Below are 144,179 nucleotides of genomic sequence, written 5' to 3'. Positions count from 1 at the left end.
GAAAAAACGCTTTGGTGGACACACGACCTAAGTGCAAATAGCCCGCCTTGTTGGCATAGGCTATTTACACTAACTCCGCCCACTGACGTCTGGTTGGGACAGATAAAATGAAGGAATACGCTGGACTGTCAACAGTATCAAAAGCCGCGTTTCCATTACAGATTTGCGCAAAACTTTTGCGATATTTTCTAAATGTCGATAAAAAACGATTGCGAAATGACAGCGTTTCCATTATCCAATGTTATGCGACTAAAACTATTTTTTTTCCTCGCAATAAGTCATTTCAAAAATTATGCCACGGATGAGACTCTGGTTGGTTTATTGCACGTTACGCCCAAAACACACCTATTACTCATTAAGAGAATAGGGACAACCCTTTTCGACCATTTTTTCCGTCCTTAAACTAGCAAAAAGGGATTCGGACACGCCTAAATGCACATGTGCCGTGCGCTTTAGACCATGTGCTTAGAATGTTAAAATAGGGCCCAAAGAGTTCTCTAAATGAACAGGTTTCTAAGCTGTTATAAAGTTGAAGTGTTTTATGAAGAGAATCCCACACTAAAACCAAAGCACATCGGCTAATGAACTATATTTGGCATTTTGATTCTGATTGAAATTAATTATTGAACATTTTCCAGAACCATCCATCATTTAGGTTGAAAAGCAATCATGGCAGATGCAGACTTTTTTCTTTTTAAACAAGATTAGTTTGTTGTAAACAAGGAAGAACTTTTGCCAATCCCATTTATCAGTTCAGACCCAGGAGTTTTACAGACTGGTGGTATGTCTGTATTTTTCAACTACTGAAGTCTTTGTTTTTTCAGGAGAAACTTCTGAGAAACATTCAGCCTCCATTTAATCTGATGGGTATCTAGGAGAAATAATTAAGATATTAAAGGTCCCATGGCATGAAATGTTCATTTTATTAGTTTTTTTAACATTAATATGAGTTCCCCTAGCCTGTATATGGTCCCCAAGTGGCTAGAAATGTTGATCGGTGTAAACCGAGTTCTGGGGAACGGTTACCTCTACGGTTACCTCTCCTTCCTCTGCTTTGCCCACCCAGAGAATTTGGAGAAAATGGATTCCGTTTATCAGTCACGATGTCAGCACAGGCTTTACAAACAGACTTTACCATATGGATTCGACAGCACCGCCACAAACAGTGAGTAACAGTGTTCATTAATGCCTGATCTGTGATCAGTGATTTCTGATGTGTAGCTAATCATTCAAGTTCACACAGACTTTCTTTCTAAATCGTTTAATACTGTCCGTCCCGCCGCTGGCCGTCTTGATGCCCTCAGCGTAATGCATCCGTGAATCAAGCCAGCGACTAAAACGATCAACTTCACATCGCTTCTGTTAGTAGCATGAAACAAATCTGCTATTTCAATTTTGATCAGATGCTAGATTAGCGATCAAAGAACACTCTCTTTATAATGTTCGGATCTGTCAATCACACGTCGCGAGTGAATCTGCACACTTGCCCAAACTGCAGTTATAATGAATGCCGCTGTTATGCTGCACAAAGCTCTTACTGTATTCCTGTCGATGTCGTGTTTGCTGTTAGTTGTGGTCAAAGCATTTTGTGAGAGAAAACGCACTGCAATGACGAGATCACAGCATTCACACGATCAACAGACCGTCTGTACTCAATGCTCAAGCCTTTCATGTGATGGGAAAAGATCTAAAAATAATGCTATAATCAACACTTTGAAGATTCGCTCATCTTGACGGCTGTGATGGTAAAAAAATGTAGTAAAAGTATTCGAGTGGGTTCCACATGTTACATAGTACGTAGAATAAAGAGGAAGTGAGAAAAAAGGCTTTTTATTTATCTAAATAATGACATTTTTTGATGTAAATACCATACTAACAATATAAGTACACCTCAGGAAACAAATCCATGCCATGGGACCTTTAAAGAAATCTCCTTTGTTATTTTTCTTTCCTACAGACTATGGGAGACCGGGTATAGTTGTGACACGGGGAGAGTTGTAACACTACCAATTCCACGAATCACGGATAAGATAGGAGTATATGACAGTTTCAGTTTCCTCTGGCTTCCTTTACGATCCCACATGGAGGTTTTCCAATTGCTATCTCTCCTGAAGCTACAGCAAAAACTCTAATTCTGGGGTAAATAACAAGATAATATTTTGAGTTATATCAGGTCAAAGTGTCGTTTCTCTAGTAAAGAATGGTGTATCAACCTGCTAATTTCAAAGCACCATGCTAATACAGCTAGCTAAACAATGGGTGACAGTGGCGGGGTATGAAACAACCATCCACTTGCATACAACTAAGAACATTTTTTTGATTTTAATAATTTTACAGAATGCTTATGTTTATGTTAATTTGCTCTTGCTCTCACACATATACACACACACACACCCATATGAATGTGCACAGACATGCACAAACAAACGCACATGTGTTTGCACAAACACTGACACTCCCCATATTCACACATATTTTACTGTTGCAGACATTCATTTAAAATAAAACTGTTTGCTCTGGGGTTGCATGAACTCAATTGGCTAGCGTCTGCTCTAGGGTATTTGCATAGAGCGATCTGATTGGATGACGCCTGCGTTGGCGGTTGAAAAGTTGAGAAATGTTCAACTTCTGCCGCTTGCAATGCGAGTAAAGCGACGCGACAGAACCCACAATTCAGTTCGGCAACGCATGACGTCACCCATTTAAAGTAAATGGGAAGCGTTGACGCCGACGGAAGCCATTTTTCAAAGTTTTTCTCACGGAATTTCACCAATATCTTCAAATGCTTTCTGCATCGAAGAATGCTAAAGCAAGGAAAACAGCATTCTTTTTAAAATCCCCCTTTAATTTAGTATCTTATTTTTGGCTCAACATGCTCCAATTGCTTAGATATTTTACTTGTGTTTTCTTTGCTCTTATATAGGTATCTTTGCTTGCTTTTTTCTTGTTTTCCCTTTTCTTTTTTTCCTCTGGCTGTTGTTCCTGTTCTTGTTCTCCCTATTGGTACTATTTGTTATCTATCTCTTGTATATTTCTTTCTTAAAGAGATAGTTCAGCCAAAAACGAAATGTTTATGTTTATCTGCTTACCCCCTGGGCATCCAAGATGTAGGTGTGTTTGTTTCTTCAGTAGAACACAAATGAAGATTTTTAACACCAACCGTTGCAGTGTGATAGTCGTATAATGTCAATGGGGATATTTTAGAGTATGAGAGCAATGAGAGTCAAAACACACAGACATACGAATCCTTATTAAACCATGCGGCTCGAGGCGACACATTGATGTCTTAAGACCGAAACGATCAGTTTCTGCGAGAAACCCAACAGTATTTGTTATTTTTTACCTCTTATCAGACGAATGTCATCTAGTTTTTCCAGTGCCATAACTTCCGGCGAATAAGGTCAAAATACTGGCGCGATCAAATATATATATATACGTAGATGCCTCATTCGACAGATCCACGCAGGCACTAATGAGGAATCTATGTATATATCTATGATCGGGCCGGTATTTTGCATGTATTTTGACCTTATTCGCCGGAAGTGATGGCGCGGGGACGGCTGATGCAGAGCCATAGAAAAAAATTAAATAAATATGGATATTTTTCTTACACAAACGCATCGATTCGCTTCAGAAGGCCTTTATTAACACCCCAGAGCCGTGTGGAGCAGTTATTTGACGGACAGATGCAGTTTTTATGGACTTCAAAAACAGAGCAACTATTACTGCTATTATAATGCTTGGATTAGCCAGAACATTTTTAAATATAACTCAGATTTTATTCGTCTGAAAGAAGAATGTCATACACACCTCGGATGACTTGAGGGCGAGTAAATCATGGGGTACATTTTCATTTTTGGGTGAACTATCCCTTTAATTGTATGTTTCTTTATCTGTAATGCTTTATTGCTCTTATAAAATTACACCTCAAATAAGAAATTCCCCCCCCAAAACAAGTTGACACAGACCCGTGTGAATGCAGCATTAGTTTTTGTGCATTTTGTCTACCTGTTACAACTTACCCCAGTAGTGGGGTAGGTTGTAACAAAGGACCAATTTGTATTTGTCATCTCACAAAGTCTGTGATTATAGTTGGAGAAATTTAAGTTGTTGCCATTTGTAGTAGACAAATGTGGGTACTTTGCCTAAAAGTTTCAGACGTGTAGCTAAAAAAAAAAAAGGTGGTTTTAAAGGGTTAGTTCACCCAAAAATGAAAATTCTGTCATTAATTACTTACCCTCATGTCGTTCGACACCCGTCAGACCTCCGTTCATCTTCGGAACAGAAATTAAGATATTTTAGTTGAAATCTGATGGCTCTGAAAGGCCTCCATTGGCACAATGCACGGTTCACTCTCAAGACCCTTAAAAGGTACTAAAGACGTCGTTACAAAGTCCATCTCACTACAGTGGTTCTACAATAACTTTATGAATCGGCGACAATAGTTTTTGTGCGCAAAAAAACCCCTAAATAACGACTTATATAGTGATGACGATTTCAAAACACGGCATCATGAAGCTTCGAAGCGTTATGAATCAGTGAGTCGAATCATGATTCGGATCGCGTGTCAAACTGCTGAAATTTGGCGATTCAAACTGCTCATTCGACTCACTGATTCATAACGCTTCGAAGCTTCATGAGGCCGTGTTTTGAAATCGTCATCACTATGTTAGTCGTTATTTAGGGTTTTTTTGCGCACAAAAACTATTGTCGCCAATTCATAAAGTTATTGTAGAACCACTGTAGTGAGATGGACTTTGTAACGACGTCTTTAGTAGCTTTTAAGGGTCTTGAGAGTGAACCGTGCATTGTGCCAATGGAGGCCTTTCAGAGCCATCAGATTTACACTAAAATATCTTCATTTCTGTTCCGAAGATGAACGGAGGTCTGACGGGTGTCCAACGACATGAGGGTAAGTAATTAATGACAGAATTTTCATTTTTGGGTGAACTAACCCTTTAAGTGCTGAAGAAAAATGTGTTACAACCAAACCCGGTCTCCCCTACAAATGCCTCCCAACCACACGAGATCCAGTCTACAGTCTAAGCAAATGAGCGCACACAAATATTAATATGTTATGATTGCTCAGCTGAGACACATTATTGTTCTTCAGTTTAACAATCACAATAGACTGAGTTATACAAGTATGACAGCGGATCAGTAATTATTTTTACCACCTGATCGATGATATTTGTGTAATAGTTTGAATATTTACTGGCAGATGAATACACAGACATCTGTTTTCTTCATTTTGCATCATTAAGTCAGTGTTAACTCTCAGTCTCATTCATTTAGTTGGCGTTCTCGTTCTGGATGCTGTATTGAAATGTGTTGCACAGCCTGATTAATGCTGCGGTTTTCCTGCTGAATGCGCTGTACAAACAAGTAAATAACGACAGTAATACATCAGTCCAAGGGTTATAGTAAAGATGGACATAAAAGATTCACACAGGCGACTGTCTGAAGGCCTGGGTCATTGCCTTTTCTGATGGCATTAATAAACCATAACGATCCGTTCACGACACTAGTGACCAATGAGATGCAGTTAAAATGCATTTATTTCCAGTAAGAGGCCTTTTATGAGACATTACTGTAAAATGACAGTTCACTCAAGGCTGCGGTTTTAGCACTTTCTCTATATTTTACCGCCGGTTTCCTTGCGTTTAAGGTGGCCATTATTTAAAATGTTCTCCCACTGTTGATTGTTGCCTTTTTAGATAGTTTGGCTTAAAAACCAAATCACATTTATTAATCTGATGTTTCCTGAAATGAAAACACCCTATTGGTTAGGCTTCAGATAAAGCTGGGAAATAATTTGAGGTCCTGACCAGTACTGTGAGGCATTACAACAGTAAATCACACAAAAGCTCATTATATGGGTGAAGGGAGTTATGAAGTTATGATGTTATGAGTCACCAAATTATTCATGAAAACATCATCTGGGTCAATGAAATTGGAGATGATTACGGCATCTTTAATACTAGAATGCATTGCATACTGTGTGGGTGAACCTCACAAAACCTGTCAAGATTATTCGGGTTATATATCTCAAAATCAAAATAATATATATACACCGATCAGGCATAACATTATGACCACTGAAGGGGAAGTAAATAACTGATTATCTCTTCATCACCTGTTAGTGGGTGGGATATATTAGGCAGCAAGTGAACATTTTGCCCTCAAAGTTGACGTGTTAGAAGCAGGAAAAATTTGGATTTGAGGGAGTTTGACAAGGGCCACAATACACAAATGCTTCAGGATTGTTTTGAGGAGCACAACAATGAGTTTGAGATGTTGACTCAATTCAATCGAGCATCTGTGGGATGTGCTGAACAAACAAGTCCGATCCATGGAGGCCCCACCTCGCAACTTACAGGAATTGAAGGATCTGCTGCTAACATCTTGGTGCCAGATACCACAGCACACCTTCAGGGGTCTAGAGGAGTCCATGCCTCAACGGGTCAGGGCTGTTCTGGCAGCAAAAAGGGGACCAACACAATATTAGGTCATAATGTTATATATGATCGATGTATACGTGTATATATATATATAATATATATTTTTGCATTACATGCCTGCATGCTTTCTTTCCGAATTGTCTCAAAAAATGTGAATATACAAGATAATGACTAGTTTAACTAACTAAAGCCGCGTTTCCACCGAAATTACCCGGAACTATTTGTACCAGGAACTTTTTTCCCAGGAACTTTTTCTCCCCCAGACCTGCTACAATCTGCGTTTCCACCGCGGTCTAAAGTACCGGGGAGTTTAGGCAAATTAGTCCGGTGACGTGGGAATGCGCGCGACTGCTTCTCCCAGTTACCGACGGATAGTAATCACTTTTGCGCGATACTGTCTGCAACAATAACAAGTGTAGGAGATGCAAGCAGCGCTGCTTTTGCTGATTATGTACACACATTACCAACACTGTTTATTTAAACGTGCACTTTCACCTGGTTTGACCATTTTAATGCAAAATGGGATGATGGGCAATCCAAAATCTGAATGTGTTGTAATAGGCCTAGCTCAATTCCAAAACAAAACATTTTCTATAAAAGGATAATGAGGTTTCAGTCATGACAGATGTGTGAAAAGTTAATTGAATGAAAACAATAGACTGAATTAAGCAGTTGAAAGATTAGGTACTAGACTGCAAGTATTTTATTTTTTATCACAATAACATCTCTTAACATTCACAAAAAAAAAAATTCACATGACTAGTATTACAATATGCTTCATTAAATGCATAATTTTAGAGACTTCTTCCTCAAATTTGAAATGAAGCAGGACCACACTTATGGCTTCACTTAAGTTGTGGTTATAAGTTATTATACTACATTCACATAGTTATACATTTAAAAATATAATATTTGGGTTTTCTAGATATGTTTATGTGCATATTCAGAAAGACTTGCGAGCAGCAGCCCTTTTATTTGATTCCTACACTATATGAATACAATTAGAATGTGGTTATATAGTTAGAATGTGGAAATTAAAGACACAGTGACATTTTACACATTTTACTTTATTTTAGACAGATTAGTTCTTACAAAATTAAAATAAAAGTGTGCAAAGACAAATAAATTACTAGAACAATAAAATGAAAATATAAAATGTGAAAACAACAATATAAAAAAAAAAGTGTATTTTTCAGTAACCTTTCCAAGAGCTGTGCCAACATGTACAATATATAAAGTACAAGTGTGGTAGTGCAAATGCTTCATTCAAGCGGCTGGTCATTGTGGCTACTTCTTGAACGACTGGACAAACTGTCCAAGAACAGACAGAAACCCGGTCTGAAAGTCCCTCTGCTTTCTTCCGCTTCTGACTGGTGGAATGCCAGCTCTTGCCTCCTCATCTCTCCTCGGCCTGGCTCTCCAGTAACAGCTGAATATATTGGTCAGGCTGTTCTTGTCCATGCTGCAGGATGGCCCGGCCCATGTCCCTCAGTGCATCAAAAAAGTCACAGTCCTTTTTCCTTTTCCCTAAGTAGAAAACTTGCACAGAAACACATGGAAATTAATACACAAGGCAACCATGAAACAATAGAAACCATCAATTAATTATTTAAAGTGTTTTCACTACAAATAATGAACAATTGTTTGGCCAGCTTGAACAATGCCCAGTGTGCAAATTTTATCATGGGCAATTTAAGTTTACAATTAAAAACAACAAAACCATTAAGGATTACACATCAGTTTTTAAATATATACACATTTTTGTCAGCTTTATAACGTACTGGTGACCGCGGGGGAAAACACGCTGGTCTCCGTTGCCTGCGATTCATCAGGGCCACCCGTTATGTCTGGAAAAGCACGTTGAAAAAAGTTACTGCAACGTGTTTAAACACTGCAACGAGTTTAATAGATGATACCAAGATGATATATTTACCTTCAACCCACTCGGATTCCTGGATGGTTTCCAACAACGCACTAGCCGAGTCTTTCGTTACCGCTGCCCTAGAAAAGGACGGTCTGTGTCCCAGCAACGCGTCCAGGCGGTCATACCACTTGTTGATACGCCGGTCGGAACCGCTCCGGTTGTTATGATCCTTTAATTTCTTGTAATCTTGTCTTAATTTCTTCAACTTCTCTCTGCACTGTTTTCCAGTGTGACTGGAACCGAGCCGATATCTTCAGGTATACCTTTTCATTACGGGTCGCCGTTTCCAGTTCCCGCTGGATGTCCTCCTCCGCATATATGCTCAATAAAGCCTGAACCTCGTCGTCGGTCCATCGGTCGAATTTATTGTTGAACTCCATTGTTGCAAAAAAAAAAATTTACTGAACGCAAAACCCACAGAACTCACCTCGCAAAAGACTCGTAAATATGGCGGTGGGAAAAAAAAATAGCTGCGAGAGCTCAACCAATCAGCATGTTCAGCGCCCAAGTCCCACCCCCGAAAGTTCGGGAACTTTTCAAAAGTCCCACCTCGCAAGCAGGGCCGTTTGGAGGGGGAAATATTTACCCGGAACTTCATTTAGACCCTGGTTCCTGCGGTCGAAACACACCGAGTTCCCCCCCAAAGTTCCTGGTTCCGGGGTAAAGTTCCTGCGGTGGAAACGCGGCTTAATTTTAATTGATTAATATATGAATATATTCTAATAATGAAGAAATTCATCAAAACACATATACACATTCTTTTGGTCTATTTCTTTTCGATTTTATAGTAAGATTCATGAGATCCAGCCAGTGAACTTTCATCTGAAGACATCCGGGTGGAAGAACATCCCCTTAATACGCTTTATTTTAAAGCTTTCATCACTGCAAGAAAAAGGGCACATTCTGTCCATTCCCAGGCATTGGATATGCCTCGAGTGTCACCAGCCGTGAGGAAGAGGGCCATTGGCATGCTGCAGGCAAAGCATGTCAGGAGCCAAAATAGACAGACATTATGGAATAAATCATTCCACTGCGTCCCAACTGACTTCCGCAGAGCTGATGACCTTCCAAGATCTGATCACCCTCCAGTTACCAAACCAGAGCAGATCGACGAATCAGAACGCTTCATCTGAGAGGGTTCAGATCAGCCCCTGTTGCAGGAACAGGCGGTCAGAGCTGAGCTGGTGAGCTGAGGCATTGCAGGGTGTTCAAATAGAATGACATATTTTGCAAGACATCTATCTATCTATCTATCATGTCCATCCATCCATTGATATGACCATCTATCTGACTGTTTGTCTATCCATCCATCTGACGTCTATCTGTCTGCATGTCCATCCATCTATCCATCCATCCATATGACCGTCTATCTGACTGCATGTCTATACATCCATCCATCCATCCGACTGTATGTCCATCCATCCATCCGACTTTATGTCCATCCATCCATCCGACTGTATGTCCATCCATCCATCCATCCATCCGACTGTATGTCCATCCATCCATCCGACTTTATGTCCATCCATCCATCCGACTGTATGTCCATCCATCCATCCGACTGTATGTCCATCCATCCATCTGACTTTATGTCCATCCATCCATCCGACTGTATGTCCATCCATCCATTCATCCATCCGACTGTATGTCCATCCATCCATCCGACTTTATGTCCATCCATCCATCCGACTGTATGTCCATCCATCCATTCATCCATCCGACTGTATGTCCATCCATCCATCTGACTTTATGTCCATCCATCCATCCGACTGTATGTCCATCCATCCATTCATCCATCCGACTGTATGTCCATCCATCCATCTGACTTTATGTCCATCCATCCATCCGACTGTATGTCCATCCATCCATTCATCCATCCGACTGTATGTCCATCCATCCATTCATCCATCCGACTGTATGTCCATCCATCCATCCATCCGACTGTATGTCCATCCATCCATCCATCCGTCCGTGCATCCGACTGTATGTCCATCCATCCATCCATCCATCCGACTGTATGTCCATCCATCCATCCATCCATCCATCCATCCATCCATCCATCCATCCATCCGACTGTATGTCCATCCATCCATCCATCCATCCATCCATCCGACTGTATGTCCATCCATCCTTCCGACTGTATGTCCATCCATCCATCCATCCGACTGTATGTTCATCCATCCATCCATCCGACTGTATGTCCATCCATCCATCCATCCGACTGTATGTCCATCCATCCATCCATCCATCCGACTGTATGTCCATCCATCCATCCGACTGTATGTCCATCCATCCATCCATCCGACTGTATGTCCATCCATCCATCCATCCGACTGTATGTCCATCCATCCATCCATCGACTGTATGTCCATCCATCCATCATCCATCCATCTGACTGTATGTCCATCCATCCATCCATCCGACTGTATGTCCATCCATCCATCCATCCATCCATCCATCCATCCATCCAACTGTATGTCCATCCATCCTTCCGACTGTATGTCCATCCATCCATCCATCCATCCATCCATCCGACTGTATGTCTGTCCATCCATCCATCCATCTGACTGTATGTCCATCCATCCGTCCGTCCATCCATCCATCCGACTGTATGTCTGTCCATCCATCCATCCATCCATCTGACTGTATATCCATCCATCCAGCCGACTGTATGTCCATCCATCCATCCGACTGTATGTCCATCCATCCATCATCCATCCATCTGACTGTATGTTCATCCATCCATCCGACTGTATGTCCATCCATCTGACTGTATGTCCGTCCATCCATCCATCCATCCGACTGTATGTCCATCCATCCATCATCCATCCATCTGACTGTATGTCCATCCATCCATCCATCCATCCATCCATCCATCCATCCATCCATCCATCCATCCATCCATCCATCCATCCATCCATCCATCCATCCATCCATCCGACTGTATGTCCATCCATCCATCAATCCATCCATCCATCCGACTGTATGTCCGTCCATCCATCCGACTGTATGTCCGTCCATCCATCATCCATCCATCTGACTGTATGTCCATCCATCCATTCATCCATCCATCGATCCATCCATCAATCCATCCATCCATCCATCCATCCATCCATCCATCCATCCATCCATCCATCCATCCGACTGTATGTCCATCCATCCATCAATCCATCCATCCATCCGACTGTATGTCCGTCCATCCATCCGACTGTATGTCCATCCATCCATCATCCATCCATCTGACTGTATGTCCATCCATCCATTCATCCATCCATCCATCCATCCGACTGTATGTCCATCCATCCGACTGTATGTCCGTCCATCCATCCATCCTTCCGACTGTATGTCCATCCATCCATCCAACTGTATGTCCATCCATCCACCCACACACACACACACACACACACACACACACACACACACATGAACAACCATTTAGACCTGAGCTGAAATAAACTAACAATGAACATTGTTTTTATTGACTAGCATTACTAAAGTTCAGTAAATACTGTAATAAATGTATTGCTCATTGTGAGTTAGTTTTACTTATTTATTAACGTATTAACTAATGGGACCTTATTGTAAAGTTTAACTAATTATTGCTGCCCTAATCTTTTAAATAAAACTCGGTTGCATTTGTCAGTAAATAAAGTATTTTAAAAAGTAACTTGCATAAAGATATTATTGGTGTTACTTTAATATTAATATACGTTGGTATATTAAAGACATCAATATATGGACTGTACAGTATTTTAGGTATAATGTAGTTCATCTTATTATATCTGTTATTTGTGTAAGTGCTGTGATAATCTCCTACAACTTTATCCCAACAGACTGCGGCGAGCCCTGTGGCCTCTACTGGAGACTTTACACACGCTCTCTCGCAGGAGCCCCGGGGCCGAGAGGAGGTTGGGGAGGGAAGATATGATCAAATACAGACAGTAATCAGTAATGTCGTACATGCATAACTCACTCAGCTCAACAGTCTGAGATGTGCATGCTTTGTTTGTGTTTGTGTGATGTATGAAAGAACTTTTAATGCATCTACTACATTTTCGTCAGCGGGTTTCCTAATATATTTAATTACCGATGTTGAATATACTGTAAATTATCATGCTGTCAGAGAGAGGTGTTTGTAATTCTATAAAACACATTCATTCTGCCTCATTAGTGCAACAATCACTACTACTGTTGCTCAGTGATTTGTCCTACAGACATGAATGATATCTCAAATCATGTGAGGAGAGGTTTTCTAAGTGATGCAAGATTTCCACTTGACAGATGATAAAACAGTTGAAAGATAATCCCACAGACTAGAGGATGAGCAACCCCTGAGAACACGCTAGCGACCAGCTAGAAATCACTGAGAACACCCTAGCGACCACCAGAAATCACAGAGAACACCCTAGCGACCACCTAGGAATCACAAAGAACACCCTAGCGACCACCAGAAATCACAAAGAACACCCTAGCGACCACCAGAAATCACAGAGAACACCCTAGCGACCACCTAGGAATCACAAAGAACACCCTAGCGACCACCAGAAATCATAAAGAACACCCTAGCGACCACCAGAAATCACAAAGAACACCCTAGCGACCACCAGAAATCACAGAGAACACCCTAGCGACCACCTAGGAATCACAGAGAACACCCTAGCGACCACCTAGGAATCACAGAGAACACCCTAGCGACCACCAGAAATCACAAAGAACACCCTAGTGACCACCAGAAATCACAAAGAACACCCTAGCGACCACCAGAAATCACAGAGAACACCCTAGCGACCACCTAGGAATCACAAAGAACACCCTAGCGACCACCAGAAATCACAGAGAACACCCTAGCGGCCACCTAGAAATCACTGAGAACACCCTAGCGATCACTTAGAAATCACGGAGAATACCCTAGCGACCACCTAGAAATCACTGAGAACACCCTAAAGACCACCTAGAAATCACGGAGAACACCCTAGCGACCACGTAGAAATCACAGAGTACACCCTAGCGACCACCAGAAATCACGGAGAACACCCTAACGACCACCTAGAAATCACAGAGAACACCCTAGAGACCACCTATAAATCACGAGAACACCCTAGCGACCACCTAGAAATCACAGAGAACACCCTAGTGACCACCTAGAAATAATTGAGAAATCACTGAGAACACTCTAGCGACCACCTAGAAATCACTGAGAACACCCTAGTGACCACCTAGAAATCACAGAGAACACCCTAGTGACCACCTAGAAATCACTGAGAACACCCTAGTGACCACCTAGAAATCACGGAGAACACCCTAGAGACCACCAGAAATTACGGAGAACACCCTAACGACCACCTAGAAATCACAGAGAACACCCTAGCGACCACCTAGAAATCAAAGAGAACACCCTAGCGACCACCTAGAAATCACTGAGAACACCCTAGTGACCACCTAGAAATCACGGAGAACACCCTAGCGACCACCAGAAATTACGGAGAACACCCTAACGACCACCTAGAAATCACAGAGAACACCCTAGCGACCACCTAGAAATCACTGAGAACACCCTAACGACCACCTAGGAATCAAGGAGAACACCCTAGCAACCACCTAGAAATCCAGAGAACACCCTGGCAACCACCTAGAAATCCAGAGAACACCCTAGCAACCACCTAGAAATAATGGAGAAAACACCCTAGCAACCACCTAGTAGTGCCCTGGATTCTGGAATCATGGTGGTGAGTTTTGCACACACATTTTCTTCCAAAATCACCAGTGAGCATTGAGAAAATATCATGTGCTTCACAGGCGTTTTCCCATCTTGGCTTTTTGAATTATACATTTAATCTAACAGTATCTTTGAGAACACAGTTTACCATAATCATAGCACTTTGTTCTTAGCCTTTTGTCTCAGTGGTGAAATTATAAAACGCTGTCCAGTAGAGCCGCTCTGTGCAGAAATCTGAGGGAAGCACACATACATTTATGTATGTTTTCATACATTATTAATATATCACAGCAGGGAGTAAAGACAAGTACAGTGTGAAGATGCTATCTATCTATCTATCTATCTATCTATCTATCTATCTATCTATCTATCTATCTATCTATCTATCTATCTATCTATCTATCTATCTATCTATCTATCTATCTATCTATCTATCTATCTATCTATCTATCTATCTATCTATCTATCTATCTATCTATCTATCTATCTATCTATCTATCTATCTATCTATCTATCTATCTATCTATCTATCTATCTATCTATCTATCTATCTATCTATCTATCTGTCTATCTGTCTGTCTGTCTGTCTGTCTGTCTGTCTGTCTGTCTGTCTGTCTGTCTGTCTGTCTGTATATCTATCTAATGTCTGCCTGTCTGTCTGTATATCTATCTATCTGTCTGTCTATCTAATGTCTGCCTGTCTATCTGTCTGTCTGTCTATCTGTCTGTCTGTCTGTATATCTATCTATCTAATGTCTGTCTGTCTGTCTGTCTGTCTGTTTGTCTGTATATCTATCTGTCTGTCTATCTAATGTCTGCCTGTCTGTCTGCCTGTCTGTCTGTCTGTCTGCCTGTCTGTCTGTCTGTCTGTCTGTCTGCCTGCCTGCCTGCCTGCCAGTGGGTGAGTCATCGCCGGTCATCACATTCTGTGACATTGATACAAAGATGAATTTAAACCTGCAAGTTGAATTTTTTTTTAAATTAACTCGTTTTCTCCTACAATCAAGACGAATGGATGGTAACATTGACTTCTGCAATGCTCAACACTCATAACTCTGTTGAAATCTCATAAAATTAGCTTTAGGGTTTCATGGCCCTTTAAGGGACACCTTTTGGACCATGTGTCTGGCACATCGACCATTTTTCCCCTCGTTAAACTAGCAAAAGTGGATTTGGACATGAGCTCTAAGAGCACCTGCACCTCAGACCATGTGCTCAGATGGTTAAAACAGGGCCCATGGTGAGAGAAAACCATTAGTGAAGGGGATATTTTAGCACATACGGCTGAAGCCTGGCTCTGATGATCTTATGTAGTTCCTCTGTAGTCATTGATCTGTGAATCTCCTCTCCTCTCTTTACTCCAGTCCAGAGTTTGAAAGGAATCTGAAGAGGTATTGAGTTCTTCTTCTTCTGTCCCCTTTCCACTTATCCTTTCATTTTCAGCTCCACGACCCTGTCTTTCCTTCTCCACCCCAACAAAACCTATAAATAATGGATAAAGGAAGTAAATACATGTTGTCAAACATTACAAGGACTGTGGCTCATCAGATCTTCAGTCATCACATGACCCCGCGATATGACTTTATGAATAATCCATCAGACATTCTGCCTTGATTTATATGCACATACACTATTATATAAGGTTAATCCTGCTGATGCGGATCTTTCTCCTCTCTTACTCTTGTCTTTCCTCTTCAGCTGATCATCATGTGTTCTGCGCTGTGGTCATCTGAGGCGAGGGGAGATGGACTACAGACTTCAGAGCTTTACATTTTCTAGAGATGAGTTTAATGGGGGCTGTCATGGTGTTGCTAGGGTGTTCTGGGTGGTTGCTAGGTGGTTACTTATTGGCTCAAGTGAAAAGAGGCTGTGATGTTCTGGCCTTTAGAGCCACGATCCTCCTTCAGTGTGAGTTTATGAGATTATTTCTGCCATTTTAAGTCAAATATCCCATCTGTCCACTTATAATAACACACCTCCTCATGATTTGAAGTATTTGGATTTTGTTCTATCGTTCATTTTATCATTGTTCTTTCTATTGTTATATTTATCATCTATCGATCTACGTTTGTTCTATCGTTCGTTTGCTCGTTCATTCAATCATTCTATCATTCTATCTATTGTTCTGTCTGTCGGTCTATCTATCATTCTATCGCTGTGTCTATCTATTGTTCTGTCTCTCTGTCTATCCATTGGTCTATCTTTCTGTCTATCTATCGCTCTATCTATTGTTCTGTCTGTTGTTCGAGCATTCTCTCTATCTATCATTCTATCGTTCTATCTATCATTCTGTCTGTCGTTCGAGCATTCTCTCTATCTATCATTCTATCGCTCTATCTATCTATCGTTCTGTCTGTCGTTCGAGCTTTCTCTCCATCTATCGTTCTATCACTCTGTCTATCTATCGTTCTATCTATTGTTCTGTTTGTTGTTCTAGTGTTCAATCTATCGTTCTATCGCTCTATCTATTGCTCTATCTATCGCACTATCAATCATTCTGTCTATCTGTCTGTCTATCTATCTATTTATCTATTGTTTTGTCTGTCGTTCTATCTATCTATCATTCTATTGCTCTGTCTATCTATTGTTCTGTCTGTTGTTCTAGTGTTCTATCTATCGTTCTATCGCTCTGTCTATCTATCGTTCTGTCTGTCATTCGAGCGTTCTCTCTATCTATCGTTCTATCGCTCTGTGTATCTATCGTTCTATCTATCGCTCTGTCTGTCGTTCGAGCGTTCTCTCTATCTATCGTTCTATCTATCGTTCTGTCTGTCGTTCGAGCGTTCTCTCTATCTATCGTTCTATCGATCGTTCTATCGCTCTGTCTATCTATCATTCTATCTATTCTGTCTGTTGTTCTAGTGTTCTATATATCGTTCTATCGCTCTATCGCTCTATCGCTCTATCTATCGCTCTGTCTATCTATCGCACTATCGATCATTCTGTCTATCCGTCTATCTATCTATTTATCTATTGTTCTTTCTGTCTATCGTGCAGTCTATCTTTGTTCTATCTATCGTTCTGTCATTCTGTCTATATATCGTTCTATCTATCTATCATTCTGTTTGTCGTTCTATCATTCTATCGTTCTGTCATTCTGTCTATATATCGTTCTATCTATCTATCATTCTGTTTGTCGTTCTATCGTTCTGTCTATCTATCATTCTATCGTTCTGTCTGTCGTTCTATCATTCTATCGTTCTGTCTATCTATCGTTCTATCGTATCATTCTATCCTATCATTCTATTGTATCATTCTATCTATCATTCTATCGTATCATTCTATCTTTCTGTCTGTCGTTCTGTCTATCATTCTATCGTTCTGTCTATCTATCGTGTTAGCTAACTGTGTGATTTATGTATGTTCTTTTCTGAAATCTATAACTTGGACACAGTCTGGGAATAGGATGCGCGTGACGCATGCATTCTCTGTAAAGCTGTTTTGAAACGATATGTATTGTGTAAAGCGCTATACAAATAAATGTGAATTGAATTGAAAGCTTGTTCACATAATCCCTCCCCTTAAGGCTGAGCAACAGTAATAGTGGTGGTTGACTCAGAAAGCACCACTAATTATGGATCAGACCCTCAAAGGTAATTTGCATTGGTGTAACACATCCTGATTTATTAATAGACTCCGGTTACTTTGCCCTATTTTCTTCTTGAGCTGTTAACTTTTGTGTGCCATTTCCAATCTGAGATGTCAGTTTTTCTCTGAGGTCGGTGATGTTTTGCAGATTATTCAGAGGGAAGAAGACCGCTCAAGTGGTGCATATTGTAGTCGAATGCTAGTGGTTAATACAGTCTACATTTACCTTTAGAGTTATTCAGTCCTTCCAGAAAAATGCGGCTTTTTTTGTGATTGTTGTCTTAAAACACGTTGTCTTAAAAAATGCGATGGAAAATGCGGGAAATTTATGCCATTTTAATGCGATAAAATTGCGGGAACTTGCAAAAACTGCGATTTGATGAAAAAGAGAAAAAAAGCACTACATCACAGAAAGTGCTGGGAATATTTAAGTTCTCATCTTATTTTATTGAAGACCTTAAAGGTCCCATGGCATGAAATTTTCATTTTATGAGGTTTTTCAACATTAGTATGAGTTCCCCTAGCCTGAATATTGTCCCCAAGAGGCTAGAAATTTTGATCGGTGTAAACCGAGTTCTGGCTGTCTTTCTCTGCCTTTGAGAAAATGAGAGCTCAGACGAGCTGATCTTGAATTTTCCTGTTATGATGTCATAACAGGAACGGTTACCTCCCTTTCCTCCGCCCAGAGAATTTTGCACGCCCATGCGAGCGCCATATTTGTCCTCGAGAGATCATGGCTTGTGAACGAGTGAATGCTGGCAGTTTCTCGGTGTTTGGATGTACAAATGAAAACAGAAGTCTTTTTTCAGTTCCTTCTGATCTGTGATCAGTGATTTCTGATGTGTAGCTAATTATTCAAGTTCACACAGAACTGTATTATTCGTGCACACGCTGCGGCTTCTCTCTCTCCCGACAGAACAGTGTTTTCTATCTTGTGAGTCAGTGTTTTTGTACGTCCTCGTGGCGTCTATCTGTTCTAAAATGTGCATACAGTCGTGAGTAACTCATACAGTCAGTTCTGCTCAACATCGGCAGAACCACATCTCTTTAGAGATAAACCTCACGCACGCCGAAGCTCGGGCTGCACTGGCCGGTGGCCTTCAACATCCCCGACCCCCAGTACTGCATCTGGCCCACAGCGGAGGCACCAAATGCGGCGCAAGATTAAGCAGACGGGGGGTAAGCGTGAGGGTATCCGGGCTAGGCTAGCCAGCTATCCCCACAATAAACTGGATTACATTCGATTACTGCTGTTGTGTCTTTGTTTGCGCTGCGTACTCACTGACGCTTTTCATATGATAGGAAAATAGCTAAAAAATAATGCATCCATCCGACTAGAAATAAACTAATAACCTGAAGTACATGCTGTAACTACAACAGTTCACTGAACTGAGACGTGCTGTGGAACTGATGAGAAGTGAACTCAGGTCCATCCGTCTCTCTGGCAGCAGGCTTGTGCCTGGGTGCCTCGTAGACCTCGTTAAACCACGCCCCCTCCGCTACAAGATCTGATACTCATTTCAAATGCAAAGAAAAATGACATTCCATGGGACCTTTAATAAACACATGGCTCAAATTTACAAAAAATTGAGTCAAATTGAATTAGAATAATTGAGTCAAGTTCTGTAGCTTTACAAAAGGAATATGCTACAACTTCTGAAAAATGTAATAAATAACTTCCTGTTTTACAGAGGTAGCTATACAAAACAGACATTTGAGTGCTTCCAATGCACAAAGTGCAATCTCTTAAAGGGTTAGTTCACCCAAAAATGAAAATTCTGTCATTAATTACTTCCCCTCATGTCGTTCGACACCCGTAAGACCTCCGTTCATCTTCGGAACACAAATGAAGATATTTTAGAGTAAATCTGATGGCTCTGAAAGGCCTCCATTGGCTCAATGCACGGTTCACTCTCAAGACCCTAAAAAGGCACTAATGACATCGTTACAAAGTCCATCTCACTACAGTGGTTCTATAATAACCTTATGAAGCGACGAGAATAGTTTGTGCGCAAAAAAAACCTAAATAACGACTTATATAGTGATGACGATTTCAAAACACGGCATCATGAAGCTTCGAAGCGTTATGCATCGACTCACTGATTCATAACGCTTCGAAGCTTCATGATGCTGTTTTTTGAAATCGGTCAACACACCGGGAAACTGCTTTGCGCGGTCTTTTGTTGTTATTTTTGTTGGCAAATGGGAATTGCGTGCTTCATCATGGTTTCACCGATATCTATGGTTTCACTGATATCTATGGTTTCACCACGGGGTTTGCAGCTTTTCGATGACGTTCACGTCGGGTAATTACGTCACTCCAAAACATTCCCATGGCAATAGGGGGAAATGGCGGCTCTTGTTTGAAGTAAATGAACATTTTTCAACTTTTTGCTAATATATATGACTTTTTTGCAACGAAAATGCAGGGATTATGAAATCATGCTAGCCCCGCATATTTTGCACGTGGAAATGGGCAATTTACGCAGCGAAAGTGCAGCGTATTTGAAAAAATGCGGCCCCCGCATAAATATGCAGACTTTGGCTGATTATGCATTAAATCATGCGATTGCATAATCACGTTTATCTGGAGGGACTGGTTATTAAACCACTGAACTGATACGCAGAAGGTTGCTGGTTCGATCCCAGCGGTCGCCACCAGTGTGTCCTTGAGCAAGGCACTTTACTCCACGTTGCTCCAGGGGGATTGTCCCTGTAATAAATACACTGTAAGTCGCTTTGCCAAATGTATAAATGTAAATGTCTTAGATGTCTTGCTGCCTACTTAGGCAATAGACATCAAGGCAGTTCACTTAATTTGGAACAGGGCTATAAAGTTGTCGTTTATAGTCAAACAGCATTTACCCTGTCAGGAAGTAATGTGTTTGTTCTGCAGGTCTCGTTCAAGCTCTCTGTGGGCTGATGGAATTGTTGCTGAACAGATTGTGCAGGTGTAAGCGGAGTGCTCGATGAAGTGGCACCTGTCCAAAGCACTCAACAGCGGCGCACAGGCCTCGAGAGACATCCTGCTACTACAAAGCAGCATCACATCTGACGGGATACACATGCTTGTGGTGGAGAAATTATTTTCCCTGACCCTTGAGAGTTGCAGCAGCCATTATGTCGATGACAGAGCGATTACTGCAGGAGCGTGGCGAGCCAGCAAGGTAATCAGTGTTGATTTCAAGCCTAAATTCATTTTTTGAAGAAGTCGTCACATTTGTTTTAGGAATACCGATGGTGTCCACAACATATGCTATACAAGCCAATCACATGGCAGAAACCCAATGCACTTACTCCTGGACCACACTAGACGATTTTCAAACCTTAACCGATTTTAAAATGGTGGGACCGATTTTTAGCATTATAATCTTCTGAACGCACACACTAAGATTTATCCAGACCGCGAGATCACACACCTATCAATTGTAACATTTTCACAGTGAGACGAGATCTCACAGAAACTTGCGAGATCAAACGTGACTTGAGTTGAACGCTAAATATTCAACTATATTACTGATCGGCTCATTTCAATTATCATAAAGTCATAACTAAGAGATAAAATGTTGAAAATAAGATTTTAATTGTCCTCATTATTAGATAAAAAGTCAAAAATATGATTTTAAAAGTCATAATAGTGAGATGAAAAGTCTAAAATACAACATGCTAAGTCAATTATAAGATAAAATGTTGAAAATATGATTTTAAAAGTCCTCATTATTAGATAAAAAGTCAAAAATATGATATTAAAAGTCATAATAGTAAGATGAAAAGTCTAAAATACAACATGCTAAGTCAAAGTTATAAGATAAAATGTTGAAAATATGATTTTAAAAGTCCTCATTATTAGATAAAAAGTCAAAAATATGATTTTAAAAGTCATAATAGTGAGATGAAAAGTCTAAAATACGACATGCTAAGTCAGTTATAAGATAAAATGTTGAAAATATGATTTTAAAAGTCCTCATTATTAGATAAAAAGTCAAAAATATGATATTAAAAGTCATAATAGTGAGATGAAAAGTCTAAAATACAACATGCTAAGTCAAAGTTATAAGATAAAATGTTGAAAATATGATTTTAAAAGTCCTCATTATTAGTTAAAAAGTCAAAAATATGATTTTAAGTCATAATAGTGAGATGAAAAGTCAAAAAATACCAACATGACATGTTGAAAATATGATTTTAAAAGTCCTCATTATTAGATAAAAAGTCAAAAATATGATTTTAAAAGTAATAATAGTGAGATGTGAAAAGTCTAAAATATCAACATGACATGTTGAAAATGATTTTAAAAGTCCTCATTATTAGATTAAAAAGTCAAAAATATGATTTTAAGTCATAATAGTGAGATGAAAAGTCAAAAAATATCAACATGACATGTTGAAAATATGATTTTAAAAGTCCTCATTATTAGATAAAAAGTCAAAAATATGATTTTAAGTCATAATAGTGAGATGAAAAGTCAAAAAATACCAACATGACATGTTGAAAATATGATTTTAAAAGTCCTCATTATTAGATAAAAAGTCAAAAATATGATTTTAAAAGTAATAATAGTGAGATGTGAAAAGTCTAAAATACCAACATGACATGTTGAAAATATGATTTTAAAAGTCCTCATTATTAGATTAAAAAGTCAAAAATATGACATGTAAGTCATTGTGAGATGAACAGTTGAAATTAGGACTTTAACAATTCTGAGATAAAAATGCAAACTTTTGGATTTAAAGTCAAAATTATAACAATCAAAATTATGATTAAAAGTCCTAATTATGAGATAAAAAGCTGAAATTAGATTCATAAAAGTCTAAATTATGACCAAAACACACACTAAGACATTTTAGAGATGAAATCATGCGTTTTTTTTTTATGCGCTTTTAATTTTTTGATTCACACTTATAATAATAATATTTACATTGTTTTCATTTCGTGTAATATATTTTTTTACATGCGTTTTTACATTTTGAAATCAGTTTTTACAACAGAAATGAATCAATCAAAAACTTACTTTAGCTTTTCATCTAAAACTAAATGCATTTCCTATCATCAGTGTGAAGCTTTGAAGCTATAAAAAAAAAAGACTGTACATGACTGATGAAGAACAAGGCAATGTTCAAGGACTGCTTGTCTTGATGCATTGATCTGGAACTGAGAGAGAAAAGAAAAAGGCGCAGAACATACAGCTATGGAATAAAATACTGGTGTCAAGGAGTGGGGGAGGGAGGGTTGGTTGCGAGCTATGGCTAAGCTGGAAGTGAGTAATAGTGCCACGTATATACACATACCTCAGATGGGAGAATCACCATGATTGGAGAGATTGAACAGCTGATAGTCAGCTGAGTCAGCCTGCCTGAACTAACACTTGTGCTAAATCTCAAATAACCACTCGTTTCTGCAGAAGAGCATCTCTGAATGCTCAACACATTGAAGCAGATGAGCCACTCCTGTGGCTGAGAACAGAAACTGAGGCTACAATTCACACGGGCTCACCAAAACTGGACTATAGAAGACTAGGAAAATGTTTCCTGGTCTGATGAGTCTCAGAATTTGGCTTAAAGAATATGAAAGCATGGATCTGTCCTGCCTTGTCTCAGCGGTTCAGGCTGCTGGAGGTGTAATGGTGTGTTGGATATTTCCTTGGCACACTTTTGGCCGCTTAGAACTAATTGAGCATTGTTTATTGTTGCTGTTACGAACTGCTCTGAGACAGAAGGGTTGAGAATCCAATCGCAGCTTTATTTGAGGGACAATCCAGAGGCGTAATCCAAAGTACAGGCAGGGGTCATACACAGACAGGTAGTCCAAACAAAGAAACAAACAAACAAAAACAAAACAGGCAGGGACCAGAGGCAAGAGAGTAATCCAGGGAACAGGGCAAGATATCCAAAACCAACAGACAAGAAAAACAGGAGAATGCTCGGAATTGCAGCGTAACACTAAACAAGACTTCGCGGTGAGTAAATGAATGACCAAGGTTTAAATAGACAGGAAATAACAGGATGGTGAGACACAGGTGAAATGCAATCAGTAAATGAAGTACAGGTGAATGTGATCAGTGATAAGTGATGATGAGTCCGGGCAGTGAGTTATGGGAAATGTAGTAGGTGAGTGAATATAGTCTTATGTGTGGAGTGCCCTCTGGTGGCTCTCAAGGGCACTCCAGCTGGTGATCGTTACATAGCCCCCCCTCTAAGGAGCGGATTCCAGACGCTCCTAAAACTGTCACGGAGGGAGGAGGAGCGTAGGCGGACCCGGGGGCGGGATGGAGGGCCAGGCCCGTGGAGCGGATGACGACCTGGAGACTGCGGCAAGCTGGGAGGCCACGGCGGATCAGGCTGTGCAGGCGACCAGGGCGGATCAGGCTGTGCAGGCGACCAGGGCGGAGACGACCCTTCAGGCGGCCAGGGAGGAGACCATGGCACAGGAACAGACACCGGCTCAGAAACAGGAACAGACACCGGCTCGGGAACAGGAACAGACACCGTGTCAGGAACAGACACCGGCTCAGGAACAGATACCGGCTCCGTGAAGACCATCTTGTCCTGAGACACAGGCGTGGAGTCGGCCATCTTGTCCGAAGACACAGGCGTGGAGTCGGCCATCTTGTCCGAAGACACAGGCGTGGAGTCGGCCATCTTGTCCGAAAACACAGGCTCGGCGGCGGCCATCTTGTCCGGAGACACTGGCTCGGCGGAAGTGACGTGAAGCTCAGTCTCTGGATCGGCAGAAGTGACGTGAAGCTCTGTCTCTGGATCGGCAGAAGTGACGTGAAGCTCTGTCTCTGGATCGGCAGAAGTGACGTGAAGCTCAGTCTCTGGATCGGCAGACGTGACGTGAAGCTCAGTCTCTGGATCGGCAGAAGTGACGTGAAGCTCAGTCTCTGGATCGGCAGACGTGACGTGAAGCTCAGTCTCTGGATCGGCAGACGTGACGTGAAGCTCAGTCTCTGGATCGGCAGACGTGACGTGAAGCTCAGTCTCTGGATCGGCAGAAGTGACGTGAAGCTCAGTCTCTGGATCGGCAGAAGTGACGTGAAGCTCAGTCTCTGGATCGGCAGAAGTGACGTGAAGCTCTGTCTCTGGATCGGCAGAAGTGACGTGAAGCTCAGTCTCTGGATCGGCAGACGTGACGTGAAGCTCAGTCTCTGGATCGGCAGACGTGACGTGAAGCTCAGTCTCTGGATCGGCAGAAGTGACGTGAAGCTCAGTCTCTGGATCGGCAGAAGTGACGTGAAGCTCAGTCTCTGGATCGGCAGAAGTGACGTGAAGCTCAGTCTCTGGATCGGCAGAAGTGACGTGAAGCTCAGTCTCTGGATCGGCAGAAGTGACGTGAAGCTCTGTCTCTTGATCGGCAGAAGTGACGTGAAGCTCTGTCTCTGGGCTTGACAGGACCAGCGGTGAAGAGGGCTTTGAGCTGGACAGGACCAGCGATGACGAGGGCTCTGAGCTGGACAGGACCAGCGATGAAGAGGGCTCTGAGCTGGACAGGACCAGCGATGAAGACTCTAGCTTGGCGGGCATGACGCATACTGCCTTGGCTTCGGCAGATTTGGCGTGAAGTGCGGGCTCGGCTGGACTGGCGTGAATTGCAGGCCCGACTGGACTGGTGGCCATGTCGTCCGAAGACACATGCATAGCAGATGCAGTGGGTATGTCACTATCCTTCTCCATTATACCCACTGTAAAAGCAGAACCGCTCAGTTGCAATGCAATGTCAATGTACTTTTTTAGAGAGCAATTAGGATCATGCAAAGGCATGATAGAACTGAGTGGCTCAGATAGTCCTCCTCTGAAAAATATCATGAGGCATACCTCGTCCATTGAAGTCAAATGGGCCAGCTCAATGAAGTCCTCTACATAGTCCTCGATGGGGCGATCTCCCTGACGGAGACGCATTAACTGTGCTGCTGGATTCATAGCGGCGAAGTCTTCTGTTACGAACTGCTCTGAGACAGAAGGGTTGAGAATCCAATCGCAGCTTTATTTGAGGGACAATCCAGAGGCGTAATCCAAAGTACAGGCAGGGGTCATACACAGACAGGCAGTCCAAACAAAGAAACAAACAAACAAAAACAAAACAGGCAGGGACCAGAGGCAAGAGAGTAATCCAGGGAACAGGGCAAGATATCCAAAACCAACAGACAAGAAAAACAGGAGAATGCTCGGAATTGCAGCGTAACACTAAACAAGACTTTGCGGTGAGTAAATGAATGACCAAGGTTTAAATAGACAGGAAATAACAGGATGGTGAGACACAGGTGAAATGCAATCAGTAAATGAAGTACAGGTGAATGTGATCAGTGATAAGTGATGATGAGTCCGGGCAGTGAGTTATGGGAAATGTAGTAGGTGAGTGAATATAGTCTTATGTGTGGAGTGCCCTCTGGTGGCTCTCAAGGGCACTCCAGCTGGTGATCGTTACAGTTGCTTTTCAGTAGGATAACACGCCTTGTCACAAAGCTCAAATCATCTCCAACTGGTTTCTTGATTCAGATCTCAATCCAATAGAGCAGCTTTGAGATGTGCTGGAACGAGAGATTCACATCTTTTCACATTTAATACAATACAGTATGAACACAAATGCAATAGCATGTCATAAAAGCATAATGACAAAATAAGTTATAACCATAATTAAACTAAACTATACCTGTTCTATATTCATGCAGCAGATATTCTCTGGCTCTGTGCATCTTACAACAGTTCCCACACCAGCCATTTATACACTTATTGATGACATGAAGACACATCAGCTACACTCTAAAAAAAAAAAAAGGTTCTATATTGCACCAAAAATGGTCCTTGGCTCGTAATCATAGGGGAACCTTTTTTAGAGCTATATAGCAACAATTTTGGTGCTTCAGTGGTTCTTCAGCGGTTCTTCAGAGGTTCTTCAGCGGTTCTTCAGAGGTTCTTCACCGGTTCTTTGACTAAGGTGCTATATAGCACCTCTGAAGAACCGCTGAAGAACCACTGAAGCACCAAAATTGGTGCTATATAGCACTAAAAAAGGTTCCCCTATGATTACGAGCCTTTTTTTTTTAGAGTGTACATACATTCATCAACCAGCCATTCAGAAACGTCACTTCTTCTTGAGTCTCTCCATCATTAGTCGCAGGAACTTTCCCCAGGAACTAGGAACTCTGGGGTGGTACTCTGTGTGTTTCGACCGCAGGGTCTAAATGAAGTTCTGGGTAAATTTTCCCCCTTCGAAAGTCCCTGCTCGTGAGGTAGTACTTTTTTCAAAGTTCAGGAACTTTGGGGGGTGGGACTTGGGCGCTGAACATGCTGATTGGTTGAGCTCACGCATTTCAACCGGCATTTATGACACTGATGTGTCTTCTTAAAAGTCTTTTGGGAGGTTTGTTCTGTGTTCAGTAAATATCAGTCTTGAGCCCCGTTTCCACCGAAATTACCCGGAACAATTTGCACCAGGAACTTTTTTTTACAGAAACCTTTTTTCCCCCCAGACCTGCTACTGTCTGCGTTTCCACTGCGGTCTAAAGTAGATTTAAACTAAGACAACGTATGTTATTATCAGCTATTACAGATGTTGACCGTGAGATGGCTGAGACGAACGCGTGCCATCGGACAGAAAGAGCAAGACTGATATTTACTGAACACAGAACGAACCTCGCAAGACTTTTAAAAATGCCGGTTCAACCAATCAACCAATCAGCATGTTCAGCGCCCAAGTCCCACCCCCGAAAGTTCCTGAACTTTGAAAAAGTACTACCTCACGAGCAGGGACTTTCGGAGGGGGAAATATTTACCCAGAACTTCATTTAGACCCTGCGGTCGAAACACACGAGCACCACCCGAGAGTTCCTGGGGAAAGTTCCTGCGGTGGAAACGCAGCTTTGCTCTTTCTGTCCGATGGCGTGCGTTCGTCTCAGCCATCTCACGGTCAATGCCCATAACAGCTGATAACATACGTTGTCTTATTTTAAATCTAGCTTTATAAGCAGAATACGCTTTAGTATCAGTGCTCGTCTCTTTTCCGCAGTTTTGTTTATGACCTCTTTAGTAAACCAATACATAACCAGCAAAAGCAGCGCTGCTTGAATCTCCTCCATACTTGTTATTGTTGTAGACAGTGTCGCGCAAAAAGGAGTCGTGCGCAGTCCTACATCACCGGACTAATTCGCCTAATCTTCACGGTACTTTAGACCGCAGTGGAAACGCAGACAGTAGCAGGTCTGGGGGAAAAAAAGTTCCTGTAAAAAAAGTTCCTGGTACAAATTGTTCCGGGTAATTTCGGTGGAAACGGGGCTATTGTCCAACGCAGCATTTAATTTCAACCGGTTTGAACATAAAAGGCAGTGCGTGTCTGCGTGAGGTAATCATAGCTGCTAACACGAGCTCTTGAAGCTCCGCCTTCTTCCTGAAAGGGGGCAGGAGGCACCAGCTCATTTGCATTTAAAGTTGCACACACAAAAGTTGCACATTTTTGCACACCCTCAAAAAGTGCAAATTTTAACATGCTATAAAAATGATCTATGGGGTATTTTGAGCTAAAACTTCACATACATACTCTGGGCACATCAGAGACTTATTTTATATCTTGTAAAAAGAGGCATTATAGGACACCTTTAATTTGTATTAATTAATGTTGAGTTGGCACAATGCATTCTTATAAACACAAAAATACATTCTTTGTCACATTTTTACAGTAATTTACTTTACAAAATGGAAAAAGGCATCTGTTATAGACCATAGATCACTGTAGCAGAGAATACATTTTTAATTTAAACGTTTTTTATGATTTTTTTATTGATTCTAACTTGATTTTTTTTCTCTATTTTTCTTTATTTTGCCTATATAAAGCACTTTGAATTACAGTGAAATGTGCTTTATCATTAAACTGCTCTTTCCATGCCACCTGGAAATGAAAGTCTGATGTAAGTACTGGAATACCTTTTTATTGCTTTCCCAATATGACTATTTTATGAAAGATATGATATGATTTGCAGTGTGTTGATTTATCACAGAGGACGCACCCAGAGGACGGTCTATGATCACAGCCCTGTGTTTTCCTGCGATGAGTATCATTTACACAGAGACATTCACTACAATGAGAAACCATAGCTTATTACCAGCTAATGATGATTATTGCTCTTTTGTGGTTATGTACAGCCAGTGGAGCATCCATTTCACTTATGGCTGATACAAGCAAACCCATGGCAATTTTTTCCCTACTGTGCAAAAGGACAAAACAGGTCATCATTGTTCAGTTTTACTGAGTGAAAATAAACAGCATCTTCTGTAGTTTCACTTACATGCTAAACTTTTCAATGTGTATTGAATAAAAAGACCAATACTCTATGAATTTCAGATGTAAATAAGGGTATTGAGGGTAAAATGAGAAACTTTATAAACACATGAGCTACTTCTTTATTAGTTTCTTGGTAGAAATAAAGGTTATTTTGCTCTATGATATAGAGACCAAGTGACTCAGTCCCACGATTCCTTGATGTGAGGTTACATTTATCAACTGCTTTGACGACGCCTTCTCTAATCTGTTTTATATAATGTCACCTACACTGTGGATGGCCTTACTTTTATCTAATTTAATACACCATTAAAAAAGTCTCTTATGTTCACCAAAGCTGCTAGCCTGTCGTCGGCATACTCAGATTCTAGTCAGAATATGAGTCTGATACTGCTCCATTGGATTGTGATTATGGGGGCGTGTTTCAACTGAACCAGACAAAACGTTGCAGAATGTTTTTTAAACGGAAACAATGGTGCGTTGAACACCCTGTTCTGATGACGCAGGAGTTGCAACTATGGCAGCTGAGAAGGCCATTCTTTGTGTTCTTTTTTAATAATTTTCGGAGCCTGATGAAATCTGTATAAATACATGTTTAATACTGCAAAACACGCTCCGAGCTGCAGCGGACACATTTGTAAACGACTTTACTTGGACCCATTGTGCGATCTGTCTCTTTAACACCGCACGGTTTATATACATGTTGCTGCTGATTGGGCTGACATTTTTGACACACCCACCAAACAAGAGACAACGCATCTCAAACCCGTTGCACACCGTTTCCAGGAAACATGGAATTCAACCTGGAAACCGTAGCAAAACCAGTTTGAACTTGAATGTGCCCCAGGATAGAAATTGCCTCTGCACTCAATTGGATAGCCCTACAACCAATCAGAGCAACGGAGTGAGTGACGTATGTTAAGCGACGTTGTCAACAGAACTCAACTGCACGCACACAGGAAGAAGTAGAAGAAGAAGATGAGTGTAAAGGAACTTTGCCGGTGTTGTAAAAAGAATTTAAGGATACACGGAGTACTTACCAACATAATCATCATTTCTGAGAGCAATAGTAAAGGTGAACGCATATATGAACAAGTTCTCCGTTTAGTAAACAAGTTCAACCCAAGCGCTCTTTGGTGGCGTGGATGATTACGTTACTGTTGATCATCTGTCCATCAGCGTGTAAAGCCCGCCCTGATGATTTGATTGGTCCGAACGGCTCTGGTTCGAGCATAGCTGCTCCACAACGGATCAAGTCCAGACCGAACTTCCCGACCTCAAATGTTGTGGGCGGGGCTAAGTTCGGCTGGCATCCCGGCTACAAAGCTGCATTTATTTGATAAAAAAAATTACTTAAAATTACTTTTTTCTATTGGAATATATTTTTTAAATGTAATTTATTCCTGCGATCAAAGCTAATTTTCCGCATCATGACTCCAGTCTTCAGTGTCACATGATCCTTCAGAAATCATTCTAATATGATTCGATGCTACAGAAACATTTTGATTTGATTTGATTGAAGTTTATTTCGAGCAACAACAACAAAAAAAAAAAAAATACATATATATATATATATATAGAGAAAAATATAATAGCTTATATCCCATATTTACATACACACACATACTTGCTCGAAAGGGAGTGGAAGGAAGTAGAACTTATTTACTTCCACCCCCAATTCATTTATATTACACCATATAGCTGCTGTCATTGTCTGTTAAATTACTAATAATTAATGTGATATTATAATATTTTATATACAAAATACCCAATTACATTATGATTATCTCAATAAACACAATAATGCAATGTAATAATCCTCATTAACATAAATATACAAATATATTTAAAATATATATCCTGGTATTTATAATAATCATGTAATACTATATAAAATATACCCACATCGTATTATATTGTTAAATCACAGTTTTATAATAACAATAACAATAATGACAATAATAGTAATTAGAATCAATCTCCACTACTTCACAATAATAATAACATCATTACCGGTGCTAAGACTGAATTTATAGTGCAATTTTGTTGTAGATTACAATATAGTGGTTTATGATTATTTATGATTATTATCAATGTTGACAATATCGCAATTAATACAACATAAGGGCAATTTTTTTTTATAATATCACTGTCAATTTGCCATGTCCCCCTTTCTTTGTATTGTATTGTATTGTATTGATAAATTCAAGGTTTTTCTGATGTTCTCGATAAAATGATTAGATTGGTGTGATAATGTCTAAAATCATTGTCAAATCAGATCCACCAAACCACTGTAAATCCAACCATTCTTGGATAATTTTCAAATCAAAAAGGCCTTGATTCAGATTAGAGGAAAGAAACTGCTCGTGTTATGATGCTTTTTGTCTCCTCCTCATCTGTTCTTGATGTTGGGATGTTCGGTGGTCAGTTTAATTGGATCTTCAGAGATCGTCTCTCTCACACATTTAGAAAATGAACACTCATGGATAGGACACAATCAACATTGGATTTCTGCCAAACAGCCATAAGATAATGAGTTTCGTAGGTGGAGAGGAACGCCATGCACTACAGCTACAAGATATTGATCCCTGGAGGGAACTACATGGATATCATCAACATATGCTTCAGCCAATATAACTGATTGATAATCTGATATCAAACTGTGCCATTTAAGTGAAAAGTTTTACTGTGAATATGACTAATTAATCCCGTAATGAGAGATGCTGTCAACGACACTAAGCAAAGTGAGTCCCAACTGCTTCCATTGTAATTAGCTCAATATGTTCACTTTATGAAAAGCAGTTACATTTTATCCAGCATATGGGACTTTTCGACTCACTAAGAAATGAAGTGAACTACTTCACATTTTTACTAACCCTCATGTGAATCTTCATTAAAACACACGTTAGACCCACATGTTGTCTAAACAAATATTTTTGAATTTGTTAAAGCCTAGCATGCATTGCAGCATGAGTAAATGATGCGGTTGCTATTATTATTTTGCGGTTTGCTGACTTCATGCTGCTGCTGTTGTTTCTGTCATCACTCTGTAGCCTATTTGTTATGTGGTGGTGATCAGATTTTACTTCATGTTTGTTGTCACGGTTATTGAGTTTTGTGTGCTACTGCTATTTATTATAACAATAATGGTAAAGATATATTTCTAAAAATGGTTCTGATCTTTATAGTTACTGTTCTTGGTGTGAACAGGCCTTAAGAGGGAGCATATCAAACTATTGTGCAAATGAGCAAAGGCTAAATTGGATATGTATGGCAAGCCGTTTTGACTTTTATCCATTCCCAGGATATGAATTCTTAATATCAAAAATTCAGTTTTCACTACTAAAAATGTTAATTCTTGATATCAACAATGACGTCATCACTCACAGAAATACGAATTCTTGATATCAAGAATTAAATTTCAACTACACTCTAAAAAATGCTGGGTTAAAAATAACCCAAGTTGGGTTGAAAATGGACTAACCCAGCAATTTAGTTGTTTTAACCCACCGGTAGGGTAAAATTTTTGCTTAAAACAACCCAATTGCTGGGTTAAAACAACCCAATCGCTGGGTTAAATCACCCCAAATGCTGGGTTAGTCCATTTTCAACCCAACTTGGGTTATTTTTAACCCAGCATTTTTAGAGTGCAGTAAAAAACTATAATTATTGATAGCCCTTTTCACTATAGTTAAATTTCACCATAGGCTCCCATTCAGATTCAAAGATATCAATAATTAATTTCTTGAAATTCCTATTACACATATCAGAAATGCAATTCTTACTAGTAAAAATCATAATTTTTTATATCAATAATAACATGATTACTATTGTGCAAATGTCTATATCAACAATTGAATTGCTGCTTGTAAAATGTTTAATTTTTATATCAATAATTCTACTGTCACTATAGAGACAATGTTAATTTCTGATATCAGAAAGCCATTAGAAAGGCAGCCATTTTAGATAACTGAAATTATATTGATATCAGAAATACATTGACAGATATCAAGAATCATCATTTCAACTAAGGAAAACTAAACGTTTAGAAGTAATTCAAATGTTCAGCGGGAGAACTTCTAACTTCAGACGCCACCATGCGTTTCACTCGTAGTGGAAATATGCTGCGACTGGCTACATAACCTGTCCATAAACAAACAGTGTACAGTTCTGAGAACATATTTGAACATCTAAGTATTTATATTCTGTATTTATATGGGCGTTTCCATCACGCGAAAAGACAGACGCGACACTGTGACACATCGCGCCCCTGTATGTTGCTTTGCATAAAATTAAACAATATACAGCACACTAACGAATTTATAGATAAAATAAAATGTACACAAACTGGTATTTTACCGAAGACATGCACCTTTGACGCACTGCATGTCTCCTGAAGATGTCTCCGCAAAAAAAGCCTGTGATAAATAACTCTCAACCCCTGGGTTGTTACGTCTGACCCATGAATTGAGTAACACAAAAACTACCCAAACACTGGGTTGTTACGTCTGACCCATGAATTGAGTAACACAAAAACTACCCAAACACTGGGTTGTTACGTTTGACCCAGGAGTTGGGTAACACAAAAACTACCCAAACATTGGGTTGTTATTTTTTTACCAGGAGTTGGGTAACACAAAAACTACCCAAACACTGGGTTGTTACGTCTGAACCAGGGTCTGGGTAACACAAAAACTACCCAAACACTGGGTTGTTACGTCTGAACCAGGGTCTGGGTAACACAAAAACTACCCAAACACTGGGTTTTTACGTCTGACCCAGGGTCTGGGTAACACAAAACTACCCAAACACTGGGTTGTTACGTCTGACCCAGGAGTTGGGTAACACAAAAACTACCCAAACACTGGGTTGTTACGTCTGACCCAGGGTCTGGGTAACACAAAAACTACCCAAACACTGGGTTTTACGTCTGACCCAGGAGTTGGGTAACACAAAAACTACCCAAACACTGGGTTGTTATGTCTGACCAGGAGTTGGGTAACACAAAAACTACCCAAACACTGGGTTGTTATTTTTTTTACCAGGAGTTGGGTAACACAAAAACTACCCAAACACTGGGTTGTTATGTCTGACCAGGAGTTGGGTAACACAAAAACTACCCAAACACTGGGTTGTTACGTCTGACCCAGGATCTGGGTAACACAAAAACTACCCAAACACTGGGTTGTTATGTCTGACCAGGAGTTGGGTAACACAAAAACTACCCAAACACTGGGTTGTTATGTCTGACCAGGAGTTGGGTAACACAAAAACTACCCAAACACTGGGTTGTTATGTCTGACCAGGAGTTGGGTAACACAAAAACTACCCAAACACTGGGTTGTTACGTCTGACCCAGGAGCTGGGTAACACAAAAACTACCCAAACACTGGGTTGTTACGTCTGACCAGGAGTTGGGTAACACAAAAACTACCCAAACGCTGGGTTGTTACGTCTGACCCAGGAGCTGGGTAACACAAAAACTACCCAAACACTGGGTTGTTACGTCTGACCCAGGGTCTGGATTACACAAAAACTACCCAAACACTGGGTTGTTACGTCTGAACCAGGGTCTGGGTAACACAAAAACTATCCAAACACTGGGTTGTTACGTCTGACCAGGAGTTGGGTAACACAAAAACTACCCAAATACTGGGTTTTTATGTCTGACCAGGAGTTGGGTAACACAAAAACTACCCAAACACTGGGTTGTTATTTTTTTTACCAGGAGTTGGGTAACACAAAAACTACCCAAACACTGGGTTGTTACGTCTGACCAGGAGTTGGGTAACACAAAAACTACCCAAACACTGGGTTGTTACGTCTGACCCAGGAGCTGGGTAACACAAAAACTACCCAAACACTGGGTTGTTACGTCTGACCCAGGGTCTGGATTACACAAAAACTACCCAAACACTGGGTTGTTACGTCTGAACCAGGGTCTGGGTAACACAAAAACTATCCAAACACTGGGTTGTTACGTCTGACCCAGGAGTTGGGTAACACAAAAACTACCCAAACACTGGGTTGTTACGTCTGACCAGGAGTTGGGTAACACAAAATCTACCCAAACACTGGGTTGTTACGTCTGACCAAGAGTTGGGTAACACAAAAACTACCCAAACACTGGGTTGTTACGTCTGACCAGGAGTTGGGTAACACGAAATCTACCCAAACACTGGGTTGTTACGTCTGACCAGGAGTTGGGTAACACGAAATCTACCCAAACACTGGGTTGTTACGTCTGACCAGGAGTTGGGTAACACAAAAACTACCCAAATACTGGGTTGTTACGTCTGACCAGGAGTTGGGTAACACAAAAACTACCCAAATACTGGGTTGTTACGTCTGACCAGGAGTTGGGTAACACAAAAACTACCCAAACACTGGGTTGTTACGTCTGACCAGGAGTTGGGTAACACAAAAACTACCCAAACACTGGGTTGTTACGTCTGACCAGGAGTTGGGTAACACAAAATCTACCTAAACACTGGGTTATTACGTCTGACCAAGAGTTGGGTAACACAAAAACTACCCAAACACTGGGTTGTTACGTCTGACCAGGAGTTGGGTAACACGAAATCTACCCAAACACTGGGTTGTTACGTCTGACCAGGAGTTGGGTAACACAAAAACTACCCAAACACTGGGTTGTTATGTCTGACCAAGAGTTGGGTAACACAAAAACTACCCAAACACTGGGTTGTTACGTCTGACCAGGAGTTGGGTAACACAAAAACTACCCAAACACTGGGTTGTTACGTCTGACCAGGAGTTGGGTAACACAAAAACTACCCAAACACTGGGTTGTTACGTCTGACCAGGAGTTGGGTAACACAAAATCTACCTAAACACTGGGTTATTACGTCTGACCAAGAGTTGGGTAACACAAAAACTACCCAAACACTGGGTTGTTATGTCTGACCAAGAGTTGGGTAACACAAAAACTACCCAAACACTGGGTTGTTACGTCTGACCAGGAGTTGGGTAACACAAAAACTACCCAAACACTGGGTTGTTACGTCTGACCAGGAGTTGGGTAACACAAAAACTACCCAAACACTGGGTTGTTACGTCTGACCAGGAGTTGGGTAACACAAAATCTACCTAAACACTGGGTTATTACGTCTGACCAAGAGTTGGGTAACACAAAAACTACCCAAACACTGGGTTGTTACGTCTGACCAGGAGTTGGGTAACACGAAATCTACCCAAACACTGGGTTGTTACGTCTGACCAGGAGTTGGGTAACACAAAATCTACCCAAACACTGGGTTGTTATGTCTGACCAAGAGTTGGGTAACACAAAAACTACCCAAACACTGGGTTGTTACGTCTGACCAGGAGTTGGGTAACACAAAAACTACCCAAACACTGGGTTGTTACGTCTGACCAAGAGTTGGGTAACACAAAAACTACCCAAACACTGGGTTGTTATGTCTGACCAAGAGTTGGGTAACACAAAAACTACCCAAACACTGGGTTGTTACGTCTGACCAGGAGTTGGGTAACACAAAAACTACCCAAACACTGGGTTGTTACGTCTGACCAAGAGTTGGGTAACACAAAATCTACCCAAACATAAAAAAATGACTCAACTCAAGATTTTGGTAGAAAAAAATAACCCAAGATTTTTTAGAGTGTATGGTGAGATTTATCTACACTCTAAAAAAAAAGGTTCTATATGGCACCAAAAATGGTTATTGGCTCATAATCATAGGGGAACATTTTTTAGTGCTATTTAGCACCAATTTTGGTGCTTCAGCGGTTCTTCAGCGGTTCTTCAGCAGTTCTTTGACTAAGGTGCCATATAGCACTTTAAAGGTTCCCCTATGATTACGAGCCAAGAACCATTTTTGGTGCCATATAGAACCTTTTTTAGAGTGTACTGTAAATACAATTACAGATATCAAGAATTATAGTTTTTACTAGTGGAAATGTAATTACTGATATCAAAAATTGCCATTATCACAAGTAAAAATCCAATTTCTGATATCAAGAAATAGCCTTTTAACTAGTGAAAACTGAATTGTTGATACGAAGAATAAATAAAAGTCAAAACGGCTCGCCATAAAATTGGTCAGCAGTAATTTTATCCTTGCGCACCAATTCCTGCAGATTTGCTGCAAGTTTGCTCAGTCAGATAAATGCGTATACTGTATATGTGTGTGTGTGTGTGTGTGTGTGTGTGTGTGTGTGTGTGTGTGTGTGTGTGTGTGTGTGTGTGTGTGTGTGTGTGGTGATACTGTATCTATAGATGAGAGCTGACTCTGCCGCCTGTTCTTTGCAGAATGACACTGGATCGATAGCCTTTCCCAATGCCAGCCTCTCCACAGATCCGTCTCAGCCCCTCCACTGCTGTCAGCCCCCAGAGACGCGCTGTCATTTAATCGCTCAGGTAATTATAAAAAGCAACTTTCAGGGTGAATCTTGACAAGTTAGTGATAGATGCAACCATATGTTCTCTGCCTAAGCAGCATCAATAGAGTAGAGACACATTTTGTCTCCTGTTTTCTCATCAGCGCTTCTCTGTTTGTTCTCAGCCAAGTTGAAATATACAGCCCATGCATTACAATATTATACCACTGTAATATATCCACTGTTATCGGCTATACTAATCTGGTGATTGATAATAATCTAAGCCAATCATATGACTGTTATTTGAACTGTGCTAAGCATTTTTTAAGTCTAGACTATCGGAAAAAAATTGCGTTTTACCCTTTCTTGCAGATCTTTATATGATTTCTTTATTGCAACATAAGCACATTCTTCTAAAGCAAAGATAGGAACTAAGTTAAACTAGTTAAAGAATAAACAAAAGTTTCCATCTTATTAAAACGTTTAATTCTGCATTAAAGTTTTTCCACCAATAATAATGTCAACAGTTAAACAACAGGGAAAACAATAAATAATTAAATTATACATTTATGCATTTGGCGTTTATCATATAGGACCAACAAAACAGTGTGTCAAAGAACTTAGAGTAGAAGAACTGAATATGCATTATGCATAAATTGTGTGCTTTATTTTGAAACAGAGGCATTGTTTATTCATACTGTTGCTATCATTAACATCATAATCCTTGCCGTGGTCTTATTACAGTTTTTTTTATTCGCTTTTGTACTATTTTCACAAGTAAGGTGTACATTTTCAAAACTCATTGTACAAAAATCCAAACTGATCACACTTGTAACACAGCTATTCATTCTTTCACAACCTGATCTCATGCTTTCATGCAGTTGCACATATTTTCAGTCCACATCATCATTGTTTCAAACACTGCAAAAAATTTGTTTCTTACTTAGTATTTTTGTCTTGTTTTCAGTCCAAATATCTAAAAAATCTTACATTAAGAAGCATTTACTAGATAAGCAAAAGTTTTTGTCTTATTTTAGGGGAAAATAACTCAAATATTAAGGAAGTTTTTGCTTACAGTTTTTTTTTTTATTCGCTTTGGTACTATTTTCACAAGCAGGGTGTACATTTTCGAAACTCATAGTGCTAACATCACAACAGATCATCAAAAGTGCACTTTTTTCAAACATTTCAGCATATTTTCAATTGTGTTCGTACAATACACAAAACCACAAAGTATCATTTTCACTATACAAAATAAGTGTTTCATCTTTATAAATGTTTCATTCACAGTAACTGCCTTTCATAAAGCTCTTACTATCAAACTTTTGATTTGCATCTCTTCTCGTTCAGTTTAATACATTTGTCTATTATTTAATCCAACTGATCTTAATGGTTAATCAATCAATCATTTGGTTCACCTATAGATTTCTTTTAGATATTGATATACATAGATTCTACTTTGTTTGCAATTTCCGATATGGATAACCATATGTAATTAATTATTTTTAATTTTTTTGCGATTTGTCTTTGATTATAAGGTGTGTGTTTGTGGCCTGGTAAACTCTACATTATGGGGACAAAAAGACGGCAATGTCCTAAATCCTTGTCCTTGCAGGGACATTTTTTTGGTCAAGCTTATAAATCATAGAGAATTAGTTTTTTTTTTTTTTTTATGTAAAAATGCAGAAATATTTCTTTGATGTGTAGGTTTAGTGTAAGGGGAAAGAATATAGAGTTTGACCAGTATAAAAATCCTAATGTCTATGGAGAGTGGGACAGAAATATTTTCAATTTGTGAATAGAGCAGAATAGAGTATAAGGGAGTGGAAATAGTCAATGACGGTGTAACATCAGACTGATAAGAAATCAGAAGAAGGGAGACAGATGGTATCAAATATAGAATTTTACATTACAGTATGTATGCCATATGATACTGTAAACAGATTACCATGGTAGAGACTGTCACATTACTGTAACTCATAAAACTCAACTACAGTAGATTCAGTCATATATGGTACAGTGAAAACATTTATTGGCAGTAAACTCTGTTATAGCACAGAACCTTATGGCTGTGTCATAACTTTATCACACCAGATAACACACTGAATCCTATTACAAACATTATGGATTCAATTACATAAGTTAGGTAATGCAAGTGTATTTTCTTATGTGGCATCTGTAGCCTGTGTTACTGAAGATAATTCAGCAACGAGGGAGATTTGAAACATGTATCTTGCATTGTTTGCTGTTGAATGAACTGATTGTTTAAAGTACTAAATTGAAAGAAGATCACACTGTTGTTTCGGTGATCAAACCAAATGTTCTCATTTGATATTACAATAATCTTGTGTTTGAAACAATGATTATGCGGACTGAAAATATTTGCAACTGAATGAAAGCATTACATCAGGTTTTGAAAGAATCACTAGCTGTGTTACAAGTGTGATCAGTTTGGATTTTTGTTCTAAGAGTCTTAAAATTGTACACCTTACTTGTGAAAATAGTACTGAAGCGAATAAAAAAAAACTGTAAAAGTGTGTGTGTGTGGTCTGGTAAACTCTACATTATGGGAACAAAATATCTCCATAAAAATGGCAATATCCTAAATCCTTGTCCTTGCTGGGACATTTTTTGGTCAAGCTTATAATAGAATGAGTTTTTTTGAAAATGTAAAAATGCAATTTGTGAATAGAGCAGAATAGAGTATAAGAGAGTGGAAATAGTCAATCATGGTGTAACATCAGACTGATCAGAAATCAGAAGAAGGGAGACAGATGGTATCAAATATAGCATTTTACAGTACAGTATGCCAAGTGATACTGTAAACAGATTCGACTGCCACATTACTGTAACTCACCCTTATAAAGCTCAACAGTGAGAACATTTATTGGCAGCAAATTCTGTTATAGCACAAAACCAGAACCTCATGGCTGTATCATAACTTTATCACCTTTTGATAACACACTGAATACTATTACAAACATTATAGATTCAATTACATAAGTTAGGTAATGTAAGTGTATTTTCTAATGAGGCAAATGTAGCCTGTGTTACTGTAGATAATTCAGCAACAAGGGACATTTGAAACATGTATCTTGCATTGTTTGCTGTTTGATGAACCGATTGTTTAAAGTACTAAACTGAAAGTGTTTCAGTGATTACACCAAATGTTCTCATTACATATTATAATAATCTTGTGTGTGAAACAATGATTATGTGGACTGAAAATATGTGCAACTGCATGAAAGCATGAGACCAGGCTTTGAAAGAATGACTAGCTGTGTTACAAGTGTGATCAGTTTGGATTTTTGTATTAAGAGTTTTGAAAATGTACACCTTATATAAATATATATTGATGTTGCGAATATAGATAGATAGATAGATAGATAGATAGATAGATAGATAGATAGATAGATAGATAGATAGATAGATAGATAGATAGATAGATAGATAGATAGATAGATAGATAGATAGATAGATAGATAGATAGATAGATAGATAGATAGATAGATAGATAGATAGATAGATAGATAGATAGATAGATAGATATATAGATAGATAGATAGATAGATAGATAGATAGATAGATAGATAGATGGATGGATGGATAGATGGATAGTTGGATAGATAGATGGATGGATAGATGGATAGATAGATAGATAGATAGATAGATAGATAGATAGATAGATAGATAGATAGATAGATAGATAGATAGATAGATAGATAGATAGATAGATAGATAGATAGATAGATAGATAGATAGATAGATAGATAGATAGATAGATAGATAGATAGATAGATAGATAGATAGATAGATAGAGAGACAGATATATAGATAGAGAAAGGGAAGTCAGTCAGTGTAAGCTGATGAATGGAGTATCATGTCTGCCCTGGAGCAAAACAAGGCTAAGTGATTTCTGTTCAAGGACACAGTGGTGATAGAAGAGATCTGAAATCTCAATCACTCTTGTTCCTGGGCGACCTTCTCCTTCTCACAAGTGATTTTTTTAAACCTTTGTCTTTCCATCTGTTAACTGTTACACTACATCTGTACATATGGTTTACCAAACTGTACAATGCTGTCATTATTTATTTATTGGGCAGCGGCTTTTAGCCAAAGCGACATGCAATGCAACTCAATCTTCCCCTCCATCATAGCGCTCAAATTTCATTCATGCTTTTGTGCATATTCAAATCGCTGGGACAATGGGATTTGTCAATGACTCTTATAATCACCAAGATGGAATATGCACAAACATGAATATGTGGCAGAGGGGAATATTTTCAGTGCAATTTTAAATTCACACATTTGCAAGCACTTATGATACTATGATATGACAGTCAACAATAATTCTGCTTACTTATGTTTGGGTCAATCATCTTGCAAACTTTTCTATGCTGACACTGTTCTGAACTTGATGCACTTTCATGTCCCATCTCGTCTCAACACACATCGATCACATTATCCATCTAAAATGCATCTACATGGTTTACCCCTAAAATCAGACAGCGATCCGATCAATAAAAACCTGAAGCGACCAAGTCAAAACACCCCATTTAGCTGCCAAAAAGCAGCTAAATACCTCCTTTTGTGTTTGACAGAAGAAAAAGTCATTTGTTTGTATGGACAAATGTTGAGTAAATGATACATGAGTGCACTATTCCTTTAAGTAGATGATGTTCATTTCGATAGATCAGTAATTAGTCACCTAACTACACTGTAGCATGAAGAGAGTATGACCTGAAAGACCTGATTATCTAGCAGTTAACGCATTGGGTTTTAAACATGCCAGCCATTGCATTGCAGTCAGACTCATACTGTCTCGGGACTCACACTTGACAGTGGTGATGCTGGCCACAGGTAATTATGCCATCAATTAATTGTCAGAGATAACACACCCACCTAACAGTTACCGCGGTGCGCTCGAGCAGCTCTAAGGGCGCGCGGCAGTTGTAGTAGCGCGTGCCGCATCGTTTCCTCGTGATTTGTGTGGAGATTGTGGCAAGGCAACGCGTGAGATACGGGCGAGACATGGACTTACTGAGGGATGGAATCAAGATTTACCATTATCACGTTATTGTCGACAAATTTTACCTCAGAGTAGAGGTTTTTGGTGGTCCCATTTGATCGCGAGAGCTGTTTGTGGAAAAAGAGCGGGAAAAAGTGCAACGCGCGCTTTTTCCATTCAACGACGGAAAACAAAGATGAAATATAATAGAAAAGATTGCTTGTTGTTTGACTTCAAGCATCAGAACGGAATAAAGGGGATTTTATAGCCTACTAAAGGACACGCAAAGTAGAAAATAAGGAAATGCGAGAAGGAAATGCGATGGAAAACCTACATGACTGTGAAAAAAATGTTTTTTATACATTGGCTATATATTTAATAACCTATATGAAATAACCTAACTTTGTCAAGCTGGTCAAATAAAAAGCATCTAACTTTGTTAAACGTCGGGCAGGTAAAATAGCTGTTCGCAGTATTACTGTAATGTAAATCATTAGTTTTACTCTAACGCGCACAGATTTGATCTGAAGCAGATCAGCCTCATTAGGACTGCGGGCATCAAACATCCCACAGCGAAGATACGAGATCTGCCTCACAAAAAAAGTGCAACAAAAAAAAATCTCTCTCATATGGCCGCTAAATGTCTTTATTTGCATTTACCCCGCTGTGTCTTTCACCGAGGCATAAATTAATGTGATTCACGGGACGAGAGATTTTGCGCAGCGACCCAAAGGATGAGCTGGATGCTTCATCCGCAACATGGAAAAGCAGGAGAACACACTGCTGCTGCATCCCTGCAATAAAACACAAACCAGGAGTCTTGGAATTTCCCCGGCTGAGGATTTCAGCCTGCAACTCAACACTTTATAGGTGGATTTATGTGGATAAGCAGTCCATGGGATGGAGACGGAGATGCACATAGAACTACTTCAATGAGCGCGAGGGTGAGTCTGGTTATTTAACAAACTATATCGACTTAAGTGGATCCACAAGTGGTGCATATGATGGAAATTTACCCTTGAAGGGTTATTTAGGATGCAACAATATAACTGGTTGCCTATTAATAGTCGTGCGTTTTTCTTCAACAGCATAGAGAGTGTAGACTTGGGAAGTTAATTGCATTCTCTTTTCCAAAACTTATCATTCTTGTTTGATGCATATCTATGCAATATCCTATAGAAGACCGGGGTGTCCGGAGTGCAGCAGCGCTAGAGGATTCATGACATTGAAAATGTCAAATGGATAAATGAAGCCGGTAAGCGTGTTAAATGAAGGCGTTCTCTCATCTAAAACTTATCCGAAGTGTTTGATACATATCATTAACGTTATAGGAGGTCTTGGAGTGTCCTCGTGAAGCAGGTCTAGAGGATCCATGTCATTGCATCGGTCGCTGTCCACTGCGCCGCGGGTGCTGAGATCTGGATGATGCCGGCGCAGCGACTGCAGGGCTGCCGCTCCCTTCACATTAACGAAGACAATGGGCGCTTTCTGCTGCTCGCCGTGCTCATCATCGTGTACCTGCTGTGCGGCGCCGCGGTCTTCTCCGCCATCGAGAGGCCGTCCGAGCTGCGAGCGCACGGGCGCTGGAACCGGACCCTCCTGAACTTCAGCGACACGTTCAATATCAGTTTGCAGGATCTGAGCTCCTTCCTGAAAGAGTACGAGGCTGCGATTGCTGCTGGAGCCCGGGTCGATGCTCTTCGACCCAGATGGGATTTTACTGGGGCGTTTTATTTTGTTGGGACAGTGGTTTCCACTATAGGTAAGTCACCAAATGACTCTTATTTCTCTTATTCTTAATAATTAATCTTCTTGGGCTGTTAGAAAAAGATTCAAGTGCTTTTCCTAAAAGATAGTGCACTCAATTAAATGTTTGTTCCTAATTCATTTGGTAACACTTTATTTTGATGGCCCACTCTAAAAAAATGCTGTGTTAAAAATAACCCAAGTCGGGTTGAAAATTTTAACCCAGCAATTAGGCTGTTTTTTTAAGCAAACATTTAACCCAACCGCTGGGTTAAAACAAACCCAATTGCTGGGTTAGTCCATTTTCAACCCAACTTGGGTTATTTTTAACACAGCATTTTTTGGAGTGCCCCGAACATTCTGTTGACTACACTCTAAAAAATGCTGGGTTAAAAACAACCCAAGTTGGGTTGAAAAGTGACTAACCCAGCAATTGGGTTGTTTTAACCGAGCGAATGGGTTGTTTTAACCCAGCAATTCGGTTGTTTTAAGCAAACATTTAACCCAACCGCTGGGTTAAAAAAAACCAATTGCTGGGTTAGTCCATTTTCAACCCAACTTGGGTTGTTTTTAACCCAGCGATTTTTTGAGTGCCACGAACATTCTGTTGACTACACTCTAAAAAATGCTGGGTTAAAAACAACCCAAGTCGGGTTGAAAATTTTAACCCAGCAATTAGGCTGTTTTTTAAGCAAACATTTAACCCAACCGCTGGGTTAAAACAAACCCAATTGCTGGGTTAGTCCATTTTCAACCCAACTTGGGTTATTTTTAACACAGCATTTTTTGGAGTGCCCCGAACATTCTGTTGACTACACTCTAAAAAATGCTGGGTTAAAAACAACCCAAGTTGGGTTGAAAAGTGACTAACCCAGCAATTGGGTTGTTTTAACCGAGCGAATGGGTTGTTTTAACCCAGCAATTCGGTTGTTTTAAGCAAACATTTAACCCAACCGCTGGGTTAAAAAAAACCAATTGCTGGGTTAGTCCATTTTCAACCCAACTTGGGTTGTTTTTAACCCAGCGATTTTTTGAGTGCCACGAACATTCTGTTGACTACACTCTAAAAAATGCTGGGTTAAAAACAACCCAAGTCGGGTTGAAAATTTTAACCCAGCAATTAGGCTGTTTTTTAAGCAAACATTTAACCCAACCGCTGGGTTAAAACAAACCCAATTGCTGGGTTAGTCCATTTTCAACCCAACTTGGGTTATTTTTAACACAGCATTTTTTGGAGTGCCCCGAACATTCTGTTGACTACACTCTAAAAAATGCTGGGTTAAAAACAACCCAAGTTGGGTTGAAAAGTGACTTACCCAGCTATTGGGTTGTTTTAACCCAGCGAATGGGTTGTTTTAACCCAGCAATTCGGTTGTTTTAAGCAAACATTTAACCCAACCGCTGGGTTAAAACAACCCAATTGCTGGGTTAGTCCATTTTCAACCCAACTTGGGTTGTTTTTAACCCAGCGATTTTTAGAGTGCCACGAACATTCTGTTGACTACACTCTAAAAAATGCTGGGTTAAAAACAACCCAAGTTGGGTTGAAAAGTGACTAACCCAGCAATTGGGTTGTTTTAACCGAGCGATTCGGTTGTTTTAAGCAGACTTTTAACCCAACCACCGGGTTAAAACGACCCATTCACTTGGTTAAAACAACCCAATTGCTGGGTTAGTCCATTTTCAACCCAACTTGGGGTTGTTTTTAACCCAGCATTTTTTTAGAGTGTATAAGTATCTTTGCAACTACATGTCAACTAACAGTCATTAGAGTATTAGTAGATTCTCTGCTTAATATCTACTTATACTTTATTGTGATGCTCCCCGAAGGCTATTCTACTGACTTTAAGTAACTTTGCAAGTACTTATTCTATCCCTAACCCCACCAGAGTTAGTAGACATGTAGGCGCAACGTTATACAGAATGTGTTAAAGGGCCATCAAAATCAAGTGAAACCGGCTTTATTTCTCCTATTGATTATAAAAGTACAATAGAAGTTGATCAGGACAAGGGCTTTTTTACTGCCACCACAGATCTCAGATCATAAGTGCTTTATTAGGTCTTGATGTGCCAAATTTGAATATGCAAATGTATAAATTAAAGGGTAATATTTTCAGTAAATAATGGTTTTCAGGCTGTAACTTGCTTGTGACTTCAGATGTAGAATGTAGCAGACGAATCATAAAGACTTTGTTTATGGTGCTTTTGTTTTTCCCTTTTGAGCTTTGCGGTATAAATCACTGTCGGCTTTCATTGTATGGAAAAGACGTTTTGTGTTCCACAGAGGAAAGTAAGTCACACTCTCAGAAAAAAAGGTACAGCGCTGTCATTGGGTCAGTACCCTAAGGTACAAAAGCTAAAATGTACTATTATGTACCATTTCTGGGGTAAATAAGATACAAAGATGTACCTTTTGAACCTTAGGGTACCGCCCCAGTGACAGCGCTGTACCTTTTTTTTTCTTTTTTCTGAGGGTGCATACAGGAAAAGCAAGAAGTATTTTATTTTTTTATTTTATCAACTAGTGGTGAACTATTGCCATTGTTAATTGGGTAACACTTTACTTAAAGCCTTTGTGTATAATACATTATACAAGTATTTTAATGCATTAATTATGCCTTGTAATGCATTGTATGGTCTCATGAATAATTGTAACCGCAGTTATAATACATTATAATACAACTTTAGAATGTATGATGCTAGCCTGGATGCCAGCGGAACTTAGCCCCGCCCACAACATTTGAGGTTGGGCAGTTCGGTCTGGACTTGATCCGTTGTGGAGCAGCTATGCTGGAACCAGAGCTGTTTGGACCAATCAAATGGGTTGAATTTGTTCTAATCCTAAAAGGAGAACTTGTTCGTATATGCCTTCACCTTCCCTATTTCTCTCAGAAATGATGATGGTGTTGGTAAGTGCACAACTTTTTTACAAAACCGGCAAAGTTCGTAAAGATTCTACTTCTTCCAGCGTGCGTGCAGACAGGGTTGCCAAGTTTTCACAACATAACCCGCCCAAAAACCCTTCCAATAGCTACTCCAGTAAAAATGGCGTTTGGGGGGTAAAATGTGTGTTTTTTGGCTGTTTTTTGGCTTTTACCTGCTAAAATTTGAATTCCTGGGTCTAAATATCACATAATTGGGGTCGTTTCAACCCAAAGAAAAACCGCAGACTTGGCAACACTGTGTGCAGTTGAGTTCTGGGCTGCGTTCAGCCCCGACAAAACGTTGCAAAACGTTTTTTAAACGGAAACCAGTGTTGCCAACTCTCGTGAGACAAATAAGCAACCGCAGCTTCCAAAACAAGCCCAATATTATTATATTATTTATTATCATCAATATCATATGATCAATTATTTTTTATCAATAAATGAGCCTGCAACATATTAAACTGAAACCTCTCAGAGTTTGAAAAGCAAAAACAGATGTGATTTTACAAAAATCATCAAATTGCAATAAAGGGCACACAATATCCTCCGATCAGCTGTGAACTGAAGAGGTTTGGAGATGGAACAAGAGAAAAAGTGACGTGAAGGCCAATTATGGTAACCCATAGTCAGAGTTAGTACACACATATTAGGAGCAGTGAGAAGTGAACACACACACTGCAAACTGTGAAAAAGACAAGCCCTGCATCTCAATGTGCATATACTATCTGCCCTAAATAGTATGGAAAATGACTAATGTCGCACACTATTTAGGGTGGATAGTATGCACATTTGGGATACAGGCAAGGAACGCTGCAATATTGCCACATTTATAATAAAGTAAATTTAAACCATACTGTTATTATTAGTACTATACTTTTTATTTTATTTTTTATAATAGCCTGTAATGATAAATACATTATACAAATATATTTTTTAATTAAATGAGGTGCCTCTCCTCCCTGTTTCCTCTCCATCTCTACTGCTGGTGGCATTGTTTGTGAAAATTATAATATAGTCTTATAACTATCATTACGTGCATTTATAACGTCATACGCCTGCATGTTGAACGCGATTTTTCTTCAGTGAGGGGGAGAAGGAGACGGGATGTATGAGGACGGATTACTACAGTACTTGTATCGTGTCACTGAATGGCTATAAGCTGTGAGAAGACAGTGTCAGGCAATGTATTGGACAAAACAGCGACCATAAATGTAAAGAAACAAAGTTGCTTATCATGTTTTCCTAACAAGCAACCACATTTTTTAAAATAAGCCCAAAAAACCGCAACCCGCTACTTGTGATTTTTTTTAACGCGACTTGCCAAAAAAAGAAGCCAAAAGTCGCGTGTTATACGCGGACTTGGCAACTGACGGAAACGGTGGTGTGTTGAACACCCTGTTCTGATGATGCAAGAGTTGCAACTATGGCAGCTGAGAAGGATATTCTTTGTGTTCTTTTTGAGGGATTTTCAGAGCCTGATGAAATCGATATAAACACGTGTTTAATACAGCAAAATACATCCCAATACAATCCCTGCCCTTGCCATTTTTTATCTCCTGGTAATCAATTCTAATTAAAATTTCTTTCTTTCTCATTTTTATGTAAAGCACTTAATTACCATATAATAATAATAATAATAATAATAATAATAATAAACTTGCCTTGCAAGGAAGCTAAAAATATAAATAAATACATCATCATGTTGATATGATATATATATATATATATATATATATATATATATATATATATATATATATATATATATATATATATATATATTTTTTTTTTTTTTTTACTATAAAACTCTTACGACAATCGTGTCTTCTAATATCTTCAATTGTTGCGTATACCGAGCTGCAGCGGACACATTTGTAAACGACACTTGGACCCATTGTGCGAGCTGTCTCTTTAACACCGCACGGTTTATATACATGTTGCTGCTGATTGGACTGACATTTTTGACACACCCACCAAACAAGAGACAACGCATCTCAAACCCCGTTGCACACCGTTTCCAGGAAACATGACGTTCAACCGGAAACCGTAGCAAAACGTTGCGCACCAGTTTGAGCTTTGAACATGCCCCTGTTGACATTTGACAACTGACGTTATGCGTCGCTCCGTTGCTCTGATTGATTCTAGGTCTATCCAATTGAGGTCTTTTCTGGTTTGGTTGAAACACGCCCCATAATCCCAGCCCAACGGAGCAGCGTCAGACTCATATTCTGACTAGAATTGAGTATGACAACGTCAGGCTAGTATAATGCATTATAACGGGACAAACAACCAATTTTAGATGCAACAAGAAATCTGTGAATATTATAATGGATTTTAACTTTGGTTAGAATTATTTATGGAAAGATATAATGCATTATAGATAAAGGCTTAAAGAAAAGCTCATACTTTTCCGCATATTACACTCATATTTTTCCCAAAGACTGATATCAAATGCAATCTTAATGCTCGAGTGGAATGGATTCTGATTGGCTGTCAATGTTTTTATCCCTCATCAGCTGGAAAAAAGTGATTCCAATGATATTGTGCTGTTATCGTTATAATTGTGGTGTGGACTCTATTACATTTAGAAAGATTTTTAAAACTATATCTTTATCATGATCTCCCTTGGTGTGAACGGAAAGACCTTAACACTGTATAGCTATAGAACTACAGGACACATACATGAAAAATAGTACAGAAAATGCTATTTTTATTTGGAAGCAACAGCCTCTGGCACTTTGTTTGACCCCATGACCTTTCATAGGATCTCACAGCGCACTTTTGCCTTGCCAAGACAACATTTCCTCGCTCTCTGCAGAGACGTCACTTTTCCATTGGCATTTCCTCAGCATAAGACCAATAAACACCCTGTAGTGTTGAGTCTCTCACGGGTACCAGGCTGCGAGGCGGTGTGTGGCCCAGCCAAATCCCTGCTGGACTTCTGCATTCAGGACCAACCGTCAGGCTTGCAGTTTGCTGTGGGGCTCATGTCCCAAAAACCAAATGTGCTGATGCCCACATGTCCTGGATAACATTTACCCTGTTATAGGTCACTAAAGAGCAAGTACCCCTTCGAGGCAGCCCCCTGGTTATTGTGTATTTGCTTCCTAAAGCCATTGGCTCCTGTTTTACGCTTTCCATCTGCAGTGAATAATCAATAGCCATGCACTTTGTAGTTCTTTCAACTCAGAGTAATGTATTCAGCAGTACTGTCACTGTATGCTTCATGCAACCTTGCATGCTCTATGGATACTCGGTGGTCGCCTTCACAGATGAAAACTGAAGCGAATGCGGTGTAGCCATTCTCATGCTGTGCTCCTCATATATTGTTATTTCCACTAGCTCAAAAGCATCAGGATTGGGGTAGCATTGCACAAGCCATTTGTAAGTTCTTACTATAATTGGAAAGTCCCTACTAACTAACTCTGTACTTAATTTGGTTGCACCTTTTGAGTGTAGGTAGTAGGTTGGAAGTTCAAGTCTGATTGGCTGGCTTTATGTACGTTTATAAAATGAGCAATTTTGAGGTTAGTTGCACCAAAAAAGATACTCGTAGACACTTGGCTGAAAGAAAGCTTTATGTCCACCAGCAGAACTAAATTGGGGAACACTTTAGAGTAATGGTCCGTCATTCATTAGTAACTATGCAGGAAGTAATGCAGGACTAATGAGTAGTACTACATTAACACTTCAGCTACTATTAACTAATATAGTAACAAGCTTAAATAATCAGTAAGTAATATCGAACTTAGGACTAAGATAGTTCCTTATTAGGTAATCAATAATTACTGAATGGATTGGCATCGTTAAGAACTAATAGGTACTAGCAGGTAAGTATGAAATTATAAACAATTAATAATTAATTACTAATAATCACAACATTAACGTGTATGAGATGTGAGCAATTGTCTTTTTTTACTTTCAACGTGGTCCTAAAATGCATCACTAATTACTCGAGTTTTGCCTGGTCACTCTGTAGGAACTACTAGTGATCTGGACCATTATTTAAAATGGAAAAACATAATTTTCTCTTGAAAATAATGATCCCTAGTAGTTCCTGCATGGTGGCAACACTCAAGTAATTAGTGATGCATTTTATGACTTTATTCAAAGTAAAGAAGATGACTGATTATGTCTCCGACACACAATGATGTTCTTTATAATTTGTCAGTTAGTTAATATTAATGAGGCTAATCTCATTCCGTAATTATTGATTACTTAACAAGGAACTATCTCCTACATTTGATATTACTTACTGATTAGTTAAGCTTGTTTCTATATTATTTAATAGTAGTAGCTACTCATTAGTCCTGCATTACTTCCTGCATAGTTACTTATTAATAACGGACCATTACTCTAAAGTGTTACCCTGAATTGTTTATTTTTTGAGAAACAGCTTATTTTTGAATGTGCAGAAATTTTTGTCACAACCTCTTCACATTTGTAATTAAGTTAACACTATTTTAAGGTGACGTAGTTACACGTTACTACATGTACTTACTACAGTAATAACAGTAAATTATGCATAATAACCAACTGCTCAAAATAATGATTTGGTTTAAGTAGAGCCAACTCAAGTTAAACAAATGAGTTCAAATCAAATTAACTTTTATGAGTATTTAGAACTTTATTTTTCTTTTGAGTTTACAAAACTGACACATTTTAAATAATCTGAACTGTTTCATTGTTTCAAGTTTTATGAACTTGTTTCTTTTAATTTAGACGAACTTAAATGTAACCGAAACTGAGCTGGGATTTATATTTCCCAGCGTGCTTTGCCATGACACTCAAATGGGACAGTAAATGCTTAAATTAAGGGTTATATAATGGGTTTGTGCAAGATTAATGTTAAGTGGAAGATTTAGTAGTGTTTAATGTTTTACTATGTTAGTTTAGAAGAGTTTTTTAGAAGGTTTTTTTTTGTTGAGGGTACCTATTGCTCATTCAGCAAGTGCTATGTTATGCTAATGCTATCAAATCATTGAGTTACTAATAAGCAAGGTAGCATTTATTGAATTAGCTAGTTAAGCTAGCCAAGTTTCCACTACTAAAATATTTAAGTTGGTCATTTTAATTTAAATGTATGAATTAGCTTACTCAAATATTTGAATATATACAAAATATACGTAAAATATGTAAAATATACAAGTACAAAATAAAATTCTGCAAGTTCTGCTTACTTCTGCCAACTTATTCTAGTTTACAGTGTAACTCTATAGTAAGTACATGAAGTTAAATAACATTACTCAATACTTTTTTGAGTATAATGCAACTATGCCACCTTTTAACATACCAGGACTTATTGCTTCTTTTCTCTTGTGCATTATAACTTTTTTTTGTAGAAAAAATCGTAATCGTAATGGCTATTTCAGATTATCCAGCCTCTAAACGGCATGTAAAACAAAACAAATGTGGCTGGTCGATTTACATGCTGGCACTCAGCATGACTACTAAAAATCAGCACATTCTAGCAAGTATAGTTCTTCTTTATTTAGTAACTAAGCTTAAATGAATGTGTGTTTTGTGCATACTTCCATCTCAGTCTCCATCTTCCTTTCATCTCAGTGTGAAGTCTCTATATACCTCCCGCCTCCAGAAGAGCTTCAAAGTCAGGGAATGAGAGGTGCTCGGGCTTTGTCATGATGGGGATTTTATAGGGACGATGGAAACACTTCCTCCTCGTCTAAGCCAAACCCTCTGCCATTTCACACACAGTGAGTCAGACGGAGACTTTATTATGGGGGAAACAATTATTTACAGATGCATCATTGATTCAATCAATTATTTCTCAATCTATAATCTGAAGTAATTATTATTAATTATTCTGTTTGTTGGAAAACATACAAACTAGTGCCATGCAGTGTGCAACAAAATGTTTGTGCAAACAAAGTGTCTTCAGATAAGTTTATTAGCCAAGGTCGGAAAAGCTTTTTTAACAACATTTTAAAGGGCACCTATTATAACATAAATGTGTTCACAACCACCCTATAATGATAAAAATCCACCCAGAGCTTTTTTTTTTAAATCCCCATAAATAATAAGCAATGTCTCAAAACAAGCCGTAGATTCTGAGCAAAGTGATGCTAAGGAAGGATCAGTACCAACTGTTGGTGATCCAGCTATCAGAGCGATACTGGTCACGGCAGTAATGAAAGACAGAGCGCGCACTTTATTACAGTTCATCAGAGTTGTTTTACGGATATTAAGTTTACCGGTTTATCAAGCACCCCCTGATAAAGTCTGTATATATTATCATTGTGTAATTCGCTGTGTATGCTGATGAAAATGCAAGGCAGAGAGAGTTTATGGATAAGATTTTAATGCGCACTTCTTGATTTTCTGGAGTGAAAACAGACGCTTCATCTTTTGTGTGACGTACAATAAACTTCATTAAACTCATTAGTAAAGTTTTGTTCCGCTACAAAAGGCTTGTACTAAAAGTGGATAAAAGCAAGATGACAAATAAGTTATAATAACCGTAATTAAACTAAACTGTTCCATCTCCATACAGCATTTATTCTCTGGCTCTGTAGACATCAGTGGCCCCGACTCCGGTGAACTGAACGCCACTACTGACAGTTTCTGATCTGACGTTTTCATTCTGTGAGATGACACTGTCTTGACACAGAAGGAGCATGAGCTCTTGAAGCCCCGCCCTCTTCTTGAAAGGGGGCCAGAGGCACCAGCTCATTTGCATTTAAAGGGACACACACAAAAACGGCGTGTTTTTGCTCATCTCCAAAAAGTGGCAATTTTAACATGCTGTAAAAAATTATCTGTGTGGTATTTTGAGCTAAATCATCATATACATCAGAGACTTATTTTACATCTTGTAAAAAAGGGCATAATATGACCCCTGTAAAGGAATTGGTAACACTTTATTTTGATTGTCCACTTTAGCCATTCTACTGACTATAAGTAACTTTGTAACTACATGTCAACTAGCAGTCATTAGAGTATTACTAGACTGTCTGCTTAATATCTGCTAACCCTAACCTAACAGTCTACTAATACTCTAAACTCAATCATGGAGGGCCACTGTCCTGTAGAGTTTAGCTCCAACCCCAATGAAACACACATGTACCAGCTAATCAGTGTCTAACTAGGGCCTTGTAAGCAGTGTTTAGCTGGTACATGTGTGTTTAATGGGGGTTGGAGCTAAACTCTGCAGGACAGTGGCCCTCCAGGAATGAGTTTGGAGACCCCTGCTCTAAGTATGTGCAAAGTTTTTTATAGTTAGTAGAATGTCTGAAGTGGACTAGCGAAATAAAGTGTAACCAAGGAATTTAATAAAGGCATTCGGTGCTCTAACAGTGTAATTGGACTGAGTAAATTTGGCTTTTTTATTATATCAATTTATATTATATTATTTTATTATGTCGGTAAGAGTTTTTTAATGTTTTTGAACACCAAAACTGCCTTTATTTGATGAAAAATAAAGTAAAAACTGTAATATTTTGAAATATTATTACAATTTAAAATAACTGTTTTCTATGTGAATATATTGTAAAATGTAATTTATTCCTGTGATCAAAGCTGAATTTTCAGCATCATTACTCCAGTCTTCAGTGTCAAATGATCCTTCAGAAATCATTATAATATGATGATTTGATGCTAAAGAAACATATATGATTATTATCATTGTTGAAAACCAGATGTTCTACTTCATATTTGTGTGGAAACCATGCTACACTTTTTCTATTTAGTGAATTGAATGTGTCCTTGTGGAATAAATGTAGCAAAAACTTACTGACCCCAAACTGTTGAACGGTAGGAAATATGAAACCCCAATGCAGATTTTAACATGTGAAGAGGCTGCATAAATGCTCTCACATTGTAAACATTGTGTCTCATGCTCAAATATTTATAACTCGTGCAGATGTATGTTGATTGACAACGACACATTTTAAGATGCATAATTTCATTTAGACAGAATGAAAGTCACAGAGTTCTTTATTTGACCTATTTATTCTATTTCTGTCCGTGGTTGTGAGCAGACGAATTTTGGTCTTCATGCAAAATTTAAGTATCAGAGCAGCTTCAGCTCAGGGTGAGAGGAAACTTTGTGTGAGACAGAAGGTTAGTAACATGCTCACAGTTATATGTCTGATTCAGAGCTCTGGAGACGTTTCTGCAGGCTACAACCATCACTCATCACTCATGTCAGCAAGACACGAGAGCTTCATTAATAACAGCCCAGAATCCTGCTTAACACATGAACAGCTCTGCTACTATTACAAGTCAAGTCACCTTTATTTCCATAGCGCTTTATACAGTACAGATTGTTTCAAAGCAGCCTTACAGTGATGACTGAAAATGCTGCATTTCGGCTGTTGTTCACAGTTCTGTTGACTCAGTTCTGTTGTAAAGATCATGAATTATTAAATTAGTTAATTTCGTCTATAAAGCAGTTCTGCAAAAAAAAAAAAAATTTTATCGTCCAGCTCATATAACAGCATCAGTACAGTCAGATCAATAATATTCTTAAATATTAAAAGATATAAAAGAACCACTGTTTATAAATTATAAACCTTTCTTGGCTGCTTTTGTTAACTCTTGTTGCTTTCATTTATTTCATTAAGGAGAAAGCCTTCATAACTGTCACATGTAGTCTAGTACATTTTCAATCTTCCAAATGCCACAGACACCCAATTATGATATATGATATGTGATATATCCTTGTGCAAGTGACCCCCATCCTAAAATATATACATTTTCCTTTAATTTTATACCAGTTTATGCAGTGAAAAATGTATATCATAAATATGTGTTAAATATTTTCAAAATCATATTTAACACATTTATAATATACATTTTTCACTGTTCTGTTACATTTGATGTATTTATTTATTTATTTATTTATTTAGTTGACATGAAATGGAAATTGCAATCAACTTTTGTTCCCTGTTGTGACGTACACTCACCTAAAGGATTATTAGGAACACACACTAATACTGTGTTTGACCCCCTTTCGCCTTCAGAACTGCCTTAATTCTACGTGGCATTGATTCAACAAGTTGCTGAAAGCATTCTTTAGAAATGTTGGCCCATATTGATAGGATAGCATCTTGCAGTTGATGGAGATTTGTGGGATGCACATCCAGGGCACGAAGCTCCCGTTCCACCACATCCCAAAGATGCTCTATTGGGTTGAGATCTGGTGACTGTGGGGGCCATTTTAGTACAGTGAACTCATTGTCATGTTCAAGAAACCAATTTGAAATGATTGGAGCTTTGTGACATGGTGCATTATCCTGCTGGAAGTAGCCATCAGAGGATGGGGACATGGTGGTCATAAAGGGATGGACATGGTCAGAAACAATGCTCAGGTAGGCCGTGGCATTTAAACCATGCCCAATTGGCACTAAGGGGCCTAAAGTGTGCCAAGAAAACATCCCCCACACCATTACACCACCACCACCAGCCTGCACAGTGGTAACAAGGCATGATGGATCCATATTCTCATTCTGTTTATGTCAAATTCTGACTCTACCATCTGAATGTCTCAACAGAAATCGAGACCCTTTTTTCAGACAAATTACTTCAAACGCGTGAATGCACAAAAAGCACCACGTATCGCGCAAGACGCTCAATTCACGTCCAATTTGCGTCATTCACCCGATCTGGACGCGCAAATGAGGCGGAATTGCGTCCATTGCGTTGCGCAAAACGCGTCCATCGCGCCGCAGGACCTCCAGACGCGCGTCAACACGCCTTTCCATTGACTTAACATTGAAATCACTCGATCCTGACGCTCTATTCGTTTTTGGTGTAAACGCAGCATAAGATGTTTATTGTGTTTCGTTTCGAGAACAGCATGAGAATGAAGTGGTTAGAAGTTGGCAGTTAAGTTTCATGCAAGTATCAAATTGATCTCTGATGTTTCTCCTACAATTCCTTAGGAGAATTAAAGTAGACACGAATGAGTCCAGTGATTTGTATCGTCGTTAATGGCAAAGGAATCTCACAGTTCTGTGTTTAATAATGTTTTAGATGACTGTCTGAATGATGAATTATCAATGTGTGGAGGCGACTGCAGTGTATATAAATCTTGATTAGGAGGCAGAATAGAGTTTTCAGTTATATTTCATTTATGCATTAACTTCATCTTAAATGTTTGTTTTTCCTAAAATAAAATAGAGTCGATTGTTATAATAAAGTAAGAGTATAGCTATAAAATGATGTGGGTAGCAGCTCAGATCATTTGTACTTGGCATAATAGAATGAGAAATGTTTGAGTTCATATTGAGATTTTTGATGTTTGATTGTAGACATCAAGCACAGCGTCCGTTCCCTTTCGTTCAGTCAATGAGAGAAACCCCCATTCGTCAGTCACTGACGTATCGAAAGCCAAATGGGTCAGAATTCGCATGCTTTTCATCGCCGTATTAATATTAAAACGCCATTTTCATAACGCCGCCAAGCGTTAAATAAGCGGCGTTAAGTTAACGTTTCACGCCGCCACGCGTTAAGTAACTTTACAAGATGATGAATGTATGCATCACAAAAGCAGAATTAAGCTATTATGACATTGGTGATGATGACATGCGTATAATTCTTTCCTATCCCAATTTTAAAAATAATATTCTTGAAGTAGCCTAACTTTCCCAAATTGGTTTAGGCTATGTGGAAAGATTTTGATGCTTTGTTATAAGTACAGATACAAGTAAATGTGCATTCACTTGTTACTTTAATTATAATTTCAGACACTATCCAGTATAATATGAGAAAACAGGAAAACGTGTAGTTTGGTGTTGATATGTATGAGCATTTACACTTCACATACAGTATCATATACAGTGTGTTAACGTTGCAAACCATTGCCATCTTCGTACTTTTGCAAACTGGATGCTCCGACTTGCCGTAGAGTCCTCAAACCTGGTAGAGGTGTGCCCATGTAGATGAGCCCATAAATCTGCATTTTGAGTGGCGTGTGGCGTCAACTTAGCGTCTTTCGGCGAGTGGCGTTATTTTAACGCGTGGCGGCGTGAGACGTTAACTTAACACCTGACGTCGCTTATTTAACGCTTGGCGGCGTTATGAAAACGGCGTTTTAATATTAATACGGCGATGAAAAGCACGCAAATTCTGACCCATTTGGCTTTCGATACTGACGTAACGTCTCTGTTCCCTCCTCAGGGAATGAGGGTTTCATACGTAACTGAGACGTTCTGACAGGTCACATTAGTCAAGCTCGCATTAGCTGACTGTCAGCTGATCACGTCTACCTATAAGAATATGATGTCTATCACAGCATACATATATAATCTCCTTCAGTACTATCAGTAGCTGTCGCGTTTCTCCAGAGCGCATTTACCCTCCTCCATCCCCAGCTCCTCCTCTCGTCCAGTCAGGATTTGGTATTCTGATTCCTGAATTATGTTATACATTTAATATTGACATTAATGATATCTGCAATACATTATGTTGGTTCTGTTCTGTTTACCCTAAGGGGGGTTATTGCTGCTCTCCCTGCTCTTATCTATGCAAGGCTGCATGGATGCGCAGGGAGTTCTTGCCCAGAACAGAACCATACACTCTCAGAAATAAAGGTACAAAAGCTGTCACTGGGCGGTACCTTTTCAAAGGGTACACTTTTGTACCTAAATGGTGCATATTGGTACCTTAAAGGAACAAAAGTGTACCTTTTGAAAAGGTACCGCCCCAGTGACAGCTTTAGTACTTTTATTTCTGAGAGTGTCCTTCGGATGAGACGTTAAACCGAGGTCCTGACTCTCTGTGGTCAAAATATCCCTTGGCACTTCTCGTAAAAGAGTAGGGGTGTAACCCCGGTGCCCTTACCAATCATGGCCTCCTAATAATCCCCATCCATTGAATGGACTCTATCACCCTCTCTCCTCTCCACCTATCATTGGTGTGTGGTGAGCACACTGACGCCGTTGTACTGTGGCTGTCATCGCACCATCCAAGTGGATGCTACACACTGGTGGTGGGTGAGGAGAGACCCCTGGCATGAGTGTAAAGCGCTTTGGGTGTACAGTAGTACATAAGAAAGCGCTTGGCCTATATAAATGCCTCATTCATTCATTCATTTAGAAGAGACACATGCGAGATAACAGAAATCTCCACTGTTGCTGAATCTTCCAGCCATGTGGGAGCAATTGAGATATAAGGAATAATGAAGATCTCATTTGTGATTTTTATTCCCAATGGGAGCAGGTTTGGCCCTGATATATAAAAATATGACACTAGTGTTTGACTGTTGGGACATTTAATCAGACTCTTACCGGCGTGTGGGCAAAAAGCTCAAAATGAGTTGACAAAGCCGTTTTAAATGAGCCTGGATCTGGCCATCTCCCCCTTTTGACCGTCCTGTGTGATGATCTATTGGGTTTGGTTGGAGGAAGGTGATAGAGCAGAAGTGCGTATGTAGTCGTGTGAGCTCAGCTTATTACACGCCTGTCTGAACTGAGACTGATATCTAGAGACTCTCGGGAGGAGACACGCCTGGGAGTCCCACAAGCAGAGGCGTGTTGGAGATTTTCACAGTTTCTCCTTCCTCTGTGTTACATGATGGATGTCATCCCTTCTTCCCCGGTTTAACTTGATATTGTTGCCTAAGAATATAACAATCATAATGTGTAGAGATGCACCGATATTTATCGTCCGTTTTTTGATAAATTTAAAATCATCTGCAAAAAGGCCACTGAGTTGTATGTCTGTTGCATAACCCAATGTTTTTCTCTGTGTAAAGAAATTAAATACATCCCAAAACAAAAACTGTACAAAATATAGCAGGGCACATCTTCATGACAGTTTATCCTATGCATGTGTTTTCAAGCCTTGCCAATTTAAATATTCAAGCGCAAGAAGATGCAAAAGAGGACTCAATATAATATGTTTTGTGTGTGCTACCCAAATTGGGTTGTTTTTAACCCAGCATTTGTTAGAGTGTAGCTGGGTTGTTTTTACCCAGCTGGTTGGGTTAAATGTTTGATCTAACATGCTGGGTTTTTGTATTACACTCAACTATTGATTAAAAATTACTATACAGCTGGCTTAAAATGAATCCAAATGGACTGTGAACTTCAGCGAAAGATATCTTGACAGACCCCTTATAACCTGCACATAAACAAACAGTACAGAGTTCTGAGAACATATTTTAACATCCAAATGAATAATATTCAATATTATAACAAATTCAAATCAGTGCATTCAAGGAAAAAGACGTTTCCATCATGCGAGACGACTGATGCTGACTGACATCTCATCCATGTACAGTATATTGCATTACATTAAAATGATTTACAGCACTGTAAAGACGTTATAGACGAAGTAAAATGCATGCAAACATTTACTTTATTGAAGTAATGCACCAATTCTGCGGCATTGAGATCAAAAAGCCTGCGCTCTGTGTAACCCATCAGCTGGGTTGTTGCAGGAAAGCCTCCGCTGGGTTGTTGCGTCGGAGGGCGGGTGGAGGAGGGGTGTGTAGTTTCAACTGTCAGTGATGCTGCGTTCCAGGCAGGTTTTTGAGCCCGTAAGTTACGGCAAACTGCCCGAGTGCAAGGAATTGTGGTATGTAAAAGCATGGCAGACCGTATGGGGCTTATGCTCATTTACAATAATTTCTATCGCCAAAGGTGCTTACTCCTTGCTTATTTGAGGGGAAAAATGGCGCATAAGGCAAGAGAAGCTGTTGTACCTTTTATTTTACATTAGTCATGTACAACTTTCATAAACACCGCATCCGTAGGGGCTGCCATTGTTGTTTTGTGGGCTATGTGATGTCAGAGCTCGTAACTGGGAGTACATCGATCTAGTACGAGTTCACGGGTGGGAAGTCACAGGTTTGACTGCCGTCCCAGTGCACTATCACGGGTAGAAGGTTGGAAAAACACAGGTTACGGATTGCCTGGATGAGATTTACCCAGCTACTAACTCAACACAAAAACTGCTCAACCATGGAAAAAATAACCCAATGAAATGACCCAACAGACGTTTGGGCAGAAAAAACAACCCAGTGGTTTTTGGAATGTAGTAAACACAAGTTATGGCTTAAGTGAACGTTAACAGTTGAGAAATAAAACGCACGTGTGTATTAGTATATTGGACCCGTGCAGCTCTTAAAGTGATAGCAGCCTGATATTGTTGCACTGCTGTCTGTTTTAATGTTAATCAAACAACAAAAGACAAAAAAAAATTCACTGTTTTATATATGTTGACCTGTTGATTGTTAAATGGATGCAATCCATGTTCAATGAAGATGATTTGATGATGCAACAATAAACTAGCTAGTATACCTTAATGCATGTGTTTTTGACCTTTGCTAATTTAAACGGAGTGTCTACATGTGCAAATAGTGTGCCTTGTTGGCAAGTGCTATTCGCACTAGCTCCACCTAACAATGCCTATGACGTGTGTATTTTAACGTCTTCAGTGGTGTAGTCAGTTAAGTGTAAGGCTGAAGTGATCGACCCGGGTTTGAATCCGCCTTTTGCAGAGCTCGCTCTTCTCTTTTCCCGTCACTTATAACATCGGAAAGGTATTTCATTTCAATAAAAATGTATAACATTTTCTAAAAATAAAGTGCCTAACGAAGTGTTTAATAATAACAAAAGCATTTATTGGGTAGGGTTAGGGGTCAGTGTAGGGAGGGCTTTTATTGTCCCATTAAGGCAGCATCCATTTAATAATTTTAATAAATATAATAATTTACACTCTATGTTATTATTGCATCCTGTTAATGTACATCAATACTGAGGTGCAAATAGTATGTATCTGTCAAAATAAAGTATAAATTGCATGTAATTACTATTTAAACATATTGCAAAGAACTGCTTTTACATTATGTAAATAGAAGAAATCACTTTTTTCACTTAGTAAATGGCATCTATCACTATTTGCACTAAATATCATCAATCGCTAAGAAAATATGTTATTTTCAGCCGCTGCCAAATTTAAAACATGATTTAATTTATGTATGACTGACAAATATGCATCACAATAAGTTTATTCATTATTTTAAATCTGTGTTATCCAAATGGGTGGGAATTTTATATGCAATTCAACTATGTAAATCTTAAATTTAGGCCTAAATATAATGTTTTTGATTGTGTGAGTAAGTAATAACCGTATGTTGTTTTTTGGGTGAGCTATTCCTTCCTATTCCAAAGCCGGTTGACGTCTGTCAAAGAGTCGGCAGAGTCTTCTGCAGGGAGTAAACCTAGGGGATTCCCGTTGCAGCTCTCCGATCCCGCTCTCCCGTGTCTTCCCTCCTCGCGTAGTAATCAGTGCAGTTGGCTCCGGTTACACCACACTTTGATTGGATCATGCATCATTGTCTCCTCAGCGATGTTCTCTTTCTCCTCACACTCATCTATCAATATAACCTGCCCCGCTAATTCAGAGGAATGATTCCCTCTCTTCCCTGTCCCTCTTCTCTCTCTCTCTCTCTCTCCTTTGATTTCATTGTATTCCATCACACTCTGTTTGCACTGATGGACTTCACTTATGAAAAACACTTCACATTACAGGTCAGGGACTTATGATACATTGATTCGCCATCATTATGCATTAAAACATCATCTGGGTCAATGAAAAGCATGTTCCGTTCAGAAGGGGTAATGTGATTACCAAGCTATCTTTAGATATACAGCGAGTGCAATGCTGAAAGCAGCAGGGTGGGATGTGTTCTGCTAACTGTATACAGTCTGGGTCGTATTTTACCCCAAACTCAAAAAGAAGATAGCGGAAATCATTTGTTTTTGCATAATGAAAATTAAGGCTGTGTTTTTATGACAATTAAGCATACTTACATACACTTACATAATGCACAAAAAACTAATTATCTGATTTTAATGAAAAATCATTGTGTTACAGTAATGAGACTCTAATCTCAGAATAATGCAGTTACAAATAAACTCAAAAGTTAAGTTTCTGCATGCAGGGGGGAAATGGGCCTAATTATCATGAAAAAAATAATAATTTCACATTTTAAAATGTTATTGGTCCTGAAATAGGCTCAATATTTCCATTACAAATAATAATTTATAATCTTCTTCTTTTGATTTTGAGGTAAAATGTGACCTGGAAATGTTTTGGGAGATTAACCTATAAATTAAACTGTAAGATATGATTAAGCACTATGGTTCACTTTTTAAAAATTATGGATTTTTGAAAGTGTCTCTCAAAAGTATGAGTCAATTAAACAAATCATTTTTCAAATGAGTCCTAAGCCGTTTCGTTGTGACGTCAAGACAAAACATTAGCATATTGCCCATCCACTTATTGCGTGCGCATTGCGTTTCATATTGTGTAGGTCTCTGGCTAACCGGCTAACTCCCGTTATTACTGTCTTTCTGAAATACTACTGCAAATCAGCTGTGGGCTGCAGTATTAATGCAGATTCTTACTACTTTGAGTAAAGATAAAGGATGGAGCCAGATTTGTTTTGCAAACTTTAATGTTACATCAGTCATTCACGTTAGTGCTCGAATAACGCATGCACTGTTATTGATACCGCATGTGCACCGCAATAAATTACAAACACACACACACACACACACACTCCATTGTTGATGGACGCACATTTGTTAATAGCCTAGAAATCTAGACGCACCCTAGCGGCAGCAAATCTAATTTGCAGCCAGGGTAGTCTAGCAACTCTCCGTTGGCTTGCGAGCTGGAAAAAACAAACTCTGGTCAGGCCAATCACATTGTGTATAAGAGTCGGTGGGCGGGCTTAACATAATGATGGCAGAGTTGCGGCGGTTCCGCGGTGCTACTTGTAAACCAAGAAGCTGGCGAACAGCAGTCTTTCCAATTGACCTATCGGTAAGCCCCTCCCCTCGAACGCAGATGAGCCAATAGCAGTTGAGTATCAGTTGCGCCGGGACCGGAACTCGGACATCTTTAGGTTTCAGCGCCATAGAGAAACATTGGAAAATCCGAAGCTCTCATCGGTTTGATGGTGTTTATGCTACAAAAATGCTAAAATGTCGTGCCTGAGGTACTGTAGCACTGATTCCAGGGATCCTGAGAGGATTTTCTGTTTGTCATACTCTCGTTAAGTTACGATTAAAGTCCCTGCTAACATACAAACCGAAATAACTAACTGTTCTCACGTCATGTAATGTTAACACTGTTGGTCAAAAACACGAAGGTCTACATTTCAGTGCCTCTCCATATTAAACTGGTTATATGTAAATTAATAAAATTTTAGATATTTAAGGTCTACATTATCTGTCCTACTAAGGAGGACTCCTATTTTGATCGGTATTATAGTCTCCGGGTAACGAAAGGAAGAGCTTGCACGCAGTTTATCGGAGTTGTTTTGCAGATACAAAGTTTACCAGTTATTAACTGCACCCTCGAAAAGGCATACGGTCTGTGTATATGTTTGTTTACTGTTATTTGTATGAGTGTTTTTGTGTAATTTGCTGTGTATGTTAATGGTAATGCAACGGAGCGATAGTTTGTGAATGAGATGTTAATGCGCACTTCTTATGTTTTGTTTGTTCAGCTCTAACGATGATTTTTTGGAGTGAATAACGATGCAATAAACTTGATAAAACATCAGTTAAGTTTGGCCATCATTCGGACGGGATATACGCTACGCTACATTCTGTGTACAAAGACATCTTGGGATAAGGTTTTCACACTGACAGCTGTACAGAGGTGTAAGCTGTAAGATATAGCAACTCTGTTTGTTTGTCCGAGTTAGCAACAGTAACCAAGGGGGGCGGGGCTTACCGATAGGTCAATTGGCTTTGGCTGCGGCTCTGGAAAACTTGGAGTTAAGCTTTTCTTTGAGAAAAGAACAAAGAACGGTACTGAAGTCGTTCTTAAGAAAGGAAGATGTGTTCAGAGTTTTGCCGACCGGATACGGCGAAAGTTTAATCTATCAACTAGCTCCGCTTCACCTTCTTCGCTGCTCTGGTTGGTTGTAGCGCTGTCCTATTGCGTGCAGAGGGAATCTGAAAGACAACCGTTTATCCTGCCCCTCGGATTGAGCCCTGCCAATGGTGAGTTCCCAGACCAAACATCTTGATGTGGGTCTGGCTTGTCAGGCTAATTTGTTAATGCGGATGGTGAGGAATTACAGTTGTGACATCTCATAATGTTTCCAATGTTTCATCGATTCGGACTCGCGCTGGAATTGGTTTAAAATCGGCGTCATCTTTACTGTCTTTACAGTGTGTACAATCGCTGAGCTATAGAAACAGGAAGCCTCCGGACAGTATGGTAATGGGCGTTTGTTTCCGAAATACGTGCTGTACGCAGGAGACCAATCACAACAGACTGGGCCATCTGACCAATCAGGGGTGCGTTTCCCGTACAACGATGTAACTCACTGCTTAACTACCATAGTACGATGCATCGTTGAAGAAATTAACTAGCTAGTCACGACTGTTTCCCGAAACCATATTGTCACAAATCTGTCGTTCAACCACGTTGGTTAATAATGTTACGCAGGTGGTGGAGAATTGAATTTAATTAGTTTGAGATCAAATTAATGCTAGACTTTTTGCTATAAATTACAGACATGGCATCTGAGGATTAATTCTTATTTTTCTCAGTTATTTTGCTTTATTTTCAGATTCAATCACAAGCTCGATTTTACATACAAGAGCACGTCCGCACATGCACACTCTTCAAAAACAGTGCTTTAAATCTCTTGACAAACTAAAAGACATAATTGACATTTGTATGTATTCGAAATAAAATATATAGATTGTACTGAATGTCAGCTTGCTTATTTTGCTCAAGGTAAGGATTTATTAAGTCCACATGTCATGCAAACAAGAAACTATGCTTCTAACCACAGGTGGTTTCGGGAAACACCTCCTCATTGAACTATGCTGATAACGACGGAACTTGCGACCATAGTTGGCTAACGATGCTTTCGGGAAATGCACCCCAGCGCAGAGTTGCTTGTGGAAAGGAGGGATTTAGAGAGACTGATTCATCCACTGAGTCGTTTGAGAATCATTGAACACTGTGGTGATGTGCAATGTATATTATGAGAAAATGAAAGTGTTTTTTTTTACCTTTGATGCATTGTTGGAGACTCCAAAACTAAAACTATTAACACAAGATTGGATAAAAAATGTTTTCTGTTATCATTTAGGGTATCTGTTATCATTAAAAAAAATGTTTTATCCAAACTTGTGTAAAACATCTTCACAATTGGCAGTCGGATCAAATAATAAAAAATGTTGTGTGTCTTGAAAATGGTGATTGCTTACAAATGACTAAATGGGACCACTGAGGTTGTCAGGTTGTCACATAATCAGAAGGATCCCAGCGTCGGAAACAAGTGGATGGTTTATTTTAATGGTGTCCCGGATTGCAAATTTTGGGCTGCCATTATTAAGCTTGGAAGAGCCAGGACATTTTTTAACATAACTCTGATTGTATTCGTCTGAAAGAAGAATGGGATTGCTTGAGGGGGAGTAAATTATGGGATAATTTACATTTTTGGGTGAACTATCCCTTCAAGTCATGTGACACTGGCATAGTTTTTTTATATCCTATATTTAGCATTTTAAAAATTGTATTCATTTAAAAAATCCTATTGGCAATTTGTCAAGGGAATCAGGGTGATGCTAACTATCGGGTTGGCCTAAAAAAATCGGTATCCTTGTAGCTCTCTATTCATCATTGTGCAGTTCAGCAGTTCAGCTCGCTCTGATGTATTTGGCACATGTCATCCAAATGTGCATATTGTGCATTATAAACATGCTGCATGCTGCAAAAAATAGTACTAGTTGTATGGTAGTATGCTATTCTGAGCATATCCGAGACACGTTTATAGTTCTGCTTATCATCAGATATCAGGAGCAGAGAGCAGCACCTTCTCTCTCATTCTGTTGTCGGTGTCTTGCTTTCTGTCTCTCTCAGTCCCACGCTTTCTCTCTCTCTCTCTCTCTCTCTCTCTCTCTCTCTCTCTCTCTCTCTCCCTCTGATCTCCTGGGTCGCTCTGTAAAAACAGAGGGCTGGAAAATGTCAAAGTTAAAAATGGAAGAGGGCGTGTAGCCACATAAAAGGTGTGTGTGCTGTTCTCACCAGTGTGTACTCAGCACAGATCCTGAATGAGATGTAATGAGACAGAATGTGATTACACAAGTGTCAAAGGTTGATACACACACACATACACACAATATTCTTTTGATTTTGGGGTAAAAATTACATGGTAACACTTTAGAATAATGGTCATTAGTTAACATTAGTTAACTACATCAGTTAGCATGAACTAATAATGAACTGCGCTTATAAAGCATTTATTTATCTTTGTTAATGTTAATTTCAACATTTACTAATGCATTATTAAAATCTTGTTAACATTAGTTAATGCACTGTGAACTAACATGAACAAACCATGAACAGCTGGATTTATATTAACTAACGTTAACAAATATAGTAACAAATGTACTGCTTATGGTTAGTTCATGTTAGTTAATACCTTAACTAATGACCATTATACTAAAGTGTTACCAATTACATTTTTGTGGTGTCCTGGACATGTTCTTGACAGGTTTAGTGAAATTTACATGCCCTTTATATCAAACAAACTAAGACATTGGCATTCTTATATTATTTTCTGGAAATACTGACAATTTTCTTACCATTTAGAGATTTATTTTCTCTGATGATGCGTTTACTGGCATGAAGGCGGGGCAACCTGTCACTCACATGAGATCCACCAATAGCAAACCACAACCATCCAATCAATTCCTGATGGACAATATCAAGTTTCGCTCACAAATATGTCACAAAAGAGAAGAAAATGTTACCGCAACTTTTTATTCCGACTTCACATGGCACTAAAACATTTTTTGGCATCTTTCATCCTGTAAGCGATTAACGTGAATGCTGAACTCACAACTGATTTCCAGTGGACAAAACTGATATTCTTTCCAGTCTTTGTATTTTGTAGCCTAACATCTTTAGTACACATGCATGTGCACACAGACCAGTGTAGATAAACACAAACACCCACGCAGTGACAAATCAGTGTCAGGAACAAATGCCTGTCCCATTTGTACATTTATCTCTGCCCTGCATCCCCTCTGTCACCCTCTGATCCATGTACGTGATCTGCCCTGGCAGACACACAAAGACTGTAAATAAATCTCAATGCGGAGTGTTCCCGTCCGAGGATAGCGTCTGCATACACAAACCCACCCGCTCACAGAGAATAAATCACACACAGCACAGCATATACAGTATGTTCTAGATGACAGCTATTGTTTAAGTAAAACCAGAGATTTGTTGCTGTCACAGCATTACCCAGACCACAATATAGCCTCATAAATGTCCCTCGCCAAATATACATACACACTCCCCATGCTTTTTTGCCTGAATTATTACTTAAATTCAGACTAAGGCAGAAACTGAAATGAAACACAAGTCTCATCAGTATCCACTGGTTTGATCCGAAAGGTCAGAAGAGATGGATTTTTACACAGAGCTAATATTCTGAGTGGCAAGCCAAAAGTCCAACATTAACCCTTAAATGTTTCACCAATCATTATTATATATTCGGGTCTTTAGCGACCTGGATCTATATCTAACACGGATGGATCTCTACCTGTCGCGATTATATAAGACTCTCCTGATATTAAAGTAACAATTACAGAGTTTGAGCAGATGCTTTATCTCATCACTGTCCTCATCAGAGCTCATTTCCCAGGACATTCAGCATCTGTCTCATATTCGCCAATGGCGCTGTAGTTTTTCAGTTCCTCAAAATAGCAACGCCTCGTTTTCAGACCAGCACGCTCATGGGCGAACAGATGGGCGCCAGTGCATTTGCTATTTAAACAACGTGAAAAATGATAACTGCGAAAAGCTGAAACGAGCAAATAACGTATGTGAAGTTTTAGTTCAAAATACCCCACAGATAATTTTTTACAGCATTTGTATGCGTCTCTTTAAATGCAAATGAGCTGGTGCCTCCGGCTCCCTTTCAAGAAGAGGGCGGAGCTTCAAGAGCTCATGCTCCAGTGTCAGGACAGTGTCATCTCACAGAATGAAAATGTCAGATCAGAAACTCTCAGTAGCGGCGTTCAGTTCACCGGAGTCAGACAATAATGCCTACAGAGCCAGAGAATAAATGCTGCATGGAGATGGAACAGTTTAGTTTAATTCCCCCAGTTTCTCTTGAAGCCAATACGGAAGTGACTTAAACTGCAGTTCATGGACTGGCCACTAGAGCCAGACTCCAGAAGAGAGCAGAATCTCATTGAGCCTCATTTTAAAATGCCCAACTTTACAGCAGAAGAACACATGTTTACAATCTGGGACAAATTGTGGTTTTGGTCTATACGGCTAATTTTGCCCTTCATGACGACTGTGAGGGGGGTGAATGTTCGTTTACATTATATAAAGCCTTAAAGTTCTGCATAATTAAGGGCGTGGCCACTTTGAGTGACAGGTGGATTGCCGTTTGTCTGCTGTCTGTTAATCTGCTTGTTACCTCAGCTCCGCCCACATCCCGCCTTTTTGCCCATTTTCTGTTATCCGGGAGTGACGCACTGCTAAGATGGCAACGGCAAACTATAAGTATAAAAATCATATAATATAGTGGCATTCATTACAAACAACATTTATTACAAACGCCAAGCCTAAACAAATTTATTTAAAGCAAAACTGAAACTACAATACAAATAAACTCAGGCTCACGCTTCTCTCATGTGACATAAATCCAAATGTGTGCAATTTTGCATGCTTGATGTTAATTGTGTTACATATATATTAGTTTATAATCCCTTTGGAATTCCCAGCACATTTCAGATGATAAAAACGTTACTTATATTACAAAAATTACGGTAATAAGAGTTTGCGATGGAACGTTTCTTGGTGGAACGCAGTACTTTTGTAGGAGAATGTATTATAATCTTATATTTAATTTTTTTTATTCTCATTTTCTACAGGCTCCGTACATTGAAATACTGTAATTTGTCTGAGGTCTATTTTAAACTGCTTTGATCCTGCCATGCAAATTAGATGCTAATATGGCACTAAAAATGTTTTTTGACAGCTCCTGGTAACTGAATGATTTCATTAGTTTTCAAAGAACAGTTTGAACTTACTCTAAAACATCTACCTTTGAGTTCCACAGATAACAAAATTATATATATATTATCATACTTATGTAAATGAGGGTGAGTTATTTTCTTTTTTTTTCGGTCATAACTATCCCTTTAATGTGAAATGTCGATAACTACCTCTTAAAGAACTTTTAAAGTTGTAGTTCGGTAACTAAAAATCTGAAGAAAGACAAACTACACTATAAGGGGACAATTATTCTGAGGTTTAGTGCCTTGATTAACCTTTATGACCGTGTCTTTAGTCTATCACTGCTAAAGTGGCTAAAGCTTTTTGGTGTGTGTGTGCATGTGTGTGTGTGCCGGAGGATGGCTTGTTTTTGCAATATTCACCTAAGTGGATTTTCCTGTTAAAAATGAATCGTTGATTGAATTGGTGGTAAGGGCACAGCATTGCCGGCTGCACTTGCCCTGTTTCTGTAATACGGTACAGGGTCATTACTAAAGCGGTCAGGAGCTCTGCGGATCCTCCACTTCTGAGCATTATTGAAACTTTTAGCATCTTTTCATCAAATTTCAAACTGTCAGGAGAGTCAGCTTGAGAACTCTGCAGTGCATCAGCATTATTCTTCATATTTTGGACGTGGTGTTCCCTCCCATGTGCCGGTGTAAATTTAGATGCCTGTGCTTCACAGAATCAAAGAGCTTTTGTATTTAGTCTGTGCAAAGTCACAGCATTACTGGCCGTCTGATGCTAATTGCAAACAAAACTGGACAGCGGATTTTTTTGTTTGTTGCACTTTTACAGGATTTTGTCCAGGGAAGCAAAACTGTACACTCTAAAAAAAAAGGCTCGTAATCATAGGGGAACCTTTTTTAGTGCTATATAGCACCAATTTTGGTGCTTCAGTGGTTCTTCAGCGGTTCTTCAGAGGTGCTATATAGCACCTTAGTCAAAGAACCGGTGAAGAACCTCTGAAGAACCGCTGAAGAACCGCTGAAGAACCGCTGAAGAACCACTGAAGCACCAAAATTGGTGCTATATAGCACTAAAAAAGGTTCCCCTATGATTACGAGCCAAGAACCATTTTTGGTGCAATATAGAACCTTTTTTTTTTTAGAGTGTACACTCTAAAAAATGCTGGGTTAAAAACAACCCAAGTTGGGTTGAAAATGGACTAACCCAGCAATTGGGTTGTTTTAACCCAGTGAATGGGTCGTTTAACCCAGCGGTTGGGTTATATGTTTGTTTAAAACAACCCAATTGCTGGGTTAGTCCATTTTCAACCCAACTTGGGTTGTTTTTAACCCAGCATTTTTTAGAGTGTGTTTAAAAGGTACCCCAAAAGGGCCGGATGGAAAAAAATATTTTAGAAAATGATTGCAAAGCAGTTCCGGCAAGTCCGGAATAGAGTTTCAATAGCCAAAAGTCCGGAATAGAGTTTCAATAGCCAAAGGTCCGGAATAGAGTTTCAATAGCCAAAGGTCCGGAATAGAGTTTCAATAGCCAAAGGTCCGGAATAGAGTTTCAATAGCCAAAAGTCCGGAATAGAGTTTCAATAGCCAAAAGTCCGGAACAGAGTTTCAATAGCCAAAAGTCCGGAATAGATTTTCAATAGCCGAAAGTTCGGAATAGACTTTCAATAGCCGAAAGTCCGGAATGGAGTTTCAATAGCCAAAAGTCCGGAATAGAGTTTCAATAGCCAAAAGTCCGGAATAGAGTTTCAATAGCCAAAGGTCCGGAATAGAGTTTCAATAGCCAAAAGTCCGGAATAGAGTTTCAATAGCCAAAAGTCCGGAATAGAGTTTCAATAGCCAAAAGTCCGGAATGGAGTTTCAATAGCCAAAAGTCCGGAATAGAGTTTCAATAGCCAAAAGTCCAGAATGGAGTTTCAATAGCCAAAAGTCCGGAATAAAGTTTCAATAGCCAAAAGTCCGGAATAGAGTTTCAATAGCCAAAAGTCCGGAATAGAGTTTCAATAGCCAAAAGTCCGGAATAGAGTTTCAATAGCCAAAAGTCCAGAATGGAGTTTCAATAGCCAAAAGTCCGGAATAGAGTTTCAATAGCCAAAAGTCCGGAATAGAGTTTCAATAGCCAAAAGTCCGGAATAGAGTTTCAATAGCCAAAAGTCCGGAATAGAGTTTCAATAGCCGAAAGTCCGGAATAGATTTTCAATAGCCGAAAGTCCGGAATAGACTTTCAATAGCCGAAATTCCGGAATGTAGTTTCAATAGCCGAAAGTCCGGAATAGAGTTTCAATAGCCGAAAGTCCGGAATAGATTTTCAATAGCCGAAAGTCCGGAATAGAGTTTCAATAGCCAAAAGTCCGGAATAGAGTTTCAATAGCCAAAAGTCCGGAATAGAGTTTCAATAGCCAAAAGTCCGGAATAGAGTTTCAATAGCCAAAAGTCCGGAATAGAGTTTCAATAGCCAAAAGTCCGGAATAGAGTTTTAATAGCCAAAAGTCCGGAATAGAGTTTTAATAGCCAATTTAAAACTAAAACCTGTTCAAATGGCCGGGTTCCTGTGGACTAGTCAGTGCATCTCTATTTTATATTATTGTTCAAATCATACCCCGGGCCGGATTGGACACCTTTTTGGGCCGTATTCGGCAAGCGGGCCGTATGTTTGACACCGCTGATAGTGTTGTAGTCAAGACCACCTAATCCGAGACCAAGACCAGTCCAGTACTCCTTAAATTCATAGAGATCCATATTATCACCTGAGAAATGACTTATGAGAGACTTATGACTTCTTATGAGAAACTTATAATAAATGACTTATAATAAATATAATTAGAATAAGACACTATAGAGATGTTACCAACAAAATGAATCTCGACTCATTCAATGTTGAGGATAATGTTTGAAAAATGTTTTAATGTTTGTTAAAGCAATATCATGTTTGCATTCATGCTCACATTTGGGATATTGGTTAATCACATCACATGTTAAAAATCCATATCTCACACAAGAACGTTTTGCAACAATATCTTGAATTTTGTGAGCATTTTTATACAGTTTTGGTGACATTTTTGACACAATCCCTAATTGATTTCTGAATCTGCACAATAAATAAAAAAGTTATTGATTGCATCTGAAGCAGTACATTTTACATCCAATCACATTAATGATGTTAATACATAAATCAGGCAATGCACTGGCAATTAATATCCCAGCAGTTGTGGTCTTGAAACAAAATCTTGAAACAAAAGTCTGAGACCAAGACCAGTCTCGAGTACTACAACACTAACCCCTGATTTAAATGAATCATTCAAGGTGATTAACTAAGGTTTGCACTCGTCAATTTCCTGGCATTTGTGGCATTATTTAATACCCAAATAAACCAGACGCTAATTTGCGCTGCTCTTGGTAGATTGTGTTAGTCATTATGGAAATGTGTGGCTGTGTGTGTGTGTGTTTAATTTGTGTGTCGTCAGTAGATCTCATGCTGAACTTCCCACTCCCATCGGTGCTTTTATGGGATTGCACTCACGCTAATTTGCCCTGTTTAGTAAATCTGGCCTCAAGTGTTTACATGTCTTATTGAACGGAATAGAAGAGGTTTAAACCTCCCTTTACAATCTGAATGATTTGATCCAATGGTTTACAACATGTTGCGTAGGCTATATGCAAATGTCTAGTGATAGTCTCTTTGCTGGTTATATTAGCGCATGCAAGAGTGCTATTGCTAGCTAGCAGCAAATATTTGAGTTGACATGATGTTAATCCAATCAAAATTCTCGAGTCATCTTAATAATTGCAATTAACAAAACCTGATGCGACAGATTACGTCAAGTTTTTTTGAGTTCTGCCAACTTATTAGTGCTAACAGTGCATGCTTTTCTATTATTCTCTATTATTTATCAGATAAATGTTTTTGGTCCCCTCTTCTTGTCTTAGTGGGAGATTCTCCGCCAGGATAAGCTTAAGATGTCCTAAGAACATTTCTGAAAGTCAAATGCACCACCATGACATCATCTGAAAGGGTCAGTGGTTATCTATATTACGAATTAACTGGTGATGGATAGACACTTTTTTCTTAAATGCAAGATCTATATGTGTGGTATTAGCCATTAGCTTTGACCTTTTCCGGACTCTCCCTCTCTCTGTTTCACTCTCATGTTAACTCAACCACGTCTCTGTGCAAACGTCTGCAAAATATCTCCGCCTCTTCTTAATTTATGAACAGCGCCGTAGATCGAGTGCCCTCCACTCCTACTGGGAATGGATTTTCGAAGGATTTTCGAAGTGTGTCGTGAGCGCTATCATAGTATGAATGACTGTAATTGGCTCTCTAACGCTTGATGGGTTTTGTATGCTGTGCTCATTGAGTCATATGAAAGATTTTATGCAGATATAAGTGTTTTTGTTCAGCCTTTAGAAAACGCCCAGAGGGGCAGGTGTGTTTGCTCGGGTAAAGTGATGTGCTTTGTGCAGTTTTACTGCATCTTTGTTTAAACAGCAGATTTTGTGTATAAAATACCAAGCAGACAAAAATGGGCTACTCTCGCAAAATACAATTGTGCAGAGCAGCAGGTCTTGTAACAGGCTCTGCATCTCACTCATAGTCAGAGGCGTCGCAATAGGGCAGGCAAGGCAGGCACAGGAGCCCCGCATTTTGAGGGCCCCCCCGAGGGCTGATCATTTAAACAATCAGAACTGTTAATATAAACACGCAGCGACATCTCTGCGTCCCCCTTAGTGGGGCCCCTCTCTCTCGTTACGCTGGCAATGCTTTCGCCACCTCACCTCGACCGCCTTCTTCAAACTGTAGAAAATGCATGATTTGATTTGTTAAGCATAGTGTTGTTTTTGTCGGCCTGTTTTAATTTTAGTTTTAGTCTAGTCTTTGTGTCAAGCTGTCATTTTAGTTTTTATTAGTTTTAGTCATATTCATACTCTTTTTAGTCTAGTCAAGTTTTAGTCGACTAAAAGTCTGAGCATTTTAGTCTTATTTTAGTCAGAATTATCTATGACTATTTTTGTCTAGTTTTAGTCGACGAAAACTGATGACATTTTAGTCAAGTTTTAGTCAATGAAAATTGTATTTTAGTCTCTTTTTAGTAATGCAATTCTATTTAACCCAGTCAATATAGACTCAATTACAGACTCAAGAATACATCCATTCCAGACATGGAAGACGCTCTGATTTAAAGTTACAACATATTTATTTTACCAACTAAACATGTTAGAAGTACACACACATACATTTAAATAAAATAAATAAAAACATTGAGATTCTCCATTCCACATGGAAATGAGTGGAAATAAGTGAATATATATATATATATATATATATATATATATATATATATATATATATATATATATATATATATATATATATATATATATATATATATATATATATATATATATATATATATATATATATATATGCCTCTTATTCGCTTATGATGTATTCATAATGCTGCAGTTATTTTAACATATATAATTGCTGCCGTTATAACGGCCCATTTCAAATGTTTACGTGCTTTTCTTTCTTTTTTTGAGCGGTGATGAAATATCTTGCTCTTGTAAATACTTGCCAATATTTCAGTAATACAAGTCTAGATCTTTAAAATGCATCCAAATAACAGCGAAGCACAACCGCACGGTGCTCTGCAGTGGCCAAAAAGGATATAAACAGTGAATTCTGAAGTGATATATTAAAAACTCAGAGATGTGGATTCAGACGGCACCACACGACCTTGGTGTTTGTCAAACAGTAATTCAGTTAGGTAATTCGGCCGGAGATTTTTACCCGGGTGGTGGGAGAAAAACACTGATATTCTGCATTAAGACGACAATAAAATCACTGACTAGCCCCTGTAAATGATGAAGACACCTTACGACCGCAGGACAAACAATTACCGTCCGAGTAGGGCTTACGAACCCCGACTGGCTGGCCATCGGACCCGTTCACTCACCGGAGACGCCGCGCGAGTGGGGTTTGAAGTCACCTGCGTCTGCGCAGTGAGACCTGATGCAGCCCCTGAATGAGACGCACAGAAATACTGCAAAATAAAAACACGACTTTTCGTCTCGTCTCATTTTCGCCAACGAAAATGAAGAGACATTTTAGCATAGTTTTTATTTTGTGAACCACATTTAGTCTCGTTTTTATTCGTCATCGTCACATGACCAGCATTTACGTTGCGTCTCGTCTCGTTTTCGTCACGTTATAAAGGTTCGTTGACGAAGATATTTAGTCATACTTTTCGTTGACGAAAACAACACTAGTTAAGCATGAAGAGAACTTATCCGTCTGGCTTGGCCGCTCGCTCTAATGTTAATCTAGATAAATATGCGCTATTATTAGGCACATATCCAAGATTTAGTGTGAAGTGTCAACCCATTCTCACATTTCGAAGCATGATCAAGTGCCTTTCGCGTCACAATGAAGATGCTAATGCTGCGTTCACACCAAGCGCGAATAGAGCGCCAGGAGCGAGTGATTTCAATGTTAAGTCAATGGAAAGGCTTGGAGGTCCTGCGGCGCGTCAGACGCGTTTCGCGCGAATGAAGCGAATTGGACGCGAATTGAGCGTCTGGTGCGATACCCACGAGTGTTGCTTTTTGTGCATTCACGCGTTTGAAGCAAATTCGCGTCTGACGGCCGAGATGAAAAATTTGAACTTTGACGTCAATTTGCGCCGCGTTAACCAATCAGGAGCCTGCTCGCTGCTGTCACGTGGTAAAGTGACGGGATGAAAAACCCTGCATAATTTAAACATACTACTATTGTGTCACAAAATGTAGTTTTAAGAATTTTTCAGGTGAGAATGTAGTTGTTTAAAGCTCAAATCTGTGGTTTATCTGTGGTATAATCTTGCGTTTTTGGAGTTGTGAGATCCAGGCGATCACCAGGCACTGAGCGCTTCTTAACCCCGGCGAGAGCAGCCTTTCTTCGGCTAGTCCTTCTGACGTCTGCCGCTGGCTCTGATGTCCTGGCCTGGTTCGTTTTGTGTGGATCTAACAGGCGATCTTTGGTGTCATGAATCTATAATTTGTTGCCAAATCGTTTTGACTGAGGGCAAAGAGAAGTTTCATAACTTTTTTAAGGATATTTAAATATATACATGCAGTGAAGATAATGTAGGAGTTGCCTGGACCACATTTGTGTGGCTATTAATGTTTAATATATATTTTTAATGAAAATGAAAAGAGGCAGAGTGGTTTTTTGTGACATATTTCTCCTGGAGCGCCTTGAATGCACGTCTATTTCGCTTCAAAAGCTCGATTTATAAGCGCGTCCAATTCGCTGTGGACGCGCGAATGGATTCAAAATGTTCAAGCATCCAACTAGACGCGGTAGACACGATTTTGACGCTCTCTTCGCATTTGGTGTGAACGCAGCATTAAGGTACCCGTAGGCGCCACTATGTCGGCGCGCAGAGTACATAGATTTCAGTTGTTTCCCCAATGCGTCAGATCAAGACGCGTTTAATTCTTTGCATTTGTAAAAGCAGACAGACATGATTTTATGAATATTTATAGACTACTTTTATATCTTGGAGCAACTAACCCCACTCCTACCCTAAAGCTACCCACTTCTAAACAATATAAAACACGTAACAGGCAAATAAAAGTACAGTCACAGGTATTTATTGCAAAAACTGACGCACACAAATGTTGTAAAACTCGCGCATGACAAGCCGCTAAGTTACAGATACAGTTACAATACATACCATAGAGACGTCCTGCTGTAGTCGTCGTTGCTGCTTTACCTGTTCAATTTCAGCCTCTAGATCTGATTCTGGATCATATATGTATGGATAAATCTAATTGAGCTCCATGGTTTATTTAGGATAACGTTTTTTTCCTCACGTTTAAGGATGTCAGAGCTGTCAGAGGCTCTCAACGCAATAGCTGTGCGTGCTCGTGACTCTTTAGCCCCGCCCACACGATACGCCTCCAGCCGCTCTGTTTTTTTTTTCGGAAAGACTCGGTACTGCGTATCTTTCTTTTATAAATATAATAAAACTAAAGACTTTTCGGAGATATGAAGGGCGCAATACTACTCTATAGGTACTCAAGATTGACAACTGAGTGTTTCACCCCCCATTTAATGTTTTAATCGCTGAAATGATGATCCATCCAGGTGCTCCGTGAACGCAACGCACTCAATCATTCATATCTCATTCAAATGAATCACACAACTCTTTAGCATGACACAATCGGTCACAAGACACGCGAGAGCCAATGACATTTAACAATCAAAGCTGACGTAACGTTTCGTCGGGTGGCAATTTTTGAAATTTGAATGCGTGCATGATATTTGGCGGATGGAGACGCTGATTGCTTTTGGGGATTTTCTTCACACAAATCAATCGTTTGGCCTTGCAACACTTGGAATATTTGTACTTTAATTAATTGTGCATGCAGTCGTATCTGCCTGTTATATCTTGTGTTTTATATAATACACAAATGGGCAGGTTTAGGGATGGGATGGGGTTGGGTTACATGTTCAAACGTGTCTAAATAGTACATGTAAATGTAAATAAAATTATGCTGGCTGATTAATTGGACTAATCACTGATTAATCACACTCCAACATGTCATAATGGCAAAATCATAACCCAATATATAATTTCATCATGACAATAACGTTCCCATGCCCTGTTTATGACAGCAAAGTTTTCTCAATGAAATCAATAAAGCACCCTGCGCATCGAAAAATGACACCTAGGGGTGCCTTTATTGTCTTAATTGTGACGCGGAAGGCGCTTGACCATGCTTAAAATTTTGACGCCTTGCGAGTGAGAATGGGTTGGAAGTGTGGAAGCTGAAGTATTGTGCGCTTACATGACATGAAGGCGCCGGCGCGACCACTGCAATTTTTTCCTGACAGCGAAAACAACTTAAAATACTCCATAATTTATGGTCATACACATAAGAGTAATACATCATGTATTTGTGTAAACTCACAATAACAACAAAAAGTCGTGCTTTTGTAAAATAAAGAAAACAACAGGACGTGTGCTTTCTTTCGCCCTAGTCTGCAGCGCATCTCATAAGTGAACCGAAACTAAGTGTATCAGCCTTCTTGCCTCACATATATTTATGAGAAATATATCTAGCCTATAGAAAGCTTGAAATGTCTACTTTTAATCGAAAACAAATATTCTCTAATTATGTGCATTTCTCTCTAAAGGCGCGTCCACTGTGGAGAGGCAGCATTGTCAACTTCATCTTTGCAGCCGACACTGACTCAAAAAATTCTAGTTTAATAATAAACAAATAAAATGACTCCTTGTTATTTTTTCCGACACATTTGTAATCATTTTGGCGGTGCTTTGCACAAGCTTTATGCGTGCGTGCCGCTTCCATGCACACAGTAGCCTGTATATTTAAGCAGCCTAATTAAATTAGCCTAATATAAATGTGTGATTACTCTACTAATTGCTTAAATGAATGACTAGTCCACTAGAAAAATCTTTAGTCGGGGGCAGCCCTAATCAATACATTTACTTAGTTGACATTATTTAATTAGTAGGCTAATTATTAAATCCAGCTCTTCTACATTAAATCTGTTTAGTTAACATAATTAGTTGATAAACTAAAATAAAGATTTAATTAAAATGATAACCTTGTATTTCTATATGTAGGAGAATTGCTTGATCCTGTCACCACCACACAAAGCACCGTTTTAAGGTGACAATTGGTTATAAATCTGAAGATTGTACTGTATTTTGAAGATATTGTATTGTATGTTCTATTATAAAAATGAAGATTGACATTTTGTTAATTAAACAAAAAGCACTTTAATGTTTTGACTACTTTTTGTATGTTGTAAAAGTATATCTCTAGATAACGAAGATATATTAACATAATTGTTTTTTAATAGGGCCTCATTGATTAATTTTGCCTGGGGCCCCCACTCAATGTTGGTTCGCCTCTGCTCATACACTCAAAAAAATGACTATGAATTTACTGAAAAAAAGCAGCGTCATGTGTTTCCACATAACTATATTGAGTCATTTTTACAAATAACAATTTAGTTATATGAACAAAAGAAAGTCATGTAAAGCTGACACAATTTCTTTGAGTAGATACAAACCATTTGAATTTGTCACTGTTACATAATATTTATATGTGCAGTTTACTTAATAATGTTATGTGAAATGTATAAAAGTTTATTATGTAAGGTGAACACATTTATTGATTTAATTTACCTTATTAAATTAACTATTTGCTCTACAAGTGTAAGTGGAAAACTATCAAATAACGACAAGCATATTTTTAGAAACATAAATAACTTAATTGAGGGCAGGAATTCCATCCAATAAATGTGTTTATGAATGCCCACAGGCTAAACACAGGCACCACTCTTCTGCATAATGGTTACCACAAAATTACAGAAACTCCTCTAAATGTCCAACATAACTGAACATTAAACACTAACATAAACTAACAACATCTTTCCCTACTGAAAAACATGAAAGAACACTTTAATCTCTAAATTTACTCTCCTAATGCAGTCCCTTGCAAAGCTTGCTGGGAACGACAGATCCACTGCCCAGTTTGTTCGTTTCACTCAGTAATGTCAAGTTGACCGAACTAATGCTTATTAAGTAAAGCTCAAGTACTCATTTTTAGTAGAAACAACTCTGTAAATTTAAGTTCATGTAGTTACATGAGTTTTTTAAGTAATGTGATCAAGGATGATTTGAGTGCAACTAACAACAGTGAAAGTTTTTTTTGTGTAGTCCTGGGAAAAAAATGCACATATAAGCTGCATTTTCACTGCGGGAACTTTCCCCAGGAACTAGGGATTTTGGGGTGGTATGCAAGAACCAGGGTCTAAATAAAGTTCTGGGTAATAATTTCCCCCTCAAAACGGCCCTGCTAGCGAGGTAGTACTTTTTCAAAGTTCAGGAACTTTCGGGAGTGGGATTTGGGCACTGAACATGCTGATTGGTTGAGTTCACACAGCATTTTATTTCAACCTAAAAGTCTGTTGTGGTGTGTGCAGTAAGAGTTGTTTGCTATTCAAATCAACAATGAGCCGACGATGAGGTTTAGGTTTTATTAAGTTTATTTGCGGAGGATGAAATCCAGTGGGCTCTGGAAAGTTGCACGCAGTCGTACGTCCCGGTACTTTAATCCGCGGTGGAAATGCAGACGGTGCAGGTCTGGGGGAAAAAAGAGTTCCTGGGAAAAAAAGTTCCTGGGACAAATTCTTCCAGCTAATTTCGGTGGAAACAGGGCTATACATTTATTGAGAAACTCTCATAGAAAAAAAACATCATGTGTTTTGTTAAGTATAATGTGTATATATTTTGTATTATTTTGTAATATAAGCCACTAGGGACACTGGGATATGGATTAGGGGTGCTCCGATCGATCGGCAACCGATCTCGATCGGTCGATAATCGCTTTGGGATGGATGATCGGCGGTCTCCAAAAAGGCCGATCTCATGAACCGATCGCAGCTGACGACACATAAAACCCGCACCTGCCGTGAGAGGGCATGATATGCAGCGACACCGTCTCATTCTCTTTCCAGCGCGGGTAAAATAATTATAATGCTGAAGGTGAGGTACAATTCATATTTCTAAATTAAATAACTTACGCAGTCATTTGAAAACTTTCTGTGGGATGTAAGTTCACAAACAGCGCAGGTGAAATCACCGCGTGAGCGCGCGCTCTCTCTCTCCCTTTGCAAATGCTCAAATGGCTTCACATCAGCGCATCGCATCTGCACTAAAATCAAGCTGCACAGTTGACAGGATTTGCCACTTTGCACAATCGAGGCAGTATCGCATGGTCACTAAAGTTTATCATTTGCATTTATTTTTAAGTCTTGCCAGTGTTAAAAAAAAAAACGTTAACTCAGCACGCGCGCGCACGGTCTGGAGAGTCACGGTCACACACACACACACACACACACACACACACAGGCCATCTCACAAAAAGCTTGCGAGTACAAATTGCGTTGAAATGGTCAGATACACACAAATGTATGTACTAAATGACCATCTTGACGAGTGTGCACGTAAACCCCGTCGTGACTCGCGAGTGAACGTTTGTGCAACTGCATGTAACCGTCTCCTTGTTCGCTCTTAAAGTGACAGCTGTCGAATAAACTGCTGCTGTCTCTGAGTTTCTCTTTGTCTTGTGTTGAACCTTTATGACACTCACTGCTCTTGAATGACTAACTTTTGCAACCTTAAGTGTAAGGATTAAACTAATTTAATTTATTCAGGGAAGACCAATATTAATTTACATTTGATTTCTTATTAAATGTCTTTGGTATTTCTTATCTTAATACTAATGTTAGACCTACCTGAAAAATAGTTTTTTAAAACAAAAGTGCACTGCATGATCAAATATTTAAGTGAGATAATTATATACATTTAATATATACATTTATTTGGGAAAGATGGCCTAAGTAGCCTTAAGTTCTCATTTTCTAAAATAAACACTTGTTGGTTCTTCAAGATCTTGACTCAGTTAGAGTTAGTTTCATTTCTACAAATGATGCAAACTCTGCGAGATTATAGATAAAAGTTTGCCATTCTCCTGCCATTCTGTGATCGGCAGTGATCGGCAATCGGCAGATCATGATCTTGATGATCGGTAATCGGTGATCGGCCCCAAAAATGCTGATCGGAGCATCTCTAATATGGATGTTCTTTTGATTAGAGCTGAGAAATACTGTAACATACTGCCATGGATTGCAAAAAAATGAGTATTTTTGACTTGTTTTCTAGGTCAAATATATATTTAAAAAAATTTAAACTCAAAAGAATAGTCTTTTTCAGGCTTATTTTAGTTTCTTTGTTATTTATATTATTATACTACTTAAAATATTTTATTTTACATTTTCAGTTTTTATTTTAAATTTAATTTTTTTAATAATTTTGTTGTGCTTTTGATATTTTTATGTTTTTATAAATATTTCTGTTCAGCTTTAATTCATTTTTGCGCAGTTTTTTTAAAATATTTAATCTTAAACTTACACTTTTTTGTTTCAGAAAATCATAATCATAATGAGTATTTTTGTCTTGTTTCATAGTTAAAATATAAAAAAGTCATGCTCCATAACATATTAAGATTGTATTGTATCTCACCGCACTGACAGATTTTTCCAAACTCATCCAGTTACAGTATACAAAGTGCATTTAATGTTTTTGAAATAATTCTCTTATGATCACCAGGGCTGCATTTATTTAATAAAAAATACAGTAAAAACAGCAATGTTGTGAAATAAGAAACAACTGTTTTCTATGTGAATATACTGTAAAATGTAATTTATTCCTGTGATCAAAGCTGAATTTATCATCATTACTCCAGTTTTCAGTGTCACATGACCCTTCAGAAATCATTCTAATATGAGGATTTGATGCTCAAGAAACATTTATTATTATTATCAATGTTGAAAACAGTTGTGCTACTTCATTTTTTTGTGGAAACCCTGATACATTTCAGGATATATTCAGAGATCTTTGATGAATAAAAAGTTAAAAAGAAGAGCATTTATCAAAAATATAAATCTTTTATAACATTATAAATGTCTTTACAGTCACTTTTGATCAATGCAATGCATCCTTGCTGAATAAAAGTTTTAATTTCTCTAAACTGATCCTAAACTTTTGGGTCAGTTTAAACTTAAAATACCTGCACGACCTACTTTATTTGTGCATTATACAAGACAATCTGGATCTTTTTGTAATAAGCCCTAAATCACGATTCTGTTTTGTAATATGCACTAGGCTTAAACTGCATGACTAAAGGACATGAACTTTGCAGCGTCTCTGGGATTCATAACTTCTCTTCTACAGCTAAGATAAAAGCTGTCTCAGCCAGCCGTCCTTCCACGATGTACAGAAATATGTCATAGATCTGAGTAATCCTCTCACTGCATACTGCACAAACAATGGTAAATTGTCTGCGGCAAACTGTGAAAACAAGTCTGAGTCGATAAGGAAATAAATGCAGAGGGAGAGGCAGCGGCGCTCGGTTTCTCGACAATAAATCAATAGAAACGGCCGAGACGTTGAGCTCGCCTCTGTACTGTTGTGTGTAAAATGAAATACTGACAGACACGCGGACAAACTAGACTGTGTTCAGGCCATATGCCCACTAACAGGGAAGCATCTAATACAGGAGAAGCATCTCTGTTGGTTAAGCAGTAGTGAATGGCAACACAGAGCTGGAATTGGTTCATTTTAATGTTGTTGTTGCCGTCATCCCTAATGGAAAGATGCAGTGTCAGTGTTTCCTCCTTGGGAATTGTAGTTTTGTTGCACAAGAATGTCACCTAAAAGCCCTGTAAAATTTACGGTAAAAAAATGGCAGCTGCGGTTGCCAGAAGTTTGCCGTAAAAATATAGTAGCAACATTTTAGGTTTTACGGGACAGCACTTACTTTACAGTTCAAAACCGTATAATAAAAAAAATGGCAGCTGTGGATGCCAGAAAGTTACCGTAAAAGATATGGTAGCAACATTTTAGGTTTTACGGGACAGCACTTAGTTTACAGTTCAAAACCGTATTATAAAAAAACGGCAGCTGTGGATGCCAGAAAGTTACCGTAAAAAATATGGTAGCAACATTTTAGGTTTTACGGGACAGCACTTAGTTTACAGTTCAAAACCGTATAATAAAAAAAATGGCAGCTGTGGATGCCAGAAAGTTACCGTAAAAGATATGGTAGCAACATTTTAGGTTTTACGGGACAGCACTTACTTTACAGTTCAAAACCGTATAATAAAAAAAATGGCAGCTGTGGATGCCAGAAAGTTACCGTAAAAGATATGGTAGCAACATTTTAGGTTTTACGGGACAGCACTTAGTTTACAGTTCAAAACCGTATTATAAAAAAACGGCAGCTGTGGATGCCAGAAAGTTACCGTAAAAAATATGGTAGCAACATTTTAGGTTTTACGGGACAGCACTTAGTTTACAGTTCAAAACCGTAAAATAAAAAAAATGGCAGCTGTGGATGCCAGAAAGTTACCGTAAAAAATATAGTAGCAACATTTTAGGTTTTACGGGACAGCACTTAGTTTACAGTTCAAAACCGTAAAATAAAAAAAATGGCAGCTGTGGATGCTAGAAAGTTACCGTAAAAAATATGGTAGCAACATTTGAGGTTTTACGGAACAGCACTTAGTTTACACTTCAAAACCGTATAATTAAAAAAACTGTCAGCTGTGGATACCAGAAAGTTACCATAAAAAATACGGTAGCAACATTTTAGGTTTTACGGGACAGCACTTAGTTTACACTTCAAAACCGTATAATCAAAAAAACTGGCAGCTGTGGGTGCCAGAAAGTTACCGTAAAAAATATGGTAGCAACATTTTAGGTTTTACGGGACAGCACTTAGTTTACAGTTCAAAACCGTATAATTAAAATAACTGGCAGCTGTGGATGCCAGAAAGTTACCGTAAAAAGTATGGTAGCAACATTTTAGGTTTTACGGGACAGCACTTAGTTTACAGTTAAAAAACCGTATAATAAAAAAAACTGGCAGCTGTGGATGCCAGAAAGTTAACGTAAAAAATATGGTAGCAACATTTTAGGTTTTACGGGACAGCACTTAGTTTACAGTTCAAAACCGTAAAAAAAAAAAACTGGCAGCTGTGGATGCCAGAAAGTTACCATAAAAAAATATGGTAGCAACATTTTAGGTTTTACAGGACAGCACTTAGTTTACAGTTCAAAATCGTATAATAAAAAAAACTGGCAGCTGTGGATGCCAGAAAGTTACCATAAAAAATACGGTAGCAACATTTTAGGTTTTAAAAGATAGCACTTAGTTTACAGTTCAAAACCGTATAATTAAAATAACTGGCAGCTGTGGATGCCAGAAAGTTACCATAAAAAATACGGTAGCAACATTTTAGGTTTTAAAAGATAGCACTTAGTTTACAGTTCAAAACCGTATAATTAAAATAACTGGCAGCTGTGGATGCCAGAAAGTTACCGTAAAAAGTATGGTAGCAACATTTTAGGTTTTACGGGACAGCACTTAGTTTACAGTTAAAAAACCGTATAATAAAAAAAACTGGCAGCTGTGGATGCCAGAAAGTTAACGTAAAAAATATGGTAGCAACATTTTAGGTTTTACGGGACAGCACTTAGTTTACAGTTCAAAACCGTAAAAAAAAAAAAACTGGCAGCTGTGGATGCCAGAAAGTTACCATAAAAAAATATGGTAGCAACATTTTAGGTTTTACGGGACAGCACTTAGTTTACAGTTCAAAATCGTATAATAAAAAAAACTGGCAGCTGTGGATGCCAGAAAGTTACCGTAAAAATATATGGTAGCAACATTTTAGGTTTTACAGGACAGCACTTAGTTTACAGTTCAAAACCGTAAAAAAAAAAAAAAAATGGCAGCTGTGGATGCCAGAAAGTTACCGTAAAAAAATATGGTAGCAACATTTTAGGTTTTACGGGACAGCACTTAGTTTACAGTTCAAAACCGTATAATTAAAAAAACTGGCAGCTGTGGATGCCAGAAAGTTACCGTAAAAAAATACGGTAGCAACATTTTAGGTTTTATGGGACAGCACTTAGTTTACAGTTCAAAACCGTATAATTAAAAAAACTGGCAGCTGTGGATGCCAGAAAGTTACTGTAAAAAAAATATGGTAGCAACATTTTAGGTTTTACAGATTTAAGTTAAATTTAAACATATTTAATTAACTGAAATAATGTTAAATTACCAACCTATTGAAATACTAATATCTGTTATGTACCTTTGATGTAGACTGACAACCACCAATCACAGCAGAGATGAGAGTCACATGATGAATCAAAGCTTTGAGGAGGACAATACTAATATATACAAGGTGCACAAACGCTAAACACCATCATGTTAACACACATGCAATTTTAAAAAAGCAATAAACATTCATTTAACAACATTAGATATAACATAAAACCCTAATGTACATAACTGATTAGAAAAAAAGAAGAAGAAACAGTGAAAATACATAAAAAGTGTCATGCAGGGAATTCTGGGAATGTCTATTTGCGTTTTTTCACTGTAAAGTACACAACGACTTGTTCTTTTCCACTTACAAAAACTGTATTTTACTGTAAAATGACATTAAATGTAAGGTTTGATCCATTACAGTTATTAACCGTATATAGTACAGAAACTTTCTGTTAACCAATGAACTGTTTTTGACTGTAGCATTTTTACAGTCTTTTACCGTTAAAATCGTGATCATTTTTTTACAGTTGTTTTTCAGCAACAGTGCAGATAAATTAATACACATTGTGACCGATGCACATTTGATTCTGCTCCTCACTCTTTTGAATAGCACAGTGAGCTTTTGTTCAAATGCAGTCTGAACCTCGTTTCTAATGCAGCATCTCCGTTTGTTAAGCTTTGAATGGTGTCCAGCAAATGCCTCAACTGTTTCTAACGCTGTATGACTTCCTCAGTTCAAACCCGCGTCTCTGCACGCTCTCGTTGGGGTGCAGGTGAGCGTTTCCATTCAAAGGCTGTGTGAACACCCATGTTTGAACACAGTATGTGCTCTCTCATTCAAATACAGTACAAAGAACCATTTAAACAGTGTATATAATTATATGAAGCTTACAGAAATCACTGATAAAAATCATTCTGTGGTGAAGTGAATACTACAGAGAAAAGTTCTACATGAAAAAGTTCAGGCAAGAATTAAAAAGTTAATTCTATATTAATGCTCAATTCAAGCTTACATATCAACTTTTCTGATACTGGTGTTCCCATCATTTTAATTTTCACTGTTTTCCAGCTGTATTTACACAGATTTATCATTGCTTTTGTTGCTAGGTTTAGTAACTTGCCATTCGGTGAATGAACTTGGTCAAAAAATGCTTTTGTTATTATTGGTTTGTGTCGTATTTAGTGTAATTTTACATGCAGCTATACGAGTATGGTTTTAGACTAATGAGATTTTTTCCGTGAGCAGGGTTAGGATGTGACCTTAAAAGAGATAGTCTTTGTATTTGTGAGAGATAAATACTTCTTTGATTGCAAAAATACTATTTGTGAAGATCCCCTCCCCCGGTGTAGTTAAGCCAAGCGCGCACTACAAGACCGAAGCTTGTCAGCCTTTCATGTTTTATGACTGAGATAGACAACTCACAGCGTGTGCGCGTTGCTCTTCTAGTGTGCACACTACAAAGACTACTAGTTGCAGATGCATACATTGATACATTTCAAACTAGATTGAAATTCGGCTGACCGTCTCTGACAAGCAACAGCCAATGAAAATGCAATAGAGTGAAAGCATTGAGCCCACGTCTCATCCAGACCTTTGCTCTTTCTCTTCTGTGTAAATCAGTGCAAAATCCGTATTGTTTGTTTATGTTGTGAACTCTCATTACTATGTGACTTGCATAGCAGTACAGTAAATGCTTTTATTGACAATTTACAGACAGTCATGGATGAAGAGACAGGCTGAATTCACTGTTGCGAGTATTGATCTGGTGCCTTACATATGGCAACTCATACACTTTATTGTGCAAAATCAATAAATAATAAATATGCTTCCTTGCTCACTTGCAGGGTATTTTTCAGTTTGCTAGAACAGCAAAAAGTTGGATAGCTATTCATTTCTTAAGAGCACGTTGACTTGCTGCATGATATACTAGCACACAAACTTTATTATGGTGACTTTGTTCAACTTTCTCCAGACATTTCTTTTTACAGTAAAATAGTCATTTAAATATTATAAAATAAGATTTTCTGTCACACTGATCCTTGTCACACTTTGGTTTCTGTACACCATGAAAGAATGGCTGAGTGTAGTAAAATGTAAATCAATATTTTAAAACGTTTTTGAGAATATTTTTGAGCTGGTACCAAACGTGTCTCATTGCACAGCTGCATAATTGTCTCTAAGTGAGTGTTTAATTATATAAATTATGTTTATATTAAATTTATTTTGAACTGTTGACATTTTTATCAGTGGTACATTTAAAGGGAGACTTTAAAGCACCTCTACAGCCGCCAAAGCAATGATTGTGTACAGTAGGGGCGGGTAATATGTCCAAAATTTTATATCACGATAACAATTTACAGTATATCATGATATAGTTATTTATGTGCCATCTTTTATATTGTTTTTGTGAAAAAAAGTTTAGATTTCAAATTCATATTTTCTTCTAAAAGCTACTTTTTCTGACTTTGATCAGTCTTTCTGTAATAGTTTCATGCATTTTCATGTAATTTCGTCAGTGCAGAGGGAGTGAAGGGATTTTTTTTATGTTTTAAATTCGTATTCACAAACGGACACAATTTTTACTTGTGGATTGTCAATTTCTGCGGGGTTGATCCGGTTATCAATAAATGTTAATATTTTGATTACTGTAGTCTGTATTGGTGTAGATTTGTGTGTTAATGACTACATTTCTATATTAAATTTCCAAGCCAACAGTGTAGTAATTTTTAACCAATAATTTACCAAAAATTCAAACCCAGCATGCAACTAGTTGGGTTAAAACAACCCAGCACTGGGCACATCCCTTTTTGACCCAGTTGCCAAAATAACCCAAATTGGGTTGTTTTTAACCCAGCATTTTTAGTGTATAAATAAGGTTTTTATGATATCAAATTTTTTGATACCATTTTACTACAAAATAACTAATACTAGCCTAACTAGGTTGAAAAACAACTTCTCAAGCTTACTGAAGACAAGTAAACAAGTGATAAAATAAGACTAATTACAAGCAATAGGACAATAAAATACAATAGAACAAAGTGAAAAACAAATGAAATAGACCTACCTGAAAAACTTCAAGCACTAAATAAGAAATACTACATAAATTGTATAAAGTAATTAAATGTAGCCTACAAAAATTACATATACATTTAGTGCAGTGAGATATTTCTTTGTCTTTTGTTGTTTGATTGATATAATAGAGAGCTGCATGTTTATTAGGCTGTTGTCACTTTTAGAGCGAATGCACTGATCTAATATTGATAAACATTAGGCTTGCTACGATAGTCGGTGTTGCCGGTGTTACCGGTGTCCAGACTCAACACCGGTTACATCACTTGCCCACCGTGGCACCGCCCACCGTCTTTTTGATTTTTTTTTTATAGTAATAAAATAATTTAGTTCAGTTAGAGAACAGACAATACAAATAAAAACTGAACGTATCTGCTTAATAAAGCAGAATCCGACCGTGAGTCTCGGCAGCGGCAGGAGTCATTCATCAGATTTAAGAGTGAGGAGCTGACTGAGATGATCGCGGAAGATTTGGTTTCAAAGCGAAACGTAAAAGCGCCTATTTAAGGGAGTTTGTCATTTGTTTTGTTGTTGTGTTTTTCATTAAAAATAATAGGCTTATGAACCCACAATTCAAGCAACCCACAGCCGAATTGGCGCTAATTAAAAACCGAAAGTAAGATGTGCACGGCCGCACAGAGCGCGCATCGCTTACTTTCGCCTGGCTCCGCAGTGCGAGCCTCCGCGCTACGCTGACTGCGCGCATTTATTTTTGCCGCGCGCACCCTCGCGCTCGTGCGGGCGCGTCGAGTATAAACGAGGCTTTACGGACGAACTAACAGTGTGCATTCATGGCGTGCATCTCAATCATAGACTGATCAATGCTTGATCAGTGCCCTGACTACTGATTCTGAACTAGGGAACTGATTGAGACGCACCCATGGCCTCACAGAGCGCGCATTTACAGACGAGCTGTCATTCACGGTGTGTGCGCACTGGCGCGTTTTCAGTTCAGAGCGGTCGTGTGCATGTTACTTTCGGTTAGATAGAATTAGTGATTTAAAAGCCTCCGCCGGTGATACCGGTATTACCGGTGTTGTCACACATCAATTAACCGGTGGGAAAATTTCCTCACCGTCACATCCCTACTACACATGCGCTTTCTTTCTCAACTGTTTATGTTCACTTAAGATATAAATTACTGTATTTATGAGGATACGCACAAATAAGGGCATTTTGACACATAGATGTGTGTATTTGACCGTTCAAGCCCATTAAAACAGCAAACATGAGAATTGGCTTTCTGTGCGCACATCTCTCAGACAGCGCTCACAAACTATATTAGCGAAATTAGTTTTCTTTCGCTGCATAATGCACTTGAATGGTTGTTTTAAAACTGTGTGATGGCACAGCACGGCAACGTCACGTGAGCACACAACCATGATAGAAACGTCCAAAATCTTTACCGGTTGACAAATTTCTACCGGTTAATCATGTCTACCGGTATATCGCCCACTGTCTTACTTACTTCCAGTGTAAATTTAGTTCAGTTTAAAACCATTTCTTCTTAACCTCTTAGAGTCTGCAGACCCTGTACAGGGTCCGGAAGGACATCATCAAGTATATACTTTAAATTTTAAATTTAGCTCTGACCCCATATGTGGTACCATTTGAAAGCGTAGAATCTCTACTTTCTGGAGATATGCATCACTTTGGCATTTGTTTTACACAAAGTAACTTATTTACACAAAATTACTCTGGGACCATTTCCGCCTGGATTTGGCCTACCCAAATTGAAAAACTTCCCATACAAACTTACAGTGGTCTCTACACAATTTTGGTGTAATTTTACAGGCAACCCTTTGAAGTTACATAAACCATTGCTAAAAGTGATAAACATGCAAGTATATGTTGTCTGAGCTGTAATAACCCCTTCCAAAAAAGAGGCGCTTTTTGATTTTTTGGTTATAAATTCAGTTTTGAATGTGTGAAAGGGCTCTAGCACCCTGCAGACAGTTTGGGCTGTTTCCATTAGAATCCAGAAAATACTGGAAAAAAAAGATCTTTGTCTGGATCATGTATGCAAGATTTATTCAAATTGATCTGAATGAATATGATGAATATGTAATTTCCAAAATTGTGTATTTAGACCACTGTATGTGGGTATGGGAAGCTTTTCCATTTGGGTAGGCCAAATCCAGACGGAAATCCCCAAAAAGGGTCCCAGAGCTTTTCCTTTATGTTGCATTTTCAATTTCTTAAATTTTTTTCTTGCAACATACACTCTTAAAAATAAAGCTTCTTCATTGGCATCGATGGTTCAGTGAAGAACATTTGACATCCATTGACTCTTTCCTTCCACAAAAGGTTCTTTATAGAGAAAAAAAAAGGGTCTGTAGGTTTTTAAAATGTTCCTCACACTAAGAAAAGATTGTTCTTTTAAGAACTGCTCACTTAAAGGTTCTTGGTTCCTCTATGCATGGCCTCGTTGTGAAAACCCCTATGCATGGTTGTGTTCAGCAGCAACAACAACAAAAAGAGTTGGTGTATATAGCATGTTTGTGTATCCATAAATAATCAGACGCATGATGTGTAACAGGGCGAGTGATGGGCAGATGGTAGTGTAGTGAAGAGAGCGAGCCAGATATTTCTTACTCGGCTTCTCCTTCCCATCACACTCTGGACCCGTTCTCCGCAGACCCCCTGCACTCCAGCCGGTGACTAATGATTTCCACAGGAAAAAAAAAACCATCCCTCCTCATCATCTCTGTATTTTATGTATCTGGCTTGATGCTCAGATCCCTGCAGACAGCAGGACAACTGAAATGGCCTCTGTCCAGGCCAGGGAAATGCCAGATTGCTGACATTAAGACTGTCAATGCGAACAATGATGTTTTTATGTGCTTGCTGGGTGTGTATATATTTTTTTTTTCAGAGGTGCTAAATAGCTAGACTGTGCTGGCATATTGTGAGGCAAAGATTGCTGCACGCTGCATTGTGTTTGGAAACGAGCTAAAACCATCTGTCGCAGTGAAGCGCTCGTATGCTATTAATTTCTGAAGAGCAAATTGACTTACTGCATAACATACTTGCACAAAAACTGTAACAGACATGATGTCTGCCATATTTTACAGAACACAAGAGTATGAAACATGCTGTGACTTATATTCCAAAGCAACTTGCAATTAACGTCAAGCACACAAAACGCATGCAACGAGCAAACATTTGGATTGGTGCCAAAGGAGAGGGGAACATGAGCCCAAGGTTATTTGTATAGCATTCCCTACATGGTGGTAGTTTCAGTTTCTATATCTTGAATTCTTGGCTACTTCTTGGCACATTTACATTTCCACCATTATTGAACAGATGGAGTTTGTTGAACACACATTGACTGTATAGTATAGTAATATGCAAAAATTGACAATAAAGTCCCAGTTTAGACTTTTTTTTTGCATCTGGCAGATGCTTTTATTCAAACGACTTGCATTGCATTCAGTATACATTAGTTCACGCATTCCCTGGGAATCGAACCCATGACTTTGGCGTTGCTAGTGCCATGCTCTACAGTTTGAGCTCTAGAAATGAACATAACGTTCCTGTAGCTCAAAGTCAAGCAGTATAGCCTGATGCTAACAATGCCAAGGTCATGTGTCACGATTCACCAGTGAGAGTGCCCCTTATTACCACCAGAGGGCACTACACCCCAGACGGTCATTCCATTAAAGACTACATTACCCATAATCCTTTGCCCGGACTCATCAGCACTCATAGTTTACACCTGTGTCTCATTTACCTCAACAAGCCTGTTCACCCTGTCATTCACTGTGATGTTTTGGATGTTACACTGCGTCTCTGAGTGTTTCCCTGGTTCTTGTCTATTGGATTTCTTGCCTGTTCTTGGATTACCCTTTTGCTTGTGTCCCCTGCCTTGTTTGCTTGTTTGGATTTCCTGCCTGGATATTGACCTATTGCCTGTACTTTGGATTACGTGTCTGGATTGTCCCTCTAATAAAAGCTGCATTTGGATCTCCAACATTTTAAAGGCTTTGAGCGGTTCGTAACAGCATGCATAATGCATACAATTATAATTACATACAATTATAATAAGTTAAATGCAATATACAGTCACTTTGAATCAAAGCGTATAAGAGCATCTTTGAAGGCCATTCAGAATTAGCTGTTTATTCTGATAAACAAAATTAGACTTTTAAAGGAACACGCCGACTTTTTGGGACTTTAGTTTATTCACCGCATCCCTCAGAGTCATATAAGTCCATACATACCATTCTCATCTCTGTGCATGCCAGAACTCTGTCCAGGGGCGCTGCTAAGGTGGGAAAGTTAAGACGATTCTAAGGGCCCACACACTTTTGGGGCCCCTAGAGATTGGTTGTATTAGTAGTAACAGTACTAGTAGTAATGTAATAGAAATTATAAATGTTAGTGCTGGGAATCGACTAAAAAAAAATTAACGAATTAATCACATTTTTTTCTGTAATTAATCGCGATTAATCGCAAGTGTTTAATATTTTAAGTTTTTAATATTTTGATATTGTAATAATTTAAGTTACTCTTCAAATTAATAGAAAACATTTAAAGACAGCATATTTTAAATATGTGTTGTAATGGCATCTTTTTATGAATGAAGGCCAGTATCACTGATACTAATGTCTCTATGAAACATTAATGATGTTACAATACAGTATAACTGAAAGCTCCCAATTTCAACATTTATTAGGCTTTTAAAAAAAACTATTAATTTAAGTGAACTTAAAACAATCTTTACATAAACTCATTATAATAAATGTTATATTTATCCATGGCCTTCCCTGTTATACATATACAGAAATGTAATAGTTATCAAACACCTTTCTTAACTGCATAAATAATAAATGAAATATAGATTAATCATCATTAAAGCTACAATTTTCTCTGTTCCCGTTGTTCTTTGATGAACATTAATGACAGGCATCGTCAGTGCTCCTGTCACTTTAAGATCGGCCACTGACGAATATGACGCGGATCTGACGCACTGTCCCGCGCATCTCATTTCCTCACAACTCTTCAAGTTCATTTAAGACGTTATTTAACTAATTTAAGTCTCCTAATATGAGAATACTCAAAATTCACCGTGTTGTTGTTATTGTTTGTTCATGAGCAAAAGAGAACTCAATGTGAGCAGGAGTCTGATGCGATTCTGTCTGTGCATCGAGTGTGTGTGTGTCAGAGTGTCCCTCGATTAGCTGACATGAGACACAGACAGACAGGACATTGACATACACACACACACACACACACACACACTGACACACAGCGCGTTCTCTTGTGTCTTGTCGCGCTTGGAAGCATTTACATGAATAGGAGCGTGATCATGGCAAAAATGGATATAAAAACGGACACTGTGTTATTTGCATTACATATTTTTAATGCATTAAGCTAAAAAAATTAATTGCCCGCGTTAATTTGCCCAGCCATAATAAATGTATAATCTACCAAAGAGTTACAAATATAACAAAATTATGTGTTATTTCTGCATTCCCGGCAAAATCCAGCAAAACGCTCCACTCATGAACCACTCCCGCTCATCTGTAAAAAATCCCACTGCGACATGAAATTTCTCTGTACTGTAGACTACTATAATTGTTGTAGCCATTAAGAAAAGGCTTTTAGTTTTATTATGTTTAAATATTGTAATGTTATTTTTTTATGTCTATGTTGTCAATCTGTCAATCTATGTTGATTATGAAAAGTGAACAGCATGAGTGAGAAAGGACGCATCATAAGATACGCAATGCCAGGAGACATGAAGTAGGACAGACATGATTGTGACCACTTCATTAAGTTTTGTTTTGTATAAATTGTATCTTAATTTTAGTCAATGTTTCATCGGCCAATTGGGGCATTCTGGGTTGAGCGAGCAGAGCTTAATTGGTCAGTATTATTCAATTGCAGACAAAGATTTTGGATAGCTAGGTTGGTGCGATTGGTGGCCCAACATCATATTCTTTCATAGGGCCCAAAATTGCTAGCGGCGCCCCTGAATGAGAGAATAGTTCCTAGCCATTTCGGTCTAGAAAATCGGTCTTAGTACACACTGTGACTATACACATCACAACATGTAAATAGGAAAATGTTGGCATTATTTTGTCACTTATTGAGCAGTAGGTTAGCTGGAGCCATTTACCTCCAGTCTTTGTGCTAAGCTAGGCTAGCGGTGTGTGCGTCAGACAGAGTTATGGCACGCACAGAGATGAGAATGGTATGTATGGGCTTATCTAACTCTGGGGGATACGGTGAATAAGATAAAGTCCCAAAAAGTCGGTGTGTTCCTTTAAATCTCAGACATTTATATAATGTTTTTATTATGTTCTAGTGGCCAGTTTTCATTTTCTCTCTCTCAAATGTCATGCTTCTGTGATTAACATACTCGATTTGTGCATGTATTCTAGTCCTCTGGTTACTTTACAGAAATGAAATGGGTTGTGAATTTTGATTAATCTTGCCCGCTTCGTAATTGCTTTGATAGTGGCATTATTTTCTGAAAAGAGGCATTTATTGCCGTGCAGATGTCAAAACGAATGATACATCTGGAGTTTCTTCAGTGTGGTGGATTGTTTTATGCTGAATATCAAATGTAAGATCATAAAACAGTTATGGCATCGTTGAGTTGGGCACACTTAAGAGTTGTAATTCTCCAAAATGGCGATGGCGTGTTGTGTAAAGTCCTGCAGGTTATTTTGGGTGTGTTTGCTTCTCTCTAGTGCGCTGTCCCTGAAGTCTCTTGAGATCCCGTCTGAAGTGTTGGCTCTGAAACAGCACACAGAATCGATGCTTCGGGGACGGAGGTAACTGAGATTTTAATGAAGGAGAGCTGGGCAGCCCTTGGCAGACGAAACCTCAGTGCCCTCTTAACAAGAACACTCTCCAGGCCAGTGGAAAAACGAGGAGGGTTAATTAATTAGAGATGAGCGGCCAAGAGGCTAGATGTGATTCTGCTCTCTTTGTCTCTTTATAAAGACCCCAGCTTGATTGTGCCATGTGGTTTTGTGCCAGAGCTAATGGGCTGTTTTCAGGAGAGGACACATGGGCGCTCCTCTGCTCATCTTATCATTGTGTTTTGTTGTGTGTATGTGACTGTATTGACGTACGTGCAGTTGTTTCCAAGACAGCGAATGTCACTTGTGGTTGTTGTTGGATATTGTTTCAGCACAAAGTGCTTTTTGTGTGCTGCCTGAGACTATTGTTATCTAACAGTCCACAATGCATCATGGGGTGTTTAATGGGTAGTTTTCTGCAGACTTTTTTTATTTTTATTATTTATCTAACAATGTCCAACAGTGAACAGTATATCCTATGGTATCCTAAACATTGTTTTGAATACAAAGTTATTATATATTATACACTCAAAAAAATAACTCATTGGACAAACTCAATTTAATTGAGGGCAGGTTTTCCTTCCAATAAATATGTGTAGCCCCAACTCATAAACTAATTCATGCAATGAAATGTAATTGAGTTGGATCAAATACAGTTTAAATTATATTGATATACTTATAACATGACATTTTTATACTTGTCAAACTTAAATTAAAACATATTTAATTGGGAAATCAAATATAAACAGTTTCATTCATCATCATACACAATGTATATAATGAAAATATATAAAAAAAAACGGTGTCACTCCTGACATTAGCACAGATCATTGAGTGCCCTAAGCACAGGTGCCACTCTTCAGCATAACGGTATACCAAAAAATTTAAATGTCCCCCATAACTGAACATTAAACACTAACATTAACTAACAACATCTTTCCATTTGCAGAAAAACACATACAATAACACGTAATCCCTAAATTTGCTCTCCTAATGGAGTCCCTTGCAAAGCATGCTGGGAACTACAGATCCACTGCCCAGTTAGTTATGTCAACACAAATATTTCATGTTGTTTTAACACAACTTAATTAAGTTAACTTCAGCTTTAAATATATTAGGGTGATTTAACACAATTAAATTAAGTTGTGACACAATTAGATATGTTTAAGTAAAGTGAACAGAATTTAAATGTGTCATATCTATGAAGGGCCTGAATCTTTGTTGTTGTTGTTTTTGTTGTTGAGTATAAAGTCTAAAACAATAAAAACAATTAGGCCTATGTTCCAATTATTTTGTTTGTAATATTAACTGGAATAAAATAAAGTATTTCACTTAATTTACTTACACTTTTTAAAATAATTTGACAATCTAAAGCTTGATTGGAAATGACACTGCATAATATATATTCTGTTCACAAGTAATATTCAACATTTTTGTGGTTTAGTGATAAAATATTTACCATTTACATTTAATTTCTCATATTTCATCTCAAGCTCTTTACCAAGACTCTCCTTGGTAAACAGGTGCAATATTTCTCTCAATATCTGCAATAACTGTGGCTAGTTACTTTCCCTGGACGCAATTTTGACATTGATACCATGGGGAAAAATATACCATATATATATTTTTTTTATATTATATAATTTGGCAGCATGTTTATTAGGCTGCTGTCACTTTAAGACCTGACGAACGGATCCATTATACTGATACACATGCGTTTCCTTTCTCAACTGTTTACATCCACTTAAAACAGAACTGACTGTGTTTATGTGAATACTAGCCAAGACTGGAATTTTTACATTATTTTCGGTGTATTTTACCGTTTAAGCGCAATAAGCAGTGAAAAAGAGCTCAATTTAGTACAGAGAGGCAGGTTTATGTGCGGCACTTTGGGTGTGAGCACAAAATCTGTGGGAATGAGTAAAATTATGTGCAATACGCACAATCCCACGTAGAAATTCATGCCCTGTAACCAACAATATTCATCCGGAGCGAATGAAGCGAATGAGTGAGTGGAGGCGGGTTTGTGTGTCATTCGCTGTCGGAGAGATGAGAGAGAGAGAGCAGCTGGTGTTGTGTGTCTATTCCGTGGAAAATGACTATTAGAAGTGTTTCAGATATTTCAATATCAATATGTATCAAATAATCTCTATTTTTGACAACACTACATTGCACTTAGTTTATTATTTCAGATGCTTTCTTAAAAGACGACAATTGTAAAAATACAGTTACACAGTTTTGAGTTACACGCCACTGCTGAAATACATCTGTATTTGGCGCATATACGGCATACACTGATCATGCATAACATTATGACCACCTTCCTAATATTGTGTTGGTCCCCTTTTGCTGCCAGAACAGCCCTGACCCGTCGAGGCATGGACTCCTCTAGACCCCTGAAGGTGTGCTGTGGTATCTGGCACCAAGATGTTAGCAGCAGATCCTTTAAGTCCTGTAAGTTGCGAGGTGGGGCCTCCATGGATCGGACTTGTTTGTTCAGCACATCCCACAGATGCTCGATTGGATTGCGATCTGGGGAATTTGGAGGACAAGTCAACACCTCAAACTCGTTGTTGTGCTCCTCAAACCATTCCTGAACAGTTTTTGTTTTGTGGCGGTGCATTATCCTGCTTGCTGCCTAATATATCCCACCCACTAACAGGTGCCGTGATGAAGAGATAATCAAGCTTGTATAACTAGAAGTGTTTGTGTTCACATAAGCTTATACCTAAAATCATAATGATCATTTGCCGCAGAGTTCATTGTGCTGTTAGAGTTCATTGTGTTGTTTCTCTCACTGTAATCAGTAGAAGTGACACAACTTTTTCTCCCAGGGATTTTTTTTTAATTATTCAGAAGACTCTCTCTACACTGATGTGTTCCAGATGCAATCCTCCAGAAAACATCCTCTTTAATATACAGCCCTCTAAATCAAATCCAGCTACCTGTCAAAGACGAGCTAGTTTAATCACTGGGATGTACGTATATGTGGCATTGCTGAAGGTCAGTCTTTATTGGAATAATCATATTTTGGGGATATCAGCAATTTTTTTGAACCCAGCATTCGCAGTCAAGTCAAGTTACAGTGAATGATTTTGCAACCTTCACCCGAACAGCAAAATCCATTACATTCTCCAGATGTCTGAAGACCTCTTCTGAGAGCATCTGGAAAAACTGTAATTTTTTGGTTGCTTGTTTTTTTTAAATATGCATAAATTAAAGGCATGCAATTGTGTATTGTAGAATTGGTAACACTTTAGTTTAGGGTCCAATTCTCACTATTAACCCCTAGGAGTCTGAGCTGTTTTGGGGCCCTTTAGAAGTTTTGACATGCTCTTACATTTGTGCATTTTTCAGTTGCTTATAAACACATTAATGGCAAGTGTCATTACACTGTATTCAGCACAAACTGGGCTACCATAATATGTGAGCAACATGTATGTACATGCTTGTATTTTTGAGAGAAAAATGTTTATGCATATTTTTTGAAAAAACAAAATAAAAAATTAAATGAAGGCTTCAAAACACACAATAGATATGTGTTCACAACACCTTTGATTATTGGGCGTTTTTGCATTCAGTTTTTGCTTCAAAATGATGTGAGAATCATTGAGCCTACTCATTCACATAAAACAATATATTCATTTACATTTTGTAAAACACTTTTTTACTTAAAGTTTTTACTTAATGCAAGCTAAATTATCTGCCAAAAAAAGAAACAAGATTTCAATCAGAAATGTTTTTGAAAGAAGAGCTAAAAAAACAGTAATATTCTGACACTGAAACCAATTCAATATTCAATAAATACAAATAACTGAATAATTTGTAATGATGAATGTTATAAGTAAAATATTTGGGATTTAAAACAACATCGTGCAATGCAATTATGATTTCAAATAGTATCTGGTGACTTTAGGTTGATTGGGACACTTTTTCCTAGTCATTTCAATGGCAAATATTTTCTGTATCATTTGTAAACGATCAAATACACACAATACTCAAATATCATTTCGAGCTTCAGTCAGAAACACGTGAAATGCATGAGACAGCGCTAAGGCTATTATCTGCTATATTGGTATCAAATATACTAATATATTTATTATACCAGTATGTTGTTATATCAAATATATTAAAAACATTGATTAAAATTAAGATTAGGGCTGTCAAAAGATTAATCGCGATTAATCGCATCCAAAATAAAAGTTTGTGTTTACATAATATATGTGTGTGTACTCTGTTAATTATTATTTATATATAAATACACACACAAGCATGTATATATTTAAGAAAAAAATATTATTTTTATATATAAAAAATTTATATTTATATATATATTATAGATTATATAAATGTATATACAGTATATACATGCAAATATTTCTTAAATATATACATGAATGAGTGTGTATTTATATATAAATAATAATTAACAGAGTACACACTCATATATTATGTAAACACAAACTTTTATTTTGGATGCGATTAATCGCGATTAATCTTTTGACAGCCCTAATTAAGATACAATTTGTACAAAACGAAATTCAGTTTGAAGAAAGCAATTAACTTTCTAAAAAACAAACAAAAAAACAACAACATTGGGTATAATATTTAAACATCAATATGAAGCAAAATTCGTTTTAAAAACATTGATTAATATTAACTAGTTGCTTATTGCATATAGCATATTAGCAGCTGTCATTACATGCAGGTATTTAAAAAATATATATAAGTACGATGTAAAATCATGTATGTACGCAATAAGTTTATATAAAACGGGAACGAAAATAGTGTCATTGTTCAGCTGAAGTCAGTTCAGTGTTGATTCAAAGATAATCAATTATTAAATAGTTGATTTAATCTATAAAGCAGCTCTGCGGAGAACAGTGATGTCCTCGTCTAGCTCAGTTCTCATACATCAGCGTCAGTGCAGGCAAATCAATAATATAGTTGGATACTAAGTGTCCACTCTGTACCTTATTTACCCCTAAAGGGTGCATATGAGACAATTAGTCGCCCCATGACAGCTTTTGTACCTTTTTTTATAAGAGTGTACACTTCTGTAGCATTGCTTATTGTAATGAGCTCTTCTGGTGTTTTTCTCTGCAGGATTCGGGATGTCCACCCCTGTGACAGTAGCGGGAAAGATCTTCTTGATTTTCTACGGTCTGCTAGGGTGCGCGGCCACCATCCTGTTCTTCAACCTCTTTCTGGAGCGCATCATTACCCTGCTGGCCGTGGTGATGAAGGCCGTGCGTCTGCGGCGTCTGCGGACCAGCGGCCTCCTCCCGCCGGGAATCTGCCAGGACTTTGCGGCCAGCACGCTGCCTGGTTGGAGGCCCTCGGTGTACCACGTGATGCTCATTCTGGGTTTATCGGCCATCGTGATCTCCTGCTGCGCGTCGGCCATGTACACTCCAGTGGAGGGTTGGGCGTACTTGGACTCGCTGTATTTCTGCTTCGTCACCTTCAGCACGATTGGCTTCGGGGATTTGGTGAGCAGTCAGAGTGCTGCGTACGGCTACCAAAGCCTTTACCGGCTGGCCAACTTTCTCTTCATCTTGACTGGAGTATGTTGCATCTACTCGCTCTTCAATGTCATCTCCATCGTTATCAAGCAGGTCCTCAACTGGATGCTGGGGAAAATGAGTTGCTTGTGCTGCCAACGCTGCAACAAAGCGAACGCTTTCTTGGGACGCCGCAACGCCATCAGGCCCGGCTCGCGCCTCAGACGGGGACGCTTCGGGCAAACGGGCAAAGACTCGGACGGGCCTTGCGATAGCGACACGGAGGGCCGAAGGCTCTCGGGTGAGATGATCTCCATGCGGGACCTGACGGGATCCAATAAAATCTCACTGGCCATTATGCAGAAACAGCTGTCGGAGTCGGCAAACGGATATCCCAGAACGGTGTGCGGAAGCTCTCGGCAAAACGGCTTTTCCGGTGGCGTCGGTGCACTCGGCATAATGAACAACCGATTAGCAGAAACCAGTGACTCTAGGTAGAGGTAACCTTTGCCTAACCAGGGTAAGCATCTCATCTTTAGCAGTAAAACCCCTCCAAATCTCTCTGGAAGTAACGGATTCGCCATTGATTTGGTTTCAATTTGCCGACTCTGTCTTGAGCTTGTGTAGAACAGCATGACATGCATGAACTGTGTAGGATATCCATTAGGATTTTTGGACCGCAGCATATGCTAAGAACGCACATTAGAAAGTAATGGTGCATTCAAATCATGTTAGAAAGATCGTATTTACGAGTTAAATGCACATTCAAAGTCGTAATTACGAGTGAGAAAACATGTCGGATGCAATGGATGCAGCGTCCTTTACAAGTTTCCTTTACAATAAAACGAAGTTGCATGTACAAAACGCCATATAGTAAAACATTATATGCTTTATAATACAATTACTATAACATATTTAATAAATCAGTTTACTGCACCTTCATAAATTGAATAAAAACACACCCAAAGCGCATTCTTTATTCTTCATTTTGCACGTAGAGTTAAAAAATATTGTTGAATTTTAGAAAAGTCCATCTTGCTCCGACCAAAGTTATTTGAACACATGTCGTAATTAACAACTTCCCGACTCGTAAATACGAACTTCCCTGGAGGACTTGCACGCACCATAAGAGACTTTGCATATTCAATTCGACCGCAACAAACCCTGATTATCACGTTTTCTAGAATTTGTAGACAGTACATTAACTAAACCTAAACAAACGTTAGACTTGACTATTCAGTGGCTATTCAAATAAGTAGAAGTAGCATCCTTTTTACTCCATTTGGACAGCACACTCGATTTATAACTATGCATCATCTCCATGTCGCAAACATATTAGTTGCATCCCAGTTTGCATACTTGTGCTGTGCACTAAATGTATGTGTGGAAAGTCCATACTTTTGAGTGTGTAGTAAGACTCTTGAAATGCACCAATGCACCAATTTTTATCTAGAATTAAGATGTGAGCTAGTATGCAGCATTAGTCAAAGAGAAAGTTCGAGCAAAAGCTTATATCTATAGTTGCAAATTAAGACTTTACAGAAAGCAGATTAGGGAATTTGTACTGCATAAGCGAGTGCATTTACTGTACCCCTTTAAATCTGTGTTCCTGTCGATAGGGATCTCATGGCAAAGAAGTGCCACTGTTTGAAAAATTCAGCCGAGGGTTTTACACCCTCGTAGTAACATGATGAGATGCACCAATGAGAACTTCAAAGCCCAACTCTGTTGTTCCCCAAAGAGGAGAGAGGAGGAGCTGAAGAGATGGAGTGAGACAGAGTGAAGGAGAATAAAGTGAAGAAGCCCTGAGAGAGAATATGAGCCATCTATCAGCGCAGAACTAGACTTCCAGCCGAGCTCAGAGCGCTCATCTGCCAGAGCAAACGTTAGTGCCCTCAACCCCTCCTCATCCACTTACCACCGTCTGTAGAGTAGGAAAAAGTCCGCTTAGATATGCCCTTGAAATATAGTTTGGTAGGATGCATAACACCATAGCTCTATTCTCATAGAACAGTGTTAGTTGTGGATTCGTGCATGCGATGAATGTGTTTACATGCACAACCCTACACCTGTGCTTTAAAAGCAGATAACGTGAGCTTAATGAGATTTGCATGAAATTTGCTTGAGATTTTGAAAATGAACACTAGACACGCACAAACCGAGTAAAGGCACAAAACGCTGGTATGTGTGTTTACATGTAAAGTGGAATGAGTGTAATCGGTTTTGCTTTAACCATTTGCAACCTTCCCAGTTAAAAGAGCACGTTAAGTTGTTTAAGACATGACCTTAGATCATGCATGTAAATGCACTCATTAACCTACATTAACATACAATTTGCTTTGCATTTAAATGGCTTGATTGACATTCTGTCAGTGTATTGAGAGTGCACGTGACTCTGTAACACCGAATCCTGATCATTTCAAAATCTCATTTAAAGTGAGTGTTGGCCATTTAATGATTTGCACAGACTCCTAAAACAGTGTTTTTTAAAAAGCAGCTATCGATATTTTGTTGTGCATGTAAACACACTCAATATAAGCTCATATGGATGCTCATTTGCCTTCATAAAGTGCATTTTTGAGACTGGTAATTGCCACAAAGCTGAACTCTAACTTTATATTGCATTGCAACAAAGTTGCTTACAGTGTTGGGGAAAGTTACTTTGAAAAGTAATGCAATGTTGCGTTACTTGGTTATATTTTAAGAAAAGTAATGCGTTACGTTTTTCTCACCTGGGCTGGGCTGCTTTTTTTTTTTAAATAACAATTTTTTTTCTATTTTTGGGCAAATGTAAAGGCCATTTCACACCAAAATTGAAATAATAAGGCTGAAGGAAAGCCAAATTCACACCTGTACAGAAGAATAGGACACAGGAGAAGAAAGTTTAACACTTAATTGACCAATATATTTTTGCTTATGGTTTAACTGAATGATCGATGGTTAGCAGCAAGTACACTGGTTAATAAATTGAGATTATTTATTTAACATATTTGTGACCCTGGACCACACAACCAGTCATTAGGGTTATTTTGTTAAAAATTGAGATTTATACATCATCTGAAATGTGTGTATGGTTTGCTTGTCCATTATTTGTCCGAGATACAACAATGAAAATCTGGAATTTGAGGGTGCAAAAAAAAAATTATATTGAGAAAATCGCCTTTAAAGTTGTCCAAATAAAGCCCTTAACAATGCATATTACTACTAATAATCTTTTTTTATATATATATTTACGGTAGGAAATTGTCTGAATATCTTCATGGGACATGATCTTTGCTTAACATCCTAATGATTTTTGCCATAACAGAAAAAGTGATCATTTTGACCCATACAATGTATTGTTGGCTATTGCCACAAATATACCCGAGAGACTTAAGACTGGTTTTGTGGTCCAGGGTCACATTATTAATTATTCTGATTTTGCATTTCACTGATTTAACTCATTTTGAAGAATACTGAATCTTTTTTGTGCAAGTGAGATGAGTAATGCATGCCCACCTTTAGTCTAGAACTATATTAACCATCATGTTCACACACTGTCTGCGCTTACTCCAGATTTTTCTCAACATGGGCAAAACAAAGTAACTCGCATTACTTGGGGTGAATTCAGGGGGATTGGGACACTCTTTGCGATTGAGATGACTTGGAAAAAGTGTCCCGATCACCCTGAATTCACCCTATTTAAAAAAGTAACTCAGATATTTTGTTGTAAATTTAAAAGTAAGCTTTACTAGTTACTTGGAAAAAAAGTAATCTGATTACAAGTTACTTACATTTACATTTACATTTATGCATTTGGCAGACGCTTTTATCCAAAGCGACTTACATTGCATTCAAGGTACACATTTTACATTTTGTCAATTCTTGCTTTCCCTGGGAATCGAACCCATGACCTTGGCATTGCTAGCGCCATGCTCTACTGTTTGAGCTATAGGAAAGCTACTTGTAACGTGTTACCCCCAACACTGGTCGCTCATGTTGCCGCAAATCTCCACTGAAAACGAATGACATCCGGTTGCTTTCTTGCTGCAAAACTGCCAGTGCCAACTCCCCCGTTCCCCAAATGATAAATCAAACCGCTTTAATAAAACAAGCACATAAAAGGAATATAAAAGACCCGGTTGATGAATTGCAATAGATGCTAAATGAGCTGTCGTGCAGCATTTGTGTATGTAGCAGGCAGGAACATATGCTAGTGTTGACGAGAAAGAAAGACAGGAGAGGGAAATCCAGTCCCTCCGGTTTGATAAAGCATCAGCACAGATGTAGTTTCCATTTAACTCTCTCTCTCCAGGTGATCTATAGCATCTCTGCTCAGCTCTCTTCTGCTCCAGAGACCAACATTAGCTGTCTCATGTCTGCATCCACAACACTCAAACACTCAAACGCACAAAAACACACACCCTTAGCGTAGCACAGTTCACACTCTCTACCGATACTCGTATCATGAATCTACCTGTATGTAACTCAAACGTCAGTGTAAATAGCGCGGTGCAGTCAAGCAGAACAATTTCTGATTCTTTTTGCATATTGCAAAGGGAAATCGTGAAATGACTGAAGATTTCGGCTCTTGCTTATAATATACAACCTCAGGTAGTTCAATCTTCTGATAGTTTTTTTGCATGCTATGGTAAAGCCATACGAGAGCCACTTGTATCTCTTATAGGTCTATTTTTATATACAAATATGTATTACATCTGGCAGTGTTGGTGTACTTGGTAGGAACAAATGACTTGATTAAATGTGCTTGAAGTGTAATGGAGACTAGGGGTGGGCGGTATGAACAAAATGATATATCACATTAGTTTATGTAGCGGTATATATCAAAATAAAATTGATCTTCTGAATTAAACAGTTAAATTACAGGCTCTACTCTATTTTCTTTCATGTAAAACCATGGTGCAATCCAGCAATCGGGTTGTTTTAAGCAAACATTTAACCCAACCGCTGGGTTAAAACAACCCGATTGCTGGGTTAGTCCATTTTCAACCCAACTTGGGTTATTTTTAACCCAGCATTTAGCTGGTCCAAAACCATCTTGGATCAGAAATAAACCAGTTACCGGCTAGTCATGCCATTTTAAGATGGTCAAACTGGTTTTTATGAACATAATAAACATGCCATATATAGTATTTAAAAATAACAAAAACTAATAAAAATGACAAAAGCACATATCAAAATTATGGACTAACCGAGCAATTTTTTTTTTTAACCAAGCGGTTGAGTTAATGTTTGCTTAAAACAACCCAATTGATGGGTTAATCCATTTTCAACCCAACTTGGGTTATTTTTAACATAGCATTTTTAGAGTGTATATATAAAAATGTATATATGTACACTCACCTAAAGGATTATTAGGAACACAAACTAATACTGTGTTTGACCCCCTTTCGCCTTCAGAACGGCCTTAATTCTACGTGGCATTGATTCAACAAGGTGCTGAAAGCATTCTTTAGAAATGTTGGCCCATATTGATAGGAGAGCATCTTGCAGTTGATGGAGATTTGTGGGATGCACATCCAGGGCACGAAGCTCCCGTTCCACCACATCCCAAAGATGCTCTATTGGGTTGAGATCTGGTGACTGTGGGGGCCATTTTAGTTCAGTGAACTCATTGTCATGTTCAAGAAACCAATTTGAAATGATTGGAGCTTTGTGACGGTGCATTATCCTGCTGGAAGTAGCCATCAGAGGATGGGGACATGGTGCTCATAAAGGGATGGACATGGTCAGAAACAATGCTCAGGTAGGCCGTGGCATTTAAACCATGCCCAATTGGCACTAAGGGATGACATCCGGTGACATCCACAGGACTGCTGCATACTGGATGTTTTTTCCGCTTCACACCATTCTTTGTAAACCCTAGAAATGGTTGTGTGTGAAAATCCCAGTAACTGAGCAGATTGTGAAATACTCAGACCGGCCCGTCTGGCACCAACAACCATGCCACGCTCAAAATTGCTTAAATCACCTTTCTTTCCCATTCTGACATTCAGTTTGGAGTTCAGGAGATTGTCTTGACCAGGACCACACCCCTAAATGCATTGAAGCAACTGCCATGTGATTGGTTGATTAGATAATTGTATTAATGAGAAATTTAACAGGTGTTCCTAATAATCCTTTAGGTGAGTGTATATGCTGGGTTGTTTCAACCCAAATTTGGGTAAAATATAAAAAAAATTTACCCAACACCTGGGTTTGTCTATATCTTGAAACAACCCAGCATTTTTTAGAGAGTATATAATATATTATAGTTTTTATCAATTATTGTTATTAATTAATTAGTTTAATCAATACTCATTTTGTTATGTGCTTTTGTCATTTTTATTAGTTTTTGTCTTTTTAAATATTACACTCTAAAAAATGTTGGGTTAAAAACAACCCAAGTTGGGTTGAAAATGGACAAACCCAGCAATTGGGTTGTTTTAACCCAGTGATTGGGTTGTTTTAAGCAAACATTTAACCCAACCGTTGGGTTAAAACAACCCAATTTGGTTCAATTTTATTTTAAATTTTATTTCAGTTTGAGTTTTTATTTATATCCCGGTAGTAATTTTTTGTGTGTAAACTTAAACTTATTTTAGTTTTTTTTATTAATTCATTTTTTGAATACATTTTATTTTATTCCAGGTAGTAATTTTTTGTGTCAACTTAAACTTATTTTAGTTTTTTATAAAAAAAATTTAATTAATTTTATTTTTACACTTTATTTTTATTTATTTATTTATTTATTTCAGTTTGAGTTTTTATTTATATCCAGGTAATCATTTTAGTGCGTCAACTTAAACTTATTTTAGTTTTTTTATTTTATTTTATTTATCTTATTATTTAAAAAACATTTTTCTTTTAATAGTTTTAGTTCAAGATAATATACCTTATACCGCCGACCCCTAATGAAGACCTACAAATTTCACATCAAATCTGTAGAAAACTGCTAGATACCACATGAACTGAACATATCATTGCGCATGAGTGATGTACATTAAGAGAGAGTTTGAGATGCTAACAATGCAATGGAAATGCAAAGAATCTTGGTATGAGTTTGTGAAGGAACTTGTTTCCACAAACCTTGAACTATTTAAAATAAATGTATTTAAGACTCAGTTTGTTCTCTTAAAATGCATGCATGGCTCATTATCAACTGCCTTATTTTGTTCCTCAACCATGTAACTATAATGTAGATCTGACTTACTCTGTACAGTAAATCTTTTGCATTTTGCAAAATGTATCTCCATTGATTGCAATGGATCAAACTGAACTGAAGTCCTCCGTTTTCCCCAGGACTTGGGAGATCTGGGAATTTCACAGTTGTATTAATTTATCTTTTTTTGTAGCCTATAAAAAAGACTGAATAACCTGTCCATCTTGTTTTGCCTTTGTGTTTTTAACAGCAATATAAGGTCCAATATCAGTTGTCACAAAGCTTACGATCTTTATAAGGTGGAAACCAGGTTTAGATTACAGCTGCTTTCTGATTCAAATTGTTAATGTAAATGGTTTCTACTGAATTTTAGTGGGGGAGAGCGCTGCAATTATAACACTACATTTCTTAATGATTGTTATTGAAAGTTATTCTGCACATGCTCAGAAGTTCTGTCTGAGAAACCAACCCAATCTCTCTGGAAAATGTAACTATTTTACGAGGTGGCGATTCTGCAAAAACATACCACCACAACCCGTCCCTAAACTTACCCGCCATTGAGATCGTACGAATTTGTGAGATCCACCAATTAAGCAAAATGTAAAATAGTTATGAATTGCTGTGAGATTGTGTTGGAGAAACGGATCCATCCAGTATTCAAGGTGTAATGATTTTGTATTTAACTAGGTTGTTGGAAGTTAAGAAGTTAACGTAAATGACGATGCAAGATTTCATTATATCTGTTGTAACATATATTATGTTTTATGACAGAACAAATCATACAGTATTTCATGATAGAACTGTTAGATTGGATATTTAACTCTTTCCCCGCCAGCGTTTGTTTGTTTGTTTGTTTGTTTGTTTGTTTGTTTGTTTGTTTGTTTATTTACGTTGCAAGCCAGCGCCAGTATTTTTTGATAATTTTCACAAAAATGTAATGGCCCCCATGATATTTTGTTGTATGAATATATTTGAACATGCAAATATATCAAAATAAATAACAGAGTCTCTGCTTTTAAACGATAATATTTTATTTACATTATTCATGCTTTCTTTTAATCAACACTTGAATGTGGGTAAGTTTCTATTAAAGGATACTTCAGTGCTGGGAAGATGAATGTGTTTTTAAACTGGGTCATTTATGTAGTAGAAATGTAAAATTATTTTAGAATTTGGTGCCTTCTAGACTGAGAAAAGACAGAAAATGTATTTTCGGCTGATGTGGATGAAAGACAACAACTCCCAGAATGCACTTGCTTGGCTCCCCTATGAGGCCACTCCCAAGCCACGCCTACCGGTTACAGCACTTGCCCACCGTCATTTTCATTTTTATAGTAATAAAGTAATTTAGTTCAGTTAGAGAACAGACACTACAATTAAAAACTGAAAGTGTCTGCTAAATACAGTGTGAGCCGAACGAGAGTCGCAGCACAAACGAGTCAGATTTCATTCATCACGAGAGCGAAGAGCTGACAGACCAGATGATCGCGGAAGATTTGGTTTCAACGCGAAATGTACAAGCGCCTATTTAAGTGAGTTTGTCATTGTACCGTTTTGTTGTTGTGTTTTTCATTAAGAATAATAGGCTAATGAACCCACAATTCAAGCAACCCGCTCCCAAATTTGCACTAATTCTAAACAGAAACTAAAACAAGCACGGCCGCCTGGCATTCACAGTCATTTTCAGTTCATGGCTGTGGAAGCTTAACGGGGCACTTCAGCGCTGGATGAATGTGTATTTAAACTGGGTCATTTATGTAGTAGAAATGGGAAATTATTTTTGAATTTGATGCCTTCTAGACTGAGAAAAGACAGAAAATGTATTTTTGTCTCATGTGGATGAAAGACAACAACTCCCAGAATGCACTTGCTTTGCTGCCCAACAAGGCCACTCCCAAAGCCACGGCTACTGGTTACATCTCTTGCCCACTCCGCGGTTATAACGGAATATCAAAACCGCCATTTTGATATTCATAGTAATAAAATAATTTTGTTCAGTTAGAGAATAGACACAATTAAAAACTGAACGCGTTTTTTCAATAAAGTGTGAGTGAGCCGAACGAAAGTCACGTCTAAAACGCAGCAGGAGTCAGATTTCATTCATCACGAGAGTGAAGAGCTGAGCAGAGCTGAGGTAACCACGGCTGACATTCTCAGCACGTGTCCAGTCTGGCATATCTTCTTCATAGGAATTCATTGAAAAGTTGAAACACTCACTTTGCTCTGCACCGCTCCGTTATTAATGCCCGATCCGAGCGGCCGTGCGCATTTACATTCTGTGGGTGAGATCCCTCCCCTGTGGGCGGGTTGAAAACATTTGGAACAGCTCCCTCTACTGGCTGTAGTCTCTAGCCTCTGGCCAAAAAAGCCTCAGATGATGCAAAATGCCGATATTTGCGTCATCTGAGGATTTTTTCCAGAAATAAAATGCATAATTCTCTCGTATGAGAGGGATATGAGGGGGGAAAGTACCATAATTCAAATATACTTCCGGGTTTCTACTGATACAAACCTTAAAGCTACACTGTGTGATATTTTCCCCCATCTAGTGGTGAAAAGGTATATGACCATCCAGTGAATAATAGTTTATCTTCTTCTCAATTCCGATTTCGTTTTAAATCCTACGGTGGCCGATTTAGTCCAAGATTAATATGGCTTCCAGTTCGACCTCGTCCACATTCGACACGGTGCCATCGAGTGTTAAAACGCGAAAGGCAAAGCTTGAATTCACGGGTATGTCCCTCTTTGGCTGATGTACTTTCAAGATGGAGGGGCAACATGGCGACCCGCATTCGAACCCATTACCGTATGTATTTTCAATGGCATATTATAAACTTACGAGAATACTTTATTACTTGAAAGAAGTAAATATCCATTAATGAGCACATATATTTTTGAAAGAACTAAGTGTTTTAGCTAAGAACAAACTAAAAAAGTTACACAGTGTGGCTTTAATGCTAAATCGCTGAAGTAACCCTTTAACTTTCATAGGAATTCATTAAAAACACTTGCTTTGATCCGCACCGCTCCGTTATCATGCGCATTTACATTCTGTAAGTGAGATCCCTCCCCTGTGGGCGGGTTGAAAACATGCAGAACTAGCTCCTACTACTGGCTGTAGTCTCTAGCCTCAGGCCAAAAAAGCCTCAGATGATGCTAAATGACAATATTTGCGTCATCTGAGGCTTTTTTCCAGACATAAAATACAGAAATCTCTGTACGGTCATTCAAATATACTACCGGGTTTCTACTGATACAAAGCTTAATGCTAATGTAGAAGTAACCCTTTAAATAAAGCAAAATTTGAGCACAAGGTAAGAAAATCATGTTTTTGTCAGAGTCTATGTCCGAATTGCTAGATATAAAGTCAGAATTGAAAATAATTAAATAAAGACTTTATAAAAATAGTGAAAATTGTGAGATAAAAAGTCACAATTATCTTTCAAATAGTTTTAATCCGTGGTGCAAACAAGCTTCCATACAGTTTTGATTTATATGTTGTTCAATGTTTAATGATCACATTATTTTACATGTGCGTAAGCTTTTTTTATAATTTTTTTTTTGCCTGTGTTTTGATCCGGAGATTTTTTCAGTAGATATGTAATAGCGCCCCCTACCGTATAACAGTGAAAACATGGATTGCCAGAAAATTCAGTCATTAGCAGGGAAAGAGTTAATATATTTAATAAACATTATTGCATTATATTATCTAGTTTATGGCTATTTCTGATGTATTAGATGATTGCAAAAAGGGTTTAATTTACTGCAGTTAATTATAATGACGGTTCCATTCCTTTTTACATTATATGTGACAATTACTTAAGGTTAATTAGAAAGTATTCTTGATAAATATTAAACAATGGTGATTAAATGATGATCAAATCTCATGTTGAATTTACTGAAGTAATATTTTAGACTTTATGCAGCTCTTACTGTTGGCATATGAATGTTTCTTATACCAGAAGACGGCAGATAGATTCATAAAGTACAAAATAATGTATGGAAGCACTGAGATTGCAGATTCAGACAGTATTTTGCAGTGTACAATGAAAAGATGGATATCAGATTTTATGATTGTGATGATGAGTGTGACTCAGACTGTTTAACTGTTGACATGAATTTTCATCATCATTTTTATTTTAAGAAAGATTCCTTATCAGTATGCAAGAAGAGCAGAATAGATGTTCGCCTACTCAATCTATCTCTCCCGTTCTCTTTATTTCTCTCTCTCTTGTTTTTGCAGAAACATGCATGTAAGGAAACCGCCCGATTAGATTCGAATACAATTCAAGTTAAAATTTACAATGAAGGTTAAAGTCAACATGAAATGGCATTCAAAGCCCATTTTCATAATTTCATGACAAAATGAAATGAAACATAAAACAGGCTGATCTTGATTTTATCAATTGGGGATGTATTGGATGGTGAAAATGTCTCTATATGACAGGGTGAAAAACAAACAGAAAATGATCACATTTGGATGTTTTTGTGGAAGATAAACATTATCTTTCACTAGAATAGCATGCAATTATGGAAGCTTGTTTCCGCCACAGAATAAAACAATTTAAAAGATAATAGCGCCTTTTTATCTCACAATTTTTTCTTGCAACTGCGTGATATAAAGTCAGAATTATGAGATTTGTGATGTTCCTAAATGTCATTTAGGGAGGAGTGAGCCCATCTAATCTTCCAATCAACAGCCAGCAGCTGCTCACCTCTCCTCAGTCTCAGCTGTTCCAGCATCCCTCCACCTCCCCAAACTCCACCTTCATCTTAGGTACTTGCCCTACATAAGTATATCCTATATTTAGTCACTGTGAGGGTATATCAGAGCTCGAGCTGCTTCATCAAGCCCCTCATGAGTGGACAGCAAGCCAAATAAGTTTAACCTAATATCTTAAGATTAAATGTGCAAACGAACTCATAAAAAAAAGTCGCAATTGCGAGGTATAGGGCCCTATTGTAATGATTAGGGGTGCATTTCCCATACAACGACGTTACTCTCTGCTTAACTACTATAGTACGTTGCATCGTTGAAGAAGTCAACTAGTCACGACTGTTTCCCGAAACCGTACTGTCGCAAATCTGTCGTTCAACCACGTTGGTTAATGATGGCACGCAGTAATAACTGCTTTTAATTCATTAGTTTGAGATCGAATTCATGCTAGATTTTTGGCTATAAATTGTGGACATGTCATTTGAGGACTAATTCTTATTTTTCTGTTATTTTGCTTCATTTCCAGATTCAATCATGGGCTCGTTCTTGCGTACTAGAGCATGTGCGCACATGCGCACTCTTCAAAAAAGGTGCTTTAAATCACTTGACAAACTAAAAGACATAAATGATTTGTGTGTATTCGAAATAAAAGATATAGATTGTACTGAATGTCAGCTTGCTTATTTTGCTCAAGATAAGAATTTATTAAGTCCACATGTCATGCAAACAAGAAACTATGCTTCTAACCACAGGTCTAGAGCTGGCGTTGCAACCAATTAACTGATGCTGTTTGCGAATGTTCGTTGGAACAATGGTTTCGGGAAACACTGACTCATTGAATTATGTTGATAATGACGGAACTTGCGACTATAGTTGGCTAACGACGCTTTTGGGAAACGTACCCCTGAGCGCATAGTCTGAAGCGGATGGTGCAGGTACACTTAGGGCGTGTCCAAATCCACTTTTGCGAGTTTAATGATGGGAAAAATGGTCGGCGCACGGTCTAAAAGGTTTGTCCCTAGTCTCTTAATGAGTCATGGGTGTGTTTTGGGCATAACATGTAATAAACCAATCAGAACCTCATCTCCCATTCCCTTTAAAAGCCAGTTGTGCTCGTGCCATGGCGGATTCTCTATTTACATGGCAGAATATAGACACCCTCACCCCGACGAGTCCGTTTATATTGCCATGATTGGTTAAATAAGTTGGCAATTTCATTCGTCATTACTGCAAATAGGTCATTTTTATCTTTATGTACACAATAATAATCTTTTAAACTGTAATCGTTTATTTTTGTGTGTGTAATAAGCAGAGTGTACGCACGTTGTGCACCTCCTATAGGCGCATATTACTAACACACCCTTTAAATAACACAAAAAATACTGCACTATTGACTTTAAAGCAGGTTTTTGTTGGTCAATGGGGCAGTCGTTTTCAGTTCCTCAAAAATAGCAACGCTCCAACAATGCTCCTGAACACACCTGGTTTTCAGACCAGCACACCCATGGGTGCACAAATGGGCTCAAATGCATTTGCTATTTAAAGCTGCACTATGTAACTTTTCCGTCCGCTAGAGGTCGCCTTTTCAAAACAAAGGCACGGCTTAATGACGGCAAGTTTGAGCGCAGACTCTTGGGACGTGTGGTCTTCACCTCACAGCCGCTGGGAAATAATCGGGATAGGACTGGGGCAGAAATCATGTTGATGTGATTATTAACGTTACTGTAGTGAAGCAGAGCAGGAGCGAGTGTTGTGGAGCTGAGGAACCGCTGGAGCGATTGTTAATAAGATGAACGCAACACACACCTCGCGAGCAGCGGGACTTTTATTATGACACAGTCGCCGGCGCCACTTCCGATTTTCCGGTCATGAGTGTGAGGTAACGCAGCTCTGATGGTCATATTAGACACATCTGAGTGTGTTGATGATGTGATGACGTTACTCTGTGCGTTCTCTCTGCGGCTGCTGACACTTGTTCACACTGCAGTGAGAGTAAAGCGTTTCTGCAAAATAAAACCGGAAACTGAGGGGAACGCAGATATGACGCAAGCGACTCCCTCACACGTCCCGGTTCCTTGGGTAAAATAGCAATTTTCTCATGATTTACAAAATTTGGGATATGTAAGTACTCAACTGAACAAAATATTTAACACTGGCCTAGTGGTTTTTGGATATTTTACTGAAAAAATATTACATATTGCACCTTTAAACAAAGTGGAGCTGGACGTGAAAATGATAACTGCTTGGGACTGAAACTTGCAGAATTCAAAATTGAGATTCAAATTTGCAATGGTGAGTTATAAAGTCAGAATTGCATGATTTAAAGGCGCAACTGAGAGATAAAGTCACAATTATCTTTTAAATAGTTTTATTCCGTGGCAGAAACAAGCTTCCATACTCTACCGTTCAGAATAAGACCAGGACATTTTTTTTATTTGTAAATATATAGGGTTGATTTTTCATGTTGATGATGATTTCATGTTAACTTTAAATCAAGTTCTAGTACAGTTGAAGTTTCCCACCAAAATCATTAGTTCGCCACTTTAGTAATTTGTGTGGTGTGAAGAATTCCAGTGGTTTATTGTTACGCTGGTCAGTAATCTAGACCTGGTTACCCGATTATCAGCCCTCACAAGTCTTCATCTGAGACTTAGACCTGTTCCATGTTGGCCTGCATCTTGGCGTACAATTGAGTTACTGTATGCAAATTACTTCTGGTTGCAAGTTGCACATTTATAATGATGATTGTACTTTTATAATTATTATAAAAAGATGATATCTAATGAGTCATGCATATAAGAAATTAAAATCTATTCTAAGAATTTCTCTGTCTTTTTTCCCCCCGTACCAAGTCGAGCAATTGCACGTTGCCATCTGTTGTTTGACATTTGTTTCAGCTTTTCAGCTACTAAGCTGTGCAAGAAAACGTAATAGCTGAGCTGCCTACCTAGACGACATTTAAAGGAATATCTCACCCAAACATGAAAATACTGTGCTTGTGTTGTTGTTTTGCAGTGGAACTCAAAAAGCCGTCAGTTTTGGAAACAGAGCTCATGTTATCTATTCAGCAGTTCTCATGGAGTAAAAATGCAACTCCTCTTTTTCCAAGGTCTTCTCTCATAACAGTTTAGTGTGCGATGGCATGTCAGAAAACATTGTGCATCGGGTTGTTTTGTGTGTGTCCACCAGCACGCGTGTTTGAGCATATGTCTGCTCGGCTCAATCTTCATGGTGATGCTCATTCAAAGTGAAGCAGCGCTTTCGCTCCAACCTCCCCTGTCACCACTGAACAAATTGTTTTTCTACACTAGCTGAGGCCGTGATCCTCGCGCACGGAAACAGGCTGTGAGGCTGAACTGTGTTGACTAGCCCAGAGCGAGTTACAATCAGTCCTACACAACCGGAATAATCACGGCCTGCTAGTCAATAGGTCTTCTGTGGGCTTGCGTTAAACTGAGATAACATCTGCTTACATCAGGCTAACAAACTTCATCAATGTAAATGCAATGCACAACTCTGAGCTGTCACACAACTGTAATTAAAACCAAAACCAGTAATTGAATGCAAGATAAAAATGCATGGTTGAAGGAAATAATTGGCAAGTGCCAAGTGTGGCGGACTGTGCACAGGAACATGTTAGCACACTCTAAAAGCTTTGACGAACTTTCACTTCCATTTTCTCCTAGGGGCCACTTATGTTAGTCAAGATGTCTTGCACAGAAATAGGCACAATTTAGTTTTTCATGACCATTTTCTAGCCTCAATAACAGCTTATTTAGCAAAAATATAATATATTAAGCGACGCACACACACCCGGCCATCCACGTGATGTAAAAGAAAACGTGATTCATCAGACCAGGCCACCTTCTTCCATTGCTCCGTGGTCCAGTTCTGATGCTCACGAGCCACTGTTGGTGCTTTGGGCGGTGGACAAGGGTCAGCATGGGCACCCTGACTGGTCTGCGGCTCTGCCGCCCCATACGCAACAAACTGAGATTCTCTGTGTATTCTGACACCTTTCTATCAGAACCAGCATTAACTTCTTGAGCAATTTGAGCTCCAGTAGCTCGTCTGTTTGATCGGACCACACGGGCCAGCCTTCGCTCCCCTCATGCATCAATGAGCCTCGGCCGCCCATGACCCTGTGGCCGGTTCTCCACTGGTCCTTCCTTGGAGCACTTTTGATAGAGACTGACCACTGCAGACCGGGAACACCCCACAAGAGCTGCAGTTTTGGAGATGCTCTGACCCAGTCGTCTAGCCGTCACAATTTGGCCCTTGTCAAACTCACTCAAATCCTTACGCTTGCCCATTTTTCCTGCTTCTAACACATCAACTTTGAAGACAAAATGTTCACTTGCTGCCTAATATATCCCACCCACTAACAGGTGATGAAGAGATCATCAGTGTTATTCACTTCACCTGTCAGTGGGTCATAATGTTATGCCTGATCAGTGTATATACACACACACACACACACACACACATTTATACGTTTGTGTGTGTGGTGCAGGTATACCACGTTATAATATATTTAGTAGTTGTAGAAAAAGGTTGTTCTGGTGTACAGTATCTTGTTTACTGGCATATTTTTTCTACTTCCTCCTTATTAAAGATGAATGTTTGGGTCAAGCTGCAGAACATGCAGTAGCTGTTGTTGGCATGTACACTACCGCTAAAAGTTTTTTTGGAATATATGACTGCTTTTATTCAGCAAGGATACATTAAACTGGCCAAAAGTGACAGTAAAGACATTTAAAGTGTTAGAAATGATTTATTTTTCAAATAAATGAGATTCATTAAACTTTCTATTCATCAAACAATCTTGAAAACTGTTTTCAACATTGATAATAATCAGTAAATAATTATAATAATGCTAAAAATTACCTGGCTTTGAGTGACACCAAAGTCACGTAGTACAGTCGTGTAAATGTGGGTGTTCATGTGTTTTATGTGTCTTTTTTTTTTCGGAACGAGCTGTTTTTTAAGCTTAATTTTAGTAGTTGGTCATTTTGTCCTAGGATTTTTTTTTATTCACAGGATGTTTGGGTAGTACAATAGATTATAGTTCAAAAGATAATGGGGTTTTTTTCACGATCTGCCACGTTTAAAGCAATACTTCAGCCAAAAGTATATATATATATATTAGGGCTGTCAAATGATTAATCGCGATTAATCGCATCCAAAATAAAAGTTTGTGTTTACATAATATATGAGTGTGTACTCTGTTAATTATTATTTATATATAAATACACACACATTCATGTATATATTTAAGAAATATTTGCATGTATATACTGTATATACATTTATATAATCTATAATATATATAAATATAAATGTTTTATATATAAAAATATTTTTTTCTTAAATATATACATGCTTGTGTGTGTATTTATATATAAATAATAATTAACAGAGTACACACACATATATTATGTAAACACAAACTTTTATTTTGGATGCGATTAATCGCGATTAATCTTTTGACAGCCCTAATATATATATTTGCTTCAGAAGACTTATAGAGCTCTGGAGGTCATGTGACCCATTCTGTTAACGACGCCATTTTGGCGGGCAGGAACAGCCGGCGCCAGCATGAGTTTCAAGGCAACGGAGTTCACTACGCACTTTAACTTGTACATAGCAAAACTTAATATATTAAACATAACAGATCCCTATAATGCCCTGGGGTGCCTTTCACGTGTATGGATAAAGGAACGGATAGTTTTCCAGTCAGGACAGCTGTCGCTCAAGCTGTGCGCAAGTTACAACTAGCCTAGTTTTGATATAAATGGGCACTAAGTTGCAACTTATGCACTCCTAAATATTTTTGTGTTGTACCATTAAACTTAGTTGAAGCCTAAATCTACATATAAACTAAATATTTATGGAAGCCTCCGATCATGAGTAACATTAACAGATAGAATAGCAGCAGACTGAACTGCATCAATATGCTCTTGTTTTACCTGACAGACTTCAATTCTTTACACGTGTATATGATAATGCTGACATAAACACGTGCTTACATTTTAAGAGAGAGAATGTGAATAGATTATGTTAGCGGTTTACACAAACCCATCCAAAACAGCGCCGCTGTGTGCATCTGTCCCATCGGTCCGTGTTGTGCATGTCAAATAAAATCAGTCATAATCAATAAATGCCATTTCTTATTTTTTTGTTTCAGTATTTTTTTATTGATCCTTAATTTAGTTCCAAATAGCCTGCAGTTTCTTGATGTTATTTATATATAAAGCACTTCTGTTATTCACATCACGATTAAGTATCGTATTTAATGGGAACTTATTTTTATCATTAGTCAAGTGAGGCAAAAGTAGTTAAGAATGAAGAATAAACTGAAATCCACGGTATTTCAACAACTTGAATTTCCCCTTTGCTTTCCCCCGCCTGTTCTAGGCATCCTGGCGCACATCAGCTGTCCATCATGTTGAAATAGTAAGGATTAAACAGTCCGGTTTAAAATTATTTTATAGATACCAATACAACAGCTCCCCGGATTGCCTGCCAAAATGGCGGAGTTTAGGCTGCGTGATGTCAACCTCCAGAGCTCTAAACACTCACAATGCAAGTGTTTTGCTGTGTTTGCAGTTTCAGCCTGATGCAGTTATCATTTTCATGTCCAGCGTCCCATTGTTTAAATAACAAATGCACTGGCGCCATCTGTTCGCCCATGGGCGTGCTGGTCTGAAAACCAGGCGTGTTCATTGTTGGCGTGTTGCTTTCGGGGAACTGAAAACCATTGACCAACAAAAACCTGGTCTAAAGCGCAGTATTTTTTGTGGTGCACAACATGCGTACACTCTGCTTATTACACACACAGGGATGCTCCTTGAGTCATGACTCATTAAGAGACTAGGTACAACCCTTTTGGACCATGTGCCTGATGCGCGGACCATTATTCCTGTCGTTACACTAGGAAAAGAGGATTCTGACACGCCCTAAGTGCACCTGCGCCGTGTGCTTCAGACCATGCGCTCAGATCATTAAAATAAGGCCCTGAGTGCGTGGATTACTTTTATAAACACTTTTATAACACTTAGAGCTGTATGTTTTCACTGTACGGTCAAGATCGGCATGAACTTTCTGCTGAACATCTCCTTCTGCACACAAGAAAGAAAATCATGATGGTGAGTAAATCTTTCATTTTTGGGTGAACGTTGATCTAACAGATGGAAGTAGCAAAGCTATGGTGAACGGTGTTCATTAGGAGAGAGTTTATTAAAGGAACACTCCACTTTTTTGGAATTTTTTTATTACATTTTCTGACTTCCCTAGAGTTAAACAGTTGAGTTTTACCGTTTTCGAATCCATTCAGCCGATCTCCGGGTCTGGCGGTAGCACTTTTAGCATAGCTTAGCATAGATCATTGAATCTGATTAGACCGTTAGCATCTCGCAAAAAAATGACCAAAGACTTTCGATATTTTTCCTATTTAAAACTTGACTCTTCTGTAGTTATATCGTGTACTAAGACCGACGGAAAATGAAAAGTTGCGATTTTCTAGGCCGATATGGCTAGGAACTATACTCTGATTCCTGCGTAATAATCAAGGAACTTTGAGCCGTACCATGAGTGCAGCGGGAGAAATTATATTACGCAGCGCCTGAAAATAGGCTAACTTCCGTCAACATAACCAACGTGACAACCTGCTTGCACAGAGAGCATGCTGGGGACTATTTTCAGGCGCCGCGTAATGTCATTTTTTTCGCAACTTTTCATTTTCCGTCGGTCTTAGTACACGATGTAAATACAGAAGAGTCAAGTTTTAAATAGGAAAAATATCAAAAGTCTCTGGTCATTTTTTGAGTGAGATGCTAACGGTCTCATCAGATTTAATGATCTATGCTAAGCTATGCTAAAAGTGCTACCGCCAGACCTGGAGATCGGCTGAATGGATTCGAAAGCGGTAAAACTCAACTGGTTAACTCTGCAGGAGTTGGAAAATGAGCCTATTTTCAAAAAAAGTGGAGTGTTCCTTTAACTATAGTTGTGTGAACGTCAGCTTCATCACTGCATTAGCCCGCTCACAATCCCTGACCACACAGCCACTGAAAACATGGGATGCTTTTCTGGGTATTAACTTTCAGAATCTCACTCCCTGCCCTCACAGAAGGACTCAACTATTTTTCTCGACTCATCTGCATCTTCATTCACTCCCACTATCGTGTTATTGACAGCTCGTTTGCCTGCTTTCTCTGTCCATTTGGACTTTTCCTAGTCTAATTAGAGTATTAAATCATCGGGGCAAAAGTTCATCAGCAAGTCTGATTGCTGAATTTGACTGGTGAAGCCGGTCGACCAAGTGTTGTTAAATGCATCATGTGCAAAAAAGTCAAACTGGCATTTTTCTATGTTCTTAGATAACAGACAAACACAGTCCCGGTTCCTCATTCAGGTGAGAACGTGGCCTATACACCAGCTACCGAAACTCAATAGTGTTTTTACTAGCTATAAGAGCTGGAGAAAAATGAGGTTTTGTCTGAGCTTGTGCTTTAGGGAGGAAAGAATAACAAGCATTTACTGAACAATTTTAGACTTTGTAATAGCAAAAAATGCCCCCATAGAAACCTTCAGTCCAGACCAGAACACAGAGGTGGAAAAATTCCACATAATGTGCATTGAGATAATTGGTGTTTTCTAAGGCCAGTTTGTCTGTTATTACTATTACTCATACTTACGGTAGAACAGATTCAAGTCATAAAATCATTATTTTCAGCCGTTTTATCATGTTAGTTTCACAGTGAAAAATCCTTTAGAATTACTATTAGTGTCCACAGCTTTTTACACAAAACTTTATTCTATTAAAAATATTTATTTATTTATATTTTTTAAGTGTTTGTGCATTTGTTTACATTTTATAAGCTATTAAATTATGTATTAATATTAATTTAATTTTGTATTAATTTTAAGTAATTTATTTAACTTTATTTAAAATATTTTTATTATAAAAAACTATATATTTTATTAAAGCAGGCTCATCTCTGTCTGTCAATTTTTATTCACTCTGTCACACCATCTCAAATGTTTCTCAAAATGTCATTTTAAATGAAACCATGAAGAGGAAGTGCCATAATTTGAGTCATTTTTTTGTGCTTGACCAGATTTGTTCAGTATAACATCTCAACTCAAAACAATTTTTTGACTGCTCTTTCTGTATTCCTAGAAGTCATATGGTTGACTCGTGCATAGAATAAAGTCATAACCTTTGATAAAGGCAAGAATAACAGGTATTTTGGTTTGAAATGTTTCACCTGTACACTCTCAGAATTTTTTTTACAGTGGAGGTACAATTTTGTTCCTTGGGGTACAAAACGTTAGCCTGACAAGCCAGACCCCACATAAAGATCTGGGAACTCACCATTGGCAGGGCTCAATCCGAGAGGCGGGATAAACGGTTGTCTTTCAGATTCCCTCTGCACGCAATAGGACAGCGCTTCAACCAACCGGAGCAACGAGGAAGGTGAAGCGGAGCTAGTTGATAGATTAAACTTTCGCCGTATCCAGTCAGCAAAATTCCGAACACATCTTCCTTTCTTAAGAATGACTTCAGTGCCGTTCTTTGTTCTTTTCTCAAAGAAAAGCTTATCTCCAAGTCTTCCAGAGTCGCGGCCAAAGCCAATTGAAAAGGCCGCTGTTCGCCAGCTTCTTAGTTTACAAGAACCGCCTCAACTCTGCCATCATTATGTTAAGTCCGCCCACCGACTCTATACATGATGTGATTGGCCTGACCAGAGTTTGGTTTTTCCAGCTCGCAAGCAAACGGAGAGTTGCTAGACTACCCTGACTGCAAATTAGATTTGCTGCTGCTAGGGTGCGTCTACATTTCTAGGCTAACAAAACGTATAACTAAACGTATAACATTTGTCTTCAACATGACCAACTGACAGCTTAAAATGTTACCTGATATAATCAAAAAAATATACAAGACAAACTAAAATATTTTGTCAATAAAATAAAATTCTTAACTTTTTAATATAAAATAATGGCATTTTTTTATAATTAAAAATATACTCATTTTTGACAGGAGTTTAACAACAAACATCACTAAATACAGCTATACAGCATAGTTCAAAACATAATGATAATGAATAATTTCTGAACATTGACTCTCAGTCATTATTCACATTTTTCTCAAGGTTTCTCAAAAGAATTTATAAAAGTATAGAATATAATTGCTCAGTTCTAATAGGGGCTCATTGTAACGCAGTGTTACAACACACCCCACCTGCGCAAATAGTATTTAAACCGTGGCTCGTGTCTTCTGCTGGTTAGATCAGCATTTAAGAAAGTTAAATAACAGATATAAGATTAAAATAATATCAGATTTGTCTTGTTTTAAATAAAATCAGAGATGAAAAATAAACTTAAGTAAGAAATTTACTTTTGCTATGGTTAAATAAATGTACCCAAAGTACATTATAAATGTGAACACAAAGATTTTTTTAATTTTGGCGCATTTTTTTCTCTAAATAATGTTGATATGGCAAATAGTAAATACACTAAGTTTCGTCATCTTGGCATGTGTGGAAAGTGTTAAACCATGTGTGTTACAACTAACCCTGCGTTAGGTTGTCCCCTACACAATTGGTCCTTAGGGTACAATTATACCATAGTTTTCCTCTACTTAGAGCAGGGGTTAGCAAGTTCGGTCCTAGAGAGCCGCTGTCCTGCAGAGTTTGGCTCCAACCCTGAAAGACATCTATAGAAGATCTCATTGAGAATTAACAGAGGATTAGATGTTGATGTTTTATTGAAAATGTTTGGTCCCCATTATAGTGATCAGTGTTCGATTTAGTTGGGCAGTTTGACTCTTGGCTTTTTATGTGAGTTTGTGGTTTTTGTTACAGTGTTAAAGGGTTAGTTCACCCAAAAATGAAAATAATGTATTTTATTCCTCATCCTCTTTGACCTTTGTTCATCTTCGGAACACAAATGAAGATATTTTTGTTGAAATCCGATGGCTCAGTGAGGCCTGCATAGCCAGCAATGACATTTCCTCTCTCAAGATCCATTAATGTACTAAAAACATATTTACAGTGTTTCAATATTAATATTATAAAGCGACAAGAATATTTTTGGTTTGCCAAAAAAACCTGTCAAGGTTTCTTGAAGGGATGATGCGAGGACTCAAGAATGCAGAAATAAGGGCTTTTAATGTTGATAATAAAATAAAACAAGACAAAAACAAACTACCCCGAGGGGGAAAAACAGAAATGACTTGACTTGACTTGACTTGGAGCAGGGAAACATGAGGATGATAAGACGACGATTCAGCCCTGGACTGCAAACACAAGGAGATTAAATAGGGAACAAACAAAAGAGGGTGACGAGGGAAGACAGGTGGGGCAAATGAACCAATAATCAGGAAACAAGGTGGGCGGGGTTAGACAATGGACTCGAGCACATGGCACAAAGAAACACTTAACAAGACATGTGCTCAAACCAAACATGACATGAACATGCAGCTAATGAGAACTCACCAGCTGCATGTTCACACAAAACATGACAACATGACGTAGCACGCAGCCAGTGAAAAACACCAACCACGTGCTACACAACATAAGACAAAACATGAAAGCACACGGCCAATGTAAACATGAACCGTGTGCTACACAGAACACAACACAGACAGAAGAGCACACGCTCACATGACAAAACAAACACGCGGAGCATGAATGTCCGAATCCCAACACAAAACTGAAACCCAAACTAGACCGAAGTGCTGGGATCCGAACACCACGCCCGCACACAAAACACAAGGACAGAAGAGCACGCAGCTTGAGCATGCTCAAAGCTGCGCGCTCACACGAGGCAAGACAAACAATACAGGAGTGTCAGGGCTCTGTCACAAACCAAGAGTGAACTAGACCGAAGTGACAGAACCCTGACAAAACCTAAATAACGACTTACATAGTGATGGCCAATTTCAAAACACTGCTTCATGAAGCTTCGGAGCGTTATGAATCAGTGTATCAAATCAGCGGTTTGGAGCGCCAAAGTCACGTGATTTCAGCAGTTTTGGCTATGCAGGCCTCACTGAGCCATCGGATTTCAACAAAAATATCTTCATTTGCGTTCCGAAGATGAACGGAGGTCTTATGGGTGTGGAACGGCATGAGGGTGAGTAATAAATGACATTATTTTCATTTTTGGGTGAACTAACCCTTTAACAAAACACATAATCTGTTCAAATCAAAAATGTTAGACGCTCACAGATATCAAGAATCAGCATATGAATCTCAACAATGGTGACATACTTAATGCTGCAATGCATGCTGGGAGCCATGAGTTTTATACTGTGGTGGCTTATAGGGTTGGAGCTAAACTCTGCAGGACATCAGCTCTCTAGGACCGAACTTGCCTACCCCTGACTTGTACCCCTTTTCCACCAGAATGAACCGGGTGCTAGTTCAGAGCTAGTGCTAGTGCCAGTTCGGAGTTGGTTCGACTGATGAGCCTTCTAAGAACAGGTTTGTCTTTCCACGGGCTAGAGAGCCGCCACAGAGCCAGGTCTTGCGTCACTGTAATGTTATACGTCTCATCTTTCTCAGCAACACTAGCGAGGCAGCGGGAAACACAAACACACCAGGCTGGTTCGAGATGCAGACCGATCGGTCTCGAACAAGCCTTCCATCAACACTGGCGAACGTTGCGTTACTATTCACATGATTTTACGATCCTACATCGGCATCAAAACACAGTCAATCCAACGCATTCGTGCAGCTCACCGTAAATTGTATAGACGGAGATTACTGCTATTTCAAAAATGGCGGTCACAAGTTTATGTTCTTGTTGGTCACGATAACCTCAGCCCCTGATGCAAGCGGTTCTTCTAGACCAGCAATGTTTTGGTGCTACTTAAAGGGTTAGTTCACCCAAAAATGAAAATTCTGTCATTAATTCCTCACCCTCATGTCGTTCGACACCCGTAAGACCTCCGTTCATATTCGGAACACAAATGAAGATATTTTTGTTGAAAGCTGATGGCTGAGAAAGGCTTCAGATAGGCCTCCATTGGCATTCAGTACATTAATACTCCCAAGATCCATGAAAGGCACTTAAAACGTCGTTACAAAGTCCATCTCACCACAGTGACTCTACAATAATTTTACGATGCGACGAAAACAGTTTTTGTGCGCAAAAAAAAATCAAAATAACACCTTTATCCAGCTTGTTATTGTCTTCCGTGTGTGCCTCCACGACGCATGCGCGAGAATATGACGTAGCGCTAGCGTTCGGGAATCGGGAATGCACACTTTAGCCCGATTTTGAGAACTACGCCGAGACCTAAAGCACGATCAATGTAGAATTCAACAGCTTAGACACGCGCGTCTTCCTCTGCTGGTAAAAAAAAAAAAAAAATCGCTTCTGGGTCATGTGTCCGAGCGCCGGATCTGCGTCATATTCTCGCGCATGCGTCGTGGAGGCACACACGGAAGTCAAGAACAAGTTGGATAAAGGCGTTATTTCGATTTTTTTTTGCGCACAAAAACTATTGTCGTCGCATCGTAAAATTATTGTAGAGCCACTGTGGTGAGATGGACTTTGTAACGACGTTTTAAGTGCCTTTTATGGGTCTTTGGAGTGTTAATGTACTGAATGCCAATGGAGGCCTATCTGAAGCCTTTCTCAGCCTCAGCTTTCAACAAAAATATCTTCATTTGTGTTCCGAAGATGAACGGAGGTCTTACGGGTGTCGAACGACATGAGGGTGAGTAATTAATGACAGAATTTTCGTTTTTGGGTGAACTAACCCTTTAAGAACCACTTTTCCTGGTTCGGAGCTGGTGCTTTGGGTGTGGAAAGACAAAGAACCGATTTAAAACTAGGCTCTGGCTCCGAACCAGCACCAGCAATGCGATGAATGATTAAATATGGTGGGATGTTCTGAACTTGATACACTCTCAAACAAAAGAGAACAAAATTTAGCAAAAAAGTGCTGCTAAATACTGTAATTGATGAAGCCGTTTCTGTCTGTCTGTCTGTCTGTCTGTCTGTCTGTCTGTCTGTCTGTCTGTCTATCTATCTATCTATCTATCTATCTATCTATCTATCTATCTATCCAGCACCAGCACTGCCTTGGTGGAAAGGGGGTATTAGAGAATTAGGGGGTACCCTTAGGGGTACCACCCCAGTGACGGCCACTTGTATCTTAAACAATTTTGTACTCTTTTTTTTGAGAGTGTATCAAGTTCAGAACATCCCACCATATTTAATCATTCATCGTGAGGTGGCACAATGCAAAGACATTCTTTGATAGGAAGTTTGAAGTCTTGCAGAAATCTACTTTCTCCAAAATAGAAAATGCACCCATAAAATGACTCAGGATCAGTTTTGCTTGAGTTATCTGTTTGCTGTATTGATTAAGTGTTAGTGTCTAATTAGGACACAGTCTGGCAGAGGAAAAAGAGCAGAAAGAGGTGTAAATCTAGTCCTAAATCTCACCGTCTGCACATAGACGCCACAGTGTCAGTATGATCCTCCTGGCACCTGTCAGCACGTTCTCATCAGCTATTCCACACGTTAGCGGCTTTGCATAGCAAATGAGAAACTCTAAGCGTGAAGATGTCCTGGCTACTGGGGGTGATTGCAGAACTTGGGTTAGTTACCCAACAGGTAATGTATGTCTCCTGCCAACAGCCACTGAAGAGCTAATGGGAAAGTCAATGCAGGGACAGGGCAAAAAAGTGCTGCTAAATACTGTGATTGATGAAGCCGCTTCCTGAACAGCTGCTCGCCAAATGACCAGAGAAGGACAGGAGGATCGCTGGTTAATGCTGATGAAGCAAGAGAAGAGGGAACCCGTCCATCATTTCAAAGGTCTGACTCGAAAATGCACCGCAAATGTCCCATTTTTATTCCCATATATTTCTTTGCCATGACATAACAAAATGTATTTGATTTAATTAATTAATTAAATAAATAATTAAAAAACCCTATTGATTTAAATAAAGACATCTTTTTCCCCCTTTATCTTTACTTTTTCTTTGCTTAGAAATATTTTTTTCTTTCCTTTTCTATCTATCTATCTATCTATCTATCTATCTATCTATCTATCTATCTATCTATCTATCTATCTATCTATCTATCTATCTATCTATCTATCTATCTATCTATCTATCTATCTATCTATCTATCTATCTATCTATCTATCTATCTATCTGTCTGTCTGTCTGTCTGTCTGTCTGTCGTTCTGTCTGTCTATATCTAACTATCTATCTGTCTGTCTGTCTGTCTGTCTGTCTGTCTGTCTGTCGTTCTGTCTGTCTATATCTAACTATCTATCTATCTATCAATCTATCTGTCTGTCTGTCTGTCTGTCTATCTATCTATCTATCTATCTATCTGTCTATCTATCTATCTATCTATCTATCTATCTATCTATCTATCTATCTATCTATCTATCTGTCTGTCTGTCTGTCTGTCTATCTGTCTGGCTGTCTATCTATCTATCTGTGTGTCTGTCTGTCTGTCTATCTGTCTGTCTATCTATCTATCTATCTATCTATCTATCTATCTATCTATCTATCTATCTATCTATCTATCTATCTATCTATCTATCTATCTATCTATCTATCTATCTATCTATCTATCTATCTATCTATCTATCTATCTATCTATCTATCTGTCTGTCTGTCTGTCTGTCTGTCTGTCTATCTGTCTGGCTGTCTATCTATCTATCTGTGTGTCTGTCTGTCTGTCTGTCTGTCTATCTGTCTGTCTATCTATCTATCTATCTATCTATCTATCTATCTATCTATCTATCTATCTATCTATCTATCTATCTATCTATCTATCTATCTATCTATCTATCTATCTATCTATCTATCTATCTATCTATCTGTCTGTCTGTCTGTCTGTCTGTCTGTCTGTCTGTCTGTCTGTCTGTCTGTCTGTCTGTCTGTATCTAACTATCTATCAATCTATCTGTCTGTCTGTCTGTCTGTCTATCTATCTATCTATCTGTCTGTCTGTCTGTCGTTCTGTCTGTCTATATCTAACTATCTATCTATCTATCAATCTATCTGTCTGTCTGTCTATCTATCTATCTATCTGTCTGTCTGTCTGTCTGTCTGTCTGTCTATCTGTCTGGCTGTCTATCTATCTATCTGTGTGTCTGTCTGTCTGTCTATCTGTCTGTCTATCTATCTATCTATCTATCTATCTATCTATCTATCTATCTATCTATCTATCTATCTATCTATCTATCTATCTATCTATCTATCTATCTATCTATCTATCTATCTATCTATCTATCAATCTATCTGTCTATCTATCTATCTATCTATCTATCTATCTATCTATCTATCTATCTATCTATCTATCTATCTATCTATCTATCTATCTATCTATCTATCTATCTGTCTGTCTGTCTGTCTGTCTGTCTGTCTGTCTGTCTGTCTGTCTGTCTGTCTGTCTGTCTGTCTGTCTGTATCTAACTATCTATCAATCTATCAATCTATCTGTCTGTCTGTCTGTCTGTCTATCTATCTATCTATCTGTCTGTCTGTCTGTCGTTCTGTCTGTCTATATCTAACTATCTATCTATCTATCAATCTATCTGTCTGTCTGTCTATCTATCTATCTATCTATCTGTCTGTCTGTCTGTCTGTCTGTCTATCTGTCTGGCTGTCTATCTATCTATCTGTGTGTCTGTCTGTCTGTCTATCTGTCTGTCTATCTATCTATCTATCTATCTATCTATCTATCTATCTATCTATCTATCTATCTATCTATCTATCTATCTATCTATCTATCTATCTATCTATCTATCTATCTATCTATCTATCTATCTATCAATCTATCTGTCTATCTATCTATCTATCTATCTATCTATCTATCTATCTATCTATCTATCTATCTATCTATCTATCTATCTATCTATCTATCTATCTATCTATCTGTCTGTCTGTCTGTCTGTCTGTCTGTCTGTCTGTCTGTCTGTCTGTCTATCTATCTTGTCTGTCTGTCTGTCTGTCTGTCTGTCTATCTATCTATCTATCTATCTATCTATCTATCTATCTATATGTGTGTCTGTCTGTTCGTATGTAATTTGAAGGACTTCTCTGCTCTTGATTATTTTTTCATAATCTTAAAAAGACTTAAAAAGTGGTAAGTTCAATGTGGAAAGCGTTGCAGATTGTTGTACCTCATCAGAATTGAGCCTGCCTGTGAGAGACAAGCCAAAAGTCAGATCCTGCCATGTCAGCATTTCCGCTTCCAATGGGACTTACTGTAGCAGCTCAGATGCACAAACAGATACAGGCCTATTCTGATGATGCATGGGGCAAATGTGGCTGGTGGAGATGAATTAAATAAATAAAAACATTTATGAATACAAACTCATGAAATCAGAGTAATTGCAAATGTAACCTACTTTACACCGTCTCCTTTGCGGATTTAACGTCTGTGTCTTTTAATGTATGTTTAGCATTTGTTTCCTTTCACAGCCGAACCTGCCATGATAATAAAACCTGATCGCATAATGGAGCACTGAAAGAGCCAATCTGTATGATAATTCCCTCTTCACACACGCGCTTGTCTTCATGCTTTCCTCGTCCCTTCGGACAGCCGGTTTCTCCGCTCACGTGTGAAATCTGTTGAGCGGAGTTAATAGACGCTATCAGACAGCTCGTCTTTAATTCCCTGAGACGCGACTGCATTACAGCCTGCCATTGAACACTCTCTCAGTAAGAGCTTCAGCTTCACTCATTGTGAATCAAGATGGGTTATTTTACATTTTAAAATGTGTTTTTAATTTAGCACTGTTTTAAAATGACATTAGGGTTTAGTTTTAGTTACTCTCAGAAATGGGTTTGATTTTTGCATTTATTTTGTTTTTTCTTTCTTATATTTTAATTGCAGATTTAATCTGTTAAAGGGATTATTCATCCATAAATGTAAATCCTTTATCCACTCCGTCTTTCTAAAACTGTTTTACTTTCTTCTGTGAAACAAAAAAAGAAGATATTTTGAGATGTGGTTCAGTGTTTTCCTTTTAGATAATACTTTATTACAATAGTCCACTTTAAACATCTATGCATTATACATGCATTAGGCATTATGCACTGTATTGCCAAAAGTTTTGGGACGCCTGCCTTTATATGCACATGAACTTTAATGACATCCCATTCTTAATCCATAGGGTTTAATATGGAGTTGGCCCACCCTTTGCAGTTGCTTCAACTCTTCTGGGAAGGCTTTCCACAAGGTTGAGTAAACTGATTCATACATTTAACCTAAAAATACTATGTAATCTCACATTTTTAATAGTGGAAACTTGACCATCTTTAACTAGCTCAATACATGCCACCGTGCTATAATTGGTTACACAATGCTTTGGTAGCATTAGCATTAGCATTGCATGTACTGAATGTGTACAGCAATATAAAACATTTAATGTATATCTGTTCTCAAACTAATGCTGGGTTAAAACAACCCAATTGCTGGGTTAGTCCATTTTCAACCCAACTTGGGTTATTTTTAACCCAGCATTTTTTAGAGTGTAATGTTTAGAGCATAACTAAACATTAAACACTACTAAATCTCCCACTAACATTAATCTTGCACCAAAAAACATAATATTACACTCTAAAAAATGCTGGGTTAAAAATAACCCAAGTTGGGTTGAAAATGGACTAACCCAGCAATTGGGTTGTTTTAACCCAGCAGTTGTATTACATTTTTGCTTAAAACAACCCAATCGCTGGGTTAGTCCATTTTCAACCCAACTTGGGTTATTTTTAACCCAGCATTTTCTAGAGTGTAATATTATGTTTTTTTTTTAATTTTGGCATTTACTCTCCCTTTTGAGTGTCATGGCAAAGCATGCTGGGAAATATAAAACCCAGCCCAGTTTTAAAGTTTGTTTAAATTAAAAGTGCATAAAACTCAAAACATTAAAATAATTCAGATTACTTAAAATGTCAGTTTTGTGAACTAGGGTGAGGTGACCATATTTTGATTACCGAAAGCCAGGACACTCGGCCCGGCAATGAGATACTCAAATGATATTCAAAGTTTACTCAAAGATTCCTTATTCATTTCAATAAAGTATGCCCCCTCTGTATGAATAGAAATGTGTTATATTAGGGCCAGGACAAACAGGGAAACAGGACGTTTAGTCACCCCATCTCAAAAGAACTAAAAAGAAAAAGAGAGTTCGAAATACTCATAAAAGTAACTGATTTGTTTAATTTGAGTTGGCTCTACTCAAACCAATATTTTGAGCGTTAGGGTTTACAGTGTGCTTCTTAGGGACCTACACTCTAAAAAAATGCTGGGTAAATAATAACCCAAGTTGGGTTGAAAATGGACTAACCCCGCGGTTGGGTTAAATGTTTGCTTAAAACAACCCAATTTCTGGGTAAAAACAACCCAATCGCTGGGTTAGTCCATTTTCAACCCAACTTGGGTTATTTTTAACCCAGCATTTTTTAGAGTGTACTGTAAAAAATTATATGATCAATAAGTTATACAACATTCAACTAATTCCGTAATTTAAGTTGAAATGACTTAAACATCATAAGTTGATTGTACTTAATTTTAAGTGAAAAGTGAGTATTATTTGACTGGTCATGTGATCTCAACAGGATGAAGCTTTAAACAAGATACTCTTCATTTCTCTGTTTAAACCCTTCAGTCTGCTGAGCTTTTATTGTACATGCACTATTAAGTAAATATCTTTTCTGTTTGATAACTAAGGAATATGTTTACAATGATCAGTCTTTTTTTTATAATCAACAACCGTTACAGATGAAAAAACCCTCTGTAATATGATTTACTTTTTGCAGCATTTTGGATTTCAGAACCTTCACACAAATCGACTGACATGAGTTTCCATCACTTAAATTCAACATTTCTCATCTTTGTATTCTCTTTTGCCCCCCTAACGAGAGCACAACATGCCTCACCAAAAAGATTTGCATTTCTTTGATGGATGGCCTGTGTTTGGGGAAAGCGATGTTCTTCTCTGCACACCAGCCTCGGGCGCTGCACATTAGGACGGAGCGGGAGTTGATGAACTGTGTATGAATATGCATGCGCAGTCCGGATGCCACAGCAGCTGCGCATAAACAACATTTGCCCAGCGTTGGCGATGGCTGATATTCCTCTTGATGTCCTGCACGAGATGAGGTGGGTTCGCTGAGAGATGGGAAAAGGCCAGTGAGCAACACCTGATTCACAATATGCTGTTTTGACACTGGGATCTGTTTTTCCTCAATACAAGTTTGAGCGATACATTCATACGCCAGCTCTTTATTACAAAAGCACACGTTTTACACAGCACTTGAGAACTAAATCAGCAACAGATAGTATCAGCTGAGGAATTAGACATTTATGATACTCCATAATAGTAGCTATATTTGGCATTAATAAAGGCAATTTGTTTGATTGAAGTTGATAATTGAGTAAATGTGGGTAGAATTAGCTATAGCTATTAGCTATTAGCTATAATAAACATTAGCCTAAAACAGAGGCCATGACATTTCTCTTTCAACAAAATGCAAAAAGTTATATGGGGTTAAGTTTACAATCAATATTCTTGTTCTTTGTGCCATGGACAATGTTTAGTTTTTGTAAAAAATTACTAACCAAGAAGAGAAATTCTGCATTTATTGAAAAAACAAAACACAAAAAACTATATATAGCCTAGTACAAATAAAACTAATTTACATATCCTTCCTTCCTTCCTTCCTTCCTTCCTTCCTTCCTTCCTTCCTTCCTTCCTTCCTTCCTTCCTTCCTTCCTTCCTTCCTTCCTTCCTTCCTTCCTTCCTTCCTTCCTTCCTTTCTTTCTTTCTTTCTTTCTTTCTTTCTGAACTAACAACTTTGGAACCCATTGACTTACATTGCATGGACAAAGACACTGAGGCGTTTCTCAAAGTTATAAAGTTTTGCAATGACATGAGGATGAAGCGATAGCCGTGTCCCAAATCAGAGGCGCCATCCTTCGAAGGCCAGACTGAGCGTCGTTAAATGGGACGGTCTAGCCCAGAGGTTCTCAACTGGTTTGGCCATGAGACCCATGTTTTCCCGTGGTCATCAAGCCGCGACCCACTTTGAAATATGTTTATTATACAAAATTAGTTGACACACATACAAGTACAGTCCCCCTTTACTTAACATAGGCATTGTAAGAATATGACTAATCTAGTGGTGTAACGATATATCACGATATAAAAATGTGACAATCGTTGATGGAAACGATATGATTTGCGATATAGAGTTGTTTTATCCAAGGCTCAACTTGCTGTAGTCAGCCTATTTATAAGGTATAATTCACCTAAACACAATTTTACAAATGTAACACAAATGTAAATTCTGTCATCATGTACTCACCATCTTGTCGTTTAACTTCCAAACACAAATGAAGATATTCTTTATGAAACCTGAGGGATTTCTGTTCCTCCATTTAAAGTCCATTCCTCTCAATCTTAAAATTTTCCCCAAAAAAGTCAAAGGCATCGTAAAAATAACTAATCAAGTGGTCTAATCCAAATACAAGTCTTCTGAAGAGACACAATGGCTTTTATTATCTGAAGCACCGACTTTCAACCCCCTGCCAAATTATTACCCCCTCATTGAAGTCGCTACCTTATTGCCTAATCCTAACCTCACCCCTAATCCTAAATCCTCCTCCTCCGCTACTCCTAAACCTACCAATACTAGGGGGGTAATAATCTGACAGGGGGTAAAAATTCGGCACAACACCGGAACGGCACTCTTCAAAGTGAGAGTCCAAACATCATTTAAATCACCAGATCACATTTAGTTTTAGTAGCATGATTATTCAAAGCATTTTAGATGGTTTATTCTATATGTGTAGTGCATTAACTGCGGGAGAGGCGGGACATAGCGAGCACGAGGAGAGTTAAGAGCATGGGGAGAGAATCATGTCTGCATTGAAAGCGTGAGGGAAAAAAATTAAGGTTTACAGAGTTTTTTTTGACATTATTACATTAAACGAGTCAACGACTATATATAATGTTGAATATAATGTATAATAATGCAATAGACCCTTTTCACATTTCCAGGTTTCTCAGAGCGGAAGTCGTCATAGTTGGGTTAAATATTATAGCTGTGAATGAGAGAATACATTAAATATTTTTTTTGTGTGCCCATTTGCTCACATAGCAAAAGAAAAACGCCACAGTAGTGATTTCACAACTTTCAAAAAGAGGGAAAAAATAGAGTGAGATTGATAACAGCAGTGAAAAGAGAGAAATATGTTCATTTTTACTAGGGATGCACGATATATCGGCAACATATCGTTATCGGCCGATAAATGATTATTTTTGATGTTATCGTTATCGGTCCAATAAGAAAATTTGACCGATATAGTCAAGCCGATAGATAATGTATCATTTCCTTCAGCTGAGACGGACGCGCTGTCCACCATGATGGGTTTGAATTGCTCTAAATATGTTTGGAATCACTTCGAAAAGGAAAATACAGTTATGTGCAACATGTGCAGCGCAAGTCTTCTATAATCTACATAAAATGATAATGAGAATAGAATAGGCTGTAAAAGAGCGTTGTGTTTCAGCGCGTTTGTTGAGGGAAGAGCGCGCCCACGGAGTTACACCTTCATGACGAGCACAGTCAAGTTCGTTTGTGCATTCACAGCCTTTTGTGCCATTGTAAGTTGTAATATTATATTTATTATTATTCTGTGTATGTAATATCATATAGGATGCGTTTGGTTGAGTTAATAAACGATGCAGTAAAGCACTTCATTGTACCGGTCTTTAGCTTCAGCGCGCGCCCACGGAGTTACACCTTCATGACGAGCACAGTCAAGTTTGCTTGTGCATTCACAGCCTTTTGTGCCATTGTAAGTTGTAATATTATATTTATTATTTTGTGTATATAATCCCATATAGGATGCGTTTGGTTGAGTTAATAAACGATGCAGTAAAGCACTTCATTGTACCGGTCTTTAGCTTCAGCGCGCGCCCACGGAGTTACACCTTCATGACGAGCACAGTCAAGTTTGCTTGTGCATTCACAGCCTTTTGTGCCATTGTAAGTTGTAATATTATATTTATTATTTTGTGTATATAATCCCATATAGGATGCGTTTGGTTGAGTTAATTAACGATGCAGTAAAGCACTTCATTGTACCGGCGCGCGCATTTCAAACAGAAATGCACAGCATTAATAACTACTGGGACTGTCCTATACATAACACTGCAATGAGAATATTTCTGTTATAAAACGTAGTGAATTCTCTGGGTTTAGTTGTTTTTCAGCGCGCTGTTGTGGGAAGCGTCAACAACGCATTCTGACCAGCACAGTCAAGTTCGCTTGTGCATTCGCGTCATTTTAAGCATATGTAAGTCGTAATATTACGTTTTTGTAGTATAAACATCTGATTAAAGTCATATAGGATGTGTTTGGTTAAGTCAATAACCCGCAGTGCTTCACTGTACCGGTGATCATCTTAAGTTTCAGCACGCTCTCAAACAGGGGAAGAGCATCCACAGGAGTTATAACCCTTCACCTATGCGTGATTTTGTGCTAATATAAGTTGTAATATTATATTTATTTTGTATAAATATCTGATTGTTCTCATATATGATGCGTTTAGTTGTTAATTAAACTTCTAAGCGCTTCAGTTTATGGTTGTTCGTTCATTCTCTCCAGCTTCAGCGCGCTCTCAAACAGCAACATTATTCCTAATAGACTAGACTAATATTACAGATGTTTACTATTACTGTAATATTAAACATATTTTTTTTTTCAAAAACACAGAAGCATTATTTTTTATAATTAGCACTTTTATTGTTCTCGTATCATTTCCATCAACAATATGGTTTGATTAAAACCATTTCTTTATCGTATGTGCGGAGGTTATTTCATGCACTTGCATTCTGATTCTTTATTATGCAGCCTAAGTAATGCTGTTCAATTACTTGTTTGCATTATTTAGGTATATTATTTGTATTTTTTAGACAATATAATTTTTGGTAACATTTTACAAATAAGGTCTCATTTTATTAATGCATTAACTATCATGAACAAACAGAGAGCAATAACCTTTGTTTCTTTTAGTAATAAAATGTTTGTGTTTTGTAACAGTCCATTCACAGTTCATACCTAATGTTAAAAGACACAACTTTGGGTCTGAATATGTTGAGATTAACATGAACTAAAATTAATAAATCCTGTTGAAGTATTGTTCATTCATTGTTGGTTAACTAATACTAACAAAAATTAAACCTTATTGTAAAGTGTTAAAAAAAAAAATTTGGCCATAGGAGTGTAAAATTAATTTGAAAAGGTAAGGAATCTCACACTGGTTCAAATAGGCTACTGTAGTGTATAGGTTTGATTTATGTTGAAGTGTTTGGGACATGGCTTTTAATGGTGAGCCTTTTGTTTTTGTAATCAGGCTCTCAGAGTTTATTAAAATTTGTATTTAGATTTATCGGCCAATATATCGGTTATCGGCTTTCAAATATTAAGAATTATCGGTTATCGGTATCGGCCAAAATGTTCATATCGGTGCATCCCTAATTTTTACCATCACTCCCATAGACGCTATTACTAAACACCCTCACAGCAGCGGTAACTTTTTTTATTGAAATTTGATGCAAAAGTAATAAAATACAAAGTATTAGTTTTATAAATGTACAAATATATTTTTTTAAATTAAAATATAAAAAACGCTGCAGGATTTACTATATTGATGACCGTCTATGGGGGAATATTTGTGGGTCCTCAATAATAATACACTAATATAATATTATTATTTTAATAATAATAAAAAAGTAAAAAAATAAAAAATAAATGCGTCTTTATTTTGGCTTAAAATATCGGTGATTTAAAGTATCGTGATTTATATCGAATCGTGACACGAGTGTATCGTTACACCCCTATAATATACTGACGAATAAACAGCCTATAAGGTAAGGCTTTGAATTGCAGTCACAAACTAGTTTTTGTTAGTATGATTAAGTTGGTATGAGCCACCAGTCATTTTAAAGTATTTGTTGTGGCGCTGTGGCGCAATCAGCCTTTGAACGAGGCAGCCTTTGAATAGGACGCAGCTAATAATTACAGAATATTCATTTTTGGGCGTACTGTCACTTTAAATTACATCACTACATCCACTTTCCTGATAATAATAATAATAGTAAGTCATTAGGACACACAAGGCACAATTGGAAGTGTTTCCTGAGAATGACCTGTGGGGAAAAAGTGGGGAAAATAGCCTGATCTGATTGGCTAATGAGCTATTCTGGGTCAGTGGCTGGAGAGATTTCAGGATATGATGCGTGTAATGATGGTGTATGTGCTGGATGTGATTTTCAGGTCTGCTGGCTGATTGGCGCCCTGCTGTCAGCTGAACACATGGAACCAGTGATGAGCCGCACACTGACCAAAGTTATTTTTGTTCAATAATGACTAGTAGTTGAAGGAGCTTGTTTTCATGGTGTGTGTGTGTGTGTGTGTGTGTGTGTGTGTGTGTGTGTGTGTGTGTGTGTGTGTGTGTGTGTGTGTGTGTGTGTGTGTGTGTGTGTGTGTGTGTGTGTGTGTGTGTGTGTGTGTGTGTGTGTGTACAGTATATGTGATATTTAGGTGTTCCTCAGTCCTTCTCAGTGCGACTAGTTATTTGATAATAGTGTTGAGAACATTTGCTAACATCTGTCTTCACCAAAACATGTTTCTGTCAAGAGTCCATCAGACAGATGCTCTATTGATCCCAGATGGAACGTTTAGTGCAAAACAACAGGAACTAATAAATGAACACATGCCCAAACACATACTGTACAGGACCATTCACTAATGTACAGCACAAAACATTGCAAAAATAGCAGAGTAAACTCAATAAAAACACAATTGTTGAGACGAACTTTGATGTTGGCTTGCGAAAGCCTAGAGAGAAAGTTTGAAGTTGATTTAAAAGCTTGAAATTCAAAGTTTTAAGGCTGTGCGGTCTATTATACAAGAGATTTGATGTTGCTTGGGTGTAATGGGGGGTTGCTAGAATGTTTATATGTGGTTGCTGGGGTGTTCTAGGTGGTTGCTAGGTTGTTGCTATGGTGTTCTGCATCATTGCTTGGGTGTTCTGGAATTCTGTTTGTTACTAACTTTTAGCCAAGCTAACTACTGCAACTGCTTGCTATGGTGTGTTAATATGCAGTTGCTATGGTGTTCTGGGTGGTTGCTAGGGTGTTCTGGGATGTTGCTTGCTACTTTTCATAACTAGCTTTTAGTGAAGCTAACTTCAACAGCTTGTTAGGCAGTTGCTATGCAGTTGCGTGTGGTTGCTAGGGGGTGTTATGCTGTTGCTATGGTGTTGCTATTTGGTTACTAGGGTGTTATGAGTGGTTGCTAGGGTGTCCTGGAATGTTGTTTGATATTTTTTGTAACATTAGTGAAGCTAACTACTTCAACTGCTTTTCTATGTTGTTGCTATGCAGTTGCTATGGTGTTTTGTTGGGTTGCTATGGTGTTGCTATGCAGTTGATATGGTGCTCTGGGTGGTTGCTAGGGGGGTGATATGCAGTTGCTAGGATGTCTTCGAATGTTGTTTGCTATTTTTTAGTAACTTTAGTGAGGCTATCGTCTTTTGTGCTGTTTTGCTATGGTGTTCTGGATGGTTGCTAGGGTGTTGCCAGGGTGTTATGGGTGGTTGCTAGGTGTTTCCTGGTGTGTTCTTGGTCATTGCTAGGGTGTTGCTATGTGGATGTCCTGGGTTGCTGTTTGCTACTCTTTGTTAGTAACTTGTATTGAAGCTCAGCTTCATTGTTAAGGTGTTGCTATGCAGTTGCTATGTTGTTTTGAGGGGTTGGTAGGGTGTTGCTATGTGTTTTCCATTGTATTGTGTGTGGTTGCTGGTGTGTTCTTGGTCATTGTTAGGGGGTTGCTATTTTGCTATGTGGATGTCCTGGGTTGCTGTTTGCTGCTCTTTGTTAGTAACTTGTATTGAAGCTCAGATTTATTGCTAGAGTGTTGTTATGCAGTTGCTATGGTATTTTGAGGGGTTGCTAGGGTGTTGCTATGTGTTTGCTATTGAATTGTGTGTGGTTGCCGGTGTGTTCTTGATCATTGTTAGGGTGTTGCTATGTTGCTATGTGGATGTCCTGGGATGATGTTTGCTATTCTTTGTTAACTTGTAGGTAAGATCAGCTGTATTGCTAAGGTGTTCTGGAGGATACTAAGCGCAGTTGCTAGGGTGCTCTGTCTGGGTAATTGCAAGGGTGTTGCTATGCGGTTGTTAGTGTGTTCTGGGTGGTTGCTAGGGTGTCCTGGGATGTTGTTTGCTAGTGAAGCTGACTACTTCAACCAGTTTAGACTAAACAAGCTGCTCATAATTTAAAGTGGAAATAGTCCCTCTGTGAAAGGCATTTCCCACCAGTGAAGATGAGTCAAGTGCAGATGATCTATGTGTCATTTCTGCATTGTCTCTACAGCATTTTCTGTTTTTAAATCTCCATCTTTTTGTTTTTGACAGCATATAGGACGACTTTGCTTTTCCATATGCTGACACAGATCTTTCTCTTACTGGAATGAAGGGAAACACACATGAATTTGTAGCAGCAGCAGCGATGTTGTCAATGACCTTATGCACTGGAAAGAGTTATTTCTTCATCTTGTTTTTGTTTTGCCTTGGGAATTATTCGGAAGTACAATAAAAAAGATGCTTTTTGGAGCCTCTGGAAACATTTATTGGATTTTAAGCAATAAAGATGCTCTCACACATTCAGATTCTTAGCGACTAAAGGACGGACAGATGAGAGTGAGTGATGCTGACAGATGACAGAATCCTTCAGATCACTGATGACATTAAGCATGTGTGAGAAAAGGTCAAAGGATAACATCACTCACCCTTCTTGTTTGTCATAGGTAAGCTAACCAGATGTGATGTGTTTGTGCAGCTGTTCTGGTTTGCCACTGGGGACGAAATATTACAGTGATACGATTACAGCGGGAGATCTAGCAATAAGAGTAAAATGCAGTGTATGAAAGCTTGTGCTGTTCCTGTCTGTGTGTCTTCCGAGGGAAAACCTGAAGAGATCCCTCATCATTTCAGTCTGATCTGAACTGCTTAAACAACACTAAATGATTTATGAAGCTGAAAACTTTTACTTTGTGAACTAGTGGATCCAAAAGCACATTCACAGATGTTGCTTGCATTTACATGTTTCAAAGGCACAGCAGACAAACTGACCTGAAGGTCGGGAGAGGGTGCAGAAAGGTCATGCAGAACTAATTATTATGATGTTTTTAGTGCAAAACTTATTTAATAATAATTCAGTGACCTCATGGAGAAATATTAAATGCATTATATGACATGACCCCTATAATACAAAAAGCCAGCTAATACTTTTTAAAGGGTTAGTTCACCCAAAAATGAAAATTCTGTCATTAATTTTGCCATCGTAAAATTATTGTAGAGTCACTGTGGTGAGATGGACTTTGTAACAACGTTTTAAGTGCCTTTTCTGGGTCTTGGGAGTGTAAATGTACTGAATGCCAATGGAGGCCTATCTGAAGCCTTTCTCAGCCATCAGCTTTCAACAAAAATATCTTCATTTGTGTTCCGAATATGAACGGAGGTCTTACGGGTGTCGAACGACATAAGGGTGAGTAATTAATGACAGAATTTTCATTTTTGGGTGAACTAACCCTTTAACCCTTTAAAGCTGTTGAATAGGTTTCTGGACTGTATTGACTGGTTCTGACTTATTTGGGATCATCACAGGGCAGGTCCGTGCCCTCATCGGCTGAGGTGCCCCTCTTCCACCCCTTCCCTCCCTCACCCCCAGAGGATTCCCATAAAAGTGTTCCGTTCCACTAAAAAATCCACTAAATCCGTTAATCCACTCCGTGTTTTCCTCCTCGCTCCGCAGCATCGCTCACAGCCTTGGCAACGCACAAAGTCCAAAAGTCCAATCACTGATGTTTAATAGAAGGTTCAAGCCAGCTGACACACTCAATGCAATGCATTGACAGTTGTATGTGATTTCAAGCGTGTTACGCACACTCATCTATGGCTTGAGTACACGCGAGCCGTCCACAGCTTTCAAGCGGAACATCACAATTTCCGTCAAACTCTGGGGGCGGGACTAAGCTGCGGCTGTCAATAAAAAGCATTATCTTTATCAAACAAACACAATGAGTTATTTATGTATTACTTGGCCGGCCTTATCATCAATGAATATAACCACGAACCGTACACAACGCGGGCAAGAAAGGAATGTTATTTCACTACAGCCCGTCGGCAGGCCGGTGATGGTCTGTCTGAAAAACACATAGCCCTGGGACTTTGGGCTTTGCGAACTGGCATTACAAGTCCGAGTCTGATCACGAATGAACCAATAACACCTTCTCCAGCCTGTGACCGCGTGCTAAAGTATGTAATCAATTGATATCAAACGATCTGTAACAATTAGGGGTGTGCCGGTTTCAGAATTGGTGATGACGGTATTTTCACTTTCCTGCTTAAATTCTATTAGAGCTGCATAAAAATGAATGAGTAGCCTAGGCCTAAATTACAAATGATAAAATCTACATACCTTTATCAAAGAAAAAGGTCGAACAACGACTGTTGTGAAAATACCTTAATTAAACTAACTAAATACAGGAAAAAAAGTGCAATGACATTTTAAATTCCTAATCTTTTTCGAATTCCAAGTTCCGTGACAGGAACACCAACATGTTCACTTTACTCGGTTTTAGTGACGATCTGACAGGGGTAGCTATGTTCCCCGCAGTGCTAAAAACTCGCTCTGATGCTGTGCTTGTAGCACAAATACACATGTATTTACGTGCCAATTTTGCTAAGAGCGGATAGCGTGTTTCATTGTCTCTCCACCATGCTAGTGGATTAGCCATAGAGTCAATTGGTTGTTCTTGGAGATAGCAGGTTAACTCCGTGTCAGCACGCGCTCTGATCGGTAAAGGGGCAGAGATTTCAGACCTCCACTTATTAAGGAGATCTCCAAGATTTCTCTTCTTGGTAGGGGGTGGTGCACAGACCTCTCCCGAATCATCTCCAGCAGTAGCCTCACTAACTCCGCCTCCGTTTCCCTCATCAGCTGAGGGAACCTATCTAAAATATTTTTTTTTTTTTTTTTATGTTTGTAAAAAATATTTTAATAACACGATTTTGCCGGTTATAGAGTTCTAATGACGGTGTTTAACTATAACCGTTGGTCTCACGGTTATATACTAACCGTCACACCCCTAGTAACAATGCAATACTA

General features: G+C 38.5%; 1 protein-coding gene across 1 annotated transcript; it reads left to right on the top strand.

The window, feature by feature from the left end:
* Positions 1-43,745: 43,745 nt before the first annotated feature.
* kcnk12 (potassium channel, subfamily K, member 12) lies at positions 43,746-102,578 on the top strand (the record flags this gene model as incomplete). The annotated part of the gene is made up of 2 exons (XM_079842444.1): positions 43,746-44,085; positions 101,683-102,578. 2 exons carry the CDS (start codon positions 43,746-43,748, stop codon positions 102,576-102,578), a joined length of 1,236 nt encoding a protein of 411 aa, XP_079698570.1.
* Between the last annotated feature and the right edge of the window lie 41,601 nt (positions 102,579-144,179).

This window comes from Gobio gobio, assembly GCF_949357685.1.
Source record: "Gobio gobio genome assembly, chromosome: 18".
NCBI lineage: Eukaryota > Metazoa > Chordata > Actinopteri > Cypriniformes > Gobionidae > Gobio > Gobio gobio.
Note: the sequence above shows the minus strand (reverse complement) of the source record. Positions and strands in the feature narration are given on the sequence as shown.